The sequence below is a fragment of the Bufo gargarizans genome, chromosome 2, assembly GCF_014858855.1.
Source record: "Bufo gargarizans isolate SCDJY-AF-19 chromosome 2, ASM1485885v1, whole genome shotgun sequence".
NCBI classification, from domain to species: Eukaryota; Metazoa; Chordata; class Amphibia; order Anura; family Bufonidae; genus Bufo; species Bufo gargarizans.
In genome coordinates, this window is record NC_058081.1 from 574,826,790 (window position 1) to 574,948,685 (window position 121,896).

At 45.3% G+C, this 121,896-nt stretch overlaps 1 protein-coding gene across 4 annotated transcripts; it reads right to left on the reverse strand.

The window, feature by feature from the left end:
- Window positions 1-56,948: 56,948 nt before the first annotated feature.
- On the reverse strand, window positions 56,949-109,226 carry APLP2 (amyloid beta precursor like protein 2). Of its 4 annotated transcripts, XM_044281737.1 has the most exons (18): window positions 109,075-109,226; window positions 77,188-77,361; window positions 76,924-77,053; window positions 76,022-76,134; window positions 74,189-74,376; window positions 73,912-74,117; window positions 72,075-72,242; window positions 69,657-69,787; window positions 69,504-69,578; window positions 69,175-69,333; window positions 68,830-68,958; window positions 65,418-65,517; window positions 65,168-65,341; window positions 63,245-63,280; window positions 61,231-61,304; window positions 60,956-61,030; window positions 59,029-59,184; window positions 56,949-58,490 (listed from the first exon to the last, which is right to left on the reverse strand). In XM_044281737.1, exons 1-18 carry the CDS (start codon window positions 109,162-109,164, stop codon window positions 58,389-58,391), a joined length of 2,280 nt encoding a protein of 759 aa, XP_044137672.1. In that variant the 5' UTR covers window positions 109,165-109,226; the 3' UTR covers window positions 56,949-58,388. The 4 variants fall into 4 exon arrangements, with proteins under 4 accessions (XP_044137672.1, XP_044137673.1, XP_044137674.1 ...); XM_044281738.1 differs by lacking the exon at window positions 63,245-63,280; XM_044281739.1 differs by lacking the exon at window positions 60,956-61,030.
- Window positions 109,227-121,896: the final 12,670 nt, after the last annotated feature.

A 121,896-nucleotide genomic window follows, 5' to 3' on the forward strand; every position in this document is an offset into this window, starting at 1 on the left:
AGTACCAGATGCCAGTACCTAATACAGTACATAGTGCACAAAGCACCCAAGTGTTAAGGGACTGTGCATAGAATTGCTTATCTAGTACAATGTTGTCCTGTTCTAAGACATGCTGGATGCTGGGGGTTGTAGTTTTGCAACAACTGTAGCGCCACAGGTTAGAGTCCATATATATAACAATTAATTAATTGTGTTCTGCAGCACAGTCACATCACATACTGCACACATGTCAGATGAAAGTGGAGCTTTGATTTCCTACAAAGAGTGCTTCGTTACAGTGTATCAACTGGAAAAAATGTAAAATCACAGCAAAGAACAGGATCTTCGAGAGCAAAAGTGGATTGTGGACGTGTTCAAAATAAATGTTTAGACATGAAACCAAGTGGTTCCTACTCTGTGCCGCCCTCACTCCACCTTCCTGTGGTTAAAAGGTTTACGATGAGTTTCATGTAAATAACTAGTGGAGTTTGTACAAAGGGAGTCAGAGGTCACATAAACCCCATGTAGGTGTGGCCCCTGGTAAAAACCTAACCTACAAGCCCGGAGCTACACAGTGAGGTGCAGATCACTGCGACGCATGCGGTTCTTGTTGCAGCTGATATGTGGTTGATCTTGTTTATTCAGCTCTGATGAGAGACAGTAGAATCAGGAATTATTACTACATAGCATAGGACTGCGGTGAAGACTTTCTGTATACTCAGAAGACCCCATGAAAACACACATGCAGACAGTTTAAGTTTGCAATCAGTCCCCCCCCCCCCCCCCCCCCAAAAAAAAGGTTGTATATACAACTGAGAACAATATAAACAAACCCAATACAAGCTAATAGACCAGAATCAAAAGGACGTACATGGAAAAGAAGGGAGAGGGAAGAGGAGAATAGCAAAGGAACTGTGGTCGGAGTTAAAAGACCAGATGAGAGTGAAATTTACATTGGAATCAGTTCTCTATGAGATCATTCTCGAACAATTCAACCACAGATTCCAGGCCATAAAAAGGGCAGCAATCTAGGAAAGATGTGGAGAGGAGTTTAGGGGTGGTAATGGTTTAGATCGCATTGTTACCAACAGTCCTGAATTTGCAGAGACTGTCCCTAATTTTTGCAGACAATCCCTGCAAATTCAGACTGTTCAATGCCAAAGATATGTGGGGCTTATGTGAGTCCCACCTATAAATGGGCGATTCTGCATAGTTTGGGGCCATTCCTGGGGGGTGGAGTCTACTTGTCTCTAATTTGCCAACTGCATTGTTGGTAAGCATGAGATAGTAGTAGCTGTCACTGTACTCAAAGTGGCAGGGTCCTTCTCCCTCACTCCCAGTGAAGAGGGGGCTACACAATATCACTAGTAGTAACCCAGGGGCACACCCTATTTAGAGTCTCCCGCCTGAGTGCCATTTTTTTCAGAAAGATGCAAAACGCTTCCACACATGATGGAGGCACAGAGTCGTGACAAAATAGTTCCAACAATGTTTTGGCTTACATGGGCTGCAGCATATCCTCGTTTACACAGGGCAATGACTTTGTGTTCTCCATAAATGATGGGATCACCCAACAGATGAGCGTGCTTGGTGGCACATTTACATAGGCAATTGTCTGATATGCTGACCCAATAATCTGCCCATGTCCTGCTGTCATTTCCACTTGCCCTGCTGTCATTTTCACTTGCTGTCATCTTCCAGGCAGGTCCAGATGCCGGGTCTAGTTTGATACTCTACTCAGGCTAAGACACTCCACCTTCACCCAAAGGGCTTTTAACCTCCCTGGTGGTATGATTATGTCAGGAATTCTGTACCAAAAGTGGTAAAAAATTTGCATGAAATTTGGTGTTATGTATTGTAGGCTTGCAATTCTTTGTAATTACCTTCTTAAACCTGACCAAACAAGACTTTAGTAGACATCCCAGATGTGATAAAGTTTCAAACACAAAATCATGAATTATAATCTAATAAATAATATAATTGTATTTAATAATGTAATAAAAATAATGAAATTTGTCAAACACAGAAAATTCAATACACATCCTGAGTGTGATAAATTTTGAAACATGGGACTGCACAAAGTCCGACGTCACAATCAGGACAATGGAACCTGGTTTGTTTTCAGACTTTTTTTCTATTGCCATCTCTCTTTGAGCAGCAAACCACGCACATCCTGGTAGGTGCTGACTTTTGGGGAGCGCCCGACAGCCTATGGAGGGTGATAAGAGACTGGTGGTACTTCCTGATCCCCTTTGCCCCCGAGTAAATAATGAGGTCATGGCCCCTTTAAGGGTTTGTGAGCAGAGGCCTTCCCATGATCCAGTGGGAATGGGGCGGTGCTGAGGGGCTATATATTCCTGGGAGTGAGCGTTTCACTTCCTCTTGACGGCGGATGTGCTGGTTGAGGTACCCCTTGCCGCTGTCATGTCCGCAGGAGATATGGCCCTGCGGGATTCACTCCTTGCGCGCCTTCAGGAGGAAGGAGAGGGGTGGCTGCGGGCATTCCTTGGGAGCCTGCACTCCCCTTTGCCTTCTTCTACTCCGGCCCCTCTGCCTGTTGTTATCGCTGAGCCGGCGGTTCCTGCCGCCGGCTCTGCCTGTCGTTCGGGGGATCGGCGGTCCGCGCGGCATTCCCGCCCCCGGCGCGGCTTGGCCATAGCCCCCCTGCTCCCATCGCAACCCATTGCAGCGGTCCCCAGGGCTCTCCCGGGTCTGGGGAGCGCTTACCTGTTCCTTCCAGGCGCCGTGGCAGGTCGGGCCGCTCCGGCGGGCGGAGGGATGGTGGGCGGGCTCGGCGCAGCGCTGTGGCTCCTCCCCTTCCTCCGTCTCCCGGAAGTGGGTTTACGGCTGGCGGCGCGCTGAGTACAAGGAGTAGTATGGGAGCCCGGGAAAGCGCGATGGGGGAGGAATTACCCCCTACACCCCCCTCCTCTCAATTATTGCCCCCTCCGGTTTCTGTAGGGCAGGAGTTGTCTGTGCTGGCGGCGGCACCTCTGTCTGGGGATCCAGGCAGTGGGTCACAGAGCGTCCTGTTGGCACCCCCTCGCATTATGAACACCCCCCCGCCCCCTCCCTCCCAGGTTCTACCTGTTGATGTGGCCCCCAGGCAGAGGAGACGCAGGGAGGTCTCTGTCTCTCCCTCCTCTTCATTAGAAGATGGCAGGGGTGAGCGTACTTATCGCAGGCGTCCGTCCCGTCGCCATTCTAGGGCACGAGGGAGTCGAAGACGCTCCAGATCCTCCAGGTGGCGTTCCCCCTCATCTTCGGAGTTGTCATCGGGCGCATCTGAGGAGTCTGGTAGAGTTTCACGGAGCAGAAGAGTGAGGTCAGCGCCGAGCTGTACGTCCAGGGCCCCAAGCCTGGTTCATCCGATGGTTCAGAGTCAGGCGGTTTCCGTGAAGGTGCCTTCTCCGGTGGTTCCTAGTGTTCCGGTTGGTGAGTTTCAATTTGCTGGGGCATGGGGGGAAGGTGGTTCTGTGGCAGGTATGGAATCGCTGATGCGGGCTTTGTTAGAAAAATTGCAGGATCCCCCGGCCCCAGTAACGGGCCCGACTCCTTCCCCTGTGGGTGCGGGAATACATAAGGAGGCTTTTTTCTGCGGGGTTAGCCCCTTGGGTTCACATGTGGAGGAGTCGGTTAAGGAAAAGATTTGGGCTAATCATTACGTAGACATATGGTCCCTTATCTCTGTCGATCAGCATACAGTTGATAGGGAGCGCAGGGTTCCGGATAAGCCGTATGAGCGTAGACCGAAGGTGGCCAAAACTATTGGGAATTGGCTTCAGGCGTTTGCGGTTTTGGGATGCGTCATGGGTCAGCGACACCCTGAACGTTGTTCGGAGATGTTCGTTTATGTGGATACGGTTTATAGTGCTTACAAGGCCCACGGGGGCAGCGCATGGTGGCGGTATGACGAGGAGTTTAGGAGGCGCCTTGCCCTTCAGCCTGATGTGGGTTGGGGAGTAAAAGCGACTGATGTATGGCTGCGGCTCATGTTATTTCAAAGACAACACCCCTTTCACAGCGCGGCCGCCGGTGCGGGCACTTCACAGGCCCATGCATCGGTGGCCGTCAGACGCCCAGGAGTGTGCTGGTCGTTCAATGAAGGGAATTGCAAGTACGCGGGTTTATGCAGGTTCAAGCATGAATGCTCTGTGTGTGGAGGCTCCCACGCCGGGAATAGGTGTTCGGGACAGGCAGCCAGACTTAGTAAGTTTACAGCCCAGAGTGAGGGTAAGGACCCCGGTGAGCGTGGACGCGATGTCCCCGTGGTTAGACAGGTACCCCGATAGGCAGGCTGCTTCTCAGATTCGTTCTGGTTTTTTGGTGGGTTTCTTTATCCCGTTTGTTCTCAACCGGTCACCTGTTTTTAGTGATAATTTGAGGTCCGCCAGGGATCATCCCGAGGTGTTGAGGGAGAAGTTAGCTAAGGAGGTCGAGTTGGGTAGGATTGAAGGCCCGTTTTCTTATATCCCATTTCCTAACCTAAGGGTGTCCCCGTGGGGTGTGGTTGTGAAAAAGGAGGTTGGGAAGTTTCGTTTGATTCATCATTTGTCTCATCCTAAGGGCTCCTCGGTGAATGATGCGATTCTTCAGGAAGAGGCATCTGTTTCTTACGTTTCATTTGACAGGGCGGTCTCTCTGGTCAGAGATGCAGGTAAAGGGGCCCTTTTAGCTAAATCTGATATTGAGTCGGCATTTAGGCTCCTCCCTGTTCACCCTGATTGTTTTCACTTGTTGGGAGGTTGTTGGGAGGGGCAATTTTACTATGACACTTGTTTGCCGATGGGGTGCTCCATATCATGTCATTATTTTGAGTTGTTTAGTTCCTTCTTGGAGTGGGTGGTGAGATTTGAATCCGGGATGTCGTCTGTGATACATTATCTAGATGATTTCCTGTTTGTTTCCCCCAGCGACGGTGGGGGTTGCAGGTACTTGTTGTCATTGTTTTTGTCCTTGATGGGACGGTTTGGGGTCCCTATTTCGGCTGAGAAGACGGAGGGCCCGGTCACGTGCTTGTCCTTTTTGGGGATCGAAATTGATACGGTTGCTATGGTTTTTCAGTTGCCTGGAGATAAGTTAGAAAGGGTATTGGAGTTAATTGACGGTTTTCTGTCAGTTAGGAAGGTGACGCTGAAGCAGCTTCAGTCTCTGTTGGGTTTGTTGTGTTTTGCATGCCGGGTCATGCCTATGGGGCGTGTTTTTTCCCGCCGGTTGTCGTTGGCCACAAAAGGGGTGTCCTCTCCGGGGCATCGTATCAGGTTGACTAAGTCCCTTAAGGCGGATCTGCGCGTGTGGCGTTCCTTTTTAGATGGTTATAACGGCCATACTTGCTATATTTCCAAGGAAATCGTTAGTTCGGAGTTGTCATTGTGGTCGGATGCGGCCGGGTCCTGCGGTTTCGGTACCATATTGGGTAATGAATGGTGTTCCGCTCCTTGGCCGGAGGCGTGGAGGGAGTCTGGTTTGTGCAAAAATCTGACGCTATTGGAATTGTTCCCTATTGTGGTGGCAGCAGAGATTTGGGGAGAGCGGTTAGCGAATAAGCACGTGTGTTTTTGGTCTGATAATCTGAGAGTTGTGCAGGTGATAAATCGTTTATCTTCCTCTTCTCTTCCGGTGCTGGCGTTAGTTCGTCACCTGGTTTTGCGGTGCCTGGATTATAACATTTACTTTCGGGCCCGTCATGTCCCGGGGGTAGATAATAGAGTCGCTGATGCTCTCTCTCGTTGTCATTGGCAGGTCTTCCGGGAACTTCATCCGGAGGCGGACGAAGGTGGCAAGGAGTGTCCTCCGTTCCTGTGGCGTCTGGTGGACAGCTGATGTCGCTTATTAGCTCCTCGGTCGCGCCAACTACGTGGCAATCTCATGGTAAGGCCTGGGCTGAGTGGTTGTCGATGGTGGGTTCTAGGGACGTGTCCTCTCGTGAAGATATCCGGCTGGAGGTCACGGTGGAATGGTTGCTTCGTTTGCATTCTTCGGGTGTGTCTTCCCTTGTTGCACTGCGGCGGCTGTCAGGTGTGGCTTTCTTTTTTAAATTGTGTGGTTCGACGGATGTAACAAAACACTTTGTGATTCGCCAGGCCATGCGGGGCTGGCGGAAGGCGTATGTAGCGCGTGAGTCGCATCGCCCGTTGTCATTTTCTTTACTATGTAGGTTGATTGTTTGTTGCGCTAGCGTTTGTAGATCTGCATATGAGGAATCTCTTTTTGCTGCCAGTTTTAGTGTCGCTTTCTTTGGTGCATTGCGTGTTGGGGAATTATTGGCCCCGTCTCTTAAGAAGGCGGGTGGTTTGTTGGTGCAGGATGTAGTTTTAGCCAATGGCGCCCTTCGCATTAGGGTCCGCCGGTCTAAGACGGATCCGTATGGTCGCGGGGCGTGGATCCCGCTTCTTCCTGTTCTGGGTCCCGCCTGCCCGGTGAGTTTGGTGGGGGAATTCATGAACAGAAGACGCAATGGTGCTAATTTCTTTTCGCATGAGGATGGGACTCCGGTGACTAAGTTTCAGTTTACGGCTGTTTTTAGACGGTGTCTTTCGGAAGTTGGTGTGGATCCGAAGGAATTTGGCACCCATTCGTTCCGCATTGGTGCGGCTACCGAGGCTGCTAGAGCGGGTTTGCCTGAAGCGGAGATTATGCGTATTGGTCGCTGGCGTTCATCTTGCTTTGCGCGATATGTCCGGCCGGATTTGCTGCTTTAAATAAATAAATAATACTAATACAAGCATGGAATTTATAATGAAGGATAATGACGGTATTTGAACAATGTCATGTTAATGTTCAGTTCTTTTTTACAGGCGTGGTTATGTTCTGGTGGTTCTTCTCTAACGTTGTTATCTTTTCAGGTGCTGAGCGTCCAGCAGTATGGATTGTTGGGCACTCCTACGTATTTTGGGCGGCACAGCGGGCCGAATGTCGGCCTGGCGGGCGCAATCTTGGATTTCGGAACGTGGACGTCCTATGGAGAGGTGTTCGGGGCCTACGGTGGTCACAATTACTCACGGAGGTGGTCGAGATTGGTGTACGTTCGGTGGGTCCGGTGATCTTGGTGATTCATGCCGGGGGTAATGATCTGTGCCATTTACGAGTGGCGGAATTGTTGACGCTTATGCGTTCGGATGTTGAGCGTTTTCCGTCATTTTTTAGGGAGATGGTCCTAGTATGGTCAGAGATTGTCCCAAGGGTGGTGTGGCACGGGACCCGGGATGGTGAGGCGTTAGAAAAGGGCAGGCGTACGGTGAACGCTTGGATCTCCCGGTTTGTGCGTTCAAAGGGGGCAGTGGTTGTTCGCCATAGGCAGCTAGAGGGTGACAACCGGGCGTTGATGAGGCCGGATGGTGTTCATCTTAATGAGATCGGTCTGGATATATTCTTATCGGGTATTCAGGATGGAATTGAGCAGGCCATGTTTTTGCTGGGTAGTGGTCGGAGCCACGTGTAGGCACGAGTCTCCTCCGTGGCGGTATATAATTCAGTATGGAGTTGGTTATGGCACAAGGCAGACTTGCCCGCTGGGAGGCCAGCGGCTGGCATACTGCGCCATTTACAGTTATGGTGTTATGATTAAATAAAGTAAGCTGTGGCCGATCATCACCCAGCATTAAAAGTAAAATGGTTGTCGGTCTCTTATTTAAGGGAATGGGTTGTGAGTAGGCCTGACCGGGTGGCCCATCCCCCCAGGGGTTTTATCCCTATTTACCAACAGTCTTTGCGGTTGGCAGGATGAAGTTGATAAAGTGACGACCAGTCAGGCGTTCTTGGTTGACAACGTCAACAGCACGACGTCCAGGTCTGTTCACAGCTACTGATGGTGTCTGGTGGTTGACAAAAATCTGCTCAACCACCTTCCATATAAAGTCAGAATGAACAAGAGGCTTGTCACTCTTTGCTCTGTGCAGGATATATGCATTCCAAAGGCATTGTTCCAGAAGATGCCTGAAGATCTTCTTATAATATTTTTTTTGCTGTTTGCGCATAGCTGGATAAAATGCCATTGCCTGATCGGCTCTGTCGACACCTCCCATGGTGTTATTATAGTCTATCACGACTTGCGGCTTCAGCACATCTTTCCCACCTTTTGTGTGGACCATGGCAGTAGAGGTATTGTGCACAGTACTCATGAGACACGGGTCCTTCTTGTCTCGCCATTGCATTGCCATCATCTTACCCCTCTGCCAGGCAACCATTTCTCTGGTTTTGAGTTTTTTCTTGGCAAACATAGATGGCATGTCATGTCGGTTAGGCCTAACGGTACCATATGCATCAGTCTTGTTTTGTAGCAAAACCTCATACATTTCCGGAGACGTGTAGAAATTGTCCGTGGTCACACAATATGCCTGGTTCAGCAATGGCTCCAGCAGTGTAAGGACAGATGATGTGGCCATCCCATAGCCGCTGTACCTGGGGTTGAACTTCGTGCCTTTACCGGTGTAAATGACTGAATTCCAGATGTACCCAGTGGATGACTTGCACAGCATGTAGGATTTGATGCCAAATCGCGCTCTTTTGGATGCAATGTACTGTATCCAGGTTAGGCGTCCATTGTAGGCCATCAAACTTTCATCTACGCTGATGTCCCTTTCTGGCACGTAGGTCCGCTGGAAATTGGTCACAATAATTTGCCATACCTCCCAGATTTTTTTTTGTTTGGGCACAGGATGCATGGCCTCATCAAATTCTTAATTGTTTGTTAAGTGGAAATACTTCATGATGAGGGAAAACCGGTATTCTGACATCACGGTGCAAAAAAATGGAGTAGCCAGTAACTTATTGCTGGTCCAGTACCATTTCTGGAGCGGTTTCCCCATCACCCCCTGAAGAATCATGAGTCCCAGAAACTGCCACATGTCCTCTTTGGTCACCGGATCCCACTTTATGCTTCTGGAAAAGGTGGCATGCAGCGTAGTGGATTGCTGCTCTTGGTAGCGATTTGTCTCTTTGACAATTTTTTCAATTACCTCCTCAGTGAGGAATAATTGCAGGTATGCCAGAGGGTTGTCACGCTCATCATCTACCTTCATCCCAGGTGATCCAGTGAACAGGAATCTTGGGGGGCGCTACCTGGTCCGTATTGCAGTCAATAGGGCACCAAGTGGGCACATGGCTGAGGTCAGGTGCAGGATCATCGCCGTTGTCACATGCCAGGTCAGTGTCAGACGACAAATCTCCCCACGACTCACTATCGCTCAGTTCTGCGAGCACCTCCGTGTCACTGTCGCTGTCACTCAACTGGTCCAAAACAGCTTTTGAAGTAAAGTCGCGCTTTTTTGATGCCAATGTTATAAATTTATTTTATGGGCACACATTACAGTAAAATGGCAGGCAAGGGGCACTGTACAGTCAGATCTGAGGTTATACAGTGTAATCCTCTCAGATTACAATGTATAACCTATTTTATCTGTGTGTCACTTTTAGTGTTTATATTTATTTGAATTTCCCGCCCAGTTCCGCCACCATGCGCAGCTGCTGCTCGCAGGGAACGGAACCAGGAAGTCAAATGCGCTCTCGCCGGCAATCACAGCGGAGGACTTTGCCGGATCGCCGGCAGAAGGTGAGGGGACTCTAAGTTACCGCTCCTGGCAGCGAAAATTAAGCCTGAGTCACACTCGGGAATACCGCCAAGGAGGTTAAAAGGCCAGTCCTTGCCGTAATCTAACAGCTAATAGCTGGCAAACCTAGGGTATTTCAGACACCTTCTTCAATGGAAGGGTTCCTGAGCAATTAAGTTCTTTAGCTTGCTAAGTTCATGTTAATTGTGCTCTATAACCTGTTGTCTGCCTGTGTATCAATCTTTGCTTACTATTCTCTGACCCTATACTGCCTGACTTGACCCCTGCCTGATCTCCGTATTGACCCTTAGATGCCTACGACCGTGACTCCTTAACCGCATGCGGTTGCCTGCGGTTTAGTTTGGGTGTTCAACCACAGGTGAGGGTCGCTGGTGTGTGGCAACTAGTTATGTTGTGCATGCGGTTGTGTGTGATTTGTGTGTATGTGTGCACTTGGTTTTATGTTATTGTGTGCACTTCCCCCTTAAGTGGTGTTGGAAGGGTTAACTCCCTTTCTGTGTGTGTGAGACACTGGGTGTGTCTGTGTGGGTGTGGCCTCTTAGGCCTATAAAGCCTCTGTGTTTGGCCTGTCTCAGTGGGTTACTTCAGCCATGCTTAGCTGGAGCAGCCTCCTGTGAATACCATCTGCCAGTGAGGGCCACCCTTGTGGTCATAAATGTAAAACAAACAAATTGTGATTCTTAAGTTTATGTGATGTCCATTTGATGTTTTCCTTTGTTATGTTATGCACCTATGGATCTGGGTTCCTGTGTGTTTGTGTGTGTGTGCTGTGTCCATTTGTGTTTGGGTGTGGACACTTGCTTTCTTGCACGGGATCCAGTCTGAGTGTCTGTGGCAGGTAGATGTGGAAGTGCTTTTCAGCCTCCTGCCATACCCATAGGCTGTTTATGTTCCTTTCCCTGCAGCTTGGCCAGTGAGACTCCTGTTCCTTTGTGTCCAGAAGGAACAGGTCGTCTTACCCTGCTCCTTGTTCCAGGGCAATTCTGAGGGCTAGTAGGGACCCCAAGGTATCTGGTGTATGAGTCCTCCCACCTTCAGGGTTGACTCATATGGATAGGAGTCAGGGTCAGTTTAGGGACGCGATAGGAGGTGACCTGCTCCCTAATACTGTCGTCCTGGTCAAGCAGCGCGTAACATCTTTTGGCATCACACGGCTGAGGGTTTTCCCCATCCTCAGCCGTGACAACCGTTTACCATATTGCACGCATTCTGCCAGCTCTGACCTCAGTCTGTCCCTATGATTTTACCTAAATCCTCTGTATCCCGCATTGGTGTATTTGACCCCCGTTTTAACCACACAGAGACCACTCCAAAGGTAATGGCCTGGTGTCTTCCCTGAAGCGAAGTCCAGATCCCTGTATAAAGGTTAAGGGGTGAATACCAGGGGACTATCAGGATAATGCCCTTAGCATTAGCCATAAGCAAAATTGTTGGTTAACTGAATAGTTCCACATCCACTGCTGTGACATATGCGTTTTAAAGGGGTTGTCCACTTTATTTATATTGATGACCTATTCTCAAGGTAGGTCATCAATATAAGTAAAACAGCCCCTTTAACTCATTATCCAGAACGAAATTCCACTTTAAAAACACTTAGCTTCATATCAGGGAGTTCAGTTTCTCTTTGCAGAGAGCAACAGAGCCAGCATAGGGAGTGTTATTGGCCATAGATAGGATAGGCCTCTCACAACTAACTTCCTTAGCCACACACAAAGACAGCAATACACTTGATTTACTTTTTTTCCGCCTCTTTCCACGTCTTTCCCTCTTTCTGATCACAGCCTTCCTTTCCTTTACTATAAAGATCTCTCACTCTTCTCATGACATTCGTACCTTGCATACATACAGAAACCTACATGTCATTAACCCCCAGCAAGTTATTGACACCCTACAGTTATCACTGACCCCAATCTATTCCCTCTCTTATCTGGAACTGTTTGCCAATCATTACAATTATACCCTCATGGATGAAGCAGCTCCAATCACACTCTGACCTTCCCGAAACAGACTACGGCAACCTTAGCGCACACACCTGAAGTTCATGTTCTTCAGTGGTGCTCTAGGTGTGCTGAACATTTATGGAGAAAATCACAGACATCGGCAGATTTTCTCTGTTATAAATGTATGCTTCAAACCTATAACTCTTCCCTTCACCATGACAAACAAGCCTACTTGACTTATTTCTTCTGCTCACTCTCAAATAACCCAAAACAACTCTTTGATACTTTTTACACCCTCCTCAGCCCTAAATTGCTTGTGCCCATCACTTACCTCTGTGCTAAATACCTGGCCACTTACTTCAAAGATAAGATTTGATAGCATCCAACAAAAATCTTCCAGTCTCCAACCAGCATTAATCCCCCTCCCTCTAATACCTCCTCTTCTTTTCTATCCTAATTTGTCCCTATAACAGAAGAAGCCTCCAGGCTCCTGTCTTCTTCTCAACCAACTACTACCTGCTGTAGTTATCTGATTCCCTCACGCCTCCCACAGTCCCTTTCCCTTGCTGTCATTAGTCACTTTACTACAATATTTAACCTCTCTCTTCCTGGCATTCTTCCACTCTTTTAAACTTTTTAACTGCTATTTCAGTTTCAATCTGTGGTACTGGTCCTGGGCAGCATGCCCACTGTCTTGAGGTTATGTTTGACTCAGACATTTCCTTTGCTTGCCATATTCACTCACTAGCATGCTCATGTTGTCTGCATCTCAAGAAGATCTCCAGAATGTGCCCTTCTCTCATGGTAGAAACAGCCAAAGCTCTTGTTTCTTTGATTCATTCTCATCTTGACTACTATAACTCATTACTAATTGGTATTCCCCTTACTAAACTCTCCCCCCACCTTTCAGTTTGTCCTAAATGCATCAGCCAGGCTTATCTTTATGTCCAGCCACTGCACCAATACCACTGACCTGTGCCAGTCATTTCACTGGTTGCCCATCCATCACAGAATACAGTTCAAACGTCTCACCCTCACCCACAAAGCTCTCCACAGTGCTGTACTTCACTACATATCCCTCATTTCTGTCTGCCACCCTACTTGGACTCTCCGTTCTGCCAGTGATCTAAGATTAATATCACCCATATTTTGAATCTCTCATTTTCTCAAGCTGCACCAGCTCTCTGGAATGCACTGCCCTAGACAATTAGGTTCATTCCCAACTTTCTTATAGCTTTAAATTTGCAGGCTTATCATGTTCCCTAAACTGACTCTTCCCCAGTCACCCCTTATTCTTCAGAACCTACACTATCTCCACACTCCAATCTCCACAGTGCACTGGCTCATGTAGCTCCGTCTGCACTACTTTATTTAGTACAAATATGGCCAGATCACTTTAGAAAACAATTTTACCTTTTGTGTCACCCACACTTCCTCATAGATTGTAAGCTATTGTGAGCACGGCCCTAGTATTTCAGTTGTATATTAGCCTGCAATTCTGTTATATTTTGTACATGTCAGATCTGAATTGTGAAGCACTTCAGAATATGGCGGTGCTATATAAAGATTCTACTCTCTGATCTCTGGCCTGTATCATAAATTTGCATGAACTGCCCCGAACAATGTCTGCTCCATCCATTGTCTCTGGTGTATGACTCCTGATTGCGACACAAACAGAGTTCCATCCATTATCGCTGGATAATGCTCGCCTATTGGGACACGCACAATGTTCCATCCATTGTCTCACGTTTATGCCTCCTTATTGGGACATGAACAGAGTTCTATCCCTTTTCCCAGTAAAATGCAGGCCAATTGTTACATGCGTAGTGTTCCATCTATTATCCCTGGATGATGCTGGCATATTGTGACACCACAGTATTCCATTTATTGTCAGTTGGTCTTGGAGATACTAGGACAATATGACGTAGTGGTCTGAGGAAGCGCAAAATGGCCGTCACCGCCCATCTGTGTCTGTGGTTTATGTAAGTTGTCCGATCTCACCCCCTGCAATGTGACCAACATTTTTTGTTCTGGATACAAATAAACAGTGAAGTCGCTTGAAGAAGCTGGCGAGTGCCTCCTCTCATTCTGTATCTCCATTTTGCATATGTTCCATCCATTATCCCTAGATGATGCTGCCCCATAATGACATCTGTAGTGGTACATTTATCATCGATGGATGATGCTGACTCATTATGATGTATGTCTTGTTCCATCCAAGATTAAAAAAGATTGAGATTCCTCAAGGGTTGATACTTTAGATGATGACAAAATTGCAAGCTTTCGAGGCTACATGGGCCTCTTCGTCAGGCGGATCTTAAGTCACTGTCTGAAGATTCACATATTTATACACCAAAGTACATAGGAAAAATGAGGTAGATGAGACAAGTGATGTAAAGCAGATCAATATGAGTGGAGGAGTAGACAAACAGTTGTAACAGTAAATTATTGGAGCAATTACACACGAGGATTATAGATAAGAAGTGTGAACGTTTTATTGTCCTCTAATTGATTTTCAGTCCATGAATGAGATGAACCCAAGCTGTCTGAGTAGCCACATTCCTTAAGAGATGTAGAAGGACATAAATCCAAGAGACACATTCATTCCTGATCCGAGTGTGTTAAAGGTTATCATGAATTGTATTTCCAGATTCTCCTGTCCCCCTGAGCTTTGAAATTCCCCTTTAATATCAATAATCTTGGTCATGGCTGCAAAAGTATTCAGGTACAGGCAAATCTATCCTTTCTTCTTTTATTGTGTGGCAATGAGCGTTCATTCTTGTTCTGAGTTTTTGACCAGTTTCACTGACATAAACCACCAGTAGGACATTTGGTACATTCAATCAAATAGACCACATTTGACATTGTGCAGGTAAAAGCACCCGGGATCTTGTAGTTCTGATCTATATTGGGGATCTGCACCTTGTCAGTGGTCATTATGTATGGACAGGTCTCACATTTGGTATGTTTGCAGGGGAATGTTCACTTTTGCAGCCATGACCACAAGATCATAGACATGAAAATATTGGTATTAAAAGGGAATTTCAAATCTCAGAGGCACAGGAGAATCGGGGAATACACGTTCATGATAACCTTTGACACATTCAGATCAGGAATGAAGGTGTCTCATGGATTTATGTCCTCCTACGTCTCTTAAGGGTACTTTGGGAGGGAAGGGATGCAAATGAGCTCTTAACAAGCTCTGCCTCTAATGCCACCAGATGTAAGGCAGGTATCCTATAAGTCAATGTTCAGCTCTTAAAGTAAGCCTTGAGACATGACTGAACTGCCTGCCGGAATTCTCTGCTGCAAGTGTGAAAGTACCCTAAGGAATGTGGCCCTCACACCTCTTGGGTTCAATGAATTGTGGACATATTATAAGTGGCATTAGGAGAGATCAAACTTCCATCAATGAACAGAATTACATATGCATGCATTTTTACAGATGTGGACTGTCTGAATCCATAAATGTACTATTAGATTCAGATCGTCCAGATTTATGACTGTGTTTTTACACAGTCATAAATCTGGATGATCTGAATCTAATTAACAAACTTTGGGAATAGAAAAATACAGATATATGATAGAATTATACACTGTGTGATACGAGATAAGGTAACAACTATGGATATCCCATAACCATATATATATACACAATAGCTATACTGCATATGCTGCAATTTAATTAATTAATTAACAATAATATAGATATATACAATATTTATATCGTGCATGTGGAAAAACGATATATCAGCAGCATATAATAACCCATATAACTATATTGGATATTGATGGAAAGAGGAGTATCCAGTGTTTTATTATTATTATTATTTTTATTTATTTTTTTATTTTATTTTAATATCAAGACCAGGTCATAATCGATTTTATGTATGTATTTGGAGTGATATATATTTTAGGATTATTTTTGTATTGTTTCAATTAGGGGTATACTTAATAATAAATAAATAAGGACATTTAGGTCTCTGAATTATTCCAGATGAAGTGTGCCTATCTATTACCATATTAATTATCTTATATTGTTTATCGTGACAGGGTGAAGTCACAGAGATAAGAGCACCTTATCCAGCGTAAACAGAGGGTGAGCCGCTCTTCTATATATATTGAATTCCTGAAATGGACATCAATTAGAGGACAATAAAACTTTGACAGTTCTTATCTATAATCCTCATGTGTAATTGCTCCAACAATTTACTGTTACAACTGTTTGCTTTCTCCTCCACTCATATTGATCTTCTTTACATCACTTTTCACATCTACCTCATTATTCTTTGGTACTTTGGTATATACTGTATATATATATATATATATATATATATATATATATACACAAGTGAAACTCGAAAAATTAGAATATTGTGCAAAAGTAAATTTATTTCAGTAATGCAAATTAAAAAGGAATTGCTTAAAATTAGAATTTTGTGAAAAGGTTCAATATTCTAGGCTCAAAGTGTCACACTCTAGTCAGCTAATGAATCCATACCCCCTGAGCAAAGGGGACCTCAAAATTGTGACTTTGGGGTTTCATAAGCTGTAAGCCATAAGCATCCAAATTATAACAAATAAAGGCTTGAAATATCTTGCTTTGCATGCAATGAGTCTATCTCATGTTAGTTTAACCTTTTAAGTTGGATTCCTGAAATAAATGAACAAATTTTTCGAGTTTCAACTGTATATACAGTATATAAAATCTTCAGATACACCTGATGAAGTAGCCTCAAAAGCCTTCAATTTTGTCATCATCTTTTCAGTTAGTCATTAAAAGGTATCAACCACTGAGGAATCACAATCACAATCTTTTTGTTATCTTATATTTGCTAGCTAACATGGTATAAGTTTATATTTTTGATATTGATTGCTTGTTCCATCCATTATCCCTGGATCATGCTGTTCCATTGTGACACACACAGTGTTCCATCCATTGTCTCTGGTGTGTGCCTCTCCAATGTGACACTCTCAGAGTTCCATCCCTTATTCCTGGATGATGATGGCCAATTGTATAACATGCGCATTGTTTACTGTCCGCAACCAAATTAATGGTGTGGGAGACTATGAAAGCGTTTTTGAGGGGATTGCTTATAGCGGAAATTAATAGGAAAAAAAATTAAACTAGGGCTCACACGAAAAAGCTGATTATGGAGGTGGAGGCGGCAGAAGCAGAGTATGTTTTGCATCCACTAGATGGTGCTAAAGATAAATGGAAGGAATCTCAGCAAAGACTAAATGAGCGGTTGCTGTCTCAAGCGAAAAACAAAAGATTTTTTCAGAAGCAAACCTTTTATGAGGATGGTGAGAGGGCCAGTAGACTTTTGGCATTGATAGCTAAAGCCCAGTCACAACCTACATACATTGCAGCCTTAAGAGATTCGAGTGGTGTGGTTCAAACTGAGCCGTCACATTTGCTCCAGGTCATGTATTCGTTCTATTCCACACTATATCGTTCTAAGTTGACAGTTATGGATGAGGAAATTGTTCGCTTTTTACAGCCGTTAAAATTATGCACCTTATCAAGTGAGCACAGGGTGTTGTTAGATAGTCCAATTACTGTACAAGAGCTTGAGGTAGCATTAGGTACGATGTCCAATAATAAAGCCCCGGGTAAACATGGTTTGCCTGCTGAAATATATAAAACGTTACTCCAGTGTTCTTCTTCCCCAATTGGTAGAGGTATGTAATGACGCCAAGCAGCGGGGTAAGCTCCCTGACTCCATGAATGATGCGGTCATTGTGCTCCTACCTAAACCAGGTAAAGATGTACTTGAACCTGAATCATATCGGCCCATTTCTTTGCTTCCAGTTGATGTTAAACTTTTAGCAAATCGTTTAAACTCAGTAATTACCACCTTAATATGTCAGGATCAAGCAGGGTTCATGCCCAATATGTCAACTGCAGTGAATGTTAGGCGCCTCTTTCTAAACATACAAGCAACCCAGGTTCACGCCTTCGACCGCGGTGGTCACATCTCTTGATGCGGCCAAAGCGTTTGATAGCGTGGAATGGCATTATTTATGGTTGGTGCTTAAGAAAATGGGTTTTGGAGCTGAATTTATTACATGGGTTCAATTGCTATATGCATGTCCTAGGGCTGTGGTGAGGGTTAACGGAGATTTCTCGGACCCCTTCTCGCTGTTCAGGGGTACTAGACAGGGGTGTCCTCTGTCACCGCTTCTTTTCGCGGTGGCGGTGGAGCCCTTGGCGGAAGCTCTGAGAATGGCGGATGCAGTTAAAGGTCTTAATTATGGACCTAGAATAGAAAAAGTGGCTTTTGTATGCCGATGACTTGCTTTTATTCTTGGAAGACTGGGGTCACTCTCTCCCTGCTGCAATGGTGATCATAAACCACTTTGGAAATATGTCTGGGTTGGTAATTAACTGGTCAAAATCTGCCCTTTTGCCGTTAGGAAGTAGTTATAATAGGCCTCCTCTAGATATGGGAGGGCTGCAGGTGGTGACGTCTCTAAAATATTTGGGGGTATGGGTAACTGCAAATTTAGATGATTATGAAAGTCTGAATCTAAATCCACTGCTCACTGAATTTAGGAGGAAAGTACAGGCCTGTAATTGGTCGAGTTAACCTTGTAAAAATGATATTAATGCCGAAACTTCTATACCTTTTACATAATGCACCAATTCCGCTTCGTTTTTTTAATACCGTTAACGCAATATTCAGAGATTTAATATGGAGGGGGGGTGTCCCTAGGATTAAACTTTCAACCCTTCAACGGCCCAAAACGCAAGGGGGATTGGCGGTGCCGGATCCTTGGTCTTATTATATTGCAGCTCAGTTGCAGCATTTCAGAGGATGGGGAGACAAACCCAAATTGAACAGTGCGGGGCGCATTATCCAGCACTTACTACATCGTTCGTGTTTATTGTCGGCCCTGGAGGATGGTTCGTTTCATTCTCGTGGTACTCAATATTCACTGCTACGAATGATGCATAAAATATGGTGGAAAGCTAAAGAGAGAGCGAATGTTACCGGGTATAGTACTCATACGCCCACATGGCCTAATTACCTATATTCTGAATTAGATAAGATTAGTGGAGTGCAACAGTGGGGGCAATATGGGCTGGGTAAGATGGTTCAATTATTTTCGGACAAGACACTGAAGAGTTTCGAAGTTGTGAGACAGGAATTTAACATTCCGCATAGGTATTTTTATGTTTATTTGCAGTTGAGACATGCTATCCAGACGCAGGAAAAGAAGGGGAAGATCCAGCAGGCAGTTAGGTGTCCTATTATTGATTATACAGTGAGGGCAGGGACCACTAGCGGAGTGATATCCCTCTACTACAACACACTCAGGGAGGAAGTTCATAAGTCCAACCCGCTGAAATTATATGAAAAATGGAAGGGAGATATTGAGGAATTAACGGAAGAGCAGTGGAGGGAAATCCTCAATGACGTACCAACGTTGTCATTAAGTGAGTCTTATAGACTATCTCAGATGTATCTCCTGCATAGGGTTTATAGAACACCTGTATTATTGTTCAAAATGGGGTATAGGGTGGATGATGTATGCCCATGCTGTAATTTTGCGAGTGCAGACTTGATTCATCTCATGTGGAATTGCCCGTGCTTGAGGTGGTACTGGGATGGAATAGTGGAACTTATAAATAAGGTGTTTCGCATTAGATTGGAGGCTAGCTCACTGACGTGTTTACTAGACTTTGTGAAGGTGCCTAGACACATGATGAAAAAGAAGGTAGCGGTAATGAGAATACTATACCAAGCAAGAAAATGCATAGCGGCTCATTGGATCGATGAGTTAGCTCCTGTGGTTCAGGAAGTAATAGATAGAGTGCATACACTGGTCAGGCTGGAGGAATATGTGTATTTAAGGAGGAACTCGACAAAAAAATTTGAGGCAATTTGGTCCTCGTGGATTTCTCACTATAATCTGTACTAATATATGTTTGTGGAAAGGGAACTGGCGGATCAGAAATGGATGAGGTGGGCTTATGTGAGTAGGGTGGTGTACGGATAGGGTCTGTATGAGGTATGTTTGTATTGGTATGCTATTTGGAGTAATTTTGAATTGTGGGAGTTCTCAGATGTCCCATAACATGTTTCAGAAGACTGTATTATGATACTCTCGGATGGACTTGTCGACCACAGATATGGACTATAATGTGCATCTTCTAAGTGATTGTGCTTTGGGTTGGGGGGGGGGGTTACTATTGTTGTTTTTGTATAATAAAATTTTTGAAAAAGCAATAAAAATTATCTGATTTAAAAAAATAACATGCGCATTGTTCCGTCTATTAATACTCTATGATGATGGCCAATTGTGAGACCGACAGTGTTCCATTCAATGTCTCTGGTTCATGCCTCCCGATTGTGACACGCACCTTTTTCATCAATTATCCCTAGATAATGCTGGCCTATTGTGGCACTTGCAGTATTCCATCCATTGTGCCTGAATCATGCCTCCTTATTGTGACATGCACTGTGTTCCATCCCGCAAACCTGGGTGATGCTGGCCTTTGTGAAATATGCAGTATTTCATCCATTATCACTGGATGATGCTGACCCTTTGTGACACACACAGTGGTCAATTTATTGTCACTGGTTTATCCCTCCCCATTGTGACATGCACAGTGTTCCATCCAATATCCCTGGATGATGCTAGCCCTTTGTTACATGCACAGTGTTCCATCTATTATCCTGGATGATTTTAGGCCATTGTAACACACACAGTGTTCCATCCATTATCCCTGGAATTTGCTGGTGGAGTTCCATCCATTGTCTCTGGTATATACCTCCTCATTGTGACACACACTAAGTTCCATCCCTTATCCCTGGATGATGTTGGCCCATTGTGACCAGTACAATGCTCCATCCATTGTCTCTGGTATATACCTCCTCATTGTGACACACACTAAGTTCCATCCCTTATCCCTGGATGATGTTGGCCCATTGTGACCAGTACAATGCTCCATCCATTGTCTCTGGTTTAGGCCTTCTCATTTTGAGTTCCATCTGTTCTCTCTAGATGATGCTGGCCCATTATGACATGCGCAGTGTTCCATCCATCATCCATGGATGATGCTGGACCATTGTGACACGCACACTGTTCTATCCCATATTCCTGGAATATGCTGGCCCATTGTTATACACGCACTGTTCCATCTATTATCCCTAGATGATGCTGGCTCACTGTGACAAACGCAGTATTTCATCCATTATCCCTGGTTGAAGCTGGCTCATTATGCAGTGTTCCATCCATTGTGTCTGGTATATGCCTCCTCATTATGACACGCTTAGAGTTCTATCCCTTATCACTGGATGATGCTGCGCCATTGTGACACACGGAGTGTTCCGTCAGTTGGTCTTCGATGATACTGGCCCATTATGACACGCACAGAGTTGTATCCATTATCCCTGTATTATGTTGGCCCATTATGGCACACACAGTGTTCCATTCATTGTCTGTGGTGTATAGGTCATGATTGTGACAGGCACAACGTTCCATCCATTGTCCCTGGGTGATCTTGGCCCATTGTAACACTCACATTGTTTCATCTATTAGCCCATTGTGACATGCACAGTGTTCCATAGTTGAAATCATCATGGCACTCAGATAGAGTCTTAATGGACAATTCCCCAGTCGTCTTCATGATAGCACATCTGAGACTGCATTTTCCTAATAGGATAGGAAAAAACACAGAGATGTTTAACAACCCCTTCCTCTCCAGTGTTTTCTTACTGTCCTGCCAGAGGAAGGAAGTCCGGAGAGGTGCTGGGAGCTCTACGGGGTTCCCTGTATGGTTACAACATACCAACAGGCCAAGGTCGTATTTGGCCATGTGGCTCTCCCTCTTCGTTTTACTGCTTATGTCTGGGCATTCTCCCTGGAGAAGATCCCTCCTGCAGTGGCCCAGAGAGGTCTAATGAGGAGAAGCATGTGGGGTCAGAGCAACGCTGTGAAGCGTTCCCTCCGGCTCCTGCGTTATGTGTGATGACCCGGCGCAAAGTGGGAGGAGCCAGTTCCACGTTGTCGCTTCCAGCGTTGCAGGTTCCAGAAGACTGCAAAATGCTATTTAATGCAGCAGGGTGTTTGGAGAATCACAGCCTGCAACGAGAAGTTCCAGTAGACAAGCCAGGAGCAGCGATGAGTGCCCCTACCACTCCAGGCTCAGGTGCTGAGCCAGCCACTACACCGATCTCAGTGAGTAGACTGACTTCAGTTGGTAAAATGTCTTGCTTGCTCGGGTTAGTGGCTCATCCTTCTCTCCCTTACACTCTTACATTTGTAGGATTAAAATCCTGGTCAGAGAAAAAGTACAATTCCCTCTCTCTGCCCGTGATTTACCCGCCTCTTCTGTCTCCAGTCATCCTATGAAAGTTCACCAAAATGCGGGTAGTGACTCTGACTTGGATAACATAGTTATCTCTGATATTGTTCCTAGTGAAAGATCCTACAGTATAAGACACCTAGGGAACCGGTTTTAGAAAGCCTAGCCCTCTTAAAAATGGCCATTAGTTTTTTGGCGGATGCTTCGGCAGAGTCTATGAAACCTTTGGCCTGCACGACGGTTCAGCCCAGAGAGTGCTATGGTTAAAGGCATGGTCTGGTGATATTGCTTCAAAAATTACGTTGATTTTCCTTCTCTTTTATGGCCAATATATGTTTGAGTCTGATCTGGATAAAATATTAGAAAATGCTACAGACAACAATAAAGGTTTCCCAGATGACAGATTTCAAAGTAAAATGCAATTTTTTTGTGGAAAACCTTATGACAAGGAAGATAATAAAGACAAGGGCAAATCAGGACAGTGGTGTTATGGCAAGGGAGGCAATGGAAAGAATTTCACCCCAGTAGAGAAGAGCCCCCACCTTCCTCCAAACAATGATGTCATTCCAGTGGTGGGCAGACTCAGTTCCTTTTACAACATCTGGGAACAAACAGTGACAGACCAATGGATAACAAATATTATAATAGAAGGTTATCACATAGAATTTTTGTCTATCCCTTCCACAAAAGTAGTTACTGATAAGACTCCTGTCATCCCAACATAGTCTACTAAGAAACAAAATAAACGACTTAAAAAATAGAATCATTGCCGAGTTTAGAGGTAGGAAAGGGTAATTTCTCCCAATTATTTTTGGTGAAGAAACAAAACCGGTAAATAATAAACGTGAAACATATTCATAGCATATCACAAATTCAAGATGGAGACAATAAAAACAACGGTAAAACTTATAAAAAGTAAAGCAGTATGTAATAAACTTACCTGTCCAGGCTCCAGCGGGGTGATCCTCAGCCTCGGAACGGCCGTGTCAGGGGAGACGCGCTAAACCAGAGGTAAGACTAGTGCCACAGACTAGGCACATTCTCGGAACGGCATTATCCCCAGAAATGTGAGTCACCCTAATATTACTGATACTAAAAGGTGAAGTACTGTTCTGATGACATTTTATTGTGGCATATGAAGTAACTTATTGGCAGCAGCGGCTGTATTGTGATCTATGAAATATTACCCTGGTGACATTTACTATAATATGACGTGTACAATACGTGCATTTTTCATATAATCATTGGAATCACGGACTTAAATTGTTGAATCCAAGCTGCTATATTATCTAGCGTCTCCAACATTGGGACTGTTTTATGCATATCGATATAAACATATATGTGCACTACTATACAGTCATAGTCAGCAATCGAGTTGAGGAGCTGCTACATTATTTATCAATTGATTTTTAACCCCTTTACTTATCTTTTTAACTATTTTAATTAATAAACATACATGTATTCAGTTAAAAAGCGAGTGCCTGCCAAATTTCAAATACTCTATTACTGTGTTCTACTGTTTCTGACTAATGGAGCGCCGAGTCATGGACCTATCAGGTTCTGATCCTGGGACTCGGTGCTCTATTTAAATCCCTTCCTTCCCTTCCATTACCAGTGATAGTCTTGTTTGGCTCACTATTTGTTCCCTGCTCCTGTATTTGTTTTCCCGATTCCTCTGTGCTTCTGACCGCGGCTTGTCTTCTGACCACTGTCTCATGTGTTTGGTACTCTGCTGCCCGTCTGGTTCTGACCCATTGCCGTACAACTCTGCTTTTGTGTTTGTTGTCTGTTGGTGTTTGTCCGTCTCTGCACTTCTTTAGAGTAGGGACAGTCATCCAGTTCTGGTTCTGCCAAGTAGGGTATATAGTGCAAGTAGGTAGGGAAATGGGGCTGGGTTCTAGGTTAGGGCTTACTGTCTGTCCCTTCCTACAGGCATTACACAGTAAAGGCAACAATAGACTTAAAAGATGCCTACTACTATGTTTCTATCCATCAATAGTCCAGACACTTCCTAAGTTTTGCAGTACAGTTGTGGCCAAAAGTTTTGAGAATTACATAAATATTGGAAATTGGAAAAGTTGCTTAAGTTTTTATAATAGCAATTTGCATATACTCCAGAATGTTATGAAGAGTGATCACATGAATTGCATAGTCCTTCTTTGCCTTGAAAATTAACTTAATCCCCAAAAGAACTTTCCACTGCATTTCATTGCTGTCATTAAAGGACCTGCTGAGATAATTTCAGTAATCGTCTTGTTAACTCAGGTGAGAATGTTGATGAGCACAAGGCTGGAGATCATTATGTCAGGCTGATTGGGTTAAAATTGCAGACTTGACCCGTTAAAAGGAGGGTGATGCTTGAAATCATTGTTCTTCCATTGTTAACCATAGTGACCTGCAAAGAAACACGTGCAGCCATCATTGTGTTGCATAAAAATGGCTTCACAGGCAAGGATATTGTGGCTACTAAGATTGTACCTCAATCAACAATTTACAGGATCATCAAGAACTTCAAGGAAAGAGGTTCAATTCTTGTTAAGAAGGCTTCAGGGCGTCCAAGAAAGTCCAGCAAGCGTCAGGATCGTCTCCTAAAGAGGATTCAGCTGCGGGATCGGAGTGCCACCAGAGCAGAGCTTGCCCAGGAATGGCAGCAGGCAGGTGTGAGCGCATCTCCACGCACAGTGAGGCGAAGACTTTTGGAAGATGGCCTGGTGTCAAGAAGGGCAGCAAAGAAGCCACTTCTCTCCAAAAAAAACATCAGGGACAGATTGATCTTCTGCAGAAAATATGGTGAATGGACTGCTGAGGACTGGGGCAAAGTCATATTCTCCAATGAATCCTCTTTCCGATTGTTTGGGGCATCAGGAAAAAGGCTTGTCCGGAGAAGAAAAGGTGAGCACTACCATCAGTCCTGTGTCATGCCAACAGTAAAGCATCCTGAGTGGGGTTGCTTCTCATCCAAGGGAGTGGGCTCACTCACAATTTTGCCCAAAATCACAGCCATGAATAAAGAATGGTACCAAAACACCCTCCAACAGCAACTTCTTCCAATAATTTGGTGAAGAACAATACATTTTCCAGCACGATGGAGCACCGCGCCATAAGGCAAAAGTGATAACTTAGTGGCTCGGGGACCAAAACGTTGACATTTTGGGTCCATGGTCTGGAAACTCCCCAGATCTTAATCCCATTGAGAACTTGTGGTCAATCCTCAAGAGGCGGGTGGACAAACAAAAACCCACTAATTCTGACAAACTCCAAGAAGTGATTATGAAAGAATGGGTTGCTATCAGTCAGGAATTGGCCCAGAAGTTGATTGAGAGCATGCCCAGTCGAATTGCAGAGGTCCTGAAAAAGAAGGGCCAACACTGCAAATACTGACTCTTTGCATAAATGTCATGTAATTGTCGATAAAAGCCTTTGAAACGTATGAAGTGCGTGTAATTATATTTCACTACATCACAGAAACAACTGAAACAAAGATCTAAAAGCAGTTTAGCAGCAAACTTTGTGAAAACTAATATTTGTGTCAATCTCAAAACTTTTGGCCACGATTGTACATATTAGTTAAGTGATTCAAAGGAAAGCAAAATCTTCAAACATTTTTCAGTTTATATAGTGAATGTTTGAGTTTGTAAAGAAGAATACAAACACTGCTATTTTTTTGAACAGTCTAATATTCACTTTTCTTCAAAAAATTTTAGAGGAACAATACAAATTTGATATATTTTTCTTCATGTTTTGATTTGGAATAGAATGTGTAGTGTTCCCAATGCATTTGTGTGTATGGAAATAAAAGGTATTAGAAGGATTTTGAGCTTTATTCACTTTTTTAAATACACTGCTATTATTTTGAACACAACTGTATGTAACTGAACAGCACTTGGCGGCCAGAGGACGCACATAGAAAAGTTGGTGCAGGGCTGGAAAAAAAAATCTGCTGACTGATGCTCTTTTAAAGGGAACCGGTCACCTGGATTTTGGGTATAGAGCTGAGGACATGGGTTGCTAGATGGCCGCTAGCACATCCGCAATACCCAGTCGCCATAGCTCTGTGTGCTTTTATTGTGTAAAAAACCCGATTTGATACTTATGCAAATTAACCTGAGATGAGTCCTGTCCCTGACTCATCTCAAGTAGAGGACACATCTCAGGTTAATTTGCATATGTATCAAATCGGGTTTTTTACACAATAAAAGCACACAGAGCTATGGGGACTGGGTATTGCGGATGTGCTAGCGGCCATCTAGCAACCCATTTCCTCAGCTCTATACACAATTTATCCCAGTGACAGGTTCCCTTTAAAATGTACCAGAATTCTGGCCCACGAGCTGTGAACCACATTGATTGTCTGACAATTTTTGTGCCGTTCTCAACAAAAAATAACAGGAAGTTGTGTGACTTATATTGCAACAGTGTGCAGGGTTACGAGCGGGCCCACAGGTCCCCCCTCACTATATGAAGGCTGACTGTACTTCTTTGATCTCATTTCTGAGCTCCTTTAATGCCTGGCAGCCTGTTGGGTGCACTGAGATGTTGGAGTGGAAGAGATAAAGATGATTTATGATGCACATGCTGATGGACATCCTCATCTGTCAAAAAGATCTTTAACGTTTTCATGTTAAAAGTGAAAAGCCAGCATGTAGTCAATAAAGAGGCTGTGGAGAAAAACGCAGATGGGCAGCTGCACGGGTTACAGTGTTCTCATAGTATGCATCTGTATGGAAGAAAACAAACATACAGCAGAAAATACTTTATACTCACCACTACTTACATGGTAGCATAGTTTGTAAGGTTAAAAAAGCCAATTTTCCTTATTTTAGGGGGGGGGGGACATTCCTTCCCGACTCCAATCAGGCAAACAGAATAACTCCCTGGATCAACGACCCCTCTCTAGTAGCTATAGCCTGTAATATTATTACACTCCAGAAATACATCCAGGCCCCTCTTGAATTCCTTTATTGTACTCACCATCACCACCTCCTCAGGCAGAGAGTTCCATAGTCTCACTGCTCTTACCGTAAAGAATCCTCTTCTATGTTTGTGTACAAACATTCTTTCCTCTAGACGCAGAGGATGTCCCCTCATCACAGTCACAGTCCTGGGGATAAATAGATGATGGGATAGATCTCTGTACTGACCCCTGATATATGTATACATAGTAATTAGATCTCCCCTCACTTGTCTTTTTTCTAAGGTGAATAACCCTAATTTTGATCATTTTTCTGGGTACTGTAGTCCACCCAGTTATTACTTTAGTTGCCGTTCTCTGAACCCTCTCTGGCTCTGCTATGTCTGCCTTGTTCACAGGAGCCCAAATTTAGTATGTACTGGTGAGTGACTTGCATTATTCCTTCCCATGTGCAATGGGCCAGGATACGGGTACGCTGACGCAACTTTAATGCAGTGGCCGGGTCAGGTGGATAATAGTCTGTATTTGTTTGTGACGCCAATTGCAGTGTGCGCAGGTTACTACCCCAGGGCCCTTCCAAAGTGTTATAATGCACATCCCAGATTAGGAATGCCAGAGTGGTGTAATGGCCTATAATGTCTCTGTATGGTGATGATAATGGTGTCAACGGTGCCTCCTACCTGGGTACGGCTGGACTCCTGGATCCTGGCTCACTTGCAATAAATTTGAGTGTAGTGATAGTAGGAGTAATAGAGGAATTTTGCAGAATAAACAACGTCCAGACCTTTAGATAAAGTTCAAACATTTCTTTGCTGAAGATAACTTGTATCCAAGTAGTAGGGGGCAGAGATCTGAGCACTGAGGGTCTGACATTGTGAGTCTGATTTGTGTTGTCTGATCCGAGCATTGGGGGTCTGTGACGAATACCACGCCTCGTGCCTGCTTGACGTCACCTAAGTCAAGCTCACGAGCCGCGGTATGGTCCCGGGTTACCAAAAGCATGACGTTACGCCCTCCAGAGGAGCAGGTAAGTTCAGCTTGGTACAGTTTACACAGACACCTCCTGTCCACGTGGACACAGAGTCAACAAGCTGAGAGAGCCTTTTCATTGCCGCAGTGAAAACAGCGCCTCCTCAGCCCAGGAAATCTGACACCCGCTTCTCGTTTGATATAAGCCTGGTCCGCTAGAGGGATTATATGGGGTGAGAAACCAACCCGCGGTAGCTTATAACTAGACCGAAACACGGACATGGAGATTCGTGATCGAGATACAAGACAGCACAAGATGAAATTATATATTTAATCGCCTTAAGGGCACACTAGATATAACATTATACACACAGAATATATACAGTGGTCTGAGGTTACAGATACCAGTGATATAGGTACAACAGGGTAAAGCAGCGCAAAAGTCAGTTACCGGGTAAGATGAAAGTTCCTTTGGGGTTATAATGGTGGAATAGTCCTTGGCTGCAGTCACGTGGGGGTAGTGATCTCAGCTGGCTCCCGGCCTCTCCAAACACATTGGCACAATGTGACCCCCTTCAGAAAAGACACCGCCAGCTGGCTTGCATGGGCTTATGACCTGTAGCTGGCCGCTCCCCTCCCCGCCTAGGGTTAGGGTCCCCTCCTCCTTCGATGGTGCTGGCAGCAAATGACCCATAAAACCCCTTAGGGCTCATAGCCCCAGACCAGAATGTCGCAGGAAGATGGTCCCAGGCCCAATTGATCCACCTGGGTTCCGGCTACAACTAAAGTCTACATGGTGCCGCTATGTGGTTTCTGTGGGAAGATATGTATTTCTCCCCTCCCGGGCATCCTAGCCTCAAGCCAGGACTATGTGGATGTTCAGCTTTGCCCCAGGATCACAAAAATATAACCGAATTAGGCCTGGGATGGATGGACGATTCATAATTCCTTATGAAATGTAGGTGCCAACATGTCCGGGAGGTATCATTGATCCTGGGCAAGAGCTGAGTCCCCCTGCTGGGGGTTTTCCTGCCAGATTAGCTTGCCTCCAAACTGACTGGTTGAGGCGTGACTCTGCAAATGAAAAATAAGAAAAAATATTTTTACCAGAACTCAGATCAGATGAAAAATATTTTTTGTCTGTTATTTTTCTTTGTTAAAACTTAGGAGCATCTTGTAGGGCGAAAAATATGGTGACTCGTGTGTAAATGAATAGCTTGTGGCTCCTGGTAGTCATACGTTTTTTTTTTAGTTTTTGGCTTTTTGTGTCCGTAAGGTTGCCCACCCCTGCCGTATGTTAACCGCCCAGTCATCGATATCATCCAGCCATGTCTCAGTTATTACCAATATGTCATAGTCCTCCTCACACATCACTAATTCCAGCTCCCCAGTTTTATTAGTTAGGCTTCTGGCATTAGTATACACACAATTAAGAGGTTTTTGTACATTTTTATCCTGCACCTTTCCTTATTAACTGTTCTAGTCCCTCCTTCCATTCCTCCCCCAGTTTCATTACCGCTCCCTGGGTCTCTATCTGAACTACCCTAGCCTCCATACTACCACCCTTCCCCACATCTACCCATAGAGTGCCTGCTCAGTGAGCAGCAAACTCTTTTTCAAATTGCCAACACTTCTCAGCATTGAAATAAACTTGTTTAGATACAGGATGATTCCAAACAGGCAATTTACTCACATTTCGAACAAAGATATGAACCCTCAAACAGAAACACATACTAATGGGTATTACCCAATAAAAGAGTAAGTAAAAATACAATAATACAGTGCAATGAAAAGCAACTGAGTGTAGTCACCTACTAGAGTCTCTGAATCTAAAGTCACTTAATCTTAAATCACACACACACACACTACAGCCGAAAAATTATGATTAAGGTGTCCACACCAACGATCCTCTTACCCTGTTTCACTCAATCATCAGGCAATCAGTGGCACATTTACACTGGCAGATCATTGCTAATAAGTGTACATACAAATGCTCATAAGCAATAATCTGTCCGAACATTGTAGCAGTATAAAGGGGCCTTAATTTATATGATGCACATATCAGGATCTACAGCCTTAGGATCCATTCACACGTCCGCAATACACCCAGCCGGCACCCCCCCCTTTTGTCCGCAATTGCGGACAAGAATAGGACATGTTCCATTTTTTGTGGAGCCGTGGCCCAGAAGTTCGAGGCCGCGGCATGGAAATGAGGATGCACACTGTGTGCTGTCCACATCTTTTCTGTCCCCATAGAGAATGAATGGGTCCTCATCCGTTCCGCAAGATTGTGGAATGGATGCGGACGTGTAAATAGACCCTTACCACCTAGTAGCTAACATGTCACGACCATGGTCATGGTCGTGACTCCTGTAACCGCAGGCAGTTGCCTGCGGTCTAGGTCTGGTTGTCAATCACAGGTGAGGGCTGTAGTGTTGCCTCACCTGTGGTTGCCGCTGGCAACATTATTTATGTGGCAGCATAGCAGCCTGAGCTGTTGCGAGGCAGCTTGCTATGTTGTGCATGCGGTTGCACTTGGCAACGTGTGTTTATATGTGTGCACTTTCCTTGTCTGGTGTGCACAGGGTTTATTGTGTGTATTCCCCTTTAAGTTGCTGTTTTCCCATGCCTGGTGTAGGAAGGGTTAAATCCCTTCTGTGTGTGTGAACATTGGGTGTGTCTGTGTGGGTGTGGCTACTTGGGCCTATATAGCTTCTGTTGTGATTCAGAAGCTGAGGGGTACTCCAGCCTTGTAGTAAGCTGGAGGCACCCTCCTGGTCTCTAATACCATCTGCCAGTGAGGGCCACCCTTGTGGTCATAAATGTTGTTATGTGATGTTAAGTTTATGTCTATGTGGAGTCTGTTTATGTTTATATCCCATTGGAGCTCGGCCAGTTTAGACTCCTGTTTCTCCGCATCCAGGAGGAACAGGTGGTCTACACAGCTCCTAGTTCAGGGATCGGCGGAGGGTGAGTAGGGATCCGAGGTTCCTGAGCATGAGCCCTCCTACCATCAAGGTCGGCTCATGCAGCTAGGAGTCAGGGTCAGATTAGGGATGCGATAGGAGGTGACCTGCTCCCTTATTCTGTTGTCCTGGTCGAGCAGCGACTTACATCACGTGGCATCGCACGGCTGACGGTTTTCCCCACCCTCAGCCGTGACATAACACCAGAGAAGTGCATTCATAGAACTATACAAAAGCATGTGGTGTGAAAGCCCCTGTCTCTGTCAAACTCCTTAGATGCTGCGGTCGGTACTGGAAAGTAGACTGCTCCAATGAGAGAAGATGTAAGTGTAGTAATCACTTTTCATTAAGAACTGGTATCTGACCATAATTTGGTGACTACATTATAGAGGTATACTACCATGCATGGAGCCACTGTATCGAAACCTGCCGTGTTAGAAATATTGTCGTATAGATATGCTGTTTGTATACAGTGGATATAAAAAGTCTACACACTCCTGTTAAAATGTCAGGTTTCTGTGCCGTAAAAAAATGAGACAAAGATAAATCATTTCAGAACTTTTTCCACCTTTAATGTGACCTATAAACTGTACCACTCAATTGAAAAACAAACTGAAATCTTTTAGGTGGAGGGAACAAAAAAAGCCTAAAATAACTGGGGATGTAGCTGTGTTCAGAATTAAGCAATCACATTCAAACTCATGTTAAATAGGAGTCAGCATACACATGCCATCATTTAAAGTGCCTCTAATTAACCCCAAATAAAGTTTAGCTGCTCTAGTTGGTCTTTCCTGAAATTTTCTTAGTCGCATCCCACAGCAAAAGCCATGGTCCACAGAGAGCTTCCAAAGCATCAGAGGGATCTCATTGTTAAAAGGTATCAGTCAGGAGAAGGTTACAAAAGAATTTCCAAGGCATTAGATATACCATGGAACACAGTGATTACAGTCATCATCAAGTGGAGAAAATATGGCACAACAGTGACATTACCAAGAACTGGAAGTCCCTCCAAAATTGATGAAAAGATGAGAAGAAAACTGGTCTGGGAGGCTACTAAGAGGCCTACAGCAACATTAAAGGAGCTGCAGGAATATCTGGCAAGTACTGGCTGTGTGGTACATGTGACAACAATCTCCTGTCTGATGAAACCAAGGTTAAACTTTTTGGCCATAATTCCAAAAGATATGTTTAGCCCAAAAACAACACTGCACATCATCAAAAAAACACCATACCCACAGTGAAGCATGGTGGTGGCAGCATCATGTTTTGGGGCTGTTTTTCTTCAGCTGGAACTGGGGCCTTAGTTAAGCTGGAGGGAATTATGAACAGTTCCTTATACCAGACAATATTGGCACAAAACCTTCAGGCTTCTGCTAGAAAACTGAACATGAAGAGGAACTTCATCTTTCAGCATGACAACGACCCAAAGCATACATCCAAATCAACAAAGGAATGGCTTCACCAGAACAAGATTAAAGTTTTGGAATGGCCCAGCCAGACCCCAGACCCCAGACCTGAATCCGATTGAAAATCTGTGGGGTGATCTGAAGGGGGCTGTGCAGGGCTGGTGCAAGAATTTTTGCCACCCTAGGCAAAAGCTAATTTTGCCGCCCCCTTGACTCCGCCCATTGACCACGCCCTTTGACCCACCCCTTTTCTGTCGGCCACCTATTTATTGATTGTTTTCATGCAACATTTTACTTGACCAGCTAATTTTAGATATTCTACAGCAGTCCAGTTAAAATCCCCCCTCCCCAATTAGCCTTTCGACCGAATAATAAAAATTGTAAAATAGGACATTTAATTAAAACATTTTAATTGTAAACATTTTCTCATATGCAAAGCATAAAATAGCAGCATTGCACATAAAGAGCAGCACATACCTCTCACATCCAGGGCCCCCAGGTGATGTCTCCTCCAATGTAGATCTTCTCTGTCATCATTTTCTCCATTCGGTCTGGACACTTCTCTCAGCTGCCTCGTCTCTGCAGAATGTGACACACAGACATCTTAGTGTCCTCACTTTTCTATCATCATCCCCCAACCTGGAGTCCCCACAGTGTTATCCTGCTGCTCGCTGTGCCCCGGCAGCAATACCACAAATACTATCCTGAAGAAATAATAGTGCTCCTCATAGTCCCACCAATAGTAATTATCTTCTAGAATGCCCTCATTAGTACAAACCGGATTCCAAAAAAGTTGGGACACTAAACAAATTGTGAATAAAAACTGAATGCAATGATGTGGAGATGGCAAATGTCAATATTTTATTTGTAATAGAACGTAGATGACAGATCAAACATTTAATCCGAGTAAATGTATCATTTTAAAGGAAAAATACGTTGATTTCAAATTTTCACAATGTCAACAAATCCCCAAAAAGTTGGGACAAGTAGCAATAAGAGGCTGAAAAAAGTAAATTTGAGCATAACGAAGAGCTGGAAGACCAATTAACACTAATTAGGTCAATTGGCAACATGATTGGGTATAAAAAGAGCTTCTCAGAGTGGCAGTGTCTCTCAGAAGCCAAGATGGGTAGAGGATCACCAATTCCCACAATGTTGCGCAGAAAGATAGTGGAGCAATATTAGAAAGGTGTTACCCAGCGAAAAATTGCAAAGACTTTGCATCTATCCTCATCAACTGTGCATAACATCATCCGAAGATTCCGAGAATCTGGAACAATCTCTGTGCGTAAGGGTCAAGGCCGTAAAACCATACTGGATGCTCGTGATCTCCGGGCCCTTAAATGACACTGCACCACAAACAGGAATGCTACTGTAAAGGAAATCACAGAATGGGCTCAGGAATACTTCCAGAAACCATTGTCAGTGAACACAATCCACCGTGCCCTCCGCCGTTGCCAGCTGAAACTCTACAGTGCAAAGAAGAAGCCATTTCTAAGCAAGATCCACAAGCTCAGGCGTTTTCACTGGGCCAGGGATCATTTAAAATGGAGTGTGGCAAAATGGAAGACTGTTCTGTGGTCAGACGAGTCACGATTCGAAGTTCTTTTTGGAAATCTGGGACGCCATGTCATCCGGGCCAAAGAGGACAAGGACAACCCAAGTTGTTATCAACGCTCAGTTCAGAAGCCTGCATCTCTGATGGTATGGGGTTGCATGAGTGCGTGTGGCATGGGCAGCTTGCATGTCTGGAAAGGCACCATCAATGCAGACAAATATATTCAGGTTCTAGAACAACATATGCTCCCATCCAGACGTCATCTCTTTCAGGGAAGACCCTGCATTTTTCAACAAGATAATGCCAGACCACATTCTGCATCAATCACAACATCATGGCTGCGTAGGAGAAGGATCCGGGTACTGAAATGGCCAGTCTGCAGTCCAGATCTTTCACCTATAGAGAACATTTGGCGCATCATAAAGAGGAAGGTGCAACAAAGGCGGCCCAAGACGATTGAACAGTTAGAGGCCTGTATTAGACAAGAATGGGAGAGCATTCCTATTTCTAAACTTGAGAAACTGGTCTCCTCGGTCCCCAGACGTCTGTTAAGTGTTGTAAGAAGAAGGGGAGATGCCACACAGTGGTGAAAATGGCCTTGTCCCAACTTTTGGGGGATTTGTTGACACCATGAAATTCTGACTCAATATATTTTTCCCTTAAAATGGTACATTTTCTCAGTTTAAACGTTTATTCCGTGATTTATGTTCTATTCTGAATAAAATATTAGAAGTTGGCACCTCCAGATCATTGCATTCAGTTTTTATTCACGATTTGTATAGTGTCCCAACTTTTTGGGAATCCGGTTTGTAATATTGCCCCTTACACTGCCCCACATTAAGTAATATGCCCCCCACACTGCCCCATATTAAGTTGTTTGCCCCTCACACTGCTCTCCATTATGTAATTTGCCCCCCACTGCCCTCCATTATGTAATTTCCCCCCCCCCCACTGCCCTCCATTATGTAATTCCCCCCCCCCACTGCCCTCCATTATGTAATTTGCCCCCCACTGCCCTCTATTATGCAATTTGCCCCCCACTAAGTAATTTTGCCCCCGGACTGCCCTCTTTTATGTAGTCCCCCCCCCCATACTTGTGTCGCTGATTGTACAGTCTGTACTTGCCGGCTACGCGAGCATGAGTTCAGTTAAGTTCAGTGTCTTCCGTGCGCAATCCCGTCCTGCGGCGCGTGATCCCACGAGACCCACCTCGCAACACCACTGGCGGCCACACTCCAGAGCGCCGGCGACCCCAGCAAGAGTGAGCTCTACGTGGTGGCCTACTCTGCTTAAGGGTGGCGCAGGCCCTGGGGCTGTGCACAGGAGATGCCCTCGCAATCTGACAGATTTGGAGTGTTTTTGCAAAGAAGAGTGGGCAAATCTTGCCAAGTCAAAATGTGCCATGCTGAAAGACTCATACCCAAAAAGACTGAGTGCTGTAACAAAATCAAAAGATGCTTCGACAAAGTATTAGTTTAAGGGTGTGCACACTTATTCAACCATATTATTTTATTTTTAGATTTTTTCTTCCCTCTACCTAAAAGATTTCCGTTTGTTTTTCAATTGAGTGGTACAGTTTATAGATCACATTGAAGGTGGAAAAAGTTCTGAAATTATTTATCTTTGTCTAATTTTTTTACATCACAGAAACCTGACATTTTAACAGGGGTGTGTAGACTTTTTATATCCACTGTATATACATATACTTGGGGGGTCAAAACACATGACTGTCTAGTCTAAGGACTCTTTTAACCCTCATTCACAAGTGTGTCCATGCTAAAAATCCGTGAAAGGGTGGTCAGTGATGCCTCCGTGAAGATGTCCGTGTTGTGTCCATGTGTCTGTTTTTTGCTGTCCATGTGTCATATGTATTTCACTTACCCTGCACAGCTGAAAAATAATTTCCCCTAATGATCCATGAAACACAGATGGGATCTGTGTTGCTTCCATGGTTTTCACGGACCCATAGACTATAATGGGCGTGATAGATCCGTGAACACTGACAATATAGAGCATGCTTCTGTGCTAAAAACACTCATGGACCGTGGTAAAAAATTGATGTGTTAATACACACATTAAAATGAATGATTAGGTGTGTTGTCCGTGGAGAACACGTACAGCACAATACGTGGAACTCTGAAGTGTGAATGAGGCTTGAGACAGGCCGAGGATCATTAAAAGTTGCCTCCAGAATCAAACGAGTAAGGCTGGGTTCACACAGGCGCTGCGGGTGACATGCGGGAACAGATGCTGGTGCGTTGCGGGAAAATGCGCGATTTTTCACAGGCATGAGAAAAATCGGCATGTTTGGTACCCAGACCCGAACCCAGACTTCTTCACAGTAGTTTGGGTTTGGGTTAGGTGTTGTGTAGATTTTATTATTTTTCCTTATAACATGGTTATAAGGGAAAATAATAGCATTCTTAATACCACCTCTCGTCCGCCCATAGACTAAAAAAGTCCGGGAGGTGGTTCTATATCTCTGAAAGGACGTTCCTGAACGTCTATTCAGAGACAGCAGCTGCACGCTAATCGTGCAGCTGCAGATCGTGTTGCCAGCTGTCAGTGACAGCAGGGCAACCCTTAGAGAAGGCAAGAACAGTTCCCAGGTGTCCCTGCCTTCTAGATCGCTGTATACACAGTGCTCACCGTATTGCACTGTACAGCCTCTCTGGGGAGTGTATTTCTCCTGTAACTGGGGCTACTATGTCAGCCCATTACAGGAGAAATCAACTGTGAAAAAATGTTAAAAAATTAAAGTGAAGTTAAATTTCCCCCAGAGGTCTTGTATGACCTTATGGGGGATGAAAAGTGTAAAATAAAAAATAAAAAAATAAGGTTTCACATGTTAAAAAAAATTCCAAAATAAGGAATAAAAAGAAGTTAAAAATAGATTTTTTTTTTTATAAAATAGACATATTTGGTATTGCCGCGTCCGTGATGGTCGGCTCTATAAATAAATTACATGATCGACCCAGTCCGATAAACACCATAAAAAAAAAAACAATGTAAAAAAAAAAGCTATTTTTGTCACCTTACATCACAAAAAGTGCAACACCAAGTGATCAAAAAGGTGTATGTCCCACAAAATGGTACCAATAAAACAGTCACCTCATCGTGGAAAAAATGAGCCCCTAGATAAGAAAATCGCTCAAAAAATCAAAAAACGATAGCTTGTTTCAAAAATGCTATTATTGTTTAAAACTTAAATAAATAAGAAAAAGTATACATATTAGGTATCACCACGTCCGTAACGATCTGCCCTATAAAAATGTCACTTGACCGAACCCCTCAGGTGAACACTGTAAAAATAAATAATTCAAAACTGTGCTAAAACAACAAATTTTTGGGTCACCTTGCACCATAAAGTGTTATAATGAATGATCAAAAAATCATATGTACCCAAAAATAGTACCAATAAAACCGGCATCTTATCCCCTAGTTTCCAAAATGGGGTCATTTCTTGGGAGTTTCTACTGTAAGGGTGCATCAGGGGGGCTTCAAATGGGACATGGCATCTAAAAACCATGTGGCCTTTTCTTCTGTGCCCTGCCGTGTGCCCGTACAGCAGTTAATTACCACATGTGGGGTGTTTCTGTAAACCACAGAATCTGGGTAATAAATATTGAGTTTTGTTTGGCTGTTTACCATCGATGTGTTAAAGAAAAAATTGGATTAAAATGGAAAATCTGCCAAAAAAGTTAAATTTAAAAATTTGATCTCCATTTTCCTTTAATTCTTGTGGAACGCCTAAAGGGTTAACAAAGTTTGTAAAATCGGTTTTAAGTAACTTGAGGGGTGTAGTTTCTACAATAGGGTCATTTATGGGGGTATCCACTATGTAGGCCCCACAAAGTGACTTCAGACCTGAACTGGTCCTTAAAAAGTGGTTTTTGGCAATTGTCTTAAAAATTTTAAGAATTGCTTCTAAACTTCTAAGCCTTCTAATGTCCTAAAAAATAAAATGACATTTCCAAAATGATGCCAACATAAAGGAGACATATGGGGAATGTTAAGTAATAAATATTTTATGAGGTATCACTTTCTGTTTTAAAATCAGAGAAATAAAAATTTAGAAAATTGCGAATTTTTCAAAATTTTTGGATAAATTTGGGATTATTTCATAAATAAAGGTGAAATATATTGACTCAAATTTATGACTAGCATGAAGTAAAATGTGTCACGAGAAAACAATCTCTGAATGGCTTGGATAAATAAAAGCGTTCCAAAGTTATTACCACATAAAATGAGATATGTCAGATTAGCAAAATTAGGCCTGGTCAGGAAGGGGGCAAATGGCCCAGATGTGAAGTGGTTAACTTCTCCATCACTATTTTACTAAGCATTCTGTATTAAGAATGCTATTATTTTCCCTTATAACCATGTTATAAGGTAAAATAATAAAGATCGGGTCCCAATCCCGATAGTGTCCTAGCAACCATGCGCGTAAATCGCACCGCATCCGCACTTGCTTGTGGATGCCTGCGATTTTCACGCAGCCCCATCCACTTCTATGGGGCACGCGTTGTGTGAAAAATGCAGAATATAGAGCATGCTGCGATTTTCACGCAACGCACAAGTGATGCGTGAAAATCACCACTCATGTGCACAGCCCCATAGAAAAGAATGGTTCCGGATTTAGTGCGGGTGCAATTTGTTCACTTCACGCATTGCACCCGTGAGGAAAACTTGCCCTTGTGAAAGGGGCCTTACATGCCCAATTTAAGGTGAAATCAATAGTCAGCATCACATCGCCTTCTGTAAACAGGGATGTGTTGCTGACTATGTGCAAAGTGAATGTTGAACAAACGATCATAATAAGGGTCCATTCACACGTCCGCAAAATGGGTCCGCATCCGTTCCGCAAATTGCAGAACAGGAGCGGACCCATTCATTCTCTATGGTGCAGGAATGGATGTGGACAGCACAGCATCCGCATTTCCGGAGCGCGCCCCCAATCTTCCGGTCCGCGGCTCTGGAAAAAAGATTGCAATTGCGGACAAGAATAGGCAGTTCTATGGGTGTACCGGCCAGGTGTATTGCGGATCCGCAATACACTACGAACGTGTGAATGGACCCTTACGATTGTTGGTCCCACATACATGTTACATAGGGCGCTCGCTGCTTATTAGCCTGCCATCAGCCTTTGTGAGAGGACCCCAAGTTTATACCTTCCCCAGATCCTTTTGCGATTATAAAATCCACCTCTATGTTGATTGCTTTTCAGAGCTTAAACAGTCACTGTACATTCACACAATTTTATTTCATTTAATAGAGAATGGTGTAACTAGCAAATTTCTAAATCGGTCCATTAAAAAAAATATGCCTGCATCCACCTGAAAAAAGCTGTAAAGTCATGGCCACTAGGGGTCTCACTTCCACCTAATTTGAAGTTCACCACCTGTTGGCAAGATCTGTCCCATATCAGAGCTAGTTGAGATCTTTGTACACGGCTTCTAAAGAGAACATGAACGCCTGCCTTTCTGTGTGAACTCCCCGGGCCAGATTTATCATGACTCTGACAGCTCACTCCACTTTAACATATGGCTAAAGTCAGTTTTAGCCAAGTCAGATTTATGATCGGCCCTTTAAGACTGTAATAAATGTGGTTTGACGGTAGCAGTTTATCTGTCAGTAAGCAGCTTTACAAAAGTCGCAAGTTTTTATGAAAAAGTCGCATGTTCTATTAAAAAGTCTCATAAGATAAGCATGGTCCTCACTGGAGTGAAATTGTGACTTTTTTGCGACTATATAAATAGTCCCAATAGTAAATCTGTCTAGAGATTCTTTTACATAAGAAAACACGCCCACTTTCAGAAAACTGGCGAGCATAGTGCAGAGCAGAAAAAAGTCGCAAATTTGTGCGCAGTTTTAGCGTTTGGGACTTTTTTGGGGACTTTTTCACTCCATTATTCTGACCTGAGCTAATGATAAATCTGCCCCCCCCCCCGCCCTCTTTATCTGTTTTGTAGGCTCCGAAGCTGAAAACATAGTGGGAAGTAAATGAAAGGACCTCACAGAACTACAGTGCTAGCAGATTCTCACAGAAGAGAGACAGCCCCTGTTTGTGAGAGAAATACAGCTAGCTGTGCAGCTGAAGAGGGGAATAATTCGTCTGAAAAGACATTAGAAAAGCCCAAAAAGACCTATTTCTTCACAGTAATGATTGTTATGAAGTTTGCATCTTAGGTGCAGCGGAGCGTAGAGCTGGTCAGTAGACCCAATCAGCTCTGCCTTGTACAAAGCCCCCACAGGAGCCTGGTTTCCCCTGTAACTGGGGCTCCTTTGGATGCCCCAGTTACAGTGGAAATTGTGCAAACAAAAGGTCTCATTGTCTCCCAAAGGTCTTTGTGGAAAATATATATATAAAAAAAAATAAAAAAAATAAAAATTTAACATTTTTTAAAGGAAAATGTGCAAAATAAAAGAGTGTTCTCTGTCCCCAACGGTCTTTTCATGATCTCATGGGGGAGATTATATTATAGATAATATTATGTGGCAAAAATATATATAAAAAATAATAATAAACCAATTATAAAAAAAAAATATATATATATATATATATATACATACACACACATATACACACATATACACACTAGCTAAAGGACCCGGCTTTGCACAGGTATATTTAATCTATTTCATTTAATGTTTGTGTGTGTGTCGTTAAAAGATATCAACAGTATCCACTATAACAGTGACATCTACAGTACCCCGCCCCCTTAAGGCCCCTTTCGCATGGGCGAGAATTCCGTGCAGGTGCAATGCGTGAGGTGAACGCATTGCACCCGCACTGAATCCGGACCCATTCACTTCAATGGGGCTGTTCAGATGAGCGTTGATTTTCACGCATCACTTGTGCGTTGCGTGAAAATTGCAGCATGTTCTATATTCTATGTTTTTCCACGCAATACAGGCCCCATAGAAACAAATGGGGCTGCGTAAAAATCACAAGCATCGGCAAGCAACTGCGGATGCAGTGCGATTTTCACGCATGGTTGCTAGGAGATGAGCAACCCCATTAAAGTCAATTTACTGTATTATTTTCCCTTATAACATGGTTATAAGGAAAAATAATAGCATTCTTAATACAGAATGCTTACTAAAATGTGGCATGAGGGGTTAAAAAAAATAAACTCACCTCATCCACTTGATCGCGCAGCTGGCATTTTCTTCTTTCAGGACCTGCCAAAGGACCTTTGATGACGTAACAGCACTCACCACGTAATCTGACATCACTGCGCTCACAACATCATCAAAGGTCCTTTGGCAGGTCCTGAAAGAAGATGATGCTGGCTGCGCGAACAAGTAGATGAGGTGAGTTAATTTTTATTTTATTTTTTAACCCCTCATGCCACATTTTAGTTAGCATTCTGTATTAAGAATACTATTATTTTCCCTTATAACCATGTTATAAGGGGAAATAATAAAATCTACAGAACACCTAACCCAAACCAGAACTTCAGTGAAGAAGTCCGGGTTCGGGTCTGGGTACCACAATCATTTTTTTCTCACGCGCATGCAAAACGCATTGCACTAGCGTGGAAAAACTGACTGAAATTGCGTACGCACTCGCACGATTTTCCCTGATCGCTCGTCTGCAAGGGGCCTAACAGTGGCCTCTACAGTACCCCACCCCTTAAAGGATAACTGTCACACTTAGACCCTAATTTCAATTTTCATATATGTAGTTACTAATAACTAGTGATGAGCAGCAGGGGCAATATTCAAATTCGCAATATTTCGCGAATATTCACCATATATTCGAGAATTTGTGATCTCCAGACATTATTTTCTTGATTGCGAAAAATTTGCATGAAAATTTTCGCATAAAAATTCGCATGAACTAGTATTTTTTGAAAAATCGAATAGTCGTGATTACGAATATATTTAGCAATATTCTAAATATTAGCGAATTCTCAAAGTGCCGATATTCGCAATTCGAATATTCGGGATCAACACTACTAATAACATGATATTCCAGAATCAGTTATTAGCTATTAGACTGACTCACCCCATATTTAATAAGATTCATCCCTTAGCAACCAGTCTGCATAAAACTGCAATCTCACTATTCAGTTAAGATGGCCGCCACTCCCCTCACCCTGAGGCTAATCCCGCCTGCCCTCACTAGCCAGTAACAATAGCCGCCCAAAAGTGTCAGTAACCAGAGCCCTCCCCCTAAAGGGTTAATCTCCTGCAGCACAAAGGGGTCCTCTTACCACATGTTGCTTTCATTTATACACTGAGCAGACGGCAGATCTCCCTTCCCTGGTCTGCGCTGCTTCGGGTCTCTGCATTGTCCCAGTCTGCTGAGTGAGGGAGCGTCTGCCAAGCGCAGGGACAGGGAGAAGTGCACACAGCCCAGGCACTGTTATCAACTGCTGGGGAGGACTTGGCTTTAATCATTTACTTACAGTCCCTGGCTGTCAGTAATGTGACCCTGCAGGCTGCCTGCTTCTGCGTCCTCCGTCCTTCAACACATAGAGGACCCTGCCTAGCAACCCTATTTTAAGCAGAGGTAAAAGTAGGCCGTACAGGGAACAAAACTGTGGAATTAAGGGGTCATTGAATACACAGTGAAAAGTTAAAATAGGGCCACCAAGGAGATATTAATCACCACAATCCAATACTCCAAAAAAAATAAAAAAAATACGACAGTTATACTTTAACACGGGAACATAGAAATAGTGTGGTGACAATATCTATATTTATTACTATATAAAATGGCACAGAAATCCGAATCAAGATATATGGATAGTCTTCCTATTATATCTAGTAAGTAATTTAAAGTACCATAAATAAAAATACAATAAAATGCAATAAGGTGCTAATTAATAAAAAAAATATGTTCCAGACGTACTGAAATACACAGTGAGTTCCAATCCTAGTTTAGACGGATTGGATGAAATGGCTGCTGAAGTCAGATAAATCGATCAGGTAAATATTACAAGTGGGCCGAGTCCATTCAGTCCGCAAGGTTGGAATGAATACAGACGCTCCCACTGCCATTATAGTATAGGATGGTGGCCGAATATAAGTCAATCAAATAAAGTCCTACTCCCTATAGGTGAAATAATTATCGAAAAATGCTAGTAGTGCAAAACATCACTGATGATAAAACAAAGTCCATTTGTGTATAATCGTGCTGAAACAAAATAATTTGTTAACGTGCATATAAATCCAATGGTAGAAATATAATGTGTTATAGTGTTCAAAATAATACAATATTCGGTCACAGTTCTAGATCGTATACTGCCCTCGGTCTGTATGGGCTCAATGTTATCAATGCGAAGATTATATCTAACTCGTAGCCGCTTCCCTGGGAGAGAAACTGTTGCAATCCAGGGAGTTTAGATACAATACTGCAAGTTAGGCCTCATGCACACGACCATTTTTTTTTAAGGTCCGTAAAAACGGGATCCGTAGGTCCGTGATCCGTGTCCGTTTTTTCTTCCGTGGGTCTTCCTTGATTTTTGGAGGCTCCACGGACATGAAGAAAAAATCGTTTTGGTGTCCGCCTGGCCGTGCGGAGCCAAACGGATCCGTCCTGACTTACAATGCAAGTCAATGGGGACGGATCCGTTTGACGTTGACACAATATGGTGCAATTGCAAACGGGTCCGTCCCCCATTGACTTTCAATGTAAAGTCAGGAGTCCCTATTATACCATCGGATCTGAGTTTTCTCCAATCCAATGGTATATTTTAACTTGAAGCGTCCCCATCACCATGGGAACGCCTCTATGTTAGAATATACTGTCGGATATGAGTTAGATCGTGAAACTCAGATCCGACAGTATATTCTAACACAGAGGCGTTCCCATGGTGATGGGGACGCTTCAAGTTAGAATATACTAAGAACTGTGTACATGACTGCCCCCTGCTGCCTGGCAGCACCCGATCTCTTACAGGGGGCCGTGATCAGCACAATTAACCCCTCAGATGCCGCACCTGAGGGGGGTTAATCGTTAATTTCTAACGATAATTTGTTTTCACTTAGTCCTAACAGTGGCACAGATGGGGTATTCTGCTCCTGTGAACTGGTTAGGACAGGTGGAAGTTTTAATGACATTAAACACCTACACACCTAACCAGTGGCACAGATGGGGATTTAGCAAGAAGAAACCCCCATGGGAGGGTCCTCATGCCTGGCGGACGTTAATACTGTCCGGCCAAATGAGGAATAGCTATGAATTCTAGAATCCACTCTATAGTGTGAAATAAAGGTGGAGTGAGAACTCCAAGAAGCCGACTTACAGATCTCATCCAATGGAATCGAGCTTCTCTCTGCAAATGAAGTGGCCACTGCCCGAGTGGAGTGGGCCCTTACAAACTCAGGAGGCTCCGAGCCCTGAGACATATAGGACTCCCAAATTGCCTCTTTAATCCATCGACTGATGGAGGGCTTAGAGGCTTTTCTCCCCTTGTGGGTACCGGAAAAGAGGATAAGGAGGTTTTCATCTCTCCTAAATACCTTGGAGCGTTCCAGGTAAATCCTAAGACATCTCCAAATGTCGAGGGTATGAAGCCCTCTTTCCTCAGAGAAGGGGGTGGAGCCAAAGTCGGCAGGGAAATCACCTGGTTAATGTTATCAAAAGAAGGCACCTTTGGAACAAAGGTAGGCAGAAATCTGAGTAGTACCCGATCTTGGAGAAACCTAGTATAAGGTTCAAACGCAGAAAAAGCTTGGAGCTCCCCAACTCGCTTTGCAGAGGTAATGGCCAACAAAAAGGTGATCTTCCAGGTAAGGAACTTGAATTCCACCTCCTCTAGGGGCTCAAAGGGGGGAGATGATAACCCCCTGAGCACGACCGATAAATCCCAAACAGGGACCGGTCTAATCACTGTAGGCTTTAATCTTGAAGCTCCCTTCAGGAACCTCTTAATTAGGGGCTCTTGAGAAATAGACCTGTTGAGACAGGCTGAAATTGCTGAAACCTGCACCAGCCCGTCTTGCAAAAATTGAAGAATTGCCGGAATGGAAGCTTCAGTGGATGACTGCTGACGCATAGAACACCATGATGAAAAAATCCTCCAAATCCTTGAGTAGGACTTATTAGTAGCTTCTGATCTAGAGTGCTCTAAGTTTCTCAAGACAGACCCCGAAAGCCCTTCTAACCTTGGAAGGGACTGATCAACCTCCAGGCCGTCAGGTTGAACATTTGAAGATTTGAGGAGCTCCAAGTGTCCCCCGACACCAGTACTCTCTCTGGGGGAAGCCTCCAAAATTGACCCGACTCATTTGAAAGAGTTGGGTAAACCAAGCTCTCTTTGGCCAGTATGGAATGATGGCGATGACTGACGCTTGGTCCTGCCTGATTTTCATCAAGACCCTTGGTATCAAGGAAATTGGAGGGAAGATGTAGGCCAGCCTGAACCTCCATGGGATTGACAGTGCATCTATTGCCACCGGGTTGTCCTCCCTGTAAAGGGAGCAATACCTCTCCACCTTGGTATTGAACCTCGTTGCCATGAGATCGATCTCTGGCATGCCCCACCTGAGCGTTATCTCCTTGAAGACCTCTGGATGAAGTGACCATTCTCCGGTTGGAAGACCTTGGCTCAGGCGATCCGCAATCACATTGTGAACTCCGCGAATGTGAACGGCTGATAAGTGGGTGAGGTTCAGTTCTGCCCAATCCAATATCACCCCTATCTCTCTCAGGAGACTTTGTGACCTCGTGCCTCCCTGCTTGTTGATATACAGCACAGCGGTCATGCTGTCTGACTGTACCTTCACTGCTTTCCCTCGAATGAAGGGAGCAAAATGAAAAAGAGCTAGTCTGATCGGTCTGATCTCCAGGAGATTCGATGACAATGATTTCTCCTGTGGTGTCCAAGTTCCTTGGACTGTCTTGTCCAGAAAATGAGCTCCCCAGCGTCTGAAGTAAGTATGATCCAAGAGGGCTGGATCAGGGACGTGCCGTCCTCGAGGTGAGACCACCATCCTAGAGAGGATCGGGCAGGGTAAGACAGGGAGTGCACGGAATTGAGTCCCCCTGGACCGCGATTCCACTTGGCTAGTACCTCCGACTGAAGCGGACGCAGATGCCATAATGCCCAAGGAACCGCCTCTGTGGTTGATGACATTAGTCCCAACATATTCATCAATGTTCGAATTGTTACCTCTCCTGGTACTGAGAGAGAACGGGCTGTTAGTTGAACGGATTGCCTTCTCTCAGGAGTGAGATGAATAGTCATCTTTACTGAATCCACCACGAACCCCAGGAACCTTACCGAGGTGGCTGGCAGAAGTTGGGACTTGTCTCAGTTGACTATCCATCCTAGCTGATGAAGGAAGGCGACAGCATGTTGAATGTGTTGGGACAGGATCGCTTGGGAAGGGGCTCTGAGGAGCCAATCATCCAGGTAAGGAACTATGCTCAGACCCTGAAGCCTAAGAGCGGCCACCACAGAGACCACCACCTTGGTAGAAGTGTGTTTGGGGACTGAAGAAAACCCAAACGGGAGGGCCACAAACTGGAAATGTTTTAATCCCCCCCGATCTGTACCGCAATCCTTAAGAATCTTCTGGACCCAGGGTGGATGGGAATATGGAGATAAGCATCCTTGAGGTCCAAGGTTGCCAGGAAATCCCCCAGCATGAGAAGATTGGTCACTGACTGGATAGTTTCCATACTGAATTTCTTTCGTTTGATAAAACAATTGAAGTACCTCAGATCTATAATCGTCCTCCATCCTCCGGTATTCTTGGGTCCCTTCTCTTGGAGGGGGACCTCCTCTAGAGACCCCTTCTGAAGATATTCTAGAACATAGCTCTCTAGAACTGCTTGCTGCAGGGAAGTAACCTTGTCTAGATGAACCTGTCCGAAGGTGGACTGCTCAAGTCCACAAGGTAACCTTGAGAAATAATGCGAAGGACCCATTGGTCCTGTATATGATCCTGACAAAAATCTTGAAAATGTTGTAGGCACCCGCCTACGGGAATGTGGGGAGCAGGGAGCATTGGACATCCAGTCAGACCCGCAATCAGAGCGACGAGGACTTCTTGGGGGGGGGTCTAGATCCCCTAGAGGATTTTCCTCCTCTACGGGAACCCCAATCTCTCTGGGTTCTAGGTTGAGGTTCTGGCCTGGAACCAAACCTCTTGCCCCGACCACGAAAGGACTTCTGGGGAAGGGACTTGCCCTTCTTGTCCGACAGCCGCTCCATTATGTGGTCTAGCTCTGGTCCAAAAAGTTTGCCGGGTTCATAAGCCATTGCGCACAGGTTATGTTTAGAGGTAGTATCACATGACGTCACTTCCCCAAGATGGCTGTGCCCAGCAGACCACGCGGACACCACTGCAGCCGCAAGAGAAAGCAGATGCCGGGGAACAGCAACAGGTGAGTGCCCGACCTACGGCCCCATCCTGGACCGGATTTGAAACAAAACAATCCGAACTGGCCAGCAACAAAAAAAAACTCCTCCGCCGAAACGGAGGAGGAGACCACCCATCCTAACTGTCCAAAGGACAGAAAAAAAACACAAGGGCCTGGGGTTCACGCCCCCTCTTTATTGGGGGAGGGAGGGTGTGTGTAGGTGTTTAATGTCATTAAAACTTCCACCTGTCCTAACCAGTCCACAGGGACAGAATACCCCATCTGTGCCACTGGTTAGGACGTAAGGGAATTGTGCGTATCATAGTCCCCTGTAAGAGATCAGGGGCTGCCAGGCAGCAGGGGGCAGACCCCCCTCCCACCCGAGTTTTAATTTCATTGGTGGCCAGTGCGGCCCCCCCCTCCCTCTATTGTATTAGTTTCATTTGTGGCCAGTGTGCGCCCCCCCCCCCTGATCATTGGTGGCAGCGGTGAGTTCCGATCGGAGTCCCAGTTTAATTGCTGGGGCTCCGATCGGTAACCATGGCAACCAGGACGCTACTGCAGTCCTGGTTGCCATGGTTACCTGGCAATATTAGAAGCATCATACTTACCTGCTGCGCTGTCTGTGACCGGTCGGGAGCTCCTCCTACTGGTAAGTGACAGGTCTGTGCGGCGCATTGCTTAATGATCTGTCACTTACCAGTAGGAGGAGCTCCCGGCCGGTCACAGACAGCAAAGCAGGTAAGTATGATGCTTCTAATATTGCTAAGTAACCATGGCAACCAGGACTGCAGTAGCAATTAAACTGGGACTCCGATCGGAACTCACCGCTGCCACCAATGATCGGGGGATCGGGGGGGCGGGGGGACGCCGCACACTGGCCACCAATGAAATTAATACACTATTGGGAGCTCTGAAAAAGCTTTTATGCAAACGGATCTTCGGATCCGTCTGTATGAAAATAACCTACGGCCACAGATCACGGACGCGGATGCCAATCTTGTGTGCATCAGTGTTATTTCACGGACCCATTGACTTGAATGGGTCCGTGAACCGTTGTCCGTCAAAAAAATAGGACAGGTCATATTTTTTTGACGGACAGGAAACACGGATCACGGCCGCTGATGAACAACGGTGCAATTTCCGAGTTTTCAACGGACCCATTGAAAGTCAATGGGTCCGCAGAAAATCACGGAAAACGGAACAACGGCCACGGATGCACACAACGGTCGTGTGCATGAGGCCTTAGCCGTAGTTTTCTAACAGAGGATTTCCAGATCAGATTTCTTTAAAACAACAGGAATGTTGTTATTTTAGTTTTGCCGGTTATTGCCAGATCTAGGTCTATTATTCCTCCACACCAGACGCGTTTCAAAGGCTGCCCTGCCTTCATACTCAGTGGCCTACCGGCAAAACTAAAATAACAACATTCCTGTTGTTTTAAAGAAAGCGCTTTCACTAATCCTTTTGGCCATATCTTGGCAATACATGAGGAGCACCAGGAAGCAGGTGTAACCTAATCATCTGCACGAGTGCTGTGGGAGATACGAGTAACGCCCACTACAAACAGAAGGGCTAGACCGTGAACGGACTACGAGTCAAGCAGACACAGACCTCTGACCTGCAGCCGGACCCCTGTAACAACTTGAACGGCTTTCACGGACTCTGCATCTATTAGTAAGGCAACATTGGAATTTTGTTCCTAAGAGGTAAGCTTACCTTTACTCACGCCACGTGGGACGTCACGGACTGGACATCACCATTGTACGTGAGTATCAAATCACCGTATGATATCTAAATATTGCTGGATATCTGATCTGGAAATCCTCTGTTAGAAAACTACGACTAACTTGCAGTATTGTATCTAAACTCCCTGGATTGCAACAGTTCAGCAACAGTTTCTCTCCCAGAGAAGCGGCTACGAGTGAGATATAATCTTCGCATTGATAACATTGAGCCCATACAGACCGAGGGCAGTAGACGATCTAGGACTGTGACCGAATATTGTATTATTGGATTTATATGCACCATTGGATTTATATGCACGTTATCTGATCGATTTATCTGACTTCAGCTGCCATTTCATCCAATCCGTCTAAACTAGGATTGGAACTCGCTGTATTTCAGTATGTCTGGAACATATTTTTATTAATTAGCACCTTATTGCATTTTTATTTATGGTACTTTAAATTACTTACTAGATATAATAGGAAGACTATCCATATATCTTGATTTGGATTTCTGTGCCATTTTATATAGTAATAAATATACGGTAGATATTGTCACCACACTATTTCTATGTTCCGGATAGAAGAGTGCCCATTCATTTCTTTGACATCATTTTCCTAGGTGATCTGAGTGCAACATCAGATTGGTGCACCTTGCTATCCCCAATCAGAGGCAGACCCGTCCTATACCTCCCTTTCAGATAGACTTTAACACTGACCTCCATAATGGACCGTCCCCTTAACTGTGACCTCCACAGCAGGCTGTCCCTAGGGTGTACAGAGGTCCGGCTTTCACACTCCCTGTCCTCCGTCTGCTGCAGGGCCTGGACGGACACAGGGATGTCCATTTGAACAGCTCACTCTCAGAAAGCAGCACTGTGCTGTTTGAGAGTGATCTGCAGGGAGAAAGTCCCCCTCCCTCCCACCTCTGCAGGTGACAGACGCTGATTTTTACCTTCATTTTTTCAATCCTCGTCGGCTGCGGAGTGGGCGTGACCTAATGGGTTAGAGACGTGGCTTAGCTGGGCTGGGATTTTTAAGTCCATCTTTTGAGGGTGGCCTAAACGGCCACCCTACCTGCCCCTGAACTGTGACCGCCATAGCACTTCGCTCCCTTAACAGTATCATCTACAGCGCCCTGCCCCTTTTAAAGCTCACCTACCGCAGTGAAGAAAATTGGCTCGGTTGTTATTAGTGATGTCGCGAACATAAAATTTTCCATTTGCAAACGGCGACCGCAAATTTCCGCAAATGTTCGCGAACCGCAATAGACTTCAATAGGAAGGCGAATTTGAAAACCCACAGGGACTCTGTGGCCACAATAGTGATGGAAAAGCTGTTTCAAGGGGACTAACACCTGGACTGTGGCATGCCGGAGGGGGATCCATGGCAAAACTCCCATGGAAAATTACATAGTTGACACAGAGTAGGGCAAGTTGAAATCGCAATGCGATTTAAAGAACTTGAATTAATCGCATTGCAATTTCAACTTTCTCAAATCTGACAGTACATTCTAGCATGGAGTCGTTCCCATGGTGATGGGGACGCTCCATGAGCACGGAAGTCAGCAGAAGTTCTGTCGAAATCGCAATGCGATTTATAGAACTTGAATTAATCGCATTGCGATTTCAACTTGGAGCTTCTGCCGGCTCATGGAGCGTCCCCATCACCATGGGAACAACTCTATGCTAGAATGCACTGTCGGATTTGAGAAAGTTGTAATCGCAATGCGATTAATGCAAGTTATATTAATCGCATTGCGAATTCAACTTAGTGCTGCGGCCCCTGCTGAGTTGCTTCCCCCGGTAGTTATAACAGTAAAAGTCAGTTGCAATGCAGCCTTTATGGCTGTGTGGATAAATGCTTTGCCTCTGATACACTGATACATGGAGGTTGTATCAGAAGACAGTAAGATTAGATCAAATTAGCGAGGGGGCCAGTCAGCCGCTGCTGCTGTGAAGGGGCCCTGAACAGTAAGACAAGAATCGATCATATTTAACTAACTTGAAAATAAACCATCACACAGGCTGCCGGGGCGCCGGTAGTTACGCCACTGGCTGCTGGGTTCCTAATGGTTGTATTGCTAGAATATGACGAAGATTGAGAATATAGTGCTATATTAGTCAATACAACAATTAGGAACTTAGGTTGCATTCGCAATGCGATTAATATAACCTGCATTATTCGCATTGCGATTACAACTTAGAGCTAAGTTCCCTATGGTTGTATTGCTAGAATTGACAATGAATATAGCACTATATTCTCAATCTTCGTTATATTCTATCAATATAACCATTAGGAACCCAGCTCTAAGTTGTAATCGCAATGCGATTAATATAACCTGTATTAATCGCATTGCGATTACAACTTTGTGACACTGCAGCTTCAGAATTAATCTAAGATGGATGCTGTCCTTGCTTTTTGATAGGCGGTGGGAGGGTCTGGGAGGGAGGGTCTGCTGCTGATTGGCTGGAATGTGTCTGCTGACTGTGAGGTACAGGGTCAAAGTTTGCTCAATGATGACGTATAGGAGGCGGACCGAACATCGCATATGTTCCGAACTATTCGCTGGCGAATGCAAACATGCAATATTCGCCAGGAACTATTCGCCGGCGAATAGTTCAGGACATCTCTAGTTGTTATGGAAAACTGGTGTAAAACTGTATGTGGAGACTAAAGGCCTGCGAGCTTCTATTGGCTGATAAGGGTCATGTGACCAAGCTTCTATTGGCTATTGCATTTTTTGGGAATATCCCAGGAACGGTACGTCCTAGAGAGCTGAGACCTGGTCTAAAACCTTCCCGGACACCTGATGTACCTGTGTGCCAAATTGTGTGATTGAAAATGCGACAGTGTGGTTTCCTTTAGCGGACATACATACATACATACATACACACACACACACACACTTATATATTAGGTGTATATATTAACAAAATACAACTGAAACAAAAAAATAAAAAAGGAAAAAAGTGCAAAAGAACAACAACAAAAAAGTGTCAGTATCGCCCACGCCCCGCCCCAAAGTCTTTTTATAACCTCTTCGGGGACATATTATGTAGCAGAATTACATAAAAATTAACTTCAACAAAAACTGTCGCCATTATTGCCCTATTCAAAATGAAACTATACTTGTTATATAACAAAACCACTGACAAAATAATTATAATTTATTTTGGTGTCAGTTTGCATATATAAAAAATGAGCCAAATAATAATACTTTTAAAAATGTTTAGTAGTTTCCCCCAAATAAAGCTAAAAAATAAAATGATAAATCCCTGTGTGTCATGTAAAAAAACATTGCAAATATTATTTTAGTAGTCTAACAAATAAAACAAGTTACAACAGTTTGAACCACCACAAGCGCTAAATCACAAAAAGTGTCTGGTCATTAAAGCCTTTTCAGGCACGATCATCAAAAAGTGTTAACCATTGAGCGCTTTCCCGGCTAGTAAGGGAAGGTGCTTACCAGTTATTGCGTGTCACCTGTAACTGGATTGGCAGGAGGTGGCAATAACCAGTGAGCGCCGTCCTCTACACTTAAGGAAAGCGCTGATTTATGAACAGGAGGCAGAATGGAAGGAAATGTCGCAATTTATCTGGAGGTTTTCCAGTAAAAATGATTTTTAGCAAGTTCCTGCAGCATAACCCCTGAAACTGAAGAGTTATACTTACCTGCTCCCTGATGCCTCCATTTTCTGGCGCCTGCTCTGTTTACATCGGGCAGTGCATGGGCACGGTCACATACACCACTCCAGTCAATGCTTGTGGCCACATCAGTCAATGGCTAGAGAGGTGCATGTGACTATGCCCATGAATGCCAGGTGTAAACAGCGCAGGGACCAGAAGGTGGAGGATCGAAGCGGCGGGGGAGCAGGTAAGTATAACTCTTCTGTTTTAGGGCCATGCTGCAGGAACTTGTTTGTTTGTCGGCTGATTTACATATTTTATCAGGATGAAAGATGTCCCATTATCGTCAGCACATCTCCCCGTGTAATCGGGGATGGGCTGCCAAGAATGAATAGAACTAAACAAAGGAGGAAAGACTGGGGTAGTGATCATTCCTCTCCATTCACATTGCATTGGCTTGTTTATTTGCGGCTCCTTGAAATAGAGCAATGTGACAACACGACCCTCAGACCAAAAAAAGATTCTACACTCCTGCTCTAAGAGGTCATTAAAGGTGTTTTACGTAATATTTTTTGCTGATGGGCCTATCCTCTGGATAGGTCATCCGTATCTGATCAGCGAGTGGTCCAATCAGCTGTTTCAGAAGCCACAGGCACTGCAGCCTTCTCTAGGCCATGCAACAGCTCAGCCCCATTGAAGTGAATATACTGTATATGTGGTGCTTGGTGAGCAGACAAAAGGCCTTGGAGCTACTGAGATCGCTGGTGCCTTCTCAAACAGCTGATCAGTGAGAGCCCCCGGTGCGGGACTCCCACCGATCAGATAATGATGACCTAACTGGAGGATAGGTAATCAGTAAAAAGATCTCAGAAAACTATTTTAATAAACATATTAACAAGAGGGGCCTAGTACTAACTTCTGTAGTACTAATCTATTGATCTCATGACTGGCACTGAGAATACAGCTTCTCGTGTGTATGGAACACTGTGACAAAGTAGTACAGGTCTCGTGCATGCACAGAACACAGGGACAGGACGAGTCCTCTGCTACTGCTGGACTAATGGCAATGGGAATTATAAACAGCAGTATAGGTTATATAGTGTTGGAATATCTTTTTTTACTATATTCATGTTAGGCTACTTTTACACTAGCATTTTAGTTTTCCGGTATTGAGATCCATCATAGGGGCTCAATACCGGAAAAACGCTTCAGTTTTGTCCCTATTCATTGTCAGTGGAGACAAAACTGAACTGAAAGCTCCATAAAAACGCATTCCGTTTTGTTTAGTTGCGTTCCCATACCAGAGCAAACTGCAACACGTTGTAGTTTGCTTTTCGTCCTGGGATGCAGAGCAAGACGTATCCGGCATGACCCCCAATGCAAGTCAATGGGGACAGATCAATTTTCTCTGCCACAATCAAAAAGGATCCGTCCTCTATTGACTTTTAATGGAGTTCATGACGAATCTGTCTTGGCAATGTTAAAGATAATACAACCAGATCCGTTCATAACGGATGCAGATGGTTGTATTATCAGTAACGGAAACGCTTTTGCTGAACTCTGCCGGATCCAGCAAAAATCGCTAGTGTGAAAGTAGCCATAGTGGGAAAACCCCTTTAAAGGAGAACTCTAGTTACAATAGTCATTGACGTCAAACTAAAACTTCAGTGGGGTACATAAAGATGGCTCCAGGACAGAAATTAGAGGGTGGATCTCTGCATAGGTAAGGCAGAGTTCACATGTTCGCTTTGAACTCCAGCAGAGGAACAGACTGCCGGAGTTTATTGTATCCAGCATGACCGGATACCACCATACACCACCGGATCCACATTCACTGTAATGGGATCTGGTCACTTTCTGCCATATATGCAACTTTTGCTGCATGTAGTATTTCTTTGTCTAGCTGAAAGCCAGCATGTACGCCGGATACAGCGAATTCCAGCAGTATGTTCCTCTTCCAAAACAGAGTGCCGAAGTTCAAAGCGCATATGTGAACCCAACTCATCTACAGGTGAAGATAAATAGTTGGTCTCATCCGCACAACCGTATGTATTTTGTGGTCCACAAAAACAAAAAAGTCTGTGTGCATTCTGTATTTTGCAGAATGGAACAGCTGGCCCCCAATAGAACTGTCCTATCCTTTTCCGTAATGCAAAAATAAGTTTGTGTGCCTGAGCCCTAAAACGTAGTGCAAACTGGTTCATCTAGGGCATGGATGTCAAACTCATGGCCCTCCAGATGTTGCAAAACTACAACTCCCATCATTCCCTGATAGCTGTAGTATGCCCAGGCATGATGGGAGTTGTAGTTTTGCAACAGCTGGAGGGCCACGAGTTTGACATCCCTGATCTAGGGATTCTAAACCTTTCTGACCTGCTCAGAAGGGGGAAGGTGCTTTTCAGGAAGGGGTGCACCTTCACATGGAAGGCCACATAGTCTAAGACAGGGATGCTCAACCTGCGGCCCTCCAGTTGTTGTCAACATGCCTGGACAGCCTACAGCCATTAGGGCATAGTGGGAGTTGTAGTTTTGTAACAGCTGGAGCATCCCTGGTCTAAGATGTAACATACAGCGCCAAAGTTGTGCCACAATTCTCGAGTAAAATTCTGTCTAAAAATAATCCAAACAATAGATGGAATAGAGGTAGGCAAGAGTGCACCACATTCATCATTCGGCCTAAACCACTGATAATCTGGTGCAGGTCTAGACAGAAAAGGTTAACGCCATCTGCAGGCTTCGCAAACCTGGGCCAATGTATTGTTCAGGGGTGCCCCCTAGTGATCACAGCTCACCACTACACATTAATGGATAACATTTTAAAGGCTACGTCCACCTTACAACCATTTTATTGTATTGCTCCAATGTGTCTATTCTGAGCTGGAATCCCCTACTCGTTTAGTGTCTGCACAGAACTTGAGAGGGCGTAACTGGAGTATTAGGACGCCTTCACAAGTGCCAGATTTTGTTGGAGAAATTTCAGCTACTGAAAAATCAGTTTGACCCCTGTAAGAGGGTTTGTTGTGGTGGGAAGCGCATGGATTTCTGTAAGCCTCATATTCCAAGGGAATGGAACGGATTATCGGTTGCAGAAATTTCTGCAACAAAACCCATCGCGTGTGACGGCAGCCTACAGTGGCACTATACTCACCGGGCCCTGAAAATAAATGCAGTTGTCGTCCTCTCAGACCCTTCCCGAGTTTGGGCCCTGTAGCGAACCGCTGCTCCAGCTTTCATGGTAGCTATGCCCCTGACACCCTAATACAGGCTGTATCTCAGGATCAATATAGATGAAGTGATATAATGTATGTACACAGTGACTCCACCAGCAGAATAGTGAATGCAGCTCTGCAGTATAATACAGGATGTAACTCAGGATCAACACTGGATAAGTAATGTAATGTATGCACACAGTGACTCCACCAGCAGAATAGTGAATGCAGCTCTGCAGTATAATACAGGATGTAACTCAGGATCAATACTGGATAAGTAATGTAATGTATGCACACAGTGACTCAACCGGAAGAGTGAGTGCTGTTCTGGAGTATAATACAGGATGCAACTAAGGATCCACAACTAATGCATGTATACAATGACTGTGCTGTTTAAAGGGGTTCTCCAGGCTTTCGCTAAAATCCTAACCTTTCAGCTCTTCCACTGGATGTGCTCCTGAGTTTTCCTGTTCAGGCTACTTTCACACTAGCGTTCGTCGGTCCGCTCGTGAGCTCCGTTTGAAGGGGCTCACGAGCGGACCCGAACGCAGCCGTCCAGCCCTGATGCAGTCTGAATGGAGCGGATCCGCTCAGACTGCATCAGTCTGGCGGCGTTCAGCCTCCGCTCCGCTCGCCTCCGCACGGACAGGCGGACAGCTGAACGCTGCTTGCAGCGTTCGGGTGTCCGCCTGGCCGTGCGGAGGCGTGCGGATCCGTCCAGACTTACAATGTAAGTCAATGGGGACGGATCCGTTTGAAGATGCCACAATATGGCTCAATCTTCAGGCGGATCCGTCCCCCATTGACTTTACATTGAAAGTCTGGACGGATCCGTACGAGGCCATTTTCACACTTAGCTTTTATATGCTAAAATAATGCAGACGGATCCGTTCTGAACGGAGCCTCCGTCTGCATTATTATGATCGGATCCGTTCAGAACGGATCCGATCGAACGCTAGTGTGAAAGTAGCCTCAGTTGTGTAATGTAAGTGTAACTAAACAGACTCAGGAGCACATCCAGTCAGGACCTCCTCAGGATAGGTCATCACTATCAAATTGGCAGGGGTGCAGCTCCTGGCACCCTCTCCAATCAGCTGTTTGAAGCCGTAGCGGCGGTGCGAGCACTGCTTCCACTTGAAAATTACCTGTGTGCCATTTCATTTGGAGCTGCTGCACAGCGCAACTACAACAGCTCTTCCCGCTGACTTGGAAGCAACACTCGCGTGAGCACTGCTATGCCTTCAAACAGCTGATCGGAGAGGGTGCTGGGAGTGCAAACAGTAATGGTCAAGTAACACACACCTACCCCCATTACTGGTATATAGATCTTCTGCACTCTATGGACTGTAATGGTAATCCTGGATATATATTAGCCAGCTCAAGCCTTCCACCTGATATAATCCCCAGGCAACATTCATACAAAATAACTCAGAGGCGCTTGTTTTATGGAAGTTAGTGTTTATTGACGTGTTTTCTCTAATTTTTACATTCCCCACAGAACACACAAGGGATCTTGCAGGTTAAAGTTGAATCTGTGCATAGTGCGATTGAAATAAAAATTCAGGGAGAACGGGGGAAAAAATAATTAAAAAAAAGGGATTTTCTTTTAAAAACACAGTAAAACAAGAGCAGGGGGGTAAAGACACAACAACAGGTTACCAGAACCTTAGACTCTGAGATGATGTGCTGATTACAAGCCAAAAAGACACAAGGTGGGAGGGGAAGCTGCGGCACACAACAGGGCGATGGGCAAGGAGCTGCCGGTCGCCCCGCTCTGACACAGTGAATTAACGACTCTGGACCCAAAACCTTAATGCTGGATCTGGCACCAGTCCACGCCTTCACCACATGCAAATGTTCTGCCATCTTGTTCTGATTACCAATAAAGTTTATACATAGGAAGGGGGTGGATTTAATAAAGTGCAGCAGTTCCAATGTGGTGAGCAATCCCAAACTGAATCCCGGGAATGAAACAATCTACTTTACTGGTAACGAGGACAAGAAGAAAACCAGAGTATCACCGCGGCGGTGGTGGCGCACTGGCTCAAAATACAGATCAGTAGTACAAAGTCTGCAGGATCTCATCATCCTCCAGTCTGGAAGTTTTATTTTTATTTTTTAATGGGGTGGGGAGGGGGAGGAATCGCCATTTTAAGGTAGCCCTGATTCCCCCTACCTCCCTTCTATTTTTACCTCCATAGAACAAGGGTTGGCAATATTAGCGTTGGGGTTACATTAGCGGTTGTAGTACAAGAATCAGCATGGATTTTCAGCACAGCCTGGGAGCTGTGCTTCCGCCGCTGCCGAATCAGCACAGGTTACCCCTTCGTGCCATCACTTCCAAAAAGTGGCATCCATCCAAAAATAAAACCTACAGCGACATCCACTTTTCCTGTCCTGATTGTTCGCGTCTTTCTAGATTTGATTAGTATTTTTTTTTCTTTTTTTTACATTTTGAAGAAATCTTTGTCTCTTAAATAGGCAAACTGAAAGAGGCAATAAGCATCCTATTGAGACCCATGGAAATGACAGGTCCCATCCATATATATATATATTTATATCTATGTATATTGTATGCAGGAGACTCACACAGTGATGGCATCTGACTCAAAAACAAAAAATACCACAAAGATAAAATATTCAGTGAAGACTCTGTATTAACCCTATCCTGTCACCCGTTTAAAAGAATGGAAAATAAAAATCTCAGAAGTGATCAGAGTCCACGAGAGCCCAGGGTAATGGACTAACTCTCTCTTCAACATTGGTCAGCAGTGAAACCCAAATCAATGCCCGCCCAGTATCTTTGGCCCCATTTCCAACTACATATCCAACCCAGGCTTATGTAGACCCCTCCCCCCACCCATTCCCACCCTCTAGCTCTTTAGATCTGCATCTGCTCCAGGTATTTGTAGGTGGGGTTCTCATAGCCATGATTCTGCATCTTGTTCAGGTGACGTTCCTCAGGGGTTAACATGGGATCCACCTGCAACAAAGGAGAGTAGTTTAAGTGATGGATCCAGCACAGATGAGAATAATTTCAGTAAAGGTCCATTCACACAAACAACAATTTTTGTGGATTGGATGCTGACCCATTCATTTTAGTGGGCCACAAAAAAAAAAAATGCAGCTAGTGGAAGGGGAAAACGTGGGATGTACACAGTCGGTATACATGAGAAAGTAACAGAGGATGGAGCAGTGGAAATACACTCAATGGTGACCAGTCTCAGCCTATTCTTTTATAAAAGAGATTATGAGGAGTGGATTACAAACCCATCCCCCAAATCTTAATCATACCCTGGTATAGTATTACAGTTTTCCATACATATCACCTGTCATGATCACAGTGTCTGTCCATTTAATGTCCAGCATCTTGAAATAAAAATATCAGAACACTGACCAAAGCGGGGCAAATAAAATAGTGTATTGTCAGGTCTTCAGCCTGTCAGTCAGGGGTAGCTCAGCAGACATGCAAACAGAGGCTGAAAAGTGGAAGATCCCTTTAAATGCAGCTTAATCCTCACCTCCACAATCCCGTGACTGATTGTGCCATACTGCCTCTTTCTCAGCAAGACAAGACTGATTACAATGATGGTGGCAATAGCCACAGCGATGACCAGGAGGCCGATTAATGTGCCGCTGCTGAAACTGAACTCATTGCGGAGAGATCCGTCTGTGTCCTGGAGGAGAAACAAGTGCAAGAAGATGAAGACGCTGCCTCTGCCCCAAAAAGCAATTAAGGGAAAAGGAAGACACACAACCTGCGCAGCGAGGCACAGGAGCCACCTCTACCACCCATGCACTGACCAGAGGGTGGCATGGAGCTGATGCTACCACCACAGTGACCTCTCTGAACCTGCATCACCCTATAACCTGAATCATTCCCATCAACTGACTTAGGTAATAGCCATGTCCCAGGGACTCAGTGCAAAATAGAATAATGCAGTCCTTTAGGCCCCTTTCACACAAGCGAGTTTTCCGCGCGGGTGCAATGCGCGACGTGAACGCATAGCACCCTCACTGAATCCTGAACCATTTCAATGGGTCTGTGCCCATGAGCGTTTTTCACGCATCAGTTCTGCGTTGCGGGAAAAATAAAAAAAAAAAAAAAAAAAAAAAAAAAAAAAAAAAAAAAAAATCGCAGCATGTTCTATATTCAGCGTTTTTCACGCAGCCCTAGCCCCATAGCAGCGAATGGGGCTGCATGAAAAATGCATTGCATCTGCAAGCAAGTACGGGTGCGATGCGTTTTTCACTGATGGTTGCTAAGAGTTGTTGTTGTTTGTAAACCTTTAGTTTTTTATCACACGCGTGAAAAACGCATTGCACCTGGGCGGAAAAAACTGAACGCAATCGAAGACAAAAATTAGTGAACTTGCTTGCAAAATAGTGCGAGTTTCACTGAACGCACCCTGAACGCATCCGGAACTAATCAGTCACGCTCGTGTGAAAGAGGCCTTACTTATCTTGTACAGATCCAGAGTCCTATCATGTCTTACGGTCCTATTACACCTGAAGACAATCGTTCAGCGGTGATCTGGCCGTGTAATACATCTGCTCGTTTATCGGGTAAGCGCTCAAGCACACGACCATATGTATTTTACGGGCTGCAAAACACGGATCTGCAGGATGGATCCATTGTAAGTTGTAACAATGCCTGTCCTTGTCCGCAAAGGACAAGAATAGGAAATTTTCTATTTTTTTTTGCAGAACAGACTTGCGGACATACAGATATGGAATGCATTTCTGTTTTTTTTTTTGCGGACCCATTGAAATTAATGGTTCTGTATACGGGATGCAAAAAACCCAGAAGGGACACGGACAAAAAAAATAAAAATAAAAATGTTTGTGTGCATGAGCCCTAATCAAAATCTTTTAGGTTTAAAAATACTCATTTGTAGACGGCAGATAGTGCCGTGTAATCACGATCTGCTGCCGGTAAACAGTGATATGAGCGATAGCATAAGTGATTGCTTGTCCCCATACTGTGTCCAATGTAACGCTGCAACCTATTCAAACAGCAGATTGGCAGGAATGCCGGGCGTCTGACCCCCAACTGATCAGATATTAATGACCTATCCTGAGGACAGGTTATCAGTTTTAAACAAACACTCAGACAACCCCTTTAACCTGGTGATATAACCTGTAAAATGATGGAAGTCATCATAATTACATCAGTAGCAGCCATGATCCCACACAGGAGGAGAAGCGACTATCAGAAACAATGTACCATCGCAGAAAATCTGCACATCACACAACAGACAGCCAGGGAATGGGGGCGATATGGAGCTATGGGTATGTGCTGCTGTTTTATGGGACTTACGGACAGGACACGGAGGGGGTCCCTGCATTTATTCCTTCTTGTGAACAGTGGGGGAGACGACATGGGAAGATGCACAACATACACAGAGACTCTGGCCGGCCTTGGTGACATCTCGCAGACATACATACCGGCTCATCCACAAGTCCACTGACTCTTTCTGCATTGAAAATCATTTCCTTCACATCCAGGGTCTCATCAATGACCTGGAAACAGTCATGAGATTAACAGAAAATAAAAACAAAAATAAACAAAAATATGGTGAAGATGGAACTGGAGCAAAGTAGGCAGAGTGGGGTCTGTACAGTATACTGGGACCATCTGCAGTGAGGCTATATAGGGGAGGGGGACCCACAGGCACGTTACTTCATCTCTATAGAGAGGAGGACACAGAAGATGTTCTCACCACTTTCTTATCAGCTTTACTGTTCAGGATCTTCTCCTCAGCACCGATGAGGGGCTTGTCGGCCATGCCAGAGCCTGGACACAGAAAGGGCAGGGTTATCAGAGCAGAGACTAGAGTCATGAAGCTGCCACCACATGAAGGTCGAGAACTGAGCGCAACAACGAGGAACCATCCTCTAAGACCGATGGTCATACATTTAAGAGACTAGATTTAAAAGGATGTCGGATCAGCAAGTGATGAGATGCACCGACCTCACAGGTACTGCCTAGATACGCCATGTATCCAACAATGCAGACAGATCTATGACCCGTCATTCTGAACATGCCCCAGCAGCACCTCGAGGCCAGCAAAGGTCATGTGATGTAATGATGCAGGATCCCAATGCAGTCACATTTTAAAGGGAGGGGGTGGTATGTAAATAAAACTTTTAAGTGGACCTCAAATTATATAGAGAACCGTTTAATAGTGCAAGAGGGTGCAAAACTATTTCTAAGTACATTACATAGCAAATTATGCTTCTCAATAGGAGCACAGACTAGCCGCGGTGCATGCTGTGGGCTTTTTTACATCAATGCATGGCTCCCAAATCCAGAATCTTATCACGTCCTACAGTAATGGCTTCCATACTGGATCCAGCAGCCTACGAGACATTCTGTACCGCTATTAAGAGGCAAATCCTACTAGGCGATATACTTAGAAAAGCCATTATTGTGGCCGCTATCGCACTATAGAAGTGTTTCTTAGTAACTGGAGGTACACTTTAATCACTGCTCAATGAAAAGTTTTGCAACTTTCAAATTCAATTCTTCACCATGTTCATGATCTTTGCTTGCCGTCACTGAATAGCATACAGAAAATCTAAGCAGACCAAATAGTTTTGAGAGCAGAAGGTCTGTTTTCACTGGGAGGCAGCACTGCAGTTCACGTGGCAGCGCTTTATAGCCATGACAAGAAAGAACATGGTGCGGTGTCTGGTCTGACGCCACTGAAAACCACAGCAGGTGTCCGCTCACTGTGCAGCTACATTCATTGGGGCGCAACCGGAAGCGGGTCACGGTATTCACACTCTAAAACACCATGCCAGAAAAAAGAGAGATTTCTTCTACCACAGAACACTGGTGGAGTCTGTCTTTGCTCACAATGATTTGCCTGATCTGATGCACTGCAAGTCTATCAGCTGGGCAAGCAAGACCAAGTCAGGATTTTACAGCTTATGGATGTATAAAAAGGGTGACAGCAAGCAGAGATCTTGAAAACGTTAAGGAATTGAAACAATCTAGGAGAAAGTTACAGAACTTCTCATTATATAATGATGCTTTATTTACAGGAGAATGGATCCAATAAAAAGGTTCTGCTGGGAGTGTAAAGCATCCTACCAGTTTTGTACACAGTGGCAGTCACTTACAAAGACTGGCATTTCACGCCAGTCATGGTTTCCTCTCTGCGCTGCTGGAGGATTCGGCTAATTTATGAAGTGTGTACCTCGTCATAAATTAGGAGAGCCTCGAGTGAAAACTATTCCAGTCCCTGACACTCCCAAGTGTCGAGTGCAGTGCGAAAACAACCGTGCAACAAAATATTGTCACATGGGCGTTTAAAGGGTCGCAAAATGGAAGTTTGTGACTTATGTCTAAAACAGATGTAGGGCGCTACGTAAATAACCCCCACCAATTTGTAGACAGTTTAGGTCTGTAGTCTAGTCAAACTGATTGACAGGCTATTGGATGTTAGCAGAAACGCTCGTTCTCTCCCCATCATGTGGCAGTGGCACTAAACACACCCCTACACCTCACCGATTACACTAGAGTGGATGAACACCAAGACAGTAGGAGTAGTAGTGATCCCCATTCACCAAGAAAAAGGCAGCAAGTAACCCAAGGGGACAATGATCAGAGCAGAGTTTACAATTCTTGCACCAGATCCGATTTGCTGTCCTTAGCAGGCGATTTGTTGGGATTAATGTGAAGAGACAGAAACAGAGATGGGATGGGAGCGGTGCGAGAGCACAACCAACCTTTTCTCACTGGAAGGTAGGAGTCCCGTGATGATTCTATGCAGGAGATTGAGGGGAGGTGCAGGGCAAGGGGAGGAGGAAAACAAAAAGATAGAAAAAGCAGAAGAGATTAAAAATAACTAAAAGGCTTGTGAAGCTTCAGGCCTGAACGAGTGACATCACATGTTCCTGTGCGGTAAGTAGAGCACTGGTCACAATGACCGGTCAGTAAAGGTGTGCGGGTGTCAACAGGCAAGACCACGAGCTGTGACCTCAGAGGTGAGTTCTAGGAATGTGGGCAAGCTTAGGAGCGTTAACACTACACAATCACCAAGCACAGGCCAGGGCCGAGCTGATGAGGGCGGCTCTTACTACCAGGCACAACCAAGTTGTTACATTAAAGCCTTCTCCGTAAACTGTGCACGTAGATTACCGATCCCGAGTCACAGCCTGCGTTATTCTGCAGTTTCAAAGCTGAAGTCTACCAGCACTCCCTACTTAATCAGTACTTGCTCTAGTGATTTGCTTTCTGGGAGATCTAGTGCTTAGGCCGAATGCACACGGTTGTGTTCCGCATCCGAGAGCGGTCCGTGGTATGCCGGACTGGATTCCTGTTCAGAGCAGGAGCGCACGGAGTCATTGGTTACTATGACGCTGTGCGCTTTATATCGCTGCTGCACTACAGTAATACACTATACGAGTGTATTACTGTAGTGCAGCGGCGGCATGAAGCGCACGGCTGTGCGCTCCTGCTTTGAACAGGAATCCAGCCTGGCATACCACGTGCATTTGGCCTTAGTCTGCTAAGTCATCATCTGATAGGTGCAATTAGTTTTAACTATCTCTACTGCAAGAACTCTGCTAAGCTGCTTGGGGGTAGGGTTCTGGCCACAAAAACCAGCAGAATTGTGAGCGCAGCTCTGGAGTACTATACAGGCTAAAACCAGCAAATCAGTACATGATAATTAATGCCTTGTATGTACAGTGACTCCACCAATAGAATAGTCAGTGCAGCTCTGGAGTATAATATAGGATGTAACTCAGGATCATTATAAGTAATAAAATATGACAATGTGACTATAACCTATAATATGTTGATCGCAAACATCTAAAAAGTTAATAAAACATTTTAAACCAAACATTTATCAGTATATGGGCTAGTAATAGTTTCTCATTTTGAATAAGTTATAAGTCACCTGTGTCCTGCAGGGGCCGAGTACAGAGGACAAGATAGGGGGATATGCTACCAATAGTTATGTCAAGAATGGATTACCCAGGAGTCATCTTCTCCACCTGCAGTCTTGTGGATAGGACCATCTGCTGTCTGCATGAAGACACCTGGTGGGGGTGCAGGCATGCAGATGGGTAAAGCATCCTGTAGCTGAGAAACGGCTATGGAGAACTGCCCAATAAAAAGGTCATGATTCTCCAGGTGACATTGTATAGCATTGATGCCAACCTATAGCTCTCCAGCTGTTGCAAGACTACAGGTCCCATCATGCCCTGACAGCTTGAATGTATCAAGGCATAATGGGAGTTGTACTTTTGCAACAACTGAAGAGCCACGGGTTGGAGATCACTGCTCTATAGATAATCCATTCTAGAGAGACCGGACGTAACCTGGAACATCTATGGACAAGGAGGCTGTGGAGAATCAGCGGCTAACAGGAAACAGAGGAGACAACATCCTAAACATCAGTTCTGGTGATACCAGGGATGATGAAGATTGCCAGGGTACATTTAACGGGAGGTGGGGCTAAATCCATCTTAAAGGCTCTCGCGTGTCAAGCCGAAAACAGGGTAAGCAGTCAAAAGGGACACCATACTTAAAGCCTGCCAGATAACCACGTAGAGTGAACATTGGGGTATGTTTGCTGCATGATACAGGGAAGTGCATTCAGTGCTAACACCAGAGAGCACTGTCTGCACAGGATAATAATTTACCTTCAGATTCTGAGATTGCTGGGAATGTATTGACCTGAATAGGCCGGAAGGGTTTGCCTTCTCTTACTGAAGTCTCGTCGCTCTCCTCTGAGCTGACCCGCACATCTCCCTGGGACTCTGAGAAAGAGGAGGTGAACTGGTCCATGTCCCAGCGCTGCTCCTGGAATAACTCATCTGCACAAGAGGAACAGCACGGAGTGAGCTCATAACCCTGCAGGACCACTGCACTGACCAGTTACCGCCAACCTACCTATTTCATCTTGAATCTGATCGGCTACGTATGGGACTTTGTAGAGGAGAGACAGGCTCTGGTTCATACGTTCCTCAATCACACGGAGATGGGTCATAACCTGCAGGGACAACAGAACCATGGTCAGGAGCGAGAGAAATCCAGCGCACAGAGTTAATGTAGGAGGAGATAAGTGAATATAACAAGGTAATGAGACGCAGATAGACCACTGTATGAATATAGCTGGTGCACTTCATGAGGCCGGCAACCCTTATGATGTTGTCAAGTCCAGGTAGTGAACCTCTACCAGGTACCAGGATAAAATTACCTGGTCACTTCTGTTCCCCTTAGGACCAGGAAGGAGCTACCTCCTGTGACCGCTGCAGCCAGTCACAGCTGTGATGTACCAAGCCTCTTCCTGGCTCCTTGGGGACTGAAAGCAGATGCAAATGGAGGAGTGGCATGACTGCAGACAGATGGGTGTTTTTTTTTATGCTATGGGGCACATCTTAGGACATCAGGGGTTGTGATCTCCAAGGCCAACAACCCATTTAATTGTCACACTTTCTGCCTTGGCTACAGGAGGCTTTAGATACACCAAAATTCAGGCTCACAGTCCTGCCAAAAGTAAACCACCTAAAAGGCAGTAGAAACCTACATTAGACAGTCTAAATGTGCAACAAATGTATCATCCAGCTTCATTCACAATGATAAATCTGGTGAATTTTTAGACTGTTTAGCCTGTTTGCACTTAGACAGTATGTGTAAATCCCCCCTCTGTTTTGGCTACGTTGTGAGTTGAATTGTCTACCCTGGCGCCTTGCTTTATAGTTCCTACGAATGGGTGGAGAGGTAAAAAAACACCACACATGACTCATAACTGTTACTTCTCAGTAGGCATACCATATTGACCACCAGGAGGTGCTGCTGCTCTGTAAAGTCAAAGCAAAAAGCCAACATGGATGAATAATCAGCAGCCTAATCTCCTCATTCTGTTTTCATGTCACAGAAGCGAAGATTCTTCCACAGGAGAAGCCAACACCTTATCTGCATTTCTGGGGGAGCAGAAAAGATGCGACTGCGTAATTACAGCTGCTAATAACAGGCAGGAGGAGCACAATAGAACACCAGACCACCAGTTAGGTGACCTTGAATGACAGATGCAGATCAGCGGCCCCAGGGGTAGACACACACTGCTGTGAAATCAGAGCATAGGCAAATCTGTGACGGAGGGGCCAAGGCTTGACAAAAAGGCAAATGAGCCCCGGACGGAGGTGGATAGAGCGTCACTGCAGAATATTCAGTACTACAGCAACATACAATCAGTGCGATAGTCTGCAGGAATGTGGATTACACCCCTCCACCACAAATGATACAGTGTAGGAAAAACAGTAATTATCTGTACTGTAATTTCCCACCAGTTCCCTGTAAACCGGCCAACATCTCTGGAAAGTCCACCAGCTTCATACACAAAGCAACAGCCTGAGAGTTGTTCATGCGGATGTAATAGAACAATCTAGAAAAATTCAGCGTAATAACCACAGGGATCACGTGACTGCAGCGACAGTGTTCTGTCCACCTCTTACCACATTATATAGGGGTCATATATAGAACTCATCTTCATATACAGTCACTGGCACACAGCATGGAAACTGGAAGAAAAATACTAAGTTTCCATAGAAACCAATCACAGTGCAGCGTTCATTTTTCTCCAACAGGTTTTTGTCTAGCCGAAATCCTGCACTCATTCCGGAAGGTGCAGGGTGCCCGCTAGATCCCATTACAGTCAATGGGGTCTGGTGGTGAACAGCAGTATCTGGCTAGTCTGTGAAGGTTCTCATTTATCAAGGTCATGGTAGATCTGTAAAGAGTAAATCAAGGCAACTGGACGTACTGTAGATTTCTTGAAAACGTTTCACTCGTTCTTCCAACGAGCTTTCTCAATTCTGAGTGACTGTACAAAAATTCTGGGAATAAATATATGTCACTGAATCAACATCTGGTAATTATACAGAGCATTGGGTCAAAGGTGTTGATTCCATTATCCTAATTCGAGTCAGTAGGTGATAAAGACTTCCCAGAAAAAGGTGTCAAGACAGCATTGTATGTGGCAGACAATAGATGTCTAACCCCCCCCACCTCTATTCAAGCTTGGCGTCTCCATTTTTACGTAGACATGGTTAGAAATCTATTGTCTGCCACGTACAATGCTGTCTTAACACCTTTTTCTGGGAAGTCTTTATCACCTACTGACTCCAATTAAGCTAATGGAATCAACACCTTTGACCCAATGCCGGGTATAATTACCAGATGTTGATTCTGTACAAAATTCTGGGAATAAATATGTAACTGTCACTCACAATTGAGAAAGCTCGTTGGCAGAACGAGTGAAACGTTTTTCAAGAAATCTACAGTACGTCCAGTTGCCTTGATTTATTCTTTACAGATAGTATCTGGCTGGCCAAGATCCGGTGAACTCTGCCGAAACAGCTTGCTGGATCAGTTGAACAAAGGTGTGAACCTACCCCAAGGCTAGTTTTACATCTGTAGCGCGTAGATCCGGCAGAGAACGCCAGGAATCGGCTAGACACAAACCAAAGCGTGCAGTGGTTTGTGTTCGGTCGGAATGAGACAGAATTTCTGCCGGACCCCATTATACTTAAAGGGAACCTGTGATCAACTTTATGCTGACCTCACCGAGTGCAGCATAAAATAGTGACAGAAATGCTGATGTCAGCGGTGTGTCACTCATGAGCTAAAAGTAAGTGGTTGCTGAGAACCAGCATCATAATCATTGCAGCACAGGCCTTGAAGAGTCAAATCTACCTGAGAAGAGTCATGGTTATTAATCTCCTGCTCTCCCCGTCCATCTGCTGCTGATTGACAGTCTTCTAGGAGAGAACTGCCAATCACCAGCAGGTGGGCAGGGAGAGAAGGAATTTATGAATAACCATGACTCTTCTCAGGTGTCTGTGACTCTATTCCAGTTGGCAATGATTGTGAGGTTGGTTTTCAGCAGCCACTTACTTTTAACTTTTAAAATGACAGACCGCTGAAATCAACTCGCCTGTCTACTTTATGCTGCCGTTAGTATAGGCAGCAGAAAGTTGACGACAGGTTCCCTTTAATGGGGGCGATGGGCAACTCGTTTCCAGCAGTGCCAGATCCAGAGAATTCGGGCAGGCTGTTCTCTGCCGGAAAAACTTGCTCGAATTAACGTTGCAGATGTGAAACTAGCCTAAGAGTTATGTGGTCCCTATAACCATCAGCTTTTTTCTGTGTATAGCTGAAACTCCTAAATCTACGAAAATTGCTCAGACTGTTGCACCAGTGCCACCCATAGCCTATTAGGATACGCCTACTCTATTTTGGTCATGGCCACAATAGAAGACGTGTCTAGGAAAAGTCAGAGACCAGTTGTAGCTACACTTACCTGGGATTTCATCTGGGCAGCTTTCTCAGGGTCCACGGTCAGAACATGCTGATAGTGCCGAATGGTGTGCAGTCTGTCCTTGTTCTCTGCCCGCACATATCGCTTTAGTGCTTGAAGAATACGATGAGGCTGGAAGAAAAGACAAAGTCAAGCACTTGGTCGCAAACCATGCAGAACACGACCATCAGTGGTCTGCAATAAGAAACAGAACCCGAAGTTAACCTTACCCACAGCAGATTAAAGATCGGGTCATCTCTACAAATTAATAATACCAGCACCCTGATGAACAGGGGAAGAGCGGCTTACAGAGAGATCTACATTGACCAGCTATTTCTTATCACTCACACGAGGGGAGTCAGCCTGCAGAGCAGACAGATAGTTCTCCAGAGCAACGCGGCGTTTGTCATTCAGCATGGCCTCCACCCTCTCCAGATGAGTCTCCACCAGCTGCTGCTTCTCATGGGCAGCTTCCTTCTCCAAAGCCTTCACAGTGGCCTGATAATGCTGCAAGACAAGGGGGCAAACAATATTCATACAAAGAGGATGCTGGCACCATGATCTAGAAGGCATTACTGCTACCCCTCCATACTATTATTATCTGGGAAGGTTAGAGATTCTGAAGCATTCAGATGGAGTCACCACATTTGACGTCTATAAGGTCTATAGTAAGCTACCTGCATTAGTGTCTGCTTCTCAGCTTTTGGCAGGTTCTTCGCCTGGCGCTCTGCGTCCTCCCATTCTTTTTTGGCCTGAAACACAAAGTACACTATGAAATGCAAGATCTTGAGCCACAGGCGTGCAAGGACCTCACATGAGCCAACGCTCACCCTGTCCATGCGGTTGCGGTGTCGGACCTCCAGCTGTTCCTTTGCTTTTTGGAAGCGCGCATGCTCGTTGTCATCTGCTGGGGTCTCTAGGTAAATGTCTACATCATCCACAGGAGCCGGGGTTGTGGGTACTGGAAAGACATGACATTTAAAACCCTTCATTATTAGGCTACATGCACAAGACCGTGCCAGGTTTTTTGGCAGTCCGCAAACCGTGGATCCGCAAAAAACGGAAGCCACCCGTGTGCCTTCTGCAATTTGCGGCACGGAAGGCCCATTGTAGACATGCCTATTCTTGTCCGCAAAATGGACAAGAATAGGACATGTAATATTTTGCTGTCCGCATCTTTTGCAGCTCCATTAAAGTGAATGGGTCCGCACCAGAGCCGCAAAAACTGCGGCTCGGATGCGGACCTGAAAAACGGTTGTGTGCATGAGGCCTTAAAGTTATCTATGAAACTGCAAATCACCAGAAAAAAGTATGACTAAATGCAGCAAAGCAGCCGAGGATGAGTATACAGCACAACCACTGATTGCCCAAACTTCAGATGCCCAGACAGTGAGGGAGATTTACTAAGCTACACGTGCCAGAACCATTTTGAATGTGCACTGAAAAAAAACAGGAGCTACATACCTTGTGCCAGAAACATATCAAGCCCTGCACTCCTGAATCCTGGGTTCAAAAGTTCACAAAATAGAGCTTTGAATTTTTTGGGACTTCTTGACGCAAATTTTTATTTTTTTTGCAGAATTCTGCATTTTTCACACTATTCACTGGGTGGGCAGAGGTAGCAATAGCACCTGGACAAGCGTCACAGACACCTTTACAGGCAATTTTATTCTCTTTAATTTTCCCTGCTACGACTGAGCGCACAGAGTGCTGTGAATGTCACATGCAGCACAGAAACACCACTGGTGCCTGAAACATCCGATAAATCCCCGTACAGTAAGGAGAGTTCCCATTAACTGAACGGGCAGAGGTGTCCCATATGAACCCCTCCCTTAGGATCCTCTCAGCATATCAGAAAAAAAAAGGTGACAGAATTTGGTTAACTATATAGTTGCCAACAGCCTCGAATTTGAGGTCACAGCCATAAATGGGTGTTCCCAAGTGGATTTGGGCAGGGCTAATATGCCCTGAATTTACCAACTACAATGCTGGTAAGTATTAGAAAGAGCCCTCAGACATGTTCACTGGCGGCATCACTTCTGTTGCATCACAACATGGCTGCCCAGAAGTCAGGGAACCGCTTATCAGATCTGCCAGGTGGATTTAGTCACTTATCCTGTACTGATCTTGAGTTACAATATATCCTGTACTATACTCCAGAGCTGCACTCACTAATCTGCAATACATAACTTATCCTGACCCAATACTGCGTTACAGCCTGTATTATACTGTATACTCATCACAGATTACAGGTTAGAGGCACACAGTCATGGAGGTTAGAGTGGAAAATTCGGAACATGTGCACACTGGGAGTGGTATACCTGTAAATCAGAATGCGCGCAGTAAAAGCTTTAAAAAGGAAGGAAAACAATGAAACATTGTGAACGTGAAGAAGCAGAGACAGAAATCAGATACAGAAGCGCCCGTCTAGGCAGCACAATCACTTCTCTGTTCCAGCAGCAGAACCTGACATCCTCAGCGCAGCGCTCCACCTTAGCCAAGGAGGAACAACGGCAGGAGGGGGAGGGGAATACACCATGGAGACCTGCCCAAAGAGGACGTAACAGCAAGCACCAAGACTGGCATGGTAATTACTCCAGTGATCAGTGCTGCCCCTCTAATGCTCTATTACATATGACAAATTGCTACCAGATCACATACAGTCACTAGAAGGGACATTATACCCCAGACTATAGCCAGACATAGTATATACAGTTACTTATTCTGTACATATACTCCAGAGCTGCACTCATTCTGCTGGTGCAATCACTAGGCAGACAAACTACTTCTCTTGTACTGTTCCTGAGCTACATCCTCTTTCACACTCCAGAGCTGCACTCAATCTCATAAGGATTCACAAAGTGAGGGTCACATTTTAATCCTCTAGTAAAAGCCCAGGTTTCAGACAGGGTTTGTTTAAATCACTTGCTCCCAGTAAGTCGGTGATGTTCCCCCCCCAAAACTTGTAATTCAGATACTGGGATTATGTGGAAGTGGAGCCACAGACAAGGCGTAGAAAGCAGACAACAAGGAGGAGCAGCAGACATGACGCTACAGACGATAACCCTTTGATTCCAGGGTGAAGCACTTTCATTGTTATTTGCCATGCGAGCTGGAATTGCACTTGCTGCAGTGATTAGTGATTGCAAATCATCTCTGGCATGTAAAAGGGTGAAACAGACAAGAGCCGGCTGGCACCACAATCGTCCTGGTGAGCCGGTGGGGAGGACAGCGGTGGCGCCACTTACTCGTCACTTTACAAACGGCCATACAATACTCCTCAGACTGAAAATTGTTCCTGTTGCCACCGCAGCCGCCATATATAAACCGGACACACTTTTTCTGGTTGATGTCGAAGTACCAGCGAGGAAACATGGCCCGGCAGGGACCAGTAACAGCCTCTTGCGAGCAGACAGCTGTGAGAAGATGGGTGACAATGAGCAGGGAGGGGGAGGCAGATCATGTCACACGTCTCTCCTCCATGTTAACGAGTTACATGTCTTCACATCATGGCTGTCTCCATCTTGTAACGCACCTGCACTACATATTCATGGGGAAGGGGCAAATACATCCCAATCTAAGGCCAAACCATAGCAATTAACACCTTGGCCATAATCTTCAATGCATAGTATCATCATTTCCCCATGTACAGCCTTATTCATTCCACTTTTTGGAAACTCTTCCCACCACTCCTCCCCCCAAAACGCTAGTTACTTTACTCAGGGATATTTTACAGTGACAGCTTTTTCCAGATCTGGAATTACAACGGATCAGTTAATTGATCAGACATGAAAGGCTAAAGGAAGTGCCCCCCTCAGATTGATAGAACATTACACAACGTAACAATCATTGGATCTTACGCCTGTATTACACCAACAGATTATCTGACCAACCATCGGTCAGATGGCCAAATACACACACCAATTATTGGTCTGATTGGACAGATATTGGTCAGGCAATATGTTGGTGTAATACAGGCCTTAAAAGGAAACCTGTCACCAGAATTTTGCGCATAGAGTTGGGGACATGGGCTGCTAGATGGCCGCTAGCACATCTGCAGTACCCAGGTCCCATAGCTCTCTGCGCTTTTATTGTGTTAACAGTTTTGATCGATATGCAAATGACCTGATACGAGTCCTGTACCCGGAGAGGAGTCAAGCGGAAAGGAGCCCAGCACCGCCCCGCGTCCTCCGAATCTCCTCCTTGCTGGCTGACGTCACAGAGCTGGAGCTAGCGATGCGCGAGCTAGCACATGCGCAGTGTCGGCATCATGTTTATTCCCTGTACTGGCATCAGCACAGGGAACGAACTACGCATGTGCTAGCTCGCGCATCGCGAGATTTCGGCGCTCCAGCTCTGACGTCAGCCAGCAAGGAGGAGATTCGGAGGACGCAGGGCGGGGCTGGGCTCCTTTCCGCTTGACTCCTCTCCGACTACAGGACTCGTATCAGGTCATTTGCATATCAATAAGAACAGTTTTTTAACACAATAAAAGCGCAGAGAGCTATGGGACCTGGGTACTGCAGATGTGCTAGCGGCCATCTAGCAGCCCATTTTCCCAGCTCTATGCACAAAATCCTGGTGACATGTTCCCTTTAATAAAAAATTTAAATAGTTATGGCTGCAATCTTCCAGGACTAAAGATAATATCCTGCTACGTTCCAATTTCCAGTTCAATTTCTCACCATTTGCAAGATCTGTTTGCTTTCATTAATTGGGTTACAACCAGAGACTGAAAAACCCATCCTGACCTGGTTTTTCCACTCATAGCTTGTTACCAGAGAGCTCTGATACACTAACGGGTCCTGCACCTGTGTCAGACACATTCACAGCTTTTTGATCTAAACACGAATGCTTCCATTCACAGTACACCACCATTCCGACTTGGTCTTGCTCACACAGATGAGGATTTGTTAAAACATCACATGGGTAAGAGCCATTGGCCTGGTGTGGACAACAGAGACACTGTGTGCCAACCAAAGAACCAGCACAGACATGTTTTAACAAACCTTCAGCTGTGTGGGCAATGCTAGGTCAGAAGGAGTCCTATATAGAGAAGGCAGGGTCCAGGTCTACGGGCTTCACCTTTCACGTCTGAAATGATCTCCTTGTTGGAGAGCGCTTTGCCGTTGCTTGGCTCTGTGGTAGTCTCCTCGTTGTAGTCCTCGTCCTTGTAGTTGTCGTAATAATAATCTCTGTCTTCCACAACATCGTCTTCATCCTCCACCTCCTCCTCATCATCCTCCACTGCAGCGGTGAAGTCCTCCACATCAGCCTCAGTAGGGAACTCACTAGAGGGCAGAGGAAATGTTTCATCAGCACATGATACAAAACATGAAGGGTGCAATACTAAGATACAAACCTCTTAAAAGAGTCATAGTCGTCTTCATCCTCTTCATCCTCCTCCTCCTCTTCCTCCTCTTTGGAAAGAGGTTCGTCTATCTTCTTAGCCTGAGGGCAGCAGACGTATTCTGTGCCGCGGAACTGGTCGACAGCACATGGAAGCAGCATTCCGTAACTGTGGAGGACCATGACTTCAGTCATACAAGCCTGCAAAGAGCAAAATTTGTGAGGAGGACCCAGGTCACAGAAGACATCACAGGCCAACAATTTTCAGAGAAGGACCGCTCTCGGGATTCAATCACTGCAACTTTCCTATATGCCATCAGTTTCAATGCCTCACCATTTTCAAAATCTCTGCTTGGCGTCAATGTATGCAACCATTAACATTCAGTGCATGAAAACCCATTGTGATCTTGTCCAAATCTACATGACTCATTATACCAGAATGCTCCGATACACAGTGTTGACCCGTTAACCTGTGCAAGTGGGACAGTATCAGGGTGGGGTTTTCAACACTGCAACCATTCACAGGCAGCAAGCAGAGATCTTTAAAAAATTGTATACAACTGAAAGTCTAGCGATTAAAGTGGCTCTGTCACCAGGATCAACCCTATTAAACCAGACATACTGACTGGTAGGGCTCATCGTGCTGATTAAAACAAAACATGTATTTTCTCTGTAGGCTAAATAGCAACAGAGAAATCCACATTTGTATTGGAGTACCAAGAGGCGGGGCTGAATCTTTGGAGCACTGCTTTGGAACACCCCCTGTACTCTGCACACCCCTTCTCTCCCCTTGATTGACAGGGCTAGACATGCTGAGGGCAGAGCTGTGTCCTAGCATCTACATATCATACTCTATGTACTATAGCTTTACAACACCGGGATCTGCTCAGAAAGCCAATATAAAAATATTACTGCTTTATTATAAAGACACCAGTATTATAATGTGTTAGCTTGTAAGCATAGAAAAACATGCATCTATATGTGGGTAATGCTATAGCTTGGTCATAAGTGCTTTGTTTTGCATGTAGTGATTCCAGGTTTGAATCCTGGGAGAGACTTACATAAACTTGTTTTTTTGCCCCTCCCTATTTAAGCCCATAATAAAAGGCTATACTACAATAAATATATAGCCATATAACAAATATAACAATAAAAGGCCTTAATATATTGAGAATTGGAGCTTTTTTTTTCTTAGAAACTGTAAAACTATTACTGGTTTATTCACAGGCACCATATATGTAGATGGTGGGACACAGCTCTTCCCTCAGCATATCTAGCCCTGTCAATCAAGAAGGGGGAAGGGGGGTTCCAAAGCAGTGCTCCAAGGACTAAGCCCTGCCTCCTGGTGCTCCAACTTCTAATTTGCATATGAATTAAGAAGCAGATTTCTCTGCAGCTGTTTAGCATACAGAGAAAAGAAAGATATTGTTTAGGGTACTTTCACACTAGCGGTTTTCTTTTCTGGCACCGAGTTCTGTCACAGGGGCTCAATACCAGAAAAGAACTGATCAGTTTTATCCCCATGCATTCTGAATGGAGAGCAATGCGTTCAGGATGCATCAGGATTGTCTTCAGTTCAGTCACTGAACGGCGTTTGACTGAGAAAATACCGCAGCATTCAGGATCGGCATTAATTTACATTGAAATGTATTAGTGCCGGGTCTAGCATTAAAAATACCGCAGTGCCGGATCCTTCCTTCCGGTCTGCGCATGCACAGTCTGGTAAATATGTGAAAAAGAATATATCTCTGGTTTCATACGGTTGATGCATGTGAGACGCTTTAAGCTTTTCAGAACCGTTTCCAGCACAAGCAGGTCTGTTGTCACAGCTGCAACAGGTGTTTACCTCGCGAGCGACGTTCTGCCAGTGCTGGTGGCTCTCACACACGTCCATCTTCTCCTTATGGAAGAACTTGCATTTCTCAGGAACCAGAAGTACGTCGCTGACAAAATCACCCACTGAAAACAGAAGATTAAACAAGCACAGATGTGAGATCTACAGGATCTATGGATGATCTATATGCCCAAGTCAATATAACCATCTATGTAGCTCTCCTGGGTCACTAGTCAGCACAGATGCTGCAGATGTACTTTACAGGCACACAAGTCTGGGAGCTGTGACATTGGCCACAAGTCACTCAGCTTTCCCATGCACAGATATAAACTGTATGTAGATGTTTCACTTATTCTGTATGGTTTCAATGGGAGGATCCCAACCACTTCCTGTAATTGTATTTTTATATTCTTATATCCATATCTCATTATAATATAAAAATTCATGGATAATCAACATCCTCTGTTCTCCATTCTAGCAGAAGCTGCAGGAATCCTGCAGGAGGCATTCCCAGCAATTACTCCGAAAAGGACAGGAACAGAAACCTGCAGCCAATAAATCAATGCGGCCCACCTTGACACTTGAATGGTCTGACCCACAAACTGCATCACAGTTCCAGCCAGTTTCAAGATCTTAAAAATTCCAATAGAGTTTTTCCCCTTGATCGACCACCTGTTGCGAGACCCCTGCAGCGAAGATAGGTTGTCCAAACTACACAATCCCCTTAAAGTGGTGGTTCAGCCTCAGAGCTTAGGCCTGTCTACAAGTAGGGAGAGTTACTCTCGGCTCAGCTGATGGGCTCTGTAGTCCTCGCAGACGGGTAAGACCACCTCAGGGGCAGCCCCGGTCATTCCTCTGCAGTATGGGTGAATACAAAGGCATCAAGATCCGCAGCACAATCGCTACACACTTACCCATGCACTTGTAGGGTAGGACAATGTGGTTGTGCCCCTTACAATTGTTCTTCCCCATTCTGCACCAGTTGTCGATGCTCACTGGCTGATTAGCTTCCACCACGTTTGTGATCTGAAAGTCAGGATACACCTAGATGTGGAAGCAGAAGACATCACCATGAGCAATGGGCTCTAGACTGAAGATCTCCTTGACACCTCAGGGCCACGTACAGTTATCAGCCCCTAGCAGGCAAGCATTAACAAAACAGTCCGCGTTCCGCTCACCTCCTGGCAGTACTGCAGGATCTCTTCCTTGGTCTGAAAGCAGTCCTTGCTTCCTGAAGGATCTGGCTCCCATTTTCCACTCTGAACGTTCATGTGCATGTTTAGTTTACCGCAGAACATTGCAACTTGTGGCTCAGACACCGCAAACCCAGCAGCAGCATTAGCGGCAAGGGCCTAAAGGGAGGAAACAAGATATTTAGTAATGGGGACTGGGGAAAAGAGGGGTAAAAATATATTATCTACATATAAAGCGGTGTTCTCTCTGAAAAGGACGCCTCATATCACCCCCGGCTCACCGTAATAAAATTATAATGGGGGATGAGAAGGAGGGGGAGCAGTTACACTCCAGGGATGCACTCAATTCTGTAGGCTTCAGAGCTTAAGTATCCCAGCATAACTCATGGGGATGTCTATACTGGTAATCCAGAGTCTGTATAATCTGGCGAGGGAAGAGTACCCTACATCCCCTCTTTTCTGGACTATAGGGTGTTCCAACTGTTGGGAGGACTGAAGAAAAACCCACTAACAACCTGCAGTATTGTGAGTGCAGCTCTGGAGTACAACCCACATGCTGGTTATATACCCTTTTCCATAAGTAACCAATATGATAGACATTTACTGCACAGAACCAAAATGCAACCTCCCCACATCGGCCTGAGCTCTAGTGGGGTTTCCTATAAAAGTATACTATTCCAACACATTCATTATGAGTTACAGCATATCATATACTCCAACCACATCCAAAGCTGAATTCTTAACCCTTCTAGTAGTGCATCTTACCCTAAAAGCTCATGTTCTGACTAGGTAACTACACTCTGGGCTCCCATAATACACTGCTCGTGGATACTGGAAAGTAGCAGAATAGTGAATGCAGCTTTGGATGTGACCAGAGTACAACACAAGGTATAAAGGTAAGGGTTACTCATAAATCAGATTGAAATTAGTCCTGCTCTATGCACAAACCACGGATATATAAATACCTCACCATATCCCTGTAATCACTTCAGAGAATTTTGTGCAGTGGTGATGAGTGGGGCTGAAGGGGATAACCACGAGGGTGGTCTGTCAAGGACAGGGGTACTGGGGTGGCAGCGGATCGTACACAGCAATTCGGTTATGTTTACTGCGTTTTAAAACCGAATCGGATTTGTTGCTATAATTCTCTTGCAGAAGGGAAATCTTTTTTCGGCCCATGACCTACATTGTAACTGTCCCTTTCGTGTTGGTAATGCTTTGTAAGCTGATCACATGGGAGAGCACGGCCACAGGGACGGCCTAACACCCTAATCCTCAGCTCTCAGGGACCAAGTGCCCGCCACTGAACAGAGGCAGCAAACACCGCAGCGTCTAGAAAACCATACATAACCCTGCACTACAGAGATCCATGCCGGACGGGCAGCGCAACCTGCACACCGTGGTTAGTTATGTGACATGTAGCAGAGGCTGTGACCCTAAAGTCACGAGCACAAAAGTCACAAAATATTTGCACATTTATCCTTCACTCTTAGGGCCAGCATATGCCGAGTACCACTTCGCCTGTCCTGTATACTGGGTGTAATTCTCAGTATCTGCTCTTATTCTGTATATACAGACACTGCACAGTACCACTTCTCCTGTCCTGTATACTGGGTGTAATTCTCAGTATCTGCTCATATTCTGTATATACGGACACTACACAGTACCACTTCTGTCCTGTATCACACTGGCAGATATTCTGCCAGATCACTAATGAGCGAGCAGATCTGGCAGTGCAATTCTGCCACAGATTACCAGACAAACGAGCAAACGCTCATTCATCAGGCAATCGTGATCTTTCAGCATTCTAGAAGATCACGATTTTCTTGCGGCAGATGCTATCTAATCACAATCTGCTACCGGCAAAATAACTAGACAGCATGGGGACAAGCAAGGACATAATTGCTCCTCCCCACGCTGAGGAGGAAATCACTGCATGTAATAGCAGCAGTCTCCACCACTGGCAAGCAGATGATCGCCTGCAGAATCGGGCTGACAAGCAGAGAGGAGGCTGAAGCAGTTCTTTAGCTCAGTGTTCTGAAGTAACTTATTTCCTGTAATGATTGTTTCCTAGACTTAACGAACCATTATAACTAATGAAAGGTATTCAGAAATATTATAAAGTAATATTCAAATATTTTCATTTTCTTAATTCCTGGAGAACCCCCATTAAGGAAGGAGTCTCAAGAACACAGTCCAGCCATGCCCAAATTGCAGCCCGCAAACAGCGGGTCCACAATATACGGGCATCGGCAGTTTGTGCACTGCATCACGGATGCACACCCATTCACTTGATCCGGTGTGGAATGGAGGCATGGAACTCCGTAGTGCTTCTGTGGGGTTTCTGTCCTTACCAACGCACCGCAAAAACAGTAAGGCATGCGTGCAGACCATCAAATGCGAATTGCAAACCCCAGTCAAGTGAATGCGTGCTGTGTCAGCATACGGCAAGCCTACGATCGGTGCATGTACAAAAAGCCATGGCTCCATCACCAATGCTCCCATCTCACCTCATAACTGTTTACATGGCAGCAGCTATTCTGCCAGTAAGTACAGCACGTCATCACTGCAGCAATGAAAACTAAGCATTAGCGCAGGTGCAAAATTCTTGTTTCCCCATAAGCTAGCACAAGATTCTTATTTTAATTGCTAGACAACCTCTTTAACCCCTTAGCGACATGTGATGTAACCAAGTCACACGAGCACAAAGTGTATAGAGTGGGCTCAGGAGCTGAGCCCACTCCATATGCAGGTGGTGCCAGCTATGTAATATAACCTAAACCCACCTCCCGAGACTGGGATTGGAGACAACTCAGATGTTGCTCGATGACCCAATAGCAGCTGTAGCATCCAAATGGTTAGTCAGAGGGAGAGGGATTTCACCAATTTAAAAATAAAATAAATACCAAAAAAAAATAAAAATAGTGGGGATTTATGTGAGTTTTTTGTGCAAATTTCTTTCAGATTTTCTGCACACAAATCATCATGTGCAGGTACCCACAGGGCGCATTCAGATTTTGACAAAGTTGCCAATTTCCTGGTGTGCATTATGAGGCGGATTTCCTGTATGGGCATCTCTCCATTCAGTTCAATGGTAAATTCCACAACAGAACACAATGCTCGGATAGGCAATTTTCAGCCCCATAGGATAACATGGGGTAAAATTCATAAGGGAAAATTTCACCACGTGTGAGGGCACCCTTAGTCTCCAAAGTGGTTATAACCATACTTGCCACGTTTCCAGCCATGTCCAAAAGAGTTCTTGGGTTGGGATTGGATGATGAGTGAGAGGGGTGGAGCACTGTACAAAAAGGAGCCACAAGTCTGTATTAGAGTTACATGCCATCTCTCTCCTACTGCTTTGCCTGTGTTTCAGTCTTCACTGCAATCATGGTAGTCCATACATGGCCCAATAAGGACGAATCTACTGGTTGTGCCAAGCACAGGGTGTGCGAGGACGGACCAAAATGAACAGATAAATCCATGATGTAGAATAAAGCTAGGGTTGAAACTAGACTATCTTGTATAGCTGTCCATGGGAATGCATAGGAAAATCTTGAAAATTGAGTAGATGGCAATTACTCCATGCTGGAATTCTATAATTAAGACTTTGATTACACTATAGCAAAAACCTTGACATAACTCTAGCCCATTCACTGTGGCAGAGTTTTTGTGCCTGGACGACCTTTGAATTAAAAATTAAATAAAAAAAAGGGGTTGTCTGGTTTCAATAGGATCAACTTGTAATAAAGACTAGTTATTCACCTGACAGATACTGCGCCACTGAGACCAATGATTGGCTGCAGCGTTCTTGACATGACATCACCACTGCAGCCAGGAAAATAGGGAGATGTCAGGGGGACCAAAGCGGCAGTGGATATTAAACATCTACTCTTTATTACAGATAGATCTCCTGAGTTATCTGACTTCATCTACAGTACCAGCTTAGTAGACGAGATTTCCAAGTCGTATGTACACAGTACGGGAATTTTCTGTGTGCAAGTTGACCTGCGGTGGGGATTTTGAAATCTGCAGCATGTCAGTTGTTTAGGTGGATTTTCAGTGCAGATTTCACCCTTTCCAATGGAAAGGGTGAGATCTAGAGAAAAATCTGCAAGCAGATGTGGATTCTGGTGTGGAAGTCCAGCGGAAACCGCAAGGAAAAAAAAAAATCAAAAAAAAAAAAAACAAGGGATTTACAGGAGGAATTCTGGAGGAAAAAAAAAGCTTCTCCATTTTCTTCCTCGGGTCAATGCTTAGTGATGCAGTGTTAAGTTGCATGATCACTACCCCATCCCCCACTCTTCACGTTGGATGCAGCGAGGATGGCATTACATAGCAGGACACGGGGCAAGAATTCCAGCACACATGGGAGTTGTTGGCCGGCGAGGTCATTTATCTCAGGACCATTTCCTCTTTTCACCCCCACCTTTCCTGCATTGACCGCTTCCTCTGGTTACGAGAGGCAATAAACCCCTGACAGGTGCAGCCAAGGGAGAGGCCACACAACACGGATGATGGAAGACTACCATTCCTATGAGCTACAGCAGAAAACATGAAGAGGATGCAGCTTCTCAAAACCATGAGAACATTCCTCTTTATACATGTACCTCAGCTGGGGGCATATACACGACACCTCGAACAATGCAATGCATTAAAACCTATGCCCTGACTCTTGAGTTTCAAGGACCCAAAAGGGTCAAAACAAGAGGACCCCCTGCATCCATCTGTCCCCCCTGGTATCTGTCCCCTTGGTCTTGTTCACATTTCCTTGTCTGTTTGATGTCCATGGAAAATCTGTTAGTCTTTTATCCGCGTGTCCGTTATATGCCCTCCGCGTGTCATCCATCGTCCACAAAATGAGCAGCAGAAAATTAATTTCCAGAGCATCTCCCACCAATGGTGTGTGAAACACCAACAGAACATGGATACCATCTGTGCTGTGTCATATGTTTACTGACCCATAGACTTCAATAGGTGGGTTTGGGTAGTGCATGTCTCCATGATTTTTCCACTGACTCACGGGCAGTAGTAAACCACTGATGTGTGAACAGACACATGAAAATCAACGGGTACGTGTACTAACTGTGGAAAACGGAAGTGTGAACGAGGCCTAAAGGCAGTGCACCCTGACAACTATGTTGAAAATACATCACCCTGCAGAAAGCAGCAGAATGGTGATTGCAGCTCTGGAAGGTGTAATTTTACTTGATCTGATGCCATAATAAGAGAAGATCATTGATATGCGCTTGTTTGAGGAGCCTTTATGCCGCTCGATAGAGAGGGTATGGAGAAAGAACTATTAATATGATCGTTCTGTCCCCATACACATTTCATTTTGTCGGCAGCACATCAGACACCTGCCGCTGACCAGCGACCATTTTAATACCTGCATAAAAAAATAAATCATTATGATCGCTGTCCTCGTTCCAGTGGACAATCGGGAAAGAGCGTTCTCCTGGACCCCAGACCTAATGTAATAGACTTGTTACTGCAGCTCTTGCTGTGACTGGAGTACAAGACCGATTGCTGCCATTGTAAATGAAGAGGACTCCATGCTGGCTGTTGCATAAGATACTGTTATAAGACGCTTTAAGCACTTGAGAGTTTAACACAAACAACCGGCAGATCTCAGTACACAAATCGTAAGATCCCACTTGACCTACAGGATAGGACGTTATGTAATAAATCTCAGTACATACACCCAGTTAAAGCCACACATTCTCCTCAGTCAGTGTTTATACGACAGATACAGCAGCACAATGGAACACCGAGGGTTAACTCATCAGCACAATGGAGAAAGTATTTAATGTGCTGCAGGATCATGGAGTAACCGGTCCGGCAGCTACCATGAGCCTATGACCTCACCCGCTGCAGAAATGGATGACACATTAATGAGGGCATGCAAACCTCCTGCAAATATCACAGTCTGCCAATGTGCACACAGGTGACAAACATCACCCAGCTTTCCTCTTACAGTGGCACCTTGGCCATCACAGAGACGAGGGGCTGATAAGCGTTCAGTCCACATCTCTGCCAAGGGCGATTGGAGGCTCCAGGCCTCAGAGAGAAGAGATTTAGCGCTAGATTTGTTCTCCTCAGCATCCCTAGGGCTCCCACTGATCAGCATGCGAGAGCCGACAGGGGCCAAGGAGCTGACGTTAACCCCTGATAAACCAGATCCTATTAAAACGTGAATCTCAGACTGGTCTTATTCTGGAGCGGTGACGTGTTCTATTCATGTTTTCATAGAGGTGTCTGGGAAAGTTGGGCGGCACTACTGCCGCTACAGCCAGCTCAGCGGAGGATACGGTCAGTCACAGAAGGCTTGTGCATTGCCAGCCCATCAGTCATGGTGACAGGAACATGTCTTATGCGCAGCATGCCCTTCATGCTGGATGGGAGGTCAATCATGGAGGACAGAAGCAAGCCAGAAAAGAAAGTGTTAAACACCACCACAGAAGTGTCACTCCAAGCATTAACCAGACTCAAATTAATCATCCCGATTACCACAACCAAAAAATGAGAACATGTTGGGCCTCATTTATTAAAACTCTTAGTTGCCCATAGCAACCAATCAACATTCACTTTTGAACGTGTTCTTAAAAAATGAAAGGCGAGCTCTGATTGGTTGCTATGGGCACAGTGGAGACAGTTTGGATAAACGAGGCACCTTGTATGTTGTACAATGACATAAGGCATGACCTGACCTCACGCCTTAGTTCTGATAACTTGTAGGGGAGACCAGGACTGAGCGACCGGTAAATAGACGGAAGACATGTCCATATACACTCACCTAAAGAATTATTAGGAACACCATACTAATACGGTGTTGGGCCCCCTTTTGCCTTCAGAACTGCCTTAATTCTACGTGGCATTGATTCAACATTGATAGGATAGCATCTTGCAGTTGGAGATTTGAGTGATGCACATCCAGGGCACAAAGCTCCCGTTCCACCACATCCCAAAGATGCTCTATTGGGTTGAGATCTGGTGACTGAGGGCCATTTTAGTACAGTGAACTCATTGTCATGTTCAAGAAACCAATTTGAAATGATTCGAGCTTTGTGACATGGTGGTCATGAAGGGATGGACATGGTCAGAAACAATGCTCAGGTAGCCTGTGGCATTTAAATGATAGCCAATTGGCACTAAGGGGTCTAAAGTGTGCCCAGAAAACATCCCCCACACCATTACACCACCACCAGCCTGCACAGTGGTAACAAGGCACGATGGATACATGTTCTCATTCTGTTTATGCCAAATTCGGACTCTACCATTTGAATGTCTCAACAGAAATCAAGACTCAGACCAGGCAACATTTTTCCAGTCTTCAACAGTCAAATTTTGGTAAGCTCGTGCAAATTGTAGCCTCTTTTTCCTATTTGTAGTGGAGATGAGTGGTACCCGGTGGGGTCTTCTGCTGTTGTAGCCAAGGTTGTGCGTGTTGTGGCTTCATAAATGCTTTGCTGCATACCTCGGTTGTAACGAGTGGTTATTTCAGTCAACGTTGCTCTTCTATCAGCTTGAATCAGTCGTCCCATTCTCCTCTGACCTCTAGCATCAACAAGGCATTTTCGCCCACAGGAGGTTTTTCCCTTTTCACACCATTCTTTGTAAAATCTCAGTAACTGAGCAGATTGTGAAATACTCAGACCGGCCCGACTGGCACCAACAACCATGCCACACTCAAAATTGCTTAAATCACCTTTCTTTCCCATTCTGACATTCAGTTTGGAGTTCAGGAGATGGTCTTGACCAGGTCCACAACCCTACATGCATTGAAGCAACTGCCATGTGACTAGATAATCACATTAATGAGAAATAGAACAGGTGTTCCTAATAATTCTTTAGGTGAGTGTATAATACATATACTGTAGTAATACTGTAAATAATCACTGTTCCACCCCATGGGAACAGAACATCACAGTGGCTTCCTGACTAGCCTTGTGTCCCATGATTGTGGCATTACAGATCCCACACAGATGTACAATGTTCCCACAAGCTGCGGGCAGGTGAAGGCACAGACAGCGGAGCCCATTGTTTACATAGACACGCACGAATGGGCGCCAGGTGTGAGCAGGGCCCCGAGGCGGCGGGATACTGGGAGCCGCAGCTGAACCAACACTGCTGCATTATGTACAGGGAAAATAATCAGTGTGCAAAGATCACACACACACAACATTGTATACACCTATGTCATACACATGGCATTTATAACACCGTATATATGCCCACTAAAGTGTACAAACAACTACATACACTGCTACACATAACACATGCTATACGCATCAGTTATACTGTATAATAAAATTCTTACGCCACTTTTGGTATAAAAAAAAGGGGCAAGACCCAGTTTTGTGGCATTTAACCAACAGTGTGACAATATTATGCCTAAGGCCCCTTTCACACGAGCGAGTTTTCCATGCGGGTGCAATGCGTGACGTGAACGCATAGCACCCACACTGAATCCTGACCCATTCATTTCAATGGGTCTGTGTACATCAGCGTTGTTTTTCACGCATCAGTTCTGCGTTGCGTGAAAATCGCAGCATGTTCTATATTCTGCGTTTTCACACAGCCCTGGCCCCATAGAAGTGAATGGGGCTTCAGTGAAAAACGCATTGCATCCGCAAGCAAGTGAGGGCGCGATGCGTTTTTCACTGATGGTTGCTAAGAGACGTTGTTTGTAAACCTTCAGTTTTTTTTTTTTTTATCATGCGCGTGAAAAACGCATCAAAACGCATTGCACCCGTGTGGAAAAAAAATGAACGCAAACAAAACTGACTGAACTTGCTTGCAAAGTAGTACAAGTGTCACTGAACGCATCCGGACCTAATCCGTCACGCTCGTGAGAAAGAGGCCTAAGGCTAGTTTCACACTAGTGTTTTAGTTTTCAAGTATTGAGAGCCGTCATAGGGGCTCAATAAATACCGGAAAAAAACGCTTCAGTTTTGTCTCATTCATTGTCAATGGGGACAAAACTGACCTGAACAGAACGGAGTGCTCCAGAATACATTCCGTTCAGTTGCGTTCCCATTCCGGAGAGCAAACCGCAACATGTTGTAGTTTGCTTTCTGTCCTGGGATGCGAAGCAAGACTGATCCGGCATGACCCCCGACACAATCTGCCACAACAGAAAACTGATCCTTCCATTGACTTTCAACTGAGTTAATGACGAATCTGTCTTGGCTATGTTAAAGATAAAACAACCAGTTTGCATCTGCTTGTATTATCAGTAACGGAAGAGTTTTTGCTGAACCCTGCCGGATCCAGTAAAAACGCTAGTGTGAAAGTAGCCTTAAATAGTCACAAGTCCCTTAAAGGGGTTGTCCAGGTTCAGAGCTGAACCCGTACATACCCTTATTTTCACCCCGGCAGCCCCCCTGAGCCTAGCATCAGAGCATCTCATGCTCCGATGCGCTCCAGTGCCCTGCGCTAGATCGCGCAGGGCACGGGCTCTTTTGTTTTCAATAACACTGCTGGGCGGTAGCTTCCGCCCAGCGGTGTGTTCGGTGACGTCACTGGCTCTGAGGGGCGGGCTTTAGCTCTGCCCTAGCCGTTTTACTGGCTAGGGCAGAGCCAAATACCGCCCATCAGTGCCGGTGATGTCACCGGGGTTCCTGTCAGCCCCATAGAGAGCCCCAGTACGTCACCGGAACTCCGAAAAATGCCTTTGCCCTGTGCAATTTAGCGCATAGCAAAGGAGAGCATCGGAGCATGAACTGCTCCGATGCTCATGTCAGGGGGGCTGCCTGGGTGAAAATGGAGGGCTGTCCAGGTTCAGCTCTGAACCTGGACAACCCCTTTAAGTAAATGAGGACCAGTGTTTAACGCCAGTCTATCCCCTGTGCATGCGCCATAAATTAGGTACACCTCCGGCAGTCTGTGCCCCTGACTGGAGTAGTTTTTAATCCTCTTTTACGCCTACAAACAGGCGTAAAAGATTGTAAATTTAACAGGGCCAAAGTCCTGGCCACTGCCAAGTGGTGAGAACAAAATATAATAATGATAAAATTGTGGAAAAATGGGGGTCTTGCGACTGTTTTTATGCCAAACAGTGGTGTGGCGCACTTTGTAAATGAACCCCATGGTTTGGCCATCACTTGATCAGCGATTTCCATCAGGGGTTGTCAGCCAAAACCAGGCGCAGGTCAAAAACACTGAACAGGTACAAATCTTCCATTCTACCTCATCTGTGTGGACTCCACTCCTGGCTTCAGCTCAGTCACTGATGAAAATCAACTGCCCAAATAGTGACACTGAAAGCAGCCATAGGCCGCAGTTACACCTAGGGGTAGACTTATCAAAACTGGAGCAACCAATCAGATTCCACCTTTTATTTTCCAGAGCTCCAACGGAAAGTGAAAGGTGGAATCTGGTTGGTTGCTATGGGCACCTAAGCTAGTTTCCATTTACACCAATTTTGAGAAGTCAACTCCCTAGACTATTTGTAGCACTTTCAATTGATTTTTAACTATGAAGTGACAGCTGCAGCATACAAGACTGCATACAAGTCAATTTACCGCTTTAGACTACCTTAGTCAGCGTTGTTCAGTACCAGCAAAGAGAACTCTCCTCCACATGCAAGAAAGTCTGCGGTGCAAAAGGACCTGAAATCTACAGCGTGTGTTTATGCTGCGGATCTCCACCCGCAATTGAGAGGGTGCAATGCACAGCCATTTCTGTGGCAAAAACACTGTTTTAGTTTATTTTTTTAAACAACAAATTGTTTGATTTTACCATCTAGCCGCCCAAAGGACATTATGTGGTCGCATAGGCGTTTTTGCGCTAAAGGAGTGTCGAGGGTGTGGCAGGTGTGTTCTGGGGGTCGGGGCAGAGGCCCCGACAAATTTACCAACAATTAATCTACATTGTCCAACAAATTGCTGAAAAACTACTCCAGCCACGGGTGCGCCTAATTAATGGCAAGGCGCACGCCCGGTCATAAATTATGCATAACTTCCACCAGCAAAGCCATCGCAAAAATGGAGTAAAAGACTTGTGTAAAACCACCCCCAATTCATCAATAGGGCACATTTATCAAGCTCACCTGTTTTTAGGCATAAAATTAGACAGACATATTTTATCTAGCCGTCTTTCTTTTGCGCACTATTTATTAAAAGTCGCACTGCAGGTTACGAATTAGACTAGGCGTATTTTTATTAGGTTCATATTCACCTAGACTGGTCTAATTTACTTGCGCATTAAAACCACCTGGGGGGTTCCGAGTGGCGAGTTACGCCACATTTTGCCTAAAAAGTATCCCTTTCATGGAGACGTGCGCCTACTTTTCAGCTCACGTGCGCAACATTTTTATGTATGTACTAATTAGACCAGTCTTAGGCCTCGTGCACACAGCCATTGCCGTATTGTGGTCCGCAATATGCGGGCACCGGCCGTGTGTTCCCCCATTCAAGTTTTTTTTACGGTGTGGCCGGATCAACTTGAATGGGTCTCGATTTGTCCCGGCCACTGCACAGATGTTCCCTGTGCATTGGAGACCGCGAATATGAAGCTGTCGTACCGGCAAAGAACCAGAGGTCAGACTAATATCAGTTGAGACTTTTAATAAATAGGCAAAAGAAAGACAAATGTAGAAAATAAATATGCCACAGGTCTGTGTGTCCCAGGTTCATCAAGTTTATGAGATGGCTCGACCAACAGGGCCACAACAGCATCATTCAACATACAAACCCCTTAACATATGACTTACCTGTACGTCATGTGTTAAAGGGTTGCATGCAGCAAGCTCACAAGATGAACTTGTTCCATAAAGAGGGTGCTGGCTGTATAATACACCAGGCACAAACCAGCAGTGACTGGGATTGGAGAGGACTCAGATCCTGGTCATTTAACCCCTCCGATGTCACTGTCAATAGCAAGTGCAGCATCTTTCCAATGGGAGGCCCCATGCCGAAATCACGGGGTTCCAGTCAGTTGCTACCTCTGCCTGGAGCCTTGTGAAGAATCCCAGGCAAGTCATAGTGAGCTGCCTGCAAAGCAGTGTCTGAGGCAACGCTTAACAGGAAACCAGTGAAAATCCCAGAGTCCGCAATTGTATTCTATTGAAGTCCTTTAGACTTGAGTGAATCATGCCGTTTCCATTCAGAATTAAAATGTATTCCCATATAAAACATATAAACAAGTAACAACCAGAAACAATGAGAAACAATGACAAGGTAAGGGGAGGAGAACTGGTTGTTACTTGTTTATATGTTTTATATGGGAATACATTTTAATTCTGAATGGACACTGCTCTTGTGTATGATTCATATACTTGGATGACTCCTTTTCTCAACATTGTATTTACTTTTTGCACTGTCCCATTGGGGTATTGTATCCCTTGTTTGTAACCTTTTCTGTGTGATAAAATCAATAAACAGATTTTAAAAGAAAGAATTAAAATGTATTGGCTCCATGGAGCCAAACTTCGCATTGCTCAAAGTCGCGTGAGACTTCAGTGAATTACTACTGTATTCATATTTGCCTATTTAAAAACAAATTTAATATAGGAATCCTAACTGGGCTTTGGTACTGGCTGGTACCTCTGTACCAAAGCCCAGTTCAGATTTTAAATACGCAGATATGAATACAGTAGTAATTCCCCGAAGTCTCGCGAGACGAAGTTTGGCTCCACAGAGCCCAACACATTTTAATGCCGTACGCAGACAGCATTAACATCCAAGTAATTGAACGAATTTACTTTGGATCTATGATCCGAAGGTCGATTTGCTCAAGCCTACAGTCTGTAGTACAAGTGATCAGATGTTAGCATGTACAAGTCTCTTCAAAAAAGTTAAAAAAATAAAAAAAATAGTAAAACATTTTTCAAGATTCCTGAATAGTATAGTAATAGTAATTCCCCCTTGTAGCGCGTTCAGAATCTACATCAAGAAGAAGGAAGCTACGTGAAGGAGAATCTATGACCCTGCACTGCGGCCCACACACGGAAAATCATGACCTGACCACTTCCTTATAATAAACCCCTGAACGCTTAGTCACTAAAATGAAAGAAACCACTTTCTCCCCAGAGACTGCACCTCAGGTTTCCATGGTGATAAAGTAAGAAGTCATAAATTATCACTCACACACTGTATATCAGGAAAACTGCACAGCAAACCATGGTGGCATCACTTATGCCAACCAACGCAATCCTTCATTACCCAACCTATGATCAGAGGAGAGATGCCTTGATAGATGTCAAGAAAAAAAAAGAAAAGAAAAAAAAAAAAGGAGACACGTCCATTTGGATGTGCTGTCTGCATTTTTTTATTTTTTCTTGACATCAGTTGCTTATTTGGGGGCTTTTTACCACCCCTCCTGGAGACGAGCACCCGAAGCATTATCACCAAGGAGTGCTGTCCACCCGTATTTTCGCTATAGGAGAGATGCCTTGTCCATGAGATCCAGCTGCACCACAACTCACACAGGATGCCACTGTACCATACCCTGGTGCCCGCAGCTGTATCTGGGGATTTTCAACTTGGAGCAGCATTTTTAATGAAGAGCAGCCTGGTCTGTGGGAAAACTTCATTAGTTCAGTAATTAGTCCTCAATAAAACCTAGCTGTGTGCACCAGGAGCCTTAAATCTCATCTAATCTGCATTATTCAGCCGCCAAGAAGCCATCATTGTTACATATCCCGGCGCCCGGCGTTCCAGGGTAGTTTTGCAGTGCAAGGAGAAAGCAGAAGGGCGAGAGGAGTCAGCACTTTTAGCCCAGACAAGGACGTCACGCGGGGGTTAAGGCTTCACAGAGCTAATTCGAGAGGACCTCATTATTTTAAAGGCATCTCTCTCATACCTTAGTCGGATCACCAATGAAACGTAGTTTGCGGTCTGTAAATTGTGGGTCCGGGAAAAACACACACACACACACTGTAAATTCCACAGAACGGAACAGCTGACCCATAAAAGAACAGTCCTATCCTTGTCATTAATGAAGAGAGTAATAGGGGAAAAAAAATTGCGGAACGTCCACCCGGACAGGAAATGCACACTGTAATTTCAGGTTTTTTTTGCGGCCTGATGAAAGTGAATGGCAACGCATGTGCAAAAAAAAATTACCAAACTAAAACTGAGCGGACAGTAGGACACAGAAAAAAATATGTTGATGTGCATTAGCCCTTAGGCCTCTTTCAAACATCTGATCACAGACATCAGAGGAAGATACCCGTTCTTTGCCCTTCGTGTGTCATCCTTATTCCACGTGCACTGCTACGCTGAAAATTTATTTCCACAGCATCGCCTACCAACGGTTCGTGAAAACCACTGACAGAAAACGTATGCCATCCACATTGGACTCGCTGGGGGTCATTTACCAAAACTGGAGTTTTATGCCAGTCTTTGATTTCCAGCCTACTTGCTGAAGGATGCGCCCAATTTGTGATGAGGCGAGTGCCTCGTCCTCAGTGCCTGGTGTAAAAACTACTCCAGCTCCCGACTAAAAGAACACACCAGTTTCCAGGTGTAAACATTAGTAAATTTATGGGGGCCAATGTCCGGGCCCCTGACATGCCCCTACCACTCCCAAATGGCAAGGACACCATAAAAAACAATTAGAACTGGGAGGGGCAGGGCAGTTCTTTTTATTACTCTGTTATCAGCCATTTCAGGCCAGGCAGAGGCGGACAGGCTGGTTCTTTGACAGGATAAGTGACAGGAAGATCAGAAACCTCCATGATTATTATTTCATGTGACATCTCCAGTACCGAGTACTTCCAGAGACATTTACATCCATGTATGTGACAGATGTCAGCCGCTCCCGCACTCGGGCATCTATGGACTGTTACTTTAAAAACCTATGACAGCGAAAGAGAACAGTTGGGTTCTGTGATTCTTCATATTTCGGGGGAGACTATGCTGCTGCTGCAATGGACCCCTGGACTCCACCGCAGATCCAGGGAGAATGATGCGGGTTCTGCTCTGAACATCTGGGTAATTAGGCGTCCTGGCAGCGACATTAGCGTGGCAGCGAGAACGCCGACAATGATTAATTCTAAACTGCGCAAACATAAGAACAGGTTGAAGTATTTGGCCCAAATTCCCTCGTCCTAGAATTTTTTCAGTCGCCATGGAAACCAGTTATGTGAGCAAAGCAAATACGGCTGGGATAATGGCTGATCAGCACGGAGGCCTCAAGGCCCAGAGCAGCGGCAAACAGAGGCGCAATCTATTATCTCAATGGCTCCTTCACAGGATGGGTGGAGGTGGGGGCCAAATTAAAGGTGGGGGTCCACTTTTATGTAAATAAAGATCATTGTACAAGCCAGCCCCTCTGTTCTCCACCAAATAGGAGATTTCTGCAGCTCATCATTAGGGACTGGAAACAGCCAAAGGCTAAAAACCCTTTCCTGACCAGACACTTCTCACTAGGGTTGAGCGAATACGTTTCGGATCGCTGTATCCGAACCAGATTCCGTTAAAAAAAGGTTAAGAATTTCGGCCCCATCCTACTGTAAAATGTATGGCCTCCGGAGGTCCTTCAGAAGTTTCAGCAAATATTGTGAGATGTACTTAGTCTCGCCTCTATCACGTGTCACTTTTTCGCATAAATTACTGTATCCAAATACAAAGTAGGATGAGCCGATCGAGAACGTCGTTTTTAAAAGAAGTGGGCTCGGATACAGCAATCCAAAGCAGATTTGCACGACCCTACTTCACACAGCCGAGTGTTTGTTACAATTGTATCCAGCCTAGACAACCCGCGTGGCCTAAAACTGACAACTCCAAATTGATGGGTAAAATGTAACAACCTACCAGGACTAAAGAGAAGCCCAGATTTACCAATCCTAATCAATTTATCAATGGATCTGCAAAAAAACGGAAGGTACTCTGTATACCTTCCGTTTCCGTATTTCCGTTCAAAGATAGAACATGTCTTATTATTGTCCGCATAACGGACGAGGATAGTACTGTTCTATCATCAGCCAGCTGTTACATTCCGCAAAAAACAAACTGCACACGGACATCATCCGTATTTTTGGCGGACCGCAAAATACTGAAAAAGCCATACAGTTGTGTGCAAGAGGTCTTAGGGCTACTTTCACATCTGCATTTTTGCTGGATCCGTCACGATAATACAACCATCTGCATCCATTATGAACGGATCTGGTTGTAATATCTTTAACATACCCAAGACGGATCAGTCTCTAAAACCATTGCAAGTCAATGGGGGACGGATCAGTTTTCTTGTGTGTCTGAGAAAACGGATCCTGCACCATTGACTTACATTATGTGTCATGACGGAGCCATCTCCACATCCGAGGACGCACTCAAAAACGCTGCTTGCGATGGGGACACAACCAAACGGAACACATTCTGGTGCACTCTGTTTCGTTCAGTTTTGTCCTCATTGACAATGAATGGGGACAAAACTGAAGCATTTTCCTCCGCTATTGAGACCCTATGACGGATCTCAATAGCGAAAAGGGAAAGCGCAGAGATGAAAGTAGCCTTACATGGGACTGCACCAGCCCTTCAGTTCAGGTCAGTGCTGGGATTCTCCAGGATCCCAGATTGCTGCTGCACACTGGAGGCTCTCCAATTTATGCTGACTACACAACAAACACCCAACTGGTATAACCCGTCACCCCTCTATTAAGGTATGACGCTGCAAAGATGGCAGCCGAGCCTATACCGAGGATGATGTAGGTTGTAAATCCGAAAACAAGTTTCTCAGCTCAATCACAGGTGACTATATAAATGGAGGAGCGAGAGAACGCGGTGGAGCGCTGAGCGGCGTCAGCGCTGGAATGTAGGTCACCCATTGAGGGATTTCACAGGCTGCGACAACACCGAGACACAACCTCACTCACCATAGCTGTGGTGTCCACATCTCCTGCAATGTATCCATGATATACCCCAATCATACTTCACATAGGACGCTGGCTAATACCACCATCCTGCATGTGCAGGGTCATTACAGAATATGATGGAGAATAGAGACGAGCAAATTGAGTCAAAATTTTTTGAAAATAGAGAACTTTTTGGGGGAGGGGTGGAATTGGACAGTCGATTTAATTTTAAGAAATTGGCTCATCGCTAAGAGGGAACCATGAATCGCCAAGTTACATGTGTCTACATCAGGGGTCAGCAACCTACAGCACTCCAGCTGTTCTGATACTACAATTCCCAGCATGCTCCATTCATTTCTATGGGAGTTCCGAGAAGAGCAGAGTTATGCATGCTGGGAGTTGTCCCACAACAGCTGGACCTGGTGTACATCATCCTCACTCAACCAAAAGGACTGGGCTCCCCTTCAGTAGCTGTAAGATCTGACAACGTCAACCACCTACAAAGCAAGCAGAGATGACATCATAGACATTGCTGAGATTTCTCACCAATCTGTATGGAAACGGATCACCACGCTCTGCCCCGCTATAGCACGTCAGCCTAAAGTTAGCGCCAGCTGGAGCCCTCTGTATATCCCCAGCAACACTGCCCACGCAGTGGCTGGTGAGACAAGACTACACTGGCATACGGGGATGATGCAGCTCAGTCATGAGGATGCGTCAGCCTCAAGATGCTGGTAAATAAGGAGCCAAGATCTGCAGCAAGACAAAGCTGAGACTCCAGGTACCCAGATATCACTTCTGGGGAAGAGCTCTATAGATTTATTGGGGGTCATTTACAAAATGCACTACGCCCGTTTTAGGCGGGGAAAAAAAAGTTTATTATTGTACGGCGTTCAAAACGTGGGATTGGCAGGGGCTGGGCCGAAGACAAATCCCGGTAAACTAAGGCTACTTTCACACTGGCGTTTCTGGGTCCGCCTGCGAGATCCGTTTCAAGGCTCTCACAAGTGGCCCAAAACGGATCAGTTCAGCCCCAAAGCATTCTGAGAGGATAAGGATCCGTTCAGAAAGCATCAGTTTGCCTCCGTTCAGCCTCCATTCCGCTCTCGAGGCAGACACCAAAACGTTGCTTGCAGCGTTTTGATGTCAGTCTGACGAAACTGAGCCAAACGGATGGGTCTTGACTTACAATGTAAGTCAATGGGGACGGATCAGTTTTTACGGACACAATATGGTGCAATTGAAAACTGATACAAGCACCTAAACGCAGGTGTGAAAGTAGCCTTACTAACATTTACACCTGTTTCCAGAAGTAAACTTTGGTTAAAAATGACTCCACTCAAGCGCATGCCTCTAAATCCTACATCAGGGAGAAAACCAAGAACACCGTAAACAGCCTTAGTAAATGCCCCCCCCCCAATGTATAATCATCTGTAAAAGCTGCGACTACCCGGATGACTACTATAGCAGCGTCTTGGTCCCAGCTTTCCTAGGGCAGGAGATGTAGTACTCCAATGCCAGTCTGCGGGCAGCTATATTAGTCATCACCCAGCTTTCTTAGGAATAGATATTAGGGAAAAAGACATTGACATGATCTGCGGTTTGCAGCCGGACCCTCCTTTCCAGCGGCTGCCCCCCAGGTTTCTTGTAATGCAGCGATATTCTCTCCCCTTAATGTAACAGAAGCAGATCTATAAAGAGACCGCGACCTGCGACATTCCGTGCTACTCCATGCATAACGGATGTGAGGGGTTTTATGGCTTCATTAGGAACCTTTAACCTATTGACCTGATGTGAATGGAAGAAGAGGGACAATGGAGCCCGGCCCTTTAAAAGACCCCAGAACAATGAGCTGCAATACAAGGAGTAACCAACAGTGATGAAGACTATTAACCCCTGGTGACCTGTGGACTCTCATCCAGGGCGACAAAGGAACTCGCACCACAGCCGCCATTCATGTCTGAACTGTTGCTGCACTGAAGTCATAACTATTTTAGGGGTGCGATTTGGCTATGCGTTGGGTACAATTTAGGTAACTGCTACACAGTGATTCTAGGTGCAACATGTCGAGCTAAAGTATTGCAATGTAACAGGGAAGCCATAGGAATGAATGGGATTGCAGCGCGACTCACAAGTTTGCTGTGCCCGAAACACGCAATGGTAAAAAAAAATTGAGACTTGCGTGTCGTGGTCACAGCAAACATACGAGTCGTACTGTGACACCATTCATTCCTATGGCTGCTCTTCTAGACTTGGACTCAACAGGCATGCGGCACACTTGATGTATCCAAAATCGCAGTGTAAAACGTACCCTTAGGATTTATTATAAAAAATTAAAAAAAAGGTCACATTCGAACATTGATTACTGTACTGGAAAAGCCACTAATTATTAAGGATGAGCAAATTTCATATTTTGAAATTCGTTCAGCTTCGTTTGGTGGTGAAAGCAGAACTGCGTTATGGATTCCGTTACCGCGGACCATAACGCAATTCTATGACGGAATGCCTTTAGAGTCCTCTCCAGCATAACGGAAACAGGACGGATCCGTTTTGCAGGCCATAGACTTCCATTATGATGGAATAAATAACGGAATGCCTCTAAAGGCATTCCGTCGTAGAATTGCATTATGGTCCATGGTAACGGAATCCATAATGCTATTCTGCTTTTACCACCAAATGAAGAGTGAACGAATTTCATAACATGAAATGCGCTCATCTCTACTAATGATATGTGACCAAAAATCCAACAGATGGCCGCACCACGCTGCATGCAGTAACATAGCCACAGCCACAATCATTACTTCTGATGTTACAATGCGACCTTTGAGTAGGCCCAGCCTAGGGCGGACAGGACGCTGGACAGCAGACTAGTGAAGCGCAGGTAGCAGCAGAGGCAGGAAGGGACAATCAGCATTTCTATGAGGTCAAACTCCGGAAGAGCTCTGGGAACAGACGCTTCCATGTTTTCCGGCTCTTCTGCAGCAGTCGTCACAGGGGGTCAATCAATGCACCAACCACAGTAGGTCTGCTGGGTGGCTTTCACCCACACCCCAATATAGAGTACATCTGCAATGTGATTAGGCAGCCTCAGCTTAACCCCCCCCCCCCCCCCTCTATTGGCACTTGGACTTTGGCTACTGTCACATGGTCGCCTGATGTCACATCTCCCGGACTGGCCACAGTTCGCGAGCCGAACTCACAGCATCGTAGTGATCTGAGATTTGAGCCTCCTGCCTTGTCCTTGCAGCATCCTTTGAGTATGGGACACTAGCCCTCGGTTGGGCCTAAAAGATCACTACGATGTAGCGAGTTCAGCTCACGAGCCATGGTTGATCCAGGAAATTTGGTTGTCACACAGACCATGTTTCGTGCACCACACGTGGCCATGTGAACGCAGCCCAAGTTTCAGTTTTGTGTACTTCTGGAATTCTAGTGATGAAACCGGAAGCTCAGCATGAACAAAGCTATAATCAGTAGCTGCGGGGTGTGTGGTATGACGCGGCAGTACTGCCGTGCACATCTGTTCCAGACAGCGATGCCACCTTCTTCAGTTACAGATGCTGCACCTCATGTAACCTGATGAAAGCCAATAAACCCCATGATAAGTCAATGGGTTTCATCAATTGACACCGGTATTTGTTAGCCTTGGGGCTAATACGGCCTCCATTCCTGGTCCAACTGTGGGCTCAATGACCTGAACTTACAGCATCGTATATACCCATGATGATTTAAAGGGGCTGGTGACTATATATTCCTAGCTGCCCATGTGCTGGGCACAGCTCATACTATGAAGCTAGTAATAAGCGTTAAACAATATGCACCGATGTCCAATGGTTTAATATGCCCAATTCCTATTTATTAGCAGGTCCTCTTACCTGCAATCCCAAAATGGCTGCTAATAAAGGGTCATGTGACCAGCCCCATCCATCTGTTGCTTCCACTCACTAAGGCCCCATTCACACGACCGTATCCATTTTGGGGCCGCAAAACACAGACACAGGTAGTGTGCGTCCTACATTTTGCGGTCCCACATATTCCGCCCTATGTTAGAAATGCCAATTCTTGTTGTCAAATACAGAGAAAAATAGGACACGTTCTAACTTTTTTGCGGATGTGTGAATCTTTAGTGGCCCCACTGAAATTAATAAGTCTGCATAAAAAACAAAACAAAAACATGGTCGTGTGAATGGACCCTTACACTGGACGGTCAGTAAAACTAGCGCACGTGCAGTCCATCCTCTGTGTGAGGGACTGAAGGTCGCTGATGGACAGGACTGGTCACACGACCCTCCATTAGTGGCCATTTTGGGGAGTGCAGTACCAACAAAAGGACCTGCACATTTAACTATCGGACATCAGTGCTGATTCTTTAGTAACATCTATTCCTTTATGGCCATCTGAATGAGACCTTAGGCCAGGGATAAGCAGCCTTCGGCACTACAGCTGTTCTGAAACTACAACTCCCAGAATCCTCCGTTTACTTTTATGGGAATTACAAGAACCACCAAGTACATGTGCATGCTGAGAGTTTCACAGCAGCTGGAGTGCCAGAGATTGCTGATCCCTGCCTTAGGCCATAAATTCTCCATTAGTATTTGTAAGCCAAAAAACACACAGAAGAGATACAAATATCTCCATTAGGCCTCTTTCACACGAACGTGTGCTGCCCGCTGCCGTATTGCGGACCACATTTGCGGATCCGCAATACACGGGCGCCGTTCCATGGGCATTCCACATAACGGATGCAGACCCATTCCCTTCAATGGGTCCGCAAATCTTGAGATGCGGAATGGAAGCACAGAACATAACCACTACGGAGGCCTTACGTGGGGGTTTCGCACCGTATTTCCGTTCTGCAAAAAGATAGGACATGTCCTATCTTTTTGCAGAAAGGGCGGATCGCGGACCTATTAAAGTGAATAGGTCCTCAATCTGCTGCAGCTGCCCCATAGTCTGTTTGTGCATTGCAGCCTGCAATTTGAGGGCAGCAGCACGGCCACGGGGCAAACACGTTTGTGCGCAATTGCCTGTGCCAATTGCTGACCGTGTAAAAAAAAAAGGCCTCAGGCTTCATGCACATGGTTGTGTCCACATTATCCATATTTCGGTCTCCAAAATAAGAACAACCACCTGGTATTCTTCATTTTTCTCACTTCCATCAATAGAAAGGCCTAGTCTCACCCACAGTAAGGACCAAAACAGGGGTCCCTGAAAACCACTGACAACACGGATAGGATACGAGTTCTGTCAGTAATTTTCAAGGACCACTGGAAATAAAGTTTCAGCCTAGCAGTGATGACACATGAGGGCAAAAACGGACCCACAGACCAAAAACGGATACTTCGTGGACATCTTCCCAGATGAACCACTGACCATCTTGTCACGGATGTCTTCATAGACATGAATGTGTGACAGAGGCCTTAGGGCTGTGTTTATATTGGGTCCACAATCCGGAAGGGAGGCACAGAACCACTACATGTGTGTACATTTGTGTGCCTCCTGCACACTAATGTAAGAGCTCATACGGTGGTCCGCAATGCACGGGCTCCAACCGTGGGCCAGCCACATTGGGATCGCGACCCCATTCCCTTGAACTTGTTCTTCTTGTGAAACAGAAGCACTCTGTAGTGCTTCCGGGGGGGTTCCATTCCGTATCTCCGGATTTGCGGACCCATTCAAGTCAATGGGTCTGCATCCGTGATGCACATGGAACAGTGTCTGTGTACTGCGGATCCGCAATACGGCAACGGGACACCTACGTTCGTGTGCAGGAGGCCTAACTCTAATTTTAATGGAAGATCCAATATTCCACTTTTATAAGAAGTTACCAAAACACCCCCACCCCGCAATCTGATGTCACCGCAGCACCACTGGAGGTTATACAATGAAGGTGTTGCTTTTAATAGTCCTATTAGAGGAAGATCAGGCGTCAGCGGCTGAAAATCGCTCTATAATTTCATGCTTATTAGCTCTCCATGTGATCTGCGCAATGGAAAAGTGCGATGCATAAAATACCAAGTGAGCCCACCTCTGCAATTATACTACAATGAAACCTGGCAAATGGGGAGGCGTTACTAATCGCTGATCGGGTAACCGCTGCGAGGTGCCAATCACCCCCACAGCAGCAGGTGAATGAGAATGTGAGGGGTGGTTTCATCGGCTAATGGTCGTCTCTAGGCTGTATATTAGGTAGAGGGCTGGGGATCTATTATTACCGCGCCAATCTATATTCTACTTATAATGAACTGCAGGCATCTACTCATGTGTACAGTGATTACCGTAAATATCCTATATCCCACAATGCGCTCTGTACAGACACTGAACCAGCAGGGGTTGCAGAACATGTACGTGTCATGCAGCCTGACTCGGACATGTTGTGCTGCACACTATAGTTCATCACTTTGGGTGGCGTGAGGTCTGCAGCTGCGCCAATGCAGCATCGCGGCAATGTTCATGCGCTACGTTCTAATAAGACACAGAGAACCCCAGTAGTTCACTTTGTCAGAGCTCAGCACAGGATGCGTAATCTGCTCATAATCATCACTCGGGGTGCGCAGGTGATCGCCGCAGATTACACCCAGTCTCCAAGGTGACTCCTTGGCCGCTGTGATAACCAGTGACAAATCACCGAGACCAGAAATAATTGAATCCATCCAGTGTTATCAGAAGGACTCCTTGTCTATGCCAACTGCAGGCGTGAGATAGCAACGTGTACCACGCTCGTCTCCATTCCATCCAGACGCCGCTTATTAATAACAATAAAGATTCATTAGCTGTCGAACTGGAGAACCCAAAACGAGAGAAAAATGAGCATGTGATCTGCGCCATTGGTGAACAGGTAAGTGGCAGGGGCTGCAAGAGTGACAACCAGCAAGTGTGAAAAAAAAATTGCAGATACCGGGAGATTACTGTCCGCCATTACAGTGTCTACGATTTTACCTCCCCTTTTATCTGTCAGTCTTCTCTGTAGCTATGCCGTTCTACCCATGAACCAGGAGGCACAGGATGAGTGCTGCAAAGTAGGAAATTGTGAGAAAACAGTGACCATAAAATGAGACACCATAATGAATTACAAAAGGAAAAAGGCAGACGGTCACACAGTTTAGGGTGACGTTCAGTGTAGCCCACACACCCAGAGGTTGAAAACAAATAACGGTGGCAGGCAGAGTTGCCCCGTGTGGTAGCACAGGCCTGGCTGGCGTGTTTTCTGGGCTTGGCCGGGAGGGGTTGTGTATGAGCCCGCAGCCTGTTCCACCTTTCTTCTATGAAAAGAAATGCTGAGCGAGCTCATTCTGTGACAAACACAGCGAGGATCTGAAAAGTAAACAGACGCCACAAGCGACGGGTGCAAAAAAATAAAGAAAAGGCCCCACAAAACAAGTACCACACACTGTGCCAGACAAAACGATAACATGCTGGTCAGCGGCTATACTTCCCTTTAGTATTGTCACTCAGCTTTTCCAGACTCCTGAACGCCAACAGTCCGATATAATGTGATCCTTCCCCACTCCCAAGTTACTGCACAACCAGGCTGTAAGGAATTGCATCAGGCGCCATGTTTGTTGTCACCCAGCTTTCCAAGCAGCAGACAGAACACTATTTACAGAGGAACGAGACACATTGCATGATCCAGAGTCTAAGGCCTTATGCACACGTCAGTGAATCACCAACAGCACACGCGCCCATTCATTTTAATGCATGTAGCAAGGAAGCATGTTCTGTTTTTGTCCGCGTTTACAGATCCATCACGCCCATTATATTCTATAGGTCTGTGAAAAACAGCACAGACCCCATCTGTGCTTCACAGACCATTTATAGGAGTTGGTCTGAAAATTAATTTACGGCTGTGCAGTGCGAGTAGAACACAGATGACACACGGAGAGCAAACACACATGGACCAAAATCAGATTCTGCACAGATGAATCATTGACCTCTTATCACAGACAAGTGAATAAAGCTTTAGGGTGTGTTCACATGACAGATTTGTGGCACAGATTCCGCCAAAAATACATGCAGACCTTCTCTATTTATTGAAATGTGGAACTCGCATGAGAATTCATATAGCGCCTTTTTTCTGTTTATGGTTTTAAAAAGTAAAAAAAAAAAAAGGGTAAAAAAAGAAATGTGTCCATTCCATCACAGGATAAAAAAAAAAAAAGGATTTGTATTGTAATCCGCTTTTATTATAACAGAAAAACTGTGTGAACATACTCCGAACCCCCTCCGGCCCAGAGGAAGTCACGTTCTCAGGCTGTTGCCACATAATGGATCATGAGAAGAGTCACTGGTTGGGCAGCGGTTTCCTGTCTGGAGCAGCAGAGTACACAAGTGCCAGGGAGTGCCAAGGAAAGCACAGGGCAATAATAATGACTGCACCCAGGTAAACATCAGGACATGGGTCAGAGGAGAGCATGGCAGCCTCACCAAGAGGAAGGACAAAGATCACATTCCTGGGAGTAATAACCCTGACACAGGAGTCTGATTGCGGAATGCTTCACTAAAGAACACTGCAACTGTCAGCTAATGTGAAGAAAAAGCTGAACCATTGTAAAGTGGAAAGTCCTGCCACTTCCTACAAACTGCAAGTTTCAATTTCTTACCTGTATCTCCTGAGTGAATGGGTCAAAAACCTGTACTGCTGGGAGTCTGTTACAGTGTATCAGTCTACACAATCCTCTAAGGTAAACAGAACCACATGTCTTTGCCCCAATTGCAGGTTGGTGGCTCCTGCCCACCATGAACAGGACTAGGTCAGGACAGGTCTTCAGCCCAGGTGCAGCCCATCTTTCAGGTCCCTCCAGTCATAGGAGATGGCTTCTCTCCCAAAAATTATAGTCTTGCTGTCCATCATCCCATGCATGGTTTCCCCACGTCACACAGGTTCCTATTTTATATAACTGTGTAAAGTTTTAGTTACAGAAGTGGTTGTCTCAGAATTGTGTAACCGCTCAGCTGAGACATGGACACGTAATAATCACGCGAAACCCACATTTCTTCAAACTGGAGGAACCCCTCAGAGAAGATGGTGATATGGGGGTTCTCAACTCACCCATTGCTGGCAAAGTATCCAACAATTTTAATGCTCCGTGAAAGCTGTCTAAAAACCTTACTGAGAGCTAAAGCGGCAGCCATTTTGTTTGTGGCACAGAAACTTAAGTAGGAATAGATTTACAGAGGATTTCTTGGCTTTACGTGGAAATGGCGGGAAGGGGACTTTAATCATCCTGAACAATTACCCTCCCTGAAAGTCATGTCTACATTCTTTATCACAGCAGGAGTGTAAATATCCCCACCACCCCACAGACAACATCAATACATCTCCCAACCCCCACCCCAGGGCACAGGAAATGGGGCGCAATACCACAATCACCTGTAAAGGGGTCAGGTACAAAAACATAAATTAGAGGCGCCTACAGTCACACGGTCCCATAATGAGATCAGCGGCAACTCGAGAGGAAAGTCTCCAGAATGTAAAGGATTTGGTCACCTGAGTATTACATATCTGCACCCCCCAGTCTAATCCCAGCATGTACCAGTAACAAGCAGATACATGATAACCCCACTGTACTCAAATGAAACCAGAGAACAGCAAAAATCCTCAGTGCTGCTGTAACAAACCCCCAATTCAATCCTGCATCAAATCAACCACTCTCACATAACAATGGAAGTTACATCATCTTTATAAGGTCAAAAACCCTAGTAAACCAAGGAGGACACATTGTTATGACTGGAAGGGTTAATGCCACTCCCAGGGCCCCTAAGCCTATTAGACTGGCATGCCTCCTCTCCGCCTGGAGACAATATGGAGCTTCCTTTCTAGAATGATGAGAAATAGTATATTTATAAAGGAGGTGAAGCACTGAAGTCATCAAGATGGCCGCTCTGGGTGACTTTGTCAACGAGAGGGGCTGTCACACAGTTTGGATCTGATGTGCCTCAGAAATGTCCTCTCTGGACTCAAGATTGACCACAATTTCTTCCAGAGTGGTGTTGGCAGCACAGTTACGCATGACCCCGTCCCATAGTCGCTTGTCTCATGTTCTCCTCAGCAGACTGTACGCACTGTGTGGCGGCAGAAGACGGCATCATCATCTCAGGAATCATGTGGAGGATTATATGGGGTCATTGACAACAATTCACACCTGACTAGAGCGCAACAGACAAGTCCTGTGAGCTAAAGATTCACATATAAGGCTACATGCACACGACCGTGCTATTTTTTGCGGTCCGCAAACCGCGGATCCGCAAAAAACGGAAGCTGCCCGTGTGCCTTCCGCAATTTGCGGAACGGAAGGGCATTGATATAACTGCCTATTCTGGTCCGTGTTGCAGACAAGAATAGGACACATTTTTTTTGCGGGGCCGCGGAACGGAGCAACAGATGCTGACAGCACACTGAGTGCTGTCCACATATTTTGCGGCCCCAAACAACAGGCCGTGTGCATGAGGCCTAAGAGCAAGGGATTGCTATATACACAGATCTGACACTGGCATGGCTGCAATTCACCACAGGGTTGTCCCAGGATCACATTACCATAAGGCCTCATGCACACAACAGTGTCCATTTTAAAGGTTCGCAAACCGTGATTCTGCAAAATACGGACGCGGTCTGTATCTTTTGCAGACCCAGTGACTTTGGTCCACTTGTTGTGCTATCCATTGGTGGACATACAGATGTGGAAAGCACATGGATTATCTGTGTGCTTTCTGCATCTGTATGTCCATTCCATAAATAGATAGAACAAGTCCAATACTTGGCCGCAAAATGTGGGACACGGACCCATTGAAGTAAATGGATTCTTTAAAAAAAAAAAAAAAAAAAAAAAAAAAGGATGCAACACAGACGGTAGTCTGCATGTCGCCTCAGGTTCAGGTCTTAAAGAGAACTGTCACTTCTCCTGACATGTCTGTTTTTGAAACTATTCACATTCCCCACTTAAAGGGGTTGTCCGGGTTTTACTCATTTTTACCCAGGCACCCCCTCTGATGCTAGCATCAGAGCATCTCATGCTCCGATGCGCTCCCTTGACCTACGCCAGATCGCGCAGGGCACGGGCTCTTTTGTTTACAACAACACACTGCAGGGCGGAGAAGTTTGGTGACGTCACTGACTCTGATGGGCGTGCTTTAGCGTTACCCTAGCCGTTTTACTGGCTAGGGCAGCGCTAAAGCCCGCCCATTAGTGCCGGTGATGTCACTGGGCTCACTGCTGGGCAGAAGAGGCTTCGCTCAGCATAAAAGGTACCCGGTACGTCACTGACTAAGAAAAACGGCACTTCCGGCTGGGATTTTCTCAATGGCAAAAGTGGCATAAGAATTGTCTGGTAACGGTAGGAGAGGCACGAGTGTAAAATTTAGGGCACTGTTTTCCACACACACACCAATCTTCCCAAACACGGACAACCCCTTTAACAATTCTGGAGCCTCTATTCTTATGACTGATGCACCATTCCTGTATTATTCCTGCTAGACGTTATAACTACTAGCAGTTTACAATGAAGGTCCAGATGGGTGTTACCAGTTGGGCGTGTCCCTGCACATTCTAATCCTAGCAGCACTGATCACAGTGTCAGACTGTGCTAGGACCTCCCTCCAACTGGTAACACCCAGCTGGAACTTCATTGTAAACTGCCAGTAATTCATTCATAACTTCTAGCAGGAATAATAGCGCAATAGCACATCAGAGTCATAGGAATAGATGCTCCGTCCAGATCTGTTATTACATGCAGATCCAATAGTTACATGTCAAGGAAGGTGGCAGGTCCTCCTTAAAGCTCAAGCTTGTTGATTCCTGTAAGTGTGATGCACCCCCCCCATGAATACATGATAACACATCAGGTGTAGCGTCACGTCTGCAATGTGTGTCACATGCCCAGGCCTGCAGCTTCTCTGCACGCCACGCTGCCCTGGCACTGCTACGTATATATCTCATACCACAGGGCAACTACAGCTTATGCACAGGTCACTTTCATTGGCTTGGCAGAGTTTGCCAACTTTGGGGCTCTGAGAAGGCGGTATGACCACCCCTACCAGAGTTGTACGAGGAAATATTGGCAGTCACTGAATCTAAGGTTTTCTAACATTACTGGAAGATTTTCCCGTTTTTAGGGAAATTTAGCTTTCTATGCCTTCTGCAGTTTCCCCGACCTTAGACACCATCAAAGGCAACAAGCTGGAGCCACTAGGGCCCCGTCAAGGTGCAGCCAGGACCCCAGGGTTGCCTGTCCCACCTGGAACATCCAGCAACATGAGCAGGAATTCCAGCAATGCACATTCCTGACAGCCCCGGGTGCAGCCTCAGCCCACACTTAGGTGCCCAATGGTCCTTCTAAGAGCAGGCTGCCGCCATGCCAAGTATGCAGAGGTCACTGCTTCAAAAGGCAGAGGAAAAACAAACACCGTGAGGAGCGCTGCCAGGAACCCCCCACCCCGAGCAAACACCCGGTGGAGCAGAGCAGGTGAAGGAAACACAGGGCCAGACCACACACATTACAGGGACGCCTAGGCGCTCAGGGACTGTGGCGGACATGACAGCATGCGGTGTGGCCTCTGATGAGCCGCTTGCTGCAGACAGACGACCTTGGGCGAATTTCCATGGGGGAATATCAATTATTAAAAGAGATTTCAATAGGATCAGGGGAGGGGGGGGGGGTAACATTCTGTCTGAAAAGCAGAACGACAGACTGGTAATGAGGATCACAGCCATCACACACTAAGGGGTTAATGAATAAACCCTCACAATCCCCCCCAGCATCATCCAGACAACAATCCCCTCTCCCTGGCACCCTGCAGACTGGGACCTGTAGTTCCACTGGTCGCCTGTGTCAGAGGTGAGTCATCTCCTCTAGATAAAGCTCCTGCCAGGAGGATGAGAGTGGCTGTACCAGGCACAGTGCTATACAGATACCCCCAGCCATACAGGGGGGCACCTGTAATGTGAAGTCCATCACCCCCACATCCAGGCTGCGCACATATAACCCAACATAGGCCCCAGGACACATCCCCCTCCCGACAGTCGGGTGGAGCAGAGCACTATCCTAAAGGATATCCTGACACAAGAGGGTGGGGAGCCGGCAGATTAACCCCTTCTGGCCTTATAAGGCTACAGCAGCCACAATATAGGGACCAAAGACTAGGGCCAGCTACCTGTGCATGCGTCTAGACAGGGGAAGGGCTGGAACCACAGCCTAATAACTACACTACAATATGTAATGCTGGAGAGCACCTGCGCCATACACACCAGTCCGAGCACCTGACCCCTATACAGCAGTATACTGTCTGTAAGGCTGGAGATCACCTGCCCACACACAAGTCCAAAATCTGTGATGCCAGAGAGCACCTTCCCCCTATACGCCAGTAATGCTGGAGAGCACCTTCCCCCTATACGCCAGTAATGCTGGAGAGCACCTTCCCCCTATACGCCAGTAATGCTGGAGAGCACCTTCCCCCTATACGCCAGTAATGCTGGAGAGCACCTTCCCCCTATACGCCAGTAATGCTGGAGAGCACCTTCCCCCTATACGCCAGTAATGCTGGAGAGCACCTTCCCCCTATACGCCAGTAATGCTGGAGAGCACCTTCCCCCTATACGCCAGTAATGCTGGAGAGCACCTTCCCCCTATACGCCAGTAATGCTGGAGAGCACCTTCCCCCTATACGCCAGTAATGCTGGAGAGCACCTTCCCCCTATACGCCAGTAATGCTGGAGAGCACCTTCCCCCTATACGCCAGTAATGCTGGAGAGCACCTTCCCCCTTGCCCTAGTCTGGTCCTATAGTTATCTATACGCCAGTATACCACCCGTACTGCTGGAGAGCACCTGCACCCTATACACCAGTATACCGCCCGTACTGCTGGAGAGCACCTGCGCCCTATACGCCAGTATACCACCTGTAATGCTGGAGAGCACCTGCCCCCTATACACCAGTATACTGCCCATACTGCTGGAGAGCACCTGCCCCCTATACACCAGTATACTGCCCATACTGCTGGAGAGCACCTGCCCCCTATACACCAGTATACTGCCCATAATTCTGGAGAGCACCTGCCCCCTATACACCAGTATACTGCCCGAGAGCACCTGCCCCCTATACGCCAGTATACTGCCCATAATTCTGGAGAGCACCTGCCCCCTATACACCAGTATACTGCCCGAGAGCACCTGCCCCCTATACGCCAGTATACTGCCCATACTGCTGGAGAGCACCTGCCCCCTATACGCCAGTATACTGCCCATAATTCTGGAGAGCACCTGCCCCCTATACACCAGTATACTGCCCGAGAGCACCTGCCCCCTATACACCAGTATACTGCCCATAATTCTGGAGAGCACCTGCCCCCTATACGCCAGTATACTGCCCATAATTCTGGAGAGCACCTGCCCCCTATACGCCAGTATACTGCCCGAGAGCACCTGCCCCCTATACGCCAGTATACTGCCCGTAATGCTGGAGAGCACCTGCCCCCTATACTCCAGTATACTGCCCCCTATACGCCAGTATACTGCCCGTAATGCTGGAGAGTACCCTGCCTCCTATACACCAGTATACTGGCCACAATGCTGGAGAGCACCTGCCCCCTATACTCCAGTATACTGCCCATAATGCTGGAGTACCTGCCTCCTATACACCAGTATACTGGCCACAATGCTGGAGAGCACCTGCCCCCTATACTCCAGTATACTGCCCATAATGCTGGAGTACCTGCCCCCTATACGCCAGTATAGTGCCCGTACTGCTGGAGAGCACCTGCCCCCTATACTCCAGTATACTGCCCCCTATAGACATCATACAAAGTACTACCTGATCAGAGCCCATACAGTGTTTACAGGAGTAATACGCCCATCAGCAGAGCGGAGCACCGCCCCTCACCTGCACAGTACCCCTGGGGGAGATCCCACATTACAGGTCTCCGGGGCACAGCCCTCACATACGCAGCACACCGCATTATATAACCACAAAAGAGCCGCGGATACGGGGTATCCACAGTGCGGGTAAGGGGCAGATCCAATGGGCGGCTCTGCTGCTGATGTCCCCAGGGACCCTCCACTCAGCAGGGTGAAAGGGAGCTCGTACCTCGATGTATCCGGCCAGACTGGGGATGATTACGGCGGCCAGCACAGCGCAGAGCGCGGAGAACCTAGCCATGATCGCAGCTCCTTTCATCTGTAACTCCTATTCCGAACTGGCGAGCTGAGGAATCTGCAGCACAGGAGCCAGCCCAACCGGATCTGACGTCACGACACCCCGCCCTCACTGTGACCTCCCACAGACCGTTCAATCCAATGAAAGCCCTCAAAAGTCGTCGGCCCCGCCTAGTACAGGTAACAGGGCTCCTTAACCCCGCCTCTTCAGCTGCGGCTCTCCATTAGACCTGCTAAAGCCGCGCCCCTCACAGAGCAGTGACCACGCTCACCAGCCATGCACTGCAGAAGATGCTGCATCCAGTGTAATAATCCAGTGCCCAACCTGTAATAATATCCAGCATCCACTATGGAATATCCATCATCCAGTGCCCAACCTGTAATAATATCCAGCATCCACTATGTAATATCCATCATCCAGTGCCCAACCTCTAATAATATCCAGCATCCACTATGTAATATCTATCATCCAGTGCCCCATCTGTAATAATATCCAGCATCCACTATGGAATATCTATCATCCAGTGCCCCATCTGTAATAATATCCAGCATCCACTATGGAATATCTATCATCCAGTGCCCCATCTGTAATAATATCCAGCATCCACTATGGAATATCTATCATCCAGTGCCCAACCTGTAATAATATCCGGCATCCACTATGGAATATCCATCATCCAGTGCCCAACCTGTAATAATATCCAGCATCCACTATGGAATATCTATCATCCAGTGCCCCATCTGTAATAATATCCAGCATCCACTATGGAATATCTATCATCCAGTGCCCCATCTGTAATAATATCCAGCATCCACTATGGAATATCTATCATCCAGTGCCCCATCTGTAATAATATCCAGCATCCACTATGGAATATCTATCATCCAGTGCCCAACCTGTAATAATATCCGGCATCCACTATGGAATATCCATCATCCAGTGCCCAACCTGTAATAATATCAAGCATCCACTATGGAATATCTATCATCCAGTGCCCCATCTGTAATAATATCCAGCATCCACTATGGAATATCTATCATCCAGTGCCCCATCTGTAATAATATCCAGCATCCACTATGGAATATCTATCAACCAGTGCCCAACCTGTAATAATATCTGGCATCCACTATGGAATATCCATCATCCAGTGCCCAACCTGTAATAATATCCGGCATCCACTATGGAATATCTATCATCCAGTGCCCCATCTGTAATAATATCCGGCATCCGCTATGGAATATCTATTATCCAGTGCCCAACCTGTAATAATATCCAGCATCCACTATGAAATATCCATCATCCAGTGCCGAACCTGTAATAATATTCAGCATCCACTATGAAATATCCATCATCCAGTGCCCCATCTGTAATAATATTCAGCATCCACTATGAAATATCCATCATCCAGTGCCAAACCTGTAATAATATCCAGCATCCATATGAAATATCCATCATCCAGTGCCCAACCTGCAGGGCTGGGATTCAAATTTTTAACAACAGGTTCCCTACTCAACGGCAGGCATGTGTATACACAATATATATGCAACACACATACATAAATATACCATATATACACACTACACACACATACCACCCAACTTTCAAAAAGCCCAAGGAGCAAAACTATCAGAGGTGTGCAAATCTCATCACAACAAGTTTTTTAAAGTGCTGGCCCACCTCTAACTCCACATAATGTCTATCTCACTAGTCTCCATTGTGCCCCCCACACAGTAGTTATGCCAGATCTGGGATGGTTGGGAGGAAGGCATACATAAACAGACTATATGGACACTACACTCACATAATTACATATACAATATACGCCCATATAGGGTGCACTTACAGTAGATTTACCTACACCATATACATTTCATACACATTTGTACCTTGCACTAAATACATATTTGCATGTACATTATATTCAGTGCTATCCAGAATACAGAACCACATACCTCTAACATTCAGTGACTTCTCCTCTGATGTAGACCTTCTCTTTCCTCATCTTCTCATTTCAGACCAGACCACCATGATAATTTTTTACCCATCTCTCACCTCTGCAGTTTGACAAAAAGACATCTTAGGTTACTACTTTTCCATCCTCCTACCTTCTGAACAACTCATCCTGACACATTTAATACTGTGCCCGCTGTGCTCCCCAATTCTATACTACAGAAACTGTACACCTGAAAATGCCAGTACCACACAGATAGTGCCCCCAGTACTGAGCCCGCTGTGCTCCCCAATACTAACCAGCAGAAACAGTTATACCCCCTGATAACACTAGTACCACACAGATAGTGCCCTTCTATAATTATTGTCACACACTGCCCTGCAAATAACTGCGCCCAGCAAACAGTGCCCCTGACACTAAAAGTGTAAGACATTATGTGGTTACTATTATGGGTCCTATGGGAGCATTATTACTTCTGGGGCACAGTGGGGACATTATTACTACTAAGTGCACTCTGGCAGAGAATTATTACTATTGGTGAAACTTTGGAGCAGTATTACTGTGGGGGGCAGTTTGCCACTTAAAATGAGCACCAGTACAAAGAATGTCCCTTGTATTGTGCCCCAGTACAAAAAAATGCCCCCTAATAATGTGCACTAGTTCAAAAATGCTCCTGTTCTGTGCGCCAGTACAAAAAATTCCCCATATTAGTGCCCCCTGTTGAGCTAATATCCCTATAGTGCCCCTATAATGTGTGTAAGTATAAAATACCTGTATATAATGCTTACATAGTGCTCCTCTCTCCTTACCCATAGTGTCCCCCATAATGTGCCAGTATAAAATGCTCCTACATAGTCCCCCAAGTAGATGCTGCCATAGCGCTCCTTCCCTTTCCCCATAGTGCCCCCATAATGTGCCTATATAACATGACCCCATAGTGTTCTCCCCCTACCAACCCCATAGTGCTTTCATAATGTTTCAGTATAAGATTCCCCCATAGTGTCCCCAATGATGTGCCAGTATAAATGCCCCTAGAAGATGTCCCTATAGTGTCCCCCATGATGTGCCAGTATAGATGCCCCCATAGTGTCCCCCATGAAGTGCCAGTATAAATACCCCCAGTAGATAGCCCCATAGTGTCACCATGATGTGCCAGATTAACTGACCCCCAGTAAATGTCCCCATAGTGTCCCCCATGATGTCACAGTGTAAGTGCCCCCAGTAGGTGCCCCCATAGTCCCCCATAATGTGCCAGTATAAATTCCCCCGAGTAAATACCCCAGATGTGCCAGTATAAATGCCCCCAGTAGATGCCCCATGATGTGCCAGTGTAAATGCCCCCATAGTGTCACCCATGATATGCCAGTAGATGCCCCTAAAGTGTCCCCCATGATGTGCCAGTAATGCTCCCATAGTGTCCCCCATGATGTACCAGTAGATGCCCCCCATAGTGTCCACCAGGATGTTCAAGTAGATGCCCCCATAGTGTCCACCAGGATGTTCCAGTAGATGCCCCTATAATGTCACCCATGATGTGCCAGTAATGCCCCCATAGTGTCCCCCATCATGTACCAGTAATGCCCCATAGAGTCCCCCATCATGTGCCAGTAATTGTCCCATAGTATCCCCCATCATGTGCCAGTAATGCCCCCATAGTATAACCCATCATGTGTCACTAATGCCCCCATAGTATGCCCCATCATGTGCCGTAATGCCCCCATCATGTGCCAGTAAAGCCCCCATCATGTGCCAGTAAAGCCCCCATAGTGTCCCCATCATGTGCCAGTAATACTCAGAAGGGAAAGAGCACCATCTGGTCTTTTAAGTTGCCATGTTGAATTTGAAGACCCCCTAAAGCACCGCTACAGTATAAACTCCTAAAAAGTGACCCCATTTTGGATACTACAGGATAAGGTGACAGTTTTATTGGTACTATTTTGGGGTACATATTATTTTTGATCGCTCAATACTACACTTTTTGTGAGGCAATGTAAAGGCTGATCTGGCAAAAAAAATTGTTTTTTCCAACTGACAGGATAGATCATGTGTTATTTTTATAGAGCAGGTCATTGCGGATGTGACAATACCAAATAGGTCTATTTTATTTTTTTCAGTTTTACATAATAAAGCATTTTTGAAAAAAAAAAATCATGTTTATGCATCTCCATTTTCTGAAAGACATATTTTATTTTATTTTTTCTGCCGATCGTCGGCTTTTGGGTACATATGATTTTTTGATTGTTCAATATAACTTTTTTTTTTTTTTTTACAGCATTCATCTGATGGGGTAGATCACGTGATATTTTTATATATCAGGTCATTATGGACACAGCAATACCTAATATGTCTACTTTTTTAAATTTATTTCAGTTTTACACAATAAAAAGCATTTTTGAAAAAAAATCTTGTTTTTCGTTTTCTGAAAGCCATATATTTTATATTTTTCTTCGACTTTTGTAGGGGCTCATTTTTTGTGGGAAGAGTTGACAATTTTATTGGTACCATTTTTGGGTACATATGATTTTGTGATCATTCAGTATTACACTTTTTGGAGCAAGATGACAAAAAAAATGGCTGATTTTACACAGTTTTTATAGTTTTTTGCTATGTCATTCACCTGAGGGAGTAGATCATGTGATATTTTTATGGAGCAGTTCATTATAGATGCAGTGATACCTAATATGTCTATTTTTTATTTTATTTTTTTCAGGTTTACACAGTAAAAGCATTTTTGAAAAAAAAAATCTTGTTTTTGCGTTTCCATTTTTTTTTCAGGCCATTGTCTTATGTAGGGGCTCTTTTTTGAGGTGACTGTTTGATTGGTACCATTTTGGGGTACATATTACTTTTTAATCACTTGCTATTACACTTCTCTAAGTGCTTTGTGGCCAGGGGAAGGGAAGCACATAGCCTTCTTTGAAATTGAAACAGCACCCCCTGCCAAATTCTTGACCTAACCCCTTCCCTCCTGCCAGAGGTGTAACTTGACCAGCATACACTTATATTATTATATATAATACTGATGTCTTCTTATGCGGCACAAGGGTCTTTGGGCCCCCTCAGGCTCCTGGGGCTGGTAGCAACTGCCCCCTCTGCACCCCCTATAGCTATACCCCTGCGTGTATGGTAATTGATTGACTGTAAGTGTAAGACACTGACAGAGTGCCTATGAGACCTAGCCAGGAGGTCTCATAGATGTCTATGTAAGGCACTGGGGTGCCATTCCAGCCATTGGGTTGGGGAGGGAGGGGGGGGTATACAATTGTAACATTGTGATTTGAGGAATCAAGCCTTCACAACTGCTTGTACAATATGCTTTGATGCAATTCTTGTATGCTGTACTGTGTTCATGACTTTGCTTGTGATTTCTCACTTCAATAAAGAGATCTTTAAAAAATAAATAAAAATCTTTTAGTTCTTCTCCTGGCTGGGCCCCTTCTGAGTTCAGGCCCCAAAGCAGCCACTTCCCCTATAGCTACACCCCTGCACAGGTGTCTTCAGCGCTCAGTAGAACTGAAGGCAGACTCTTGTTAGCAATATGCAGTTACAGCTTTGCTAAGGGCTCTTTCACACTTGCGTTCTTTTCTTCCGGCATAGAGTTCAGTCGTCGGGGCTCTATGCCGGAAGAATCCAGATCAGGATTATCCTAATGCATTCTGAATGGAGAGAAATCCGTTCAGGATGCATCAGGATGTCTTCAGTTCAGGACCGGAAAGTTTTTTGGCCGGAGAAAATACCGCAGCATGCCGCGCTTTTTGCTCCGGCCAAAAATCCTGAACACTTGCCGCAAGGCCGGATCCGGAATTAATGCCCATTGAAAGGCATTAATCCGGATCCGGCCTTAAGCTAAACGTCGTTTCGGCGCATTGCCGGATCCGACATTTAGCTTTTTCTGAATGGTTACCATGGCTGCCAGGACGCTAAAGTCCTGGCAGCCATGGTAAAGTGTAGTGGGGAGCGGGGGAGCAGTATACTTACCATTTGTGCGGCTCCCGGGGAGCTCCAGAGTGACGTCAGGGCGCCCCAGGCGCATGGATGAGGTGATCGCATGGCACGTCATCCATGCGCATGGGGCGCTCTGACGTCATTCTGGAGCGCCCCGGGAGCCGCACGGACTGTAAGTATACCGCTCCCCCGCTCCCCACTACTACTATGGCAACCAGCACTTTAATAGCGTCCTGGCTGCCATAGTAACACTGAAAGCATTTTGAAGACGGATCCGTCTTCAAATGCTTTCAGTACACTTGCGTTTTTCCGGATCCGGCGTGTAATTCCGGCAAATGGAGTACACGACGGATCCGGACAACGCAAGTGTGAAAGAGCCCTAAGACTCTTTAAATGTTTTCTAGCGCACAGAACTATGCTTCCCTAATAAAGTATATTACAAAAATGTTTAACATCCCTGTCTACACTATATTAAATATAAACTGATACGACAGTCACATTTAAAGTGTTATTTACATAGGACTGCACTGGCTCTTTATTATTAGGGAAATGCCTGTCCGTAATAATCTTCCACTGTTCATGTCAGTACAACAGGTGGAGTTGTCTTTTATGTTACAGCATCTAGTATAATCCTCCTTGACCACCTGGGCGCCCAGTGACCTGACTGTAGTGGTTGCACCTCTCTGCCTTCATTAATCTTCTTCCTCAATAATAAGCCCATGCCTCAGGGCTCTCCACACTCTCTTGGGGGCGCTCAACACCTGCGCCAATCAATCCCCTGCTGAGAACCAGGATATTTATAACCTATTGTTGGCTGTTTCAGATGGTGACTGAATACAGAACACTTTTGTATCAGGTAGTGCTGGGAAGGAGGGTCAATTGGCACTGGCCACCAGGATTGGGTGATCAGGTGATGGTCCTTAGCTGATAACTCACAGCAAGAACTCAGCTTCTGCCTTGCTGGTCCCAGCTTTAAGTCAAATTATTGGCATTTTAAAAATTAAGAAAATAATTTCTCCACCCCTCCCTGTACAGTGTTATTACTGTCAGGTAAAATGGAAATGGCAATAAGGGGCAAATTCAGTAGCCTCTTCTACTGTAAATGAAGAGTCATTGGTGCACCATCAACCAGTCAAAAAGGTTCATAATACATAACTGTTACAGAAGATCCTATCACCTCTCCACTAGATCACTGTTTGAAACTATAATAATCAAAGACCAGGTGTATCTCTATCCAGTTTGACAGCTCCACATTAAATGGCGTAAACGGGCTCCTGGAAATGACACCTATGGATGTGACGAAACCTAATATGTCTGTTTTTCCCATTTTATACAATTTGATTGTGGGAAAAGGGTGTTTTGTTTTTACTTGAAACTTTTATTTTTTAATTATAAAACTTTTTTTTATTTTTTTACTTTTTATTTTTGTCCCACTGTGAGACTTTAACTTTTGGGGGTCTGATCACCTGTACAATGCATTACAATACATTGTGTATTCAGGGGCATTGCTGAAGGCTCATGGGCCCTGGTGCAAGAGTTCAGTTTGGGCCCCCCTTCCCTCAGTGCTTTGCAGCCAGGGAGTAGGGAGCACCTAACAAACAAATTTACAGTCCTATAACTCCCTACATCTTCTTCCCATTTATTATATATTGTCATAAGATGCTGTTTAATATGGGCCTCCAAAAGACTTTTATAGTGTTGAGATATTATACCGCCCATAACTCCCACACAAACCACAAGGTCCATGAGGCCTCAACCCAACCTCCCCCCACCAAAATAGTAGCTGAAACCATTTCTTTGAGGAACTAGCTTGAGAATTAAGGCTACTTTCACACTAGCGTTGTTTTAATCCGGCGTTCAATTCCGACACTGGAACTGCCCGCCGGATCCGGAAAAACGTGTGAAAACGGATTACATTTGAATCCTGATCAGGCTTTTGATCACAATGGAAAAATGCATTGGAAAAAACTGATCCGCCATTTATGGACTTTAACTTTTTTTTCACATTTTTCGGGTTTAACATGCAAAAGCCGGATCCGTTTTGACTGAACACACGGGGCCGGATCCGGCGTTAATGCAAGTCAATGGGAAAAAAGCCTGATCAGGCGTTCAGTCAAAGTGTTCAGGCTTTTTGGCCGGAGGTAAAAATACTGCATGCTACGTTTTTCTGAAAAGCCTGATCAGTCAAAAAGACTGAACAGAAGACATCCTGATGCATCCTGAAGGACGGACTCTCCATTCAGAATGCATTAGGATAAAACTGATCAGTTCTTTTCCGGATTTGAGCCCCTAGGACGGAACTCAGCGCCGGAAAAGAAAAACGCTAGTGTGAAAGTACCCTTACATCACTTGAACAATGACTACGCGGGCACTGTTCCCTACACATTATCACCCTGATCATCACGTTGTGGAGGAACATCATGTTGCCTGAGGCTGCACTACTAAGAAAGTCTAACGACAAAACTTCCAGTTCTATATATCAGTTAGTGTTATCATGGGAGATTGGCTCACTGTCTACGCCTATAATCTGTCAAAAACGTGGCACAAATTGGCGCAATTTGGGATAACTAGGGGTTCTCCAATTTTTGGGCATGCTTAAAAAAGGGGACACCACAATTGTGCCATAATTCTGGTGTAAAATTCTCCAAAGTCTCAAAGTAAGCCAACTAATAGTTGGTATGAAGTTAGACAACAGTGTCCCTGTATTGCTGCCCCAGATTTATCATCCAGCTTGAGCCTCTGTGATAAATCTGCCGCAGGACTAGACAGCCGGTCTAACATTGCACATCTACCCTGTGTGTGTATCTGAATCACCATCCAAAATTAATGTCCCCAGACATGTCCAGATAATTGCCACTTTGTGACCTGGCAGTGGTGCAGCCTGAGGCTTTGGGCCTAGATGATGTGCAGTGATGAAACATTTACATTTCTCCTGTAAACATGTGAATGGGATTGTGGGTCCATCATGGAGTAGAGCCGTCAGCTCTTGTATCAAAGCCTTAAGATGAGTGATGACGGGCACCATCAATCCATCTTTTTGAACAATTGTTTATGTCCTGCTTATAGTGCTGTTTGTAAAGAGACTGGATGTTTCTACCTAAAATGAAAGTTGCCAAAATTCAGTATATTTTTGCCTAAGCAGATTTGCTATTCAACTCCCAGGGAAAGTAGGCTGTAAAGGAAGCAAACCTCATATTATCCCCTTACATTAAAGGGTTTGTCCCACAAAAAAAAAGTCTACAATTCTCGAACCAGCACCTGAATCTGAATACTTTTGTAATTGCATGCAATTAAATATTTGGTATAACCACTGAGTTATTCAATAAAATGTATGTGTATAGCACAATCTGCTGTTTGTTATTTTCCTTATTTCTTTGTCCGGCTCACTGAGAAGGACGCACATGCTCAGTTTCATCCTTCAGCTGCCGCCTGAGCTGTGATAGGTAGAGCATGGACACACCCCCTGAGCTGTGATAGGGAGAGCACAGACACGCCCCATTAGCTCCAGCAGAAAGACACTCCCCTTGAGCTGTCAGCTTGATATAAATCTAGCAGAGCAATGAATGGAGATCTCTGGATCCACGTAGGGTACGGGGCTGGTTCTAGCTTTGTTAGAAAGAGACTGTCATATACTATATCACAGATGTCCAACCTGTGGCCCTCCAGCTGTTGCAAAACTACAACTCCCAGCATGTCCAGACAGCCTACAGCTATCAGTCTACTGGAGGATATGATGGGAGTTGAAGTTTTACAAGCTGGAGGGCCGCAGGTTGAGCATCCCTGTACTATATGATGTCTGATTTTCATTTTTTACATACATCATGTGATAACCCCTTTAAATTGTGTGTTCCTTTAAGATATTTATTGTTGTCCTGTTTATGTGCACCTGTGGCCCTTATATTGTGAAAGGCTGGTGGCCCACTGAATGGAAACACTACTAAACCCCATAGCCCTCAACCATCCCAGATCCAGCAGGACAGTCCTGGATTTTGGCAGCTGTTCTGCAGTCCCAGGAGGACTGATATATGTCCTCCAGTCAACTGTCTCTGCATCCTAAGGATGCAGACAAAGTTGAGTGCAATGAGCCGTCAGCTCCCTGCTCCACCATTCACACGGCCTGTGCTCTCCCCCACAGCAGGTGTGATGCAGTGATCTCATGGCGCCTGTAGGGCTCAGTAAGAGAGTCGGGGAATAATGATCATCTCCAGGCCTGTGCACTTTTGTGCTCTGCTCAGCAGACGCAATGATGTCACTTCATTGTACATGTTGCTGGGAATAGCAGGATGCGCACAGGATCAGGACTTTTTATTTATTAACATGACAGGCTTTACTGTTATAAGGTGGGCATTAAGGGGGCAGCAGAGCAGCACTTTAGTGAGGGGGCATTAAGGGGACATTTTTCCTCCTGGATCTTTGGGGTCCATTATGTATCAGAACCTGGGCCCACAGGAGGATCATTTGGTACTCTGGTGGACTAGTCTGAGACCATGGGCATAAATAGTGTGTGGGGGTACTAAGGGAGCATAACTACTGTGGGGGGGGGGGGGTACAATGAGGGCTGGGCAAGATTGGGCATGTATAGATAGGCAGAGGGGAAAATTGATCAAAACTGATGCGAAGGGAAATTGACTTAGTTGCCCACAGCAATCAGTCAGATTGGAAAATGAAAAGACCAATCTGATTGGTTACTAGAAGTAACTAAGTCAGTTTCCCTTTGCACTGGTTTTGATAAATCTCCCCCATAGTACCTATTAAAATGTGCACCTCAAGCTTCTGTAGGACAATTTGGTGGTCTGGAACCAGTGGCTGAGGGACCTGAGGGATACTTGAGCTTGATTCGCTCAACACTAGTTAGGGCTATAGAGCCACTGGACCAGTGGAGAGACCAGCAGGTAGTGAGACTTTGCTGTCCTGAGGTCTGTTAGTGGCCTGTTTACCCAAATCAGAGTGAGTGGACTTGTGGGGCTAAAGTTTCTGTATACTTTAAAGCCAGTAGCTATCTTTCCTGACTAATTTCAGCTGAGCATGTATGTGCTGTCAGTGGGGAGGGAGAAGAAAGCCACTAACAAACTGCTCCTATGGTGGCTAATCTCCTGGGAGAACAAAAGCATCAGTCAGAAAAATTCAATTTGCCCCATCCTTCTTTTCCCCATCATCTGTGTGCGGGTCAGGAGCCTCCTATACACATCAGATTGTCAGATCGTCCCAATTAAAACAGTGAGCCTTTAGAGGCAGTACAGCCCAGAGTGGGAGACAAGTTAAGTGAATAGTGAGTCCTCCGTCCTCATTCTGCGTAAAAAAGACATGCAACTATTAGAAATGGAGCAGCAAGTCAAACACGCGTATTGCCTTTCCATTCATCCTTATGGGACCTGATGGAAACATTTGAGCTCTGTACTAGACATTCTCTCTCAGGCAGTCTCATAGAGATGAATACAGTAGCAATGTACATGCTCGACTTGCCACTCATTCATTTTGGGAGGCCCTACAGGGTACCAGGCGCCTGTTCTCATGATGGGTGGTTGTCCCAGCAGTAAGCCCAATCTAATAGTTATCCAATGGAGAGGAGATAACGTTAAATTATGGGAATAGCCCTTTAGGTTGATCCGTTTCTTAAAAAATGTTGTATGCCTTCTGACCACGACTTGAACCGAGTCAGCCATGCTGTGTCCATGGACTAAGCGACATGCAGGTTGCTGTTCGCAACAGTAAGTAGTCGGGCATCTGTGAAAAGTAGTAGCACAGCAGCCACTAGGACTCATCGAAGCATAAGGAATCATCTAACTAAGTCGCTGGTGGCATATAGGCAGAACAAACTGCCCTTGAGACCCACAGCAGCATAGGCAAAAGCTAACAGTCACTTTGGCACACCCCAACTCTGGTGGAACCACAGCCATACTGTGTGACCCACAACCATGGGTATTGTCAATGTTTTAAAAAATATATATAATGTTTCTTCAACCTCAAAAGTTCTGCGTCATTACAGAGGATACCTCCTTTACATGGGTATCATACCGAGGAACTACATCGGTGGCCAAGTTGCTTGTCAACCAGCTTTCCTGGAAACAGTAATAAATGCTGATTGGAATTTTTATCAAGTTGACAGAGTGGAGACTCAAGGATTGATATTTATCGGGGTACAGAGCCTAGAGAGTCGTGGCTGCATTGGCTCCTGTGTGCGTGCAGCCTCTCCTGGAAGTGATGAAGCATACTGCGGCTTGTGACTCTGGATAAAATGCCTTTGTTTTCCTACATCCCCGGCAGCGAGAACTATTCATACTGTGCTCAGTGATGGAGAAAATGGGAAATCATTGTAAAACATTGAGGAGCTGGGGAGGTGCATTCTCTGCTGACAGCAGATTCCAGCATGATCAGAGCGGGCCCAGTATCACCCTGCATACACAGTGTACCCTAGCGCACCATAACACCCTACATACACAGCACACCATAACACCCTACATACACAGCGCACCATAACACCCTACATACACAGCGCACCATAACACCCTTCATACACAGCGCACCATAACACCCTACATACACAGTGCACCATAACACCCTACATACACAGCGCACCATAACACCCTACATAAACAGCGCACCATAACACCCTATATACACAGCAAACCATAACACCCTAGATACACAGCGCACCATAACACCCTACATACACAGCGCACCATAACACCCTACATACACAGCGCACCATAACACCCTATATACACAGCAAACCATAACACCCTATATACACAGCAAACCATAACACCCTGCATACATAGGGCCCCATAACACCCTGCATACACAGGGCTCCATAACACCTGTGGGGATTCGCTCTGGTAGACAGGCTTGCGGACGCA

Bases quoted from the DNA above. Each gene is read 5' to 3' on its own strand.
- APLP2 (XM_044281737.1), bottom strand. From the start codon at position 109,164: ATGAAAGGAGCTGCGATCATGGCTAGGTTCTCCGCGCTCTGCGCTGTG. The intron at 77,362-109,074 runs GTACGAGCTCCC...TCCTCCCTTTAG, and splicing joins GTCTGGCCGGATACATCGAG to GCCCTTGCCGCTAATGCTGC. The intron at 76,135-76,923 runs GTAAGTGTGTAG...TTCTGTTTTCAG, and splicing joins CCTACCCTACAAGTGCATGG to TGGGTGATTTTGTCAGCGAC.